Here is a 144,179-nt window from a genome sequence, read left to right as displayed (position 1 = left end):
GCGATCTCTTCTCCCTCCCCCGTTTCTCTCTTCTCAGCCGACGCCCGCCGAGTGATTAGATTTTGGCTATTGACGGTTTATTCAATTACAGTCCCAAATCTCAGTGAAATTGCAAGACAACGCGTGTCCCCTCTGGTGAGCGGCGTGCGAGCCGGACTGTCGGGGTTGCGACGCGTACGAGTCGTGAGTGTGCCGCCTTTTCCTTTAGAACTTGCGAAGCGTAACATTTTCGCGCGATCGATCGATAGAAATCTAGAACAAAATGATGAGGGCGGTGCTTTCCCGCTCGTTAGGCGGGCTAGTTCGAGTGATATGACGTGCTACAGTGCCGTCCACTTGCTCCATTTTTATGTAAGCAAGAGTTTACACTCTTACGCGGGAGGAGTGCGAAACACCGCGGATCTGATTTTGATCGAGGGATAACTGTTCCCTGCCAAATAATGGAGGATTGTTAGCGATTATAGCATGATAGTTAGGGCATCTCTAGCGCTGGCCCACAAATTTACACCGGCATTTGTCCGAGGACACTCATGGATGCCATCCGATGCTGCCCGCATACCTTTCGACAACTATATGAACTAACCGGACGAAATTCGTGCAAACAAAGCAAATTTCAAATTAACCGGATGAAATTCATTACATTTCGAAAACTTTTACTACAAACTGGACGAAATTCATTACATATTTCGCACAAACCATACTAAAACCTACTGTAAACCTAATCTAAACAATCGCCGGCGCCCGACCACCATGTCCGGCCATGAACCCGAGAAAGGCGGCCATTACCTTTGCCTCCTCCTCATCCGCCTCGATAACCTCCTCCTCTGGAGCACAAGGTTCTGAAGATTTCCACCTCCACATCGCCGTCAAGCGGCTAATCGGCCGCCGATGTTTACCCCACCAAGCTTGGCGTCGACTGAGTGGAGTAGCGGTGGCCTTCCCGGGACCAGAGCGGCGGTGACCTACCGTGTACTACTCTTCCTCGCTGCCGGCTGTGCCCGCGCACGCGCGCCGGCTTCGTGGTCGTGGCGGCGGAGGGCGGCCGGGGGGGTGCCGGCGATCTCCTTCGTTTGCTCCTGCGACAGTACGTCGAAGAGAGCTTTGGAGCGCGCCCGGAGCGGAGCCGCCGATGTCCCTCGTCTGCTCCTGCGACAGTACGTCCAAGAGAGCTTCGGAGTGCCAGGAGGCCATGGTTGAAGTGGTGCCGACAGAAGGAAGGGACCGGAGGAGAATAAGTGTGGGTCTTTGGCTATGGCTGGGAGCTGGGGATCAAGTTAATATAGTGGGCGAATGGCAATGAGCCGCGGCAGACGGATGGACAACTGGCGCCGGAGTAGGTTCGTCGGGCGTGAATGCGGACACTAATTCAGTGACTTAACTGCAGATGCGTTTGGGTTATTGACATGTGGGCCCAACGGGCATCTGGCTCGCATGTCAGTGGCACACCAATTGCACCTGCAGTTAAGTCCGGTGAATGCGGCATTGACATTCTGGAGAGACGGTGACCGTTTCAGGCGGGAAGCGCGCGCTAGCGATGGAAGGGGTTTCGGTGTGCAGTGGCACTAAGATTGGTCGCTCACGATAGTACATACTCTGTACCATACTACCATAGTACCCTCTCTAGCTTAGGCTGTTTTACAGATTGTCATTGTGATGGACGATATACATGAGCAAGGCGGTCCGAGTATGACCGTTGGTGTTGAGCCAGGTGAATGCACGCTCGGCGTTCGCGTAGGCCTCCATCAAATGTCTAAACATTAATGTCAGGCACCGCTGGGGCGCGCAGGTGATGGGCTCGCTGTTTGCGTTGCGCCATGAGCAGGACTTTGATTTAGAGGGCGACGTGCATGCATTAGCATGCTTTGACAGCGTGAGCGTGAGTGTCTGACGCGAAGTATTTCATTTTCATTTGGCTGACGAGGGTGCGTTGCAGCGACGAGTCAGTGGTTTGATTCCCCACATACGCATAATTTTGGTTTTTACAGTATTTCTTTCTCCATTAACAGGTAGGCCCGCGTAGATAGATAAAGAACACGAGCTGATGAGGCGCATGCGGACTGTTTGACTGGTCAACCAGACAAATACGGAGCTATATGCTGAGCCAGTGACCGTATAATCACCATATCTCGTATACAATGATCAAACTGAGCTATCAAGACAAGTTCGATGACCGCCAATGCATTTTACTCGGTAATAAATGACCAGGATTGAAGGGGAATCCAAATTTGCTTCGTCTTCTGTCCTTGAGCTCTTGACAAACCAATGCACTATATGGTTGTCCGGCCACTCCACCCCAGAGCTCTCACCAAGCGTCGTTCATGCCACCGCGCCGCACACTAACCGGTAAGGCAGCGATGGCATCCCGCCGCGCCGAGTTCCTCGCCGCCCACGACCGCACACAAAATGGTAGGGAAGCGATGGCATCCCGCCGTGCCGAGTTCATCGCCGCTCGCGACCTCACAACTATGTGGGAGGAATTTGAAGATGCCAAGGCCGAATGGGCGGTAGAGCAAGAGGCGTCCAAAGCCGCACACAGGGAGCGGAAAATTCAGAAAGCACTCAAGAAAAGAAAGGCCCGCTGCCGCAAGAAAGAAAAGGACGCACGCGCTGCTGCGGAGAGGTCGGCGGAGATCTAAGCACGGTGGGGTGTCGCCGACAAAGCCGGGGAGGAGAACGACGGCGTCTGGCCAGCATGTGAGAAGTAGTAGTACTAGTAGTTAGTGTGTGTGTCTGTGTCTGAGTACGAGCATGTACCAATACTACTAGTTACTACTGTAGTTTTTAGAGCAAATTACCAGTACATTAGCCTAGACTATATGGAAAAATTCCTATCCTAAGCATCAAATGGCATCTCTTTCTCTATAGGAATTGAGATGCATGTCATCTCACTTCCTATGATTTTCATATTCCTATCCTATGAACGAAAGGAGGCCCCTGTTGGAGTAACTACTGTAGCTAGCAGTACTGCTGGTACATTAGTTTTCTTCAAGAAGCGGAATTCAACGAAGTCATGATGGTTCGTTCGTCCGAGCAACTTCAAAGTGGGAAGTGGGCCTGTGATTTGACGGCTCATTAGTCATTGTTACTGCGGCGCGACGACATGGGTGACTCTCCCTTGGAGTTCTGCGTGCATGGCAAGTGGACCAGGATGGTCAACGTCCCACATGTTGGTGAACGGAAGTATTCTTTCCGATATCGAGGAGCAAGGAAACCGCGTGGTATAGTATCACTGTTGATTGGTTCGCAAAAAAATAGTATCACTGCTGATTTATAATTATTTTTTATTTCTGATGAATGCTAGCGTTTCAACTCTTACGACGAAGGGTGCCAAACACGGCACGTGCTGGATGTCCCACACGTCAGTGAAAGGAGTGGGACATGAACAGCGTGGTAGAGCCCAGCGTAAAAAAACAGCGTGGTAGAGCGTCTCCACTTCTTCCACTTCTGGGTCGGAGACCACACGTAGTAGTACTTAGTGGTATGAATGATACAATGTGCGACCTGGAGAGAAAGACACGTCTAGTTGGAAGGTCTCGGGGCATACGCGTAAACAAATATAAAAGTTAATATGTGCCTCCAACTAATATAGTAGTAGTAGAGTACTTAGGCACGTACTCCATAACATCACCGTGCATTGCACGTACAACATTTAGTGGTAGTACGTAGTAAGAGACAAATGCCGCCCAAGAGTTCCCTTCTCGACCTACTTTTGGGTGTTTGGCAGAGTGTATGGAGGGTGCATGAGTCCACACTAGTTTAGCACAAATACACTAGAAGCATGCATGAAGAGAGCATGCATGAAGAGGGGTGTTGAGTTGAGCATGCATGAAGAGGGAACAACTATGCCGAGACGAGAACGCAACCAAACACACCCTATATGCCACGCATGTTCATACCATTTGTGCCTTTCTACTTCACTTACTGCACTACATTACTCAGGTTCGTACGTCCACTCCTGGGTACATGTCCGTCTCGTAGTTCCAGTCCCACGTGTTCTTCATATAGATGGAACGATCCTTGCATAACACGTGCACCTTGATGCTAGATGTCTCGCCTGTTAGAAAAAGGATGAACAAAGCTCACGTAAAAAAATAGAGTGGAAGAACATAGATTCCGGACGACCGAGAAGGAGCAAGGAACCTCGTGGTGGAGCGTCTGCACTCATAATATTTAATATTATTCAGCGATATAAAATTAACCAATCATCTCCACAGTGGACTGGAAGAGTACGAAACACGGCAGCCCAGTGTAGTTACATCATACTAGTACATGGCTAACCCACGCTATCACCATATTTCTTGGCTTCCGTGCGACACCTATCTCTAGTAATCCAGCAGCCTGTATCGCTTCTCCCTCCTCGTCTCTATCAAAGTGCGGCGGGCTGGCGTTTCTGCCATCTATTGAGGTCGGTTAACTATCACATGTTAGCGACATGCCAAGAGCATTCTCAAAAAATTCCTTTCACGTTCCGTTTTCAAAAAGAAAAAAAATCCTTTCACGTACGAATTTGCATGTATGCTTTGACCAACTTGCATGTCCTATACTGCTCCTGTTTGATACTCTAACTTAGCTAGAGGTTAGACTAACTCATGACTAACCCTGAACTAACTGTAGCCAAAGAGGTGTTTGGGTGACAGGGTTAGATTGACAATAAATGCACTTCATGGAGACAGAAAAGTGATTTTTTAGTGGTCCCAATGAGAACTATCTCCAGTTAGCACCTCTTGGGTGGGATAGTTTTTTTTGGTGGGTTCGGTGCAACTTGCTCCAATTTAAACCCTCATGCTTGGATACTTTAGGGCTATTTGAGCCCCAACTAGCTCAAACTAACTCTAACCCATGGATCCAAACAGGGCCTATGGCCAATCTCGACGCGGAGCAGTCGCGTGCACCGGGAAGCGGCGCTCTCTCGGCCGTCGCGCCACTTCAAAGCCGGCGCCAGTGAGAGGTCGCCTCCGCTCTGGCCGGGCATTAATGCGGCACTGACGCTCCAGCGCGACGCTGACCGTTTCACGCGGGAAGCACGCGCTGGCAAGGGAGTATAGGTTTTGAACCGTTTCAGGTGTAGTACTGGTAGTTTGCAAAGCTACTCAATTATTGCACTCAGTTTCCTAAGAAATTGTGGTAAACAACGTTACTCCACAGCCCACTTCCCTTCTCCTTCCTCTTCCACCGCCTGCGCACGTCCGCGGGAAGCGACCGGTCAACCCTTATATAGGAGTGCTAGCACAAAAAGATGCATGCATGACCACTAAAATTTCCATATTAAAGCGCCGCTTCGGCGGGAGTATGGCTTATGTTGTTACCTTCGGCCGGCCCATGGCTACCGGGCGACGGCGACCAGAGAAGAGGCGGCGGGAGGGGAATGAATGCAGCTACTGTTTGGGTTCGCCTTCCGGCTTAAATAAATGCGCAACATCACGTGTACCCGCGGGTGCACAAATTGTAACATACGTGTCTGCTTAAGTGGGCGTCACGTAACTGGTGTGTGTGTGAGAGAGATTCTGAGAGACAGAGTGCGTGTGTGCGACTCTACTCTTCGGACATGTACTCAACCTTTTGCATCGGGATATAAGTATAATGGTATTTACTTTAGCTAGTGATTTACGTGCCCATGTTAACGTGGTTGTGTCAAAAAAATGTCACTTCCTGCTCGTGATTTGCGTTATATAATTACAAGCAAGATTCTCGTGCATTGCACGGAACATCAATATGCATTTTTTTACAGAACACCTGTTGTGATTGACCCATGCAGGAGTAATCCCATGTGTAAAAACTAATGATATCTCGAGAATTTTATCGGAAAACTGGTATCTCGAGAATGTCATCGAAAAAATGAAAGATGAGAGATAAGGCGAGGAGGAGTGGAGCGTGGTGGTGACTGGTGGTCGGAATGGGCGGAGGCATGGGGATGGACGGCGCCGGCAGGCGGCAGCGGCCACCATGCATGCTAGATTGTTCCAGAGACTTATTCCTTTTTTAATTGCTGAGCAATGAGGTTGCGGGAGATAATGATGTGGAGAGAGGTGCGGGTATCTTTTGTAAAATTATCATAGTTTGCTTTCTATCCTCAGATATAGATCATACGGTCTGTATTACAAGATGGCAGGCACACCATCACCGCCAACTCGTTTTTTATAAGGGTACAGATGATAAGTTTGCTGACTACTAAAGTAAAGTGGAATTTGTCCATGTTATGCAAGTAAATAAAGGTGATTGTTTATCATACGGGTAAGGTTGGATGAAGGGTGGTAGGAACAAATGCTCCGCCTAGAGCATGTGTGTGTGAGATGGAGTCTTAGTGTGTGTGTGGGGTGTGTGTGTGTGAGAGAGAGAGAGAGAGAGATGGAGTCTTAGTTTGTGTGTGTGTGAGAGAGAGAGATGGAGTCTTAGTGTGTGTGGGGGGGTGTGCGTGCGTGCGTGTGTGTGTGTGTTTGTGTGTGTGTGTGAGAGAGAGAGATGGAGTCTTAGTGTGCGTGTGTGTGGGGGGTGCGTGCGTGTGCGTGTGTGTGTGTGTGTGTGTGTGTCGCGGGGTCCTCTGTGGAGGATGTAATTTAAGTGTGCATGGCTTCATCATAGAGAGGTGATGTGTATGGCAGAGGCCACCAACGATGGGGTGCGAGAGAGAAAATGCCCGTAGAGAGGGAAGAGAAGGTGTGTGCGCGTGAGAGGAGTCGACTTCGAGAGAACGTGTTTGTTCGAGAGACACCGAGGAAGACTACTATATATCGATGGTGCATGTAGGCGGGAATTAAACAAAGGGTGGGTCTGGTTGGTTTCGGGGATATAGGGGAAGGGGGAGAGGCGGGGGGGGGGGGTAGCTAGAAGGAGATTGTTAAGTGTGAGTGTGTGTTTTACCCATCCAGGCGGAAGTTATGTGCACAAAAGAGGAGAACGATTCGATGTGGCGTTAGGATTGAGGGTAATTAAACGTATGGAGACATAGAGACCTTGAACGTGCATGTGTGAGAGGTATACATGTATACGTGGGATGTGTGTGTGTGCGCGCGCGCATGATCGAGATAAAAGAAAGAAGACATAAGTCATAAGATCAACGACATGGGAGAGACGGATCGGTATGACAATATGCATGCATGTGAGAATGCAGGGAAGAAGGCCCGACAATTGAGCATGTGTTTTTGTCTTTAAGAGATAGTGGCGTGGGCTGGAGCATGCATCTATGGCGAGCAGAGGGAGTGAGGCGCAACGATTGTGCAAAAGAGACCAACCTATAAATGCATATGTATGGAGAGACATATATAGTGTGGGTGATAGGAAGCAAGACTCCGTGCGAGAAAGAAATGTTGACGGAGAAACTACAGATAGATACAGAGATGGAGATGCTAGCTAGAGGGACATCCGCTAGTTTGGGTGTTGGAGATGACCGTCGGGTGGTTCAAAGGGTGAAGTTATATATGTGTGTGAGAGGGCACTTGACTGCATGTAGAGAGAAACATATGTAGTGTGCGTGATAGGAATCAAGAGTGAGGGCGAGAAAGAAGGTTGATGGAGAAACAGATAAATAGAAAGATAAAGATGCTAGCTAGTGTGCGTTAGAGATAGGAGTCGAGTGGATCAGAAGGCTGGGTTATGTGTGTGGGTGTGAGAGAGATAGAGAGAGGGTGCATGTGAGTCACATACAAACAGATATCAGAGAGAAATGAGATCCAGAGAGACGGAGTTTTGTGTCTGCGAGAGAGAAAGATATTTCACAACGAGAGTGATAGCTAGAGAGACATACGAGGGAACGCAAGATATCTCTAGGGAGAGAGGGTGTGTGTGAGCGACATACAAGAGAACAATGGAGAAATATGAGACCCTGGGAGACAGAGTTTGTGTTTGTGTGTGAGAAAGAGATATTGAAGAGGAAGAGTCGTAGGTTCTCATATCTAAGGAGCGAAAGACATCTCTGTATGAGGGGTGTGCGAGTGGCACACATGGGAATAGTAGAGAGAAATGAGACCCCGGGAGACAAAGTTTTGTGTTTGTGTGAGAGAAAGAGATTCCACATGGAGAATCATAGTTAGAGACACATAGCAGGGAGCGAGATATACTTAGAGAGAGATAGAGTGATGAAGGTCGAGGGAGAGAGTACCGTCAGTGTGTTACGAAGATAAAAGATCATTGTCGACATACAGGTAGCACGAGAGATACCTGAGAGACGATGAACGCGTATAGGTCCAGAGAGATAGTCCTATATAAGCATGAGTGATAGCTATATGAGACGAATATCTGGATTAAAGGGGATTCAAATATTTAAACTGGAGATCACGACATCGATAATATCATAACGCAAATTGGTGTATCAAACATGCATATTCATTTGAATTTGGGCACACGTGTAATGTTATATAGTTTATCAATATTGGTGATCCATAGATTCTTCAATTACAAACAATGCATGGTTTATATGCAATTAATGTCTAAACGGGATTACACTATATGTTGCGTGTGTGAAACACATTATACATGTTTGAGAAGTAAAAAAAACCCGCATGAAACACACATTAATTGGAGACAGTTAGCGAGGAATGCATACATTGGATTTCAACATAAAGTGGTTTCAAATATTTGAAAATCCAAATTGATGGATACAACCTTATGAATCTGAGATCATGCCATTTGTAAACCATATTTATGTATAAATGGTGTTGTGCTTTTGAAAGTATATATAAAAAATGATGTATATAGAATGTAATTCCAATTGAAAATGGATCCCGCCCGAAAAAAATAGAATACAAACGGGATTCGAATTGAGTTGGCACGGTAAACGTGCACTCTGCAAAATTTGAACGAAGCGGGGAAAGTCGCAGTAACCGCCCGAAACCAAAATCTGCGAGATGGAAATCACTACTGCCTATCCCTGCCACGCAAAGCCTATCTGCTGGATTTCTATAGGTTTCGATAGGGGTAGGTTTGTAATTTCACCCAAACGTGACGTAACCGCCTCTCACCCGGATTCATACACGGTGGGCGCCAAAACACAGTGTGTCCTCGGCCGAAATCGACTCCCTCCCCGATTCATATTCATACACGGTGGGCGCCAAAAACAAACTCTCGTCGGCAAATATTCGGTGTATGCGAGATTACCGTCCTATCCCCAACCGACTAATGTTGCTGTGATGTAGTAGAAATTTGAAACGGGGGCTAAGTTTGTAAATTTCCTCGCATTTGAGACAAGCGCGCCCTGAATACATGGTTCCCCCCTTCCTCTCTACCTCCCTTTTCCCCATTCGTACTCCGTGGGCGCCAAAACACCCTCTCCACCCCACCCTCCTCCGTCCGCCGCCGTCCGCCACCCCATCCACCGCCGTCCTCCTCCACCATGCCGGAGCTGATACCCCGACGCCGCCGTCCATTACAAGAGATCGACCTCTCTCATCCACGGCTTCGGACCGGGATCCTTGCATCCCGTCCTCTCGCTTCATCCCCGCCGTCGTCCACCTTGCCGGCGCCGCTCCTACGACCGTCTCGTCCACCGCGCCCCGCCGCCACCGTCTACCCTCCTAGATCTGCTTCCACGCCGCCGACAGCCATCGCTACCGCAGCACCGTCAAATTCTCAGCAGATGCGTACACGGCGCCGCACCAGAGGCGGTACTCTTTCGTATCTGCTCAACTTATTTATCGCAGCAAGAAAATAGATCGCCACTGCTTTACTCTGATTTCTTGTCTTGGTTGCGAAGTTGCCTTTGTCCGGTTTGCACCTTCAGATCCGCCATGGCACGCTCAACACTATACTCCCAATGCTTATGGTTTTCCCCTTTTATATTCCACACTAGTTAAATCACAGTAGACTAAATTTCAAAATTGGGTCAGTCGATTTTTCAGAGCTCGCCGGAGTTCGCCGGTGCGATCGAAGGGGCTCGGGTGGTTGTGGGGCCTCGCCGAACGAAGAAAACTCGACGCGGGTGGGGGTTGGGGCGGGGGGGGTGGGGGTGGCGGAGGAACACAGGCGGTGGGGGCCGGTGGTCCGGCCGGCGGCCCGTGCGGTGTTCTGTATGGGAAGAATCAGAGACGAGGAAGAAGAAGGGTTAGGAGACGTAGGATCTTCATCCAACCGCCTGAAATGGTCGAGAGACAGCTGGGAGTTGCATTCTTAATGCGCTCTGGTTCATCATGTGTGGGCACTGCGCAACCAACATTTTATTATCCAAAATCTGCTTGCTCTTCTTTACCATGTTCCTCTTCCGTTCTTCTTTAATATGTACTCTCTCCGTTCCTAAATACAAGTCTTTGTATAGATTCCACCATGGACTACATATGGAGCAAAATGAGTGAATCTACACTCTAAAATGTATCTGGATACATCTGTATGTGATCCATAGTGGAAATCTCTACCAAGACTTATATTTTGGAACGGAGGGAGTATGATAGTAGTACAGTATGTTCCTTGTACTGAAGATGAGCAGGGACATTTGCAGTGTAGAGGTCTATACGGTCGGTTGTGATGGACACTTTGAGCCTCTTTGATTCGTAGGATCTTGTAAACATAGGAATAGGATTTGTAGTGGCCTGCCCACTTGAATCCTATAAGAATAGCAAGGAAATGCGGGGAGCTGTGTCGCCTTTGAGAGTTACACTGATATTAACAGTACCGCACCTTCACTTGAAGAGAGCTGGTATCCGAAGCCTTTCTAGCCGTACCGGCAATACTAGCACATATATTCCAGCAAGTTCCACTTTGCTGATTTTACTCTGATGCTTAAGGTTTTCCCGTTATATCTACACTATGATCTGTGTAGCTGCTTTGTGTCGCACTAGCAGCAGTCCACTCTTGAAGCTAAACACTGCAATGACTTACAAAATTGGCACCAAGGCATTGAGTGCCATTCTGGATGCAATGAAACTCATACGCTCCCCACCTGTTGATTCTTGTTCAGAATATGATCCTAATGACTATTCTAACCTCGAGGAGTCAAAGGCAGATGGCCTGTCCTGTTCACCCATCAAGGTGCCTGTTCTAATTTGGCAATGTTTTATTGATTGCGGGTATCTTGCATATGTTGTCTTGCATTTCTTCTACTTTGTTGCACCGCCATCTGCTTAGTTTACTCATCATATATGTCGAGATGCCATGCCCATCCATTATCAATACATATTCCATCTGTCATCATACCATGTTTTTCCACTCAAATGTTGTTCTTGTGCATCAGACATCAAAAAGGAAGAGGGTGATTGCCGAACCTGAAGGAGCACCAGCAAAGTCCTTGAAAAACGTGGTGGTGCCGGAGAAATCAGACAGCACCCCACTTATATTGGCTGTACAACCAGTGACACAAAACGTAGGACCGACTCCAGCAGACTGTACCCATACTTCACTGGCCACACCACTAGCCCCACCACACAGGACCTGCACTCCAGCAAAAGGTATACCGATTTCATTTGCCATAGCACCAGCTGTACCACAGAAAAATCCCACTCCAGCAAAAAGTACAGCAAGTCCACCGGCCGAAGACCTATCCCAACTGCAGAGACGGCCAATTCCTGCAGATTGGAACCCCATTCCATTTATTCCCAGTTTAAAAGACAATGCTTTCAATGTTGTTAGGGACTACGTGCATATATTCCCATCATGGGAAGATTATTGTGAAGACAAACACCATTTTCACATCTTCCTGTCCAACTTACGTGTAAGTGCTATTATTCATGGTTATTATTTTCCTGTTTTCTGCTGATTGAACACATCAATGATTTACATTACATTGTTGTAACTAGGCGAGGGTCAATCTGGATAGTCATGACGAGCAAAGCTTGCTTGTGCTTTTCAAGGAAGCATTGCAGCAGTATCGGTGTTACCTGAGGAAATCACACTTTGATGGCAAGTCTATAAACGAATTTCCGGTGAAGTCTCCTGTGCTAAATTTAGAAGACATTGAATGGAAAAACCTTGTTATGCACTGGTCTCGTTCCCAGGATGAGGTACTGTCTATGAAATCACATGACAATTTGAACTTCTACTTTTCCGCATGTGCCTTACGGATCTTTTTTGCAGGAAATCTGCTCGAAGAAGAATTCCGGTTTGACAAGAACGACAGGATATCGCAAATATGCTGCCCGCTGCTTTGCTCTTGTTAGTACCTGTTGTCCTGTATCACTGTACTTGCATACATACCTGGTTCATTATGTGACAGCAGTATGCATGATAGCTTGCTTATCAATTGTTCGCTCCAAATTATCTGATCTGTATGAATGGTTACATTAGTGTAGAATATATCCAATGCCAATGTTTTTTAGCTCTGCATTGTTCTTGTAAGTACATGCTGTCCTTTATCAGTGTACTTATAATGACAGGTAGTTGTTCATGTACCATCACTCTGCAGCTTATTTTCCTTTGCCCTCCATTTTCTACACATCAGATCTATATTTACTCTTACCATAAGGTTGGTACTGAAGAAGTTTAGCTGTGCATTGCTCTTGGCTGTACCTTTTGCCTGTATCGCTGCACTTACATTTATAGCTACTTGGTTATGTAGCATCACTCTTCATCTTATCTTAAATATTCTCCATTTTTTCGTATATTATCACATCTATATTTACTCTTAACAAAATGTAGAATAAAGGCAATGCTTTTGAAGAAGATTCTGTGGTAAACTTCTTGAATTGCCCCCCCCATCAGCATGGACAAGGCCTTTATAGAGCCTGTCTTCACCAATAATGTAAGTTTGTCCATCTCAAGCCTTCAAACTTTGTTGTATATATTTGGTTAGGCATGACTGCAACAGCTGTTTATTTTTGGTGTTTGCATCAAATTGCTTGTTTAAAGTTTATTATGTAGTTCATAAACAAAAGTTTGTCCTTTCTCAATTTAAGTTTTCAGTTGTACAACCAAGTTCCTTCTTCATACCATGTAAATTAAACTATACAGAGCAAGTGATCTTCTTTTGCACTGCATGTATGCTTCTGTTCTTCATCCGTAATCCAGTGGTGTGGTGAACCTACCCACTACAGCACAATGTCATATTCTGCAATGTCTTAACTATGAACAATGTCATATCATTCTACTATTATTTAAACCGTCTCTTTATTTGCCAATCTGAAATGGTATAAATTGACAGCACACTAACCATTGATACTTATGAGTTCTTGATCTGTAATCCAGTGGTGTCGTGAAGCTGCCAACTCCTTCACAATGTCATTTCCTGCCATGTCTTGACCTGAACAATACCATATTGTGTTAATGCAATTTTAAACTGTGTCACTTTATTCGTCAGTAAGAAATGTGATGAATTGTCAGCACTGATACTTTTATGTGCAAAACCTGTCATCTGTCTGCTTGTTTATCTTTCAGAGTGAGGAAGATATAAGTGTTGAACAAGCGCAGTCTCATCATCTTGCTCAGCTGCTTGCGCTGCAGCTCCCCAGCAGGGCTAACCTTTCTTGAACTCTATTGAAGTGCTGTCGGTTTTGTATATTATTTTGTCGGCGTGTTTATTTGCACTGGTGGCGATCTTTGATGCCCAGTGTATGTAATCTGCTGTCTGCTTGTGCTTTATTATCATAGTGGCGAACTTTGATGCCCAGTGGATGTAATATGCCGTAATTTCTTTATTGTATAGTCTAGGTTTTTTCTTATTCACGATGCTGCAGTTATTTTACTGTATATATATCCTGTCTTCGCAGTAAACCGGCCAAACCGTAAAATTACGGTACATAATCGGGCCGTCATGCAATCACGATGTAGGTTGGGCCTGAAACGTGCCGAACAGCTCACGGGCCGGCAGCAGCCCGAAATGAACCCCGGCCCATGATTGTGCGAATCAAATCACGGGCTTTTAACAGGCCAAAATTGTCTCGGTCCTTGTTTGGCCCAATCAGATATCGGCTGCGAGCAGGCCGGATGCAAACCGGGCCGTAGTTAGGCCCAACTATATGACGGGCTTTTAACAGGCCGAAATTAATATAGGGCCGAAATGTTAAACGGGCCTTTAACAGGCCAAAACTAATATCAGGCCGAATTACTAAGTGGGCCTTTAGCAAGTGGGCCCAAAAGCATAGTGTCCAGTTGACGGGCCGAATCTGATATGGGCCATAATTGAGCCCAAAGCCTCTTAAAGGGCCGGACCTGATCTGGGCCGTAATTTGGCCCAGAACGTGGTAGGCTTTTAACGGGCCGGATCTCATATGGGCCACTATTAGGCCCGGAGCGTGGCAGGCCATTAATGGACCGGATCAAATATGGGCCGGCATTTGGCCCAAAACATGGCAGCCAGTTAATGGGCCGGCCTACTAGGGTCCTCAAAATCTTGTGGGCCTACAGCTGGGCCGGCCCATTAATGTCGGCGAAATCTCGTGGGCCTTTAGCTGGGCCGGCCCATTATGATCCGCAAGAATCTTGTGGGCCTTTACCTGGGCCGGCCCATTATGGCACACAAAAATCTTGTGGGCCTTTACCTGGGCCGGCCCATTATGGCCCGCAAAATCTTGTGGGCCTTTAGCTGGGCCAGCCCATTATGGTCCGCAAAATCTCGTGGGCCTTTAGCTGGGCCGGCCCATTATGGTCCGCAAAATCTTGTGGGCCTTCAGTTGGGCCGGCCCATTTAAACTTGATGGGCCGGTCCACGTGTCAACATATCATAGGCGCGTCTCGCCCATTGGATGAGTGACACCTGTGCCAACGCGGACCTGACACGTGTCTCCTCCAGCCAATGATGATTTTACACGTGGAAAATCCCCATTGGTCGAGGCTGTTAACGGGTTATCGGATCCAAAACCCGACCCGATAGCTTAATGGCGTTCCGTTACGGTGGATGCCACGTGTCGGTCACCCTTGACGAAAGCACTTCTGTGACGCGCGATTTATCGTCATGGAAGTGGACACTTCCGTGATGATAATTTTGGTAATGTCATGGAACACTTCTACGACAGCACAGCTATGACTATCTTGATTCTGTCATAAATTTGTCATGGATGTACATGCATGACAAAAAACGCGACCTACTGTGACAAACACGTATCATCATGGAAGTGTATTTTTTTTGTAGTGATAGTAATCAACTACAAGATGTAATCAACACTACTAGTCATCCACAAGCAACAATCTATAGTTCCGGTAACAAGATTGAACACAAGAGATGAACTAGTGATGTTGAAGATGTTGATGGAGATTGCCCTCTCCAAGATGGGAGAGTTGTTGGTGATGATGATGACGATGATTTCCCCCTCCGGGAGGGAAGTTCCCCCGGTGGAATCGCTCCGCCGGAGGGCAAAAGTGCTCATGCCCAAGTTCCACCTCGAGACGGCGGCGCTCCGTCCCGAAAGTCCCCTCCTTATTTTTTCTAGGTCAAAATGACTTATATACTAGAAGATGTGCACCGGAGGTGGGCCTAGGTGAGCAAAACCCACTAGGGCGCACCTGGGCTCCCTGGTGTGCCCAGGTGGGTTGTGCCCACCTCGTGGGCCCCCTCTGGTACTTATTTGCTCCAATATTCATCATATATTCCATCAAAATTTTCCGGGAAGTTTCAGCTTATTTGGAGTTGTGCAGAACAGGTAGCGTGACGTAGCTTTTCCAGGTCTAGATTTCCAGCTGCCAGAATTCTCCCTCTTTGTGTGTACCTTGCAAATTATGAGAGAAAAGGCATTAGAATTACTCCAAAAAGCATTATTATGCATGAAAACATCATAAATAATAGCAGGAAAACATGATGCAAAATGGACGTATTAAGGCAATGCATCGAGCTCCTCTCTAATGAAGGCCTTCTGGGCCTACGTCACCTGCGCTGCCCTGGTGGGCCTACTAGGCCTTACGGGCCTGCGTCCTGGCCCAACTACAGGTCGGGTTTCTAGTCGTATGCAGGACGTTGTGGCCCAATAGGCGAGCTTTTTAATTTATTTATATTTCATTTTTTTGTTTTCTTCTTTATTTATTTTCTTTTGTTTCTGAGTGTTCTTTGCTTTATTTGGAGTTTCTTTGTGAATCTTTTTGCTTTTGGTAAAAAAATTATAAACTTTCTATTAGTGCCAGTAGTTTTCAAATTTGAATTATTTGAAATTTGTGTGAATCACTAGTTTGTGAATTACTTTACTTTAAAAATACATTTTTCAGTGATTCTTTTTTCTTCTGTTAATTATTAGTGTGTTTTATCATTATTAAATTTGGTAATTCTTAGGTTATTTAAAAAATGAAATGCCTTTGTAACAGATGAGTTTTCGTCCAAATCCCTGATACTTCGAAAGAGATTATCCATTTTGTACACGAAGTGCATCCAGTATTTTCCGTAACCCTCTCAACTTTTTTGCACATGCTATGTGGGGTGAAATGATGATACCATGCCAACTGTCAACCTTTTCAGAGTTCATTTGTAGTTATTTTGAATTTCAGGGTCATTTAGCTAAAAAAATCAGTAAATGCATGAAAAATAGCAAGTGAAGTGAGAAAGGGTTGAAAATTGATGACTTGGCTTCGAATGGTGCATACTGAACGCACAAAAAGTCTGGAGTTGAAATAAGTTTAAAAAATGAAATGCCTTTGTAACAAATGAGTTTTAGCCCAAAACCCTGATACTTCGAAAGAGATTGTCCATTTTGTACACTAAGTGCATCTTGTTTTTGCCGTAACCCTCTCAACATTTTTGCACATGCTATGTGGGTGAAATGCTGATACCATGCCAACTTTCAACCTTTTCAGAGTTCATTTGTAGTGCTTTTCAATTTCAGGGTCATTTAGCTCAAAAAAATCAATAAATGCATGAAAAATAGCAAGTGAAGTCAGAAAGGGTTGAAAATTGATGACTTGGCTTCGAATGGTGCATACTGAACGCACAAAAAGTCTGGAGTTGAAATAAGTTTAAAAAATGAAATGCCTTTGTAACAAATGAGTTTTAGCCCAAAACCCTGATACTTCGAAAGAGATTGTCCATTTGTACACGAAATGCATCCTGTTTTTGCCGTAACCCTCTCAACTTTTTTTCACATGCTATGTGGGTGAAATGATAATAACATGCCAACTTTCAACCTTTTGAGAGTTTATTTGTAGTGCTTTTCAATTTCAGGGTCATTTAGCTAAAAAAATCAGTAAATGCATGAAAAATAGCAAATGATGTCAGAAAGGGTTGACAATTGATGAGAAATTAATCACACATAAGTACCCTAACTATTACAAAGATTCCCTACGGTTTGTCCGAAGTGGGACTTTCCATATATATAAGTCCGGAAACTCACTAGAGAAGAAAGTGATCACAGGGAAGCCGGTCACATCCTAGAGTGGGATCTTTGGGTGTACAAGTTTTTCTTTGTGTGTGTCCCTTTGCGCCGTAACCATGGACAATCTTCATCATTTAACTGGATGCTCGGGTCAATATTCACTGTGAAGAGAGAAATTTCATGAAACTTTTCATAATCTTCTGACATGTCTTTCTTGTCCTCCACTCCCACGATGTTTCTTTTCCCTGAAAGAACTATGTGGCGCTTTGGCTCATCGTATGATTTATTCGCTTCCTTATCTTTTCTTTTTCTCGGCTTGGTAGACATGTCCTTCACACAGAAAACCTGGGCCACATCATTGGCTAGGACAAATGGTTCATCTGGGTACGCAAGATTGTTGAGATCCACTGTATTCATTCCGTACTATGGGTCTTCCGTTACCCCGCCTCCTATCAGATTGACCCATTTGCACCGAAACAAAGGGACCTTCAAATCATGTCCATAGTCAAGTTCCCATATGTCCACTATGTAACCATAATATGTGTCCTTTCCCCTCTTGGTTGCTGCATCAAAGCGGTCACCACCGTTTTGGTTGGTGCTCTTTTCATCTTGGGCGATCATGTAAAATGTATTCCCATTTATCTCGTACCCTTTGAAAGTCAATATATTCAAAGATGGTACCCTGGAAAGCAAGTACAACTCATCTTCAACAGCGTCGTCATGCATGAGACGTGTCTGCAACCAACCGGCGAAAGTCCCCGTTTGTTCACGTGTAATCTAGTCGTCAGACTGCTCCGGGTATTTGGAGCGTATAATATTCTTGTGTTCCTCGATATACGGAGCCACTAAGGAGGAATTTTGTAGAAATGTGTAGTGTGCTTCAGTGAGAGAATGTCCTTCCGTACATATTATTGCTTTCGGTCCTAGTGTGCCTTTTCCACCCAGTGTGCCCTCATGCCGCGATTCAGGAACACCAATCGGCTTAAGGTCAGGAATAAAGTCAACACAAAACTCAATGACCTCCTGATTTTCATGGCCCTTGGAGATGCTTCCTTCTTGCCTAGCACGGTTATGAACATATTTCTTTAAAACTCCCATGAACCTCTCAAAGGGGAACATATTGTGTAGAAATACAGGACCCATAATGGCAATCTCTTCGTGTAGGTGAACTAGGACGTGCATCATGGTATTGAAGAAGGATGGTGGGAACACCAACTCGAAACTGATAGGACATTACGCCAAATCATTCTCTAACTTTGGTATGATTTCTGGATTGATTACCTTCTGAGAGACTGCATTGAGGAATGCACATAGCTTCACAATGGCTAATCGAACGTTTTCCGGTAGAAGCCCCCTCAATGCAACCGGAAGCAGTTACGTCATAATCATGTGGTAGTCATGAGAATTTAGGTTCTGGAACTTTTTCTCTGCCATATTTATTATTCCCTTTATATTCGACGAGAAGCCAGACGGGACCTACATACGGAGCAGGCATTCAAAGAAGATTTCCTTCTCTTCTTTGGTAAGAGCATAGCTGGCACGACCCTGATGTATGCCGTCTTTTCCGTGCATACGTTGCTGGTCCTCCCGTGCCTCCGGTGTATCTTTTGTCTTCCCATACACGCCCAAGAAGCTTAGCAGGTTCACACAAAGATTCTTTGTCACGTGCATCACGTCGATTGTAGAGCGGACCTCTAGGTCTTTCCAATTGGGTAGGTCCCAAAATATAGATTTCTTCTTCCACATGGGTGCGCGTCCATCAGCGTCATTCGGAACAGATTGTCCGCCAGGACCCTTTCCAAAGATTACTTTTAAATCCTTGACCATATCAAGTACATCATCACCAGTACGGTGGTGAGGCTTCTTCCGGTGATCTGCCTCACCTTTGAAATGATTGCCTTTCTTTCTTACAGGATGCCTGCTCGGAAGAAATTGACGATGTCCCAGGTACACATTCTTCTTACCATATCCAAATATATATTGTCGGTATCATCCAAATAGTGCGTGCATGCGCGGTATCCCTTGTTTGTCTGTCCTGAAAGGTTACTGAGAGCAGGCCAATCGTTGATGGTCACAAACAGCAATGCATGTAGGTCAAGTTCCTCCTGTCCATGCTCATCCCACGCACATACACCTTTTTCATTCCATAGCTGTAAGAGTTCTTCAACTAGTTGTCGGGTTGCTTAGGGCCTTGGATGAGCACTGGCATCATAATGTACTTCCGCTTCATGCACAACCAAGGAGGAAGGTTATACATACATAGAGTCATAGGCCAGGTGCTATGATTGCTGCTCTGCTCCCCAAAAGGGTTAATGCCATCTGTGCTTAGACCAAACCATACGTTCCTTGCATCATCTACAAAGTCCCGCCACTTTCTCTCTATTTTTCTCCATTGTGACCCATTAGCGGGTACTCTCAACTTCCCGTCTTTCTTAAGGTCTTCTCTATGCAATCGCATCAACTTGGCATGCTCCTTGTTTTGGAACAAACGTTTCAACAGTGGTATTATAGTTGCATACCCCATTACCTTGGCAGGAATCTTCTTCCTGGGGCGCTCGCCCTCAACATCCCCAGGGTCATCGCGGCTGATCTAATAGCGCATTACACTGCATACCGGGCATGCATTCAAATCCTCGTACTCACTGCGGTAGAGGATGCAATCATTAGGGCATGCATGTATCTTCTGCACCTCTATTCCTAGAGGGCAGTCAACCTTCTTTGCTTCGTACGTACTGTCGGGCAATTTGTTGTCCTTTGGAAGCATCTTCTTTAACATTACCAGCAACTTTTCAAATTCCTTTTGAGATACACCATTCTCAGCCTTCCATTGCAGCAATTCCAGTGTGGTGCCCAGCTTTTTCTTGTCAGCTTCGCAATTTGGGTACAACAATTTCTTGTAATCCTCTAATATGCGCTGCAACTTCAGCCTCGCCTTTTCAGTTGCGCAGTTTCTCTTTGCATCGGCAATGGCCAGACCAAGATCATCAGCGGGCTCATCTGATGCCTCTTCTTCAGCTTCTTCCCGCGTTGCCGGCTCAGCTTCTTCCCCCATTCTTGTACCATCGTATTCAGGGAACCCATGGCCAGGATAGCTGTCGTCGTCCTCTTCTTCTTCATTCTCTACCATTAGGACCCCTCTTTCTCCGTCCTTGGTCCAAACATTATAGTGGGGCATGAAACCGGACTCAAACAGGTAGACATGAATGGTTCTTTACTTAGAGTAATTCTTATCGTTCTTACAGACAACACATAAAACCATCTGCCAGCAGCCTCAAGCAGAAAAGTACGCACGCCATTAATGAACTAGGGAGAGCATCGGTCATCATACATCCATTGCCGGCTCATCTTCATTACACAACACCGAAAAGACCAAATTAATACAAGTTCATACATAAAGTTCATACACACTTATTCTCATAAAACAACACGCAAACTCTCTAGCTAAAGCATTTAAATGCAACAACAAATGCGATCAAGATCGCAACTGAGGTAAAAATTGATCCAACAGCATACCAAGCCTCACTATCAATGGCATATTTTCAAATCTTTCTAATCTTCAAGCGCATTTTCTCCATCTTGATCTTGTGATCATCGTCGACATCGGCAACATAAAACTCCAGTTTCATCTTCTCTTCTTCAATTCTTTTCAATTTTTCTTTCAAGTACTCGTTTTCTTTTTCAACTAAATTTAACCTCTCAACAAGAGGGTCGGTTGGAATTTCCAGGTCACATACCTCCTAGATAAAAATATATATGTCAACTTGATGGGCATAATTTGTCATAAACACGAAATGCAACAAATAGTTATAAAAGAGAATATACCACATCCGAATCATAAACCGGAAGAGGGCCGACGGGGACGGATATCAAAACCACGCCACTATGTATAACAAACAACGTACGGGTAAGAAAATTATACAAGTAACTATATATCTAAATCACACAAACATTATTTTTTATATATAAAAAATATAAGAACAAAAGGCTCACCAAGGTGGTGCCGGCGACGGGACGGTGCGGGCGACCGACGGTGGTTAGGATGGGGACGGGAAGGCACTAAGTAAACCACACCTACATATGCAAACTAAGAGTTAATTTGAGCTCAGATTGCATATAAATCAAATAAACTACCACATATAATTACTCCCAAACTAAAACCCACAAATCACTATACTTATAGAGCATTGCAAGAGCTAATCTAGCAACGAGAGATGAAAGGACAAAGTTGCTATCCTTTGTGATCACTTGGACGGATGGGGGGCCTTCAAATCTTGACAAATTTTGGGAAAAATGAAGGATGAGCTCGAGCAAGAGGGGAAGAACGGAGAGGAGAGGAAAGGGGAAGAACAGAGAGCTCGGGCTCGACGAAGGGTTTATATAGGATCATCGTTAGTCCCGGTTGGTAATACAAACCGGGACTAAAGGTGCATCTCTAGTCTTAGTTTGTGACATGAACCGGGACCAAATGTGCCAGTGGGCCCCCAGCCTGACACAAGCCTGCCACCACACCATTAGTCCCGGTTCGTGTCACGAACAGGTACTATAGGTTCAACATGAACCGGGACTAATGATTCCCGCCCGCTGGAACCGTCACTAATGTTCACATTGGTGTCGGTCCGTTTACAAACCGGGACTAATGGTGCTCACGTAAAGTAGTTTTTCTACTAGTGAAGGATAACGACGAGCCCAGCGATGAGCCGCTGAAATGCCTTAGACAGCGCCGCCTCTCCAAGGCACGTCGAAGCCATGCGAGCAACACGGATACCGGAGAAAACGACACCCGGACAACACGGATGACCTCAATGACCCTGGCGCCGACAAACAGCCACAAAATAACCACGAGGAGCACGAAGACCCGCTCGATCTTGAATACCTCGACGACTTCGAAGACAACAACTACCTCCCCCTTTTGAAGAGGAGGTTAGTTTGGGTTACGAGGATTTTATCGTCCCCAAAGATCCGCTGGATCAAGAGCGGTTCAAACGGCAACTAATTGCCACTGCACGAACCCTGAACAAACAACGACAAAAAATAAAGTCCGAACAGGATACCCTTAATGAGAGATGGACTAAAGTCCTGAACGGCGAAGAGGAGTACGGTCACGAGCAACAGATCAAAAGCTACACGAAGCGACGATTACTGCTGAAATTCGACGACGAGGCCATAGAGCGAGCACCTCGAAGGTACACCCAGGCAGATCAGCCAGACCGTCCCCCTCGAGGACGGGACCGGACAACTGATAAAACCGAACAACCTCCACTCACCCTCGCCGTCAAGGGAAGGAACCATTGCGACCAGGATATGAGTACGACCTACATCGTGACCTGGGTGCTCGGGCAGGTCTAACAAGGTCCATCTACGGACCTAAACGAGATCCTCCTGTTAGACGTGACGGATACAAATCCTTGATAGAACGAAACGATAGAGCTCGGGAGCTGCAACGGTCCCTGATGATAGACAATCTCCGGCATGACATAGCCGGAATCAGGGGTGCTGCTTATCCTCTTTACTTCACAGATAGAGTGATGCAGCACCAATTCCCAGAGGGTTTCAAACCCGTAAATATTGAGCCCTATGATGGGACAACAGATCCGGCGGTATGGATTGAGGATTTTCTGCTACACATACACATGGCATGAGGAGACGACCTCCATGCTATCAAGTACCTACCGTTAAAGCTCAAGGGTCTGGCCAGACATTGGTTAAAAAGCCTTCCCGAAGACTCCATAGGATGTTGGGAGGAGCTAGAGGAGGCCTTCTAAGCTAACTTCCAGGGCACTTATGTTTGACCCCCGGACGCTGACGACCTAAGCCACATAATCCAGCAGCCCAGCGAGTCAGCCCGGCAGTTTTGGAATCAGTTTTTAACCAAGAAGAACCAAATTGTTGACTGTCCAGACGCCAAAGCAATAGCCGCCCTCAAGCATAGTATTCGGGATGAATGGCTAGCATGTCAGCTCGGCCAGGACAAGCCTAAAACGATGTCCATGCATACTCCCTAATGACCCGATTCTGTGCCAGAGAGGACAGTTGGCAAGCTCGTAGAAGCACCAACCCAGAACCTCCCGGCACCTCGGTAGTCTGGGATGGGAACGGGAAGCCTCGACGGAACAAGAACAAACGTCTCCACAATGACGGCGAAGCTGACAAGACGGCAGTAAATGTCGGATTCCGTAATCCGAAGTTCGGGTCACGGAAAAAGCCTTCTAAAGGCAACCATGACGGCCCAACCAAATTGGATGCAATCCTGGACAGGCCATGCCCGATCCATGGCACCGCCGAAAAACCCGCCAACCACACCAACAATAATTGTTAGGTGATAAAACAGGCTGGCAAGCTCACAGCCGAAGATTCTGGCAAAAGCCCACAAAGCAAGGATGATGATTAGCCCCGCGGGCCGAACAGTGGAGGCCAAAAACCATTCCCTTCTAAGGTCAAGATGGTGAACATGATCCATGCCACCCATATACCAAGGAAGGAGAGGAAGCACGCGCTATGGGATGTGTACACCGTCGAGCTCGTAGCACCGAAGTTCAACCCTTGGTCGGCTTTCCCGATCACACTACAAAAAAAAGACACATCCGTGACATTTTGGGCCGAACGAAATTTTTTCTGTCATGCTTATGACACTTCTATGACGATAATTGTGACAAGACCCGGTATCATCATAGATGTGGTGGGCTCCTACTTGTATGACAAAAAATCATGACAGAAAATGGGCTTTTCGTCCGGGGCGGGCCGGAGACGCAGCTGCATGACATTCTTTGGGCCCTCCATGATGGAAAAAACCGTGCAAGAAGTGAGGGCAAGGAAAATATCGAGGAGTTCCCGGTTACGGTGGGTGGTCGGGGCCGAGCGATGCGCGTTTGTCTCGTACACGTACGCACGTGGGTGCGAGGCGTTGGGCTCTAACTGAACCCGAGCGAGGCGTTCGCCTACTGAACCCGAGCGATCGATCGATGGCTGTTAACTAAACCTGATCGAGCGTTTCCTTTGCTACTACTGCTAACTGAAGCCGATCGAACCTGCTACCTCTTGATGAACAGTGAGTGTTGTTGGGGGGGTTTAGATGAACAGTTCCTGGTGGGGGTTGGATGAACAGGACCCCGTGGTAGTAGAGGCTGTTGCCGCTGGATGAACAGGACCCCGATCGAGCCGGTTGGGTTTGGAAGAATAGGACCCCGTGGAGGGCATGATCAACAGGACCCCGTGGAGGGCTGGTTGAACAGTAGCCGGTGAAGGGCTGGATGAACAGTATCCCGTGGAGGGGTGGTTGAACAGGACCCCGTGGAGAGGGCTGGTTGAACAGTAGCCGGTGGAGGAGCGGTGGAGGCTGGATGAACAGTCGTAGGTGGAGGCTGGAGGAGGTCAACGGTGGATGAACAGTAGCCCGTGGAGCTGGAGGAGGTCGACGGTGGAGATGAACAGTATCCCGTGGAGTCCCGTTTTGCGGTACGCCACACCCCTCCCGATGAACAGGACCTCCGTTTCAACCGTTGCGCTCCAACACAAGTCCGTTTCCTCCGTTTTGCGGTACGCCACACCCTTCCCGATCAACAGGACCCCGTTTCGACCGTAGCAGGTCCAAGAGAAGTCTGTTTCCTCTGTTTTGCGGTACGCCAGACCCCTCCCAATGAACAGGATCCCGTTTCGACCGTGGCCGGTTGAACACAAGGTTGTTTCCTCCGTTCTGCGGTACGCCAGGCCTCGTTTCCATCAGCTGTTCCGTCCAAGCCAGTCGGCTCCCGATGAACACGACGTATTCCGTTGCCTCCCGATGAACACGACGCATTCCGTTGCCTCCCCATGAACACGATGACGACACAGTTTCTCCGTTCTGACCCAGCCATGTACACGACACCTGGCTGTACGTATGCGCGAGTAGGCGTTCGAGACCCCGCCCATATGTACGTACGTGGCCGTATTTACTTTCTTGCACCCTGGCTGTACGTACGTGTACATGCTATGTGCGCGCCTCTACTACGACATGTGCCCTTCCTTACACGGCCATGGTTCATCGCTGCAGCCTACACACAGACCGATCGTATTTACATACACGTTCGTGACCAGAATGACAACGCTATGTACACTTTGACCAGGTGGGTCCCGACTGTTAGGCACTTCCTTGTGTGCGAAGATGTAGCTGGTGGGTCCTAGCAGTCAGGGGCCGAATCATTTTTTTGCCCGTAATATGGACGCACTTCCTTGCGTGCGAAGATGTAGCTGGTGGGTCCCAGCAGTCAGGGGGCGAATCATTTTTTCGTGAAATACGGTGCCCGTCCGGTGGGTCCCTGCTGTCAGCTGGAGGAATCATTATTTTCCGCATAATAAGGAGGCACTTCCTTGCTGCGGCCGTGGACCCAGCTGTCAGCCTCTCCACGTACAGTACTCTTCCGATGGATGTCGTTCCTTAACCACACTGACCACGCTGTGCCGAGGGCACCAGGGCGATGGACGACGGCGAGGCCTAGGAAGGGGACGATGCAGAGCCGGGGAAGACGCGGCAGTGGATGCCCACGCGGATAGGAGTACGAGGGTTCACTAGTTCGGCTGCGGTGTGAGGCTGCCATCGCCGTAGGGCCTGGCCAGCGGTGGGAGTAGTAGGGGGCGGTGAGGCCTCAAGGGCAGCACAGCCGGCCACTGGAGGCAGGCGCACGCGGTCTCGCCGGCGCTGGATTGGGCGGCTGGTGCAAGAAGAGCAGCGATTGAAGAAGCAGCAGGACCGTTTGATTCAAATCCAATGGTCACTGCTCCTAGAATCGTTTGTTGACAAAGCCCTGAGTACGCGTCAACTTAGTAGGCCCACAAGTCAGCCTCCCAACCGGTGCGCCCCAGATGTCAGTAGGAGGAATCATTTTTTCGTGTAATAAGGAGGCAGTTGATTGCGTGCGGCCAGGCCAGCGGAGGGAGTAGGGTGGGCCGGTGAAGCCTACGCGGCATCACAGCGGGCCACAAGAGGAGGGAGCAGGCAGTCCCGTCGGCGCTAGTTTAGGTGGCTGGAGCAGCAAGATCAGAGATTGAAGAAGCACGTCGGCCGTTGGATGGACATCCAATAGTCACTGCTGCTAGAATCGTGTGTTGACTGACAAAGCCTTGCGTAAACAAGTCAGCCTCGAAATATGTGGCGTGTACAGCCCATTTGCTATTATTTTTATAATTTTTACTCATTTTCTAATTCATATGGAATTTATTGCAGCCTATTTTTCATTTTTAGAATTGCTGCCCATTTTCTGGTCAATACCTGGGTTAAAAATTGAACTAAATATGTGTGAAATTTTGAAAATTCACAAATTTTTGCTGGGGAACAAAATATTCTTAATCCAAAAATTAGTATCCATACTAAAACAAATTTAAAAATAAATTAGTACTATGTCATGTTAAAATCCAATGAAATATAAAATATCAGTGAAGAACAAAAACAAAAAAAAGAAACTAATTTCCCATTTGCTATAATTTTTTTAGAATTTTCAACCCCTTTGATATTACTTTTAACACACACTGACCATACTCTTTGGCCAGGCCGGAATGCATCCCTCCTCGTCTTGAAAGATTTGCAGCCTAGTAAGTCGGAGAAAACAAATAGGCCTAGCTTGAGTATTCTTCAAAAAGAAATACTGGGCTACCTATTTGCCCAAAGAAAAAACTGCTGGGCTGGTCATGTTGTTAGAGGGGCCACAAAGACTGCACAACCCAGTTTATAGCCTGCTCCTCTGAATTACTACTCAAAAAAATTGTGCAATTCTGTCATTAATTGACTATACATTGAAAATGATGTGGGTCCCAAATATCAGCAGGGTGGATTAGAGTAAAAACACGAGGGGTACATCTGAGTAGTAAAGGAGGCGCTTGCTTGTGTTCGGGAGTGGACCTGGCGGGTCCGTACTATCATACTCACAACTACAGTCCTCTCCCGATTCACTGTGTTGACACGGCCGGACGGCGGCGCCGCGGCGAGCACACCAAGGCGGAGGATAAAGTGTTGTCGCCAATGTGCTGGGCTGGGTTGGACATTCTTATTGAAAAATAAAAGTGGACCGAAACTATTTACGACGTTGACTATGATTTACATGGGTCCCTTGGTTGTAGGAAGAAAATGGTGGGTGAAAGAAGACTGGTCGCTATCTTTGCCTAAGAATAATATCGACTAAATGTGACGACACTATCATAGGAAATAATATCCTCCTGTTAAATCGTGAATTTAAAGAACTGGTGCATGAGCATTTAGCTTTATTTATTTATGTACTTATTTATGTTTAGGGGACCATGAGCATGTACCTGGGCCGGATTCATGTGACAGCCTTGCTTCCAGTTAATTATGGGCTCCTCTATTGGGCTGCCATCATGATCCTTGCCGTCGGTTATCTCCTGGTTAATCGGATAATTCAGTCCGAGAAACAGAGAGCGTGTACCAAGGCTACTTACCAGCCTCCAGTCATAAATTCCTGAAGGCCCAGAGAAGCTGGGATCGTGCTCAAAGACATTGGAGTGACTGTGATTGTATTCCGTGAAACAACACGTCCGGTACGTGCGAACGATCATCAATCGTTCGCCGTTGTCTGATCGAGCCAGGAACCACCTGCAATTGCCATGCCGCTTTTCTTTGAAAGGTTCTGGGATTAGGAAGGGTAGGGACACCAGGCGGCCTACAACATCATATCAAGTTGGAGTCAAATAAAAAGGGACTCTCAATGTAGTCAATCTTAAGAATAACATATTATGAGCATGAATATTTTTTCTGTAAATGTTGACAGTAATATAAGCAAGCCATCATGATATCATAGGAAAGTAATGTACTGCCGTGACAGCCGTTTGTAGCGATGACTGGAGTAGGCCAGCAATACGTCCAGCCATAGAAGGAGTCGACAGTGTAAATAAAGCCCTTGTGTTCAATGGCATCAGAGAACCATGGAGGATGTTGATCCTGTGATGGACGTGCAGATTTATCCACTTACCGCAGTGACCTGTCAGATAGGCGAGACTGCGGTTGAAGAATGCAATTAGCCTGAAGTCTATATAATTCACAGATCTTGTGGGCACTTGGCAGATTACAACCTTGAGCAAATCAAATTTGGTATCATGTTGGCTACTGTAAGATTCCGAGTATTCTGGGCCGCGGTGCCAAAGCAGTGCAGTGTTAATCGAAGGAAGGGGGATCAATCGCCAGGTAGACCTCCACGATCATCCAGCTGCCGCAACCGTCGATGAGCACCATCCAAGATGTGTTCATGCCGATCCAATACATACCATTAATGTAGTTGAGGGTGATGGGGATCGGATCGCACTCAAGGGGGTTCATGCTCACCACCCTACGATCATTATGCTGCATGACACGCCGTTGCTCAAGATCAGGCAGGATCAGCAAGCAAGGAGCTAGCTTAAAAAGCTCCAGCCTGAGGGCTTTGAGTAAATGGTACAACCACGACGAGCACGAGGCGAGCGGCATGGTACTGAGATTGTCCACAGGCGAAACAATGAGCTTGATTACCTCTGTGGGGAGCGAATTCCAGCCACTCTTTCGGCGGACGCTGCTCAGTTCTGCCATTGTTAGTGCTTGGGTTTCGGACGAGGGGGGAGGCGCCTTAGCGGGGATGGAAGATTGGGAGATTATGTGCGGACAAGGATGGAGAAGCGAATATGTGTTGCGGGAAGTGGACAGGTGATGATGACTACAGCACGCCGCTTGACTTACAAGACACAAACCAGCAGTGTAGGGTCATATCGATGCCAGACAACTTGCTTGAGTGATCACAGTACCGGTACTCCCTATAGTACCTACTACTATGCCCTAACTTGCTTGAGTAGAGTAGTAGTGGAGTAGGACTCTGCTCTACTAGTAGCGCCGGAGGAGTAGTATATTCTAATCTAAAATAGTTACAAATTTCAATGCCCGAGCATCGAACGACTACGAACCGCCATCAGTGCTAACTCTAATCCCTAGCAAACGTTCGCTGGGAGACATGGCAGTTGCAAACGCCCGCGACGCAGTTAGAGTACGTGTGTAAGGGTGGCGGTTTTGTCAAATACTATGGCTTAAAAACAGGCCAGCGTCAGATGGAAATCTTGATGGAAATATGCCCTAGAGGCAATAATAAAGTTGTTATTTAGATTTCCTTATATCATGATAAATGTTTATTATTCATGCTAGAATTGTATTAACCGGAAACTTAGTACATGTGTGAATACATAGACAAAGAGAGTGTCACTAGGATGCCTCTACTTGACTAGCTCGTTGAATCAAAGATGGTTAAGTTTCCTAGCCATAGACATGAGTTGTCATTTGATTAACGGGATCACATCATTAGAGAATGATGTGATTGACTTGACCCATTCTGTTAGCTTAGCACTTGATCGTTTAGTTTGTTGCTATTGCTTTTTTCATGACTTATACATGCTCCTATGACTATGAGATTATGCAACTCCCGAATACCGGAGGAACACTTAGTGTGCTATCAAACGTCACAACGTAACTGGGTGATTATAAAGATGCTCTATAGGTGTCTCCAATGGTGTTTGTTTGGTTGGCATAGATTGAGATTAGGATTTGTCACTCCATGTTTCGGAGAGGTGTCTCTGGGCCCTCTCGGTAATGCACATCACTATAAGCCTTGCAAGCAATGTGACTAATGAGTTAGTCACAGGATGATACATTACTGAACGAGTAAAGAGACTTGCCGGTAACAAGATTGAACTAGGTATTGAGATACCGACGATCGAATCTCGGGCAAGTAACATACCGATGACAAAGGGAACAACGTATGTTGTTATGCGGTTTGACCGATAAAGATCTTCGTAGAATATGTAGGAACCAATATGAGCATCCAGGTTCCGCTATTGGTTATTGACCGGAGATGAGTCTCGGTCATGTATACATAGTTCTCGAACCCGTAGGGTCCGCACACTTAACGTTCGGTGACAATCGGTATTATGAGTTTATGTGTTTTGATGTACCGAAGGTAGTTCGGAGTCCCGGATGTGTTCACGGACATGACGAGGATTCTCGAAATGGTCGAGACAGAAAGATTGATATGTTGGATGACTATATTCGGACACCGGATGAGTTTTGGGTGTCACCGGATAATTATCGGAGGGGTTATCGGAACCCCCGGGGGAACTAATGGGCCAACATGGGCCTTGTGAGAGAGAGAGGAGGGGGCCTTAGGGCTGGCCGCCCCCCGCCCCTTGAGGAGTCCGAATTGGATAAGGAGGGGAGGCGGCGCCCCCTCTTTCCCTTCCTCTCTCCCTCTCCTTCCTTCCCCCTCCTAGTAGGACTAGGAAAGAAGGAATCCTACTCCTACTAGTAGGAGGATTCATCCCCTCCTTGGCGCGCCTATAGGGCCGGCCGGCCTGCCCCTTGCTCCTTTATATACGGGGGCAGGGGGCACCCTAGAACACACAGGTTGATTGTTTAGCCGCCCTCCACAGATTTCCACCTCGGTCATATCGTTGTAGTGCTTAGGCGAAGCCCTGCGTCGGTAACTTCATCATCACCGTCATCACACCGTCGTGCTGTCAAAGCTCTCCCTCGACACTCAGCTGGATCTAGAGTTCGTGGGACATCACCGAGCTGAACGTGTGCAGATCCCGGAGGTGCCGTAATTTCGGTACTAGGATCGGTCGGATCGTGAGGACGTATGACTACATAAACCGCGTTGTCATAACGCTTCCGCTTTCGGTCTATGAGGGTACGTGGACAATACTCTCCCCTCTCGTTGCTATGCATCACCTAGATGGATCTTGCGTGTGTGTAGGATTTTTTTTGAAATTACTGCGTTCCCCAACAGTGGCATCAGAGCCAGGTCTATGCGTAGATGTTATTTGCACGAGTAGAACACAAAGAGTTGTGGGAGATAATAGTCATACTGCTTACCAGCATGTCATACTTTGATTCGGCGGTATTGTTGGATGAAGCGGCCCGGACCGACATTACGCGTACGCTTACGCGAGACTGGTTCTACCGACGTGCTTTGCACACACGTGGCTGGCGGGTGTCAGTTTCTCCAACTTTAGTTGAATCAAGTGTGACTACGCCCGGTCCTTGTTGAAGGTTAAAACAGCACACTTGACGAAAAATCATTGTGGTTTTGATGCGTAGATAAGAACGGTTCTTGCTCAGCCCCTAGCAGCCACGTAAAATTTGCACCAACAAAGTAGAGGACGTCTAACTTGTTTTTGCAGGGCATGTTGTGATGTGATATGGTCAAGACATGATGCTAAATTTTATTGTATGGGATGATCATATTTTTTAACACAGTTATCGGCAACTGGCAGGAGCCATATGGTTGTCGCTTTATTGTATGAAATGCAATCGCCATGTAATTGCTTTACTTTATCACTAAGCGATAGCGATAGTCGTAGAAGCAATAGTTGGCGAGACGACAACGATGCTACGATGGAGAACAAGGTGTCGCGCTGGTGACAATGGTGATCATGACGGTGCTTTGGAAATGGAGATCAAAGGCACAACATGATGATGGCCATATCATATCACTTATATTGATTGCATGTGATGTTTATCCTTTATGCATCTTATTTTGCTTAGTTCGGCGGTAGCATTATAAGATGATCTCTCACTAAATTTCAAGGTACAAGTGTTCTCCCTGAGTATGCACCATTGCGAAAGTTCGTCGTGCCGAGACACCACGTGATGATCGGGTGTGATAAGCTCTACGTTCACATACAACGGGTGCAAGCCATTTTGCACACGCAGAATACTCGGGTTAAACTTGACGACCTAGCATATGCAGATATGGCCTCGGAACACTGAGACCGTCCTTGAATCATATAGTCGATATGATCAACATAGTGATGTTCACCATTGAAAACTACTCCATCTCACGTGATGATCGGACATGGTTTAGTTGATTTGGATCACGTGATCACTTAGATGATTAGAGGGATGTCTATCTAAGTGGGAGTTCTTAAGTAATATGATTAATTGAACTTTAATTTATCATGAACTTAGTACCTGATAGTATTTTGCATGTCTATGTTGTTGTAGATCAATGGCCCGTGCTACTATTCCTTTGAATTTTAATGCGTTCCTAGAGAAAGCTAAGTTGAAAGATGATGGTAGCAACTACACGGACTGGGTCTGTAACTTGAGGATTATCCTCATTGCTGCACAAAAGAATTACGCCCTGGAAGCACCGCTAGGTGCAAGACCTGCTGCAGGAGCAACGCCGGACGTTGTGAACGCATGGCAGAGCAAAGCTCATGACTACTCGATAGTTCAGCGTGCCATGCTTTATGGCTTAGAACCGGGACTTCAACGACGTTTTGAACATCATGGAGCGTATGAGATGTTCCAGTAGTTGAATTTAATATTTCAAGCAAATGCCCGGATTGAGAGATATGAAGTCTCCAATAAGTTCTATAGCTGCAAAATGGAGGAGAATAGTTTTGTCAGTGAGCACATACTCAAAATGACTGGGTATCATAATCACTTGACTCAGCTGGGAGTTAATCTTCCGGTTGATAGTGTCATTGACAGAGTTCTTCAATCACTGCCACGAAGCTACAAAAGCTTCGTGATGAACTATAACATGCAAGGGATGGATAAGACGATTCCCGAGCTCTTCGCAATGCTAAAGGTTGCGGAGGTAGAAATCAAGAAGGAGCATCAAGTGTTGATGGTCAACAAGACCACCGGTTTCAAGAAAAAGGGTAAAGGGAAGAAGGGGAACTTCAAGAAGAACGGCAAGCAAGTTGCTGCTCAAGTGAAAAAGCCCAAGTCTGGACCTAAGCCTGAAACTAAGTGCTTCTATTGCAAAGGGACTGGTCACTGGAAACGGAACTGCCCCAAGTATTTGGCGGATAAGAAGGATGGCAAGGTGAACAAAGGTATATTTGATATACATGTTATTGATGTGTACCTTACTAAATACTCGCAGTAGTACCTGGGTATTTGATATTGGTTCCGTTGCTAATATTTGCAACTCGAAATAGGGACTACAGATTGGCTAAGGATGAGGTGACGATGCGCGTGGGAAATGGTTCCAAAGTCTATGTGATCGCCATCGGCACGCTACCTCTACATCTACCTTCGGGATTAGTTTTAGACCTAAATAATTCTTATTTGGTGCCAGGGTTAAGCATGAACATTATATATGGATTTTGTTTGATGCGTGACGGTTATTCATTTAAATCCGAGAATAATGGTTGTTCTATTTATATGAGTAATATCTTTTATGGTCATGCACCCTTGAAGAGTGGTCTATTTTTGTTGAATCTCGATAGTAGTGACACACATATTCATAATATTGAAACCAAAAGATGCAGAGTTGATAATGATAGTGCAACTTATTTGTGGCACTGCCGTTTAGGTCATATTGGTGTAAAGCGCATGAAGAAACTCCATACTGATGGACTTTTGGAATCACTTGATTATGAATCACTTGGTACTTGCAAACCATGCCTCATCGGCAAGATGACTAAAACTTCGTTCTCCAGAACAATGGAGTGAACAACAGATTTGTTGGAAATCATACATACTGATGTATGTGGTCCAATGAATATTGAGGCTCGCGGCGGGTATCGTTATTTTCTGACCTTCACAGATGATTTGAGCAGATATGGGTATATCTACTTGATGAAACATAAGTCTGAAACATTTGAAAAGTTAAAAGAATTTCAGAGTGAAGTGGAAAATCATCGTAACAAGAAAATAAAGTTTCTGCGATCTGATCGTGGAGGAGAATATTTGAGTTACGAGTTTCGTCTTCATTTGAAACAATGCAGAATAGTTTCGCAACTCACGCCAGCTGGAACACCACAGCGTAATGGTGTGTCCGAACGTTGTAAACGCGCTTTATTAGATATGGCGTGATCTATGATGTCTCTTACTGATTTACCGCTATCGTTTTGGGGTTATGCTTTAGAGACGGCTGCATTCATGTTAAATAGGGCACCATCTAAATCCGTTGAGATGACACGAACTGTGGTTTGGCAAGAAACCCAAATTTTCGTTTCTTAAAGTTTGGGGCTGAGATGCTTATGTGAAAAAGCTTCAACCTGATAAGCTCAAACCCAAATCGGAGAAATGTGTCTTCATAGGATACCCAAAGGAGACTGTTGGGTACACCTTCTATCACAAATCCGAAGGCAAGACATTCGTTGCTAAGAATGGATCCTTTCTAGAGAAGGAGTTTCTCTCGAATAAAGTGAGTGGGAGGAAAGTAGAACTTGATGAGGTAACTGTACCTGCTCCCTTATTGGAATGTAGTTCATCACAGAAATCAGTTCCTGTGAGTACTACACCAATTAGTGAGGAAGCTAATGATGATGATCATGTAACTTCAGATCAAGTTACTATTGAACCTCGTAGGTCAACCAGAGTAAGATCCGCACCAGACTGGTACGGTAGTCCAGTTCTGGAGGTCATGTTACTTGACCATGACGAACCTATGAACTATGATGAAGCGATGATGAGTCCAGATTCCGCGAAATGGCTTGAGGCCATCAAATCTGAGATGGGATCCATGTATGAGAACAAAGTATGGACTTTGGTTGACTTGCCCAATGAAAGGCAAGCCATAGAGAATAAATGGATCTTCAAGAAGAAGACTGACGCTGACGGTAATGTTACTATCTACAAAGCTCGACTTGTTGCGAAAGGTTTTCACAAGTTCAAGGAGTTGACTACGATGAGACTTTCTCACCCGTAGCGATGCTTAAGTCCGTCCGAATCATGTTAGCAATTGCTGCATTTTATGATTATGAAATTTGGCAAATGGATGTAAAGACTGCATTCCTGAATGGATTTCTAGAAGAAGAGTTGTATATGATGCAACCCAAAGGTTTTATCAATCCAAAGGATGCTAACAAAGTGTGTAAGCTCCAACGATCCATTTATGGACCGGTGCAAGCATCTCGGAGTTGGAATAAACGTTTTGATAGTGTGATCAAAGCATATGGTTTTATACAAACTTTTGGAGAAGCATGTATTTACAAGAAAGTGAGTGGGAGCTGTGTAGCATTTCTAATATTATATGTGGATGACATATTGTTGATTGGAAATGATATAGAATTTTTGGATAGCATAAAAGGATACTTGAATAAGAGTTTTTCAATGAAACACCTCGGTGAAGCTGCTTATATATTGGGCATCAAGATCTATAGAGATAGATCAAGACGCTTAATTGGACTTTCACAAAGCACATACCTTGATAAAGTTTTTAAGAAGTTCAAAATGGATCAAGCAAAGAAAGGGTTCTTCCCTATGTTAAAAGGTGTGAAATTGAGTCAGACTCAATGCCCGACCACTTCAGAAGATAGAGAGAAAATGAACGTCATTCCCTATGCTTCAGCCATAGGTTCTATCATGTATGCAATGCTGTGTACCAGACCTGATGTGTGCCTTGCTATTAGTTTAGCGGGGGGGGGGGGGGGGTACCAAAGTAATCCAGGAGTGGCTCACTGGACAGCGGTCAAGAACATCCTGAAATACCTGAAAAGGACTAAGGATATGTTTCCCGTTTATGGAGGTGACAAAGAACTCGTCGTAAATGGTTACGTCGATGCAAGCTTTGACACTGATCCGGATGACTCTAAGTCACAAACCGGATACGTATTTATATTGAACGGTGGAGCTGTAAGTTGGTGCAGTTCTAAGCAAAGCGTCGTGGCGGGATCTACGTGTGAAGCGGAGTACGTAGCTGCTTCGGAAGCAGCAAATGAAGGAGTCTGGATGAAGGAGTTCATATCCGATCTAGGTGTCATACCTAGTGAATCGGGTCCAATGAAAATCTTTTGTGACAATATTGGTGCAATTGCCTTGGCAAACGAATCCAGATTTCACAAGAGAACCAAGCGAATCAAGAGACGCTTCAATTCCATCTGCGATCAAGTGAAGGAGGGATACCTAGAGATTTGCAAGATACATACGGATCTGAATGTTGCAAACCCGTTGACTAAGCCTCTCTCACGAGCAAAACATGATCAGCATCAAGACTCCACGGGTGTTAGAATCGTTACTGCGTAATTTAGATTAGTGACTCTAGTGCAAGTGGTAGACTGAAGGAAATATGCCCTAGAGGCAATAATAAAGTTGTTATTTATATTTCCTTATATCATGATAAATGTTTATTATTCATGCTAGAACTGTATTAACCGAAAAATTAGTACATGTGTGAATACATAGACAAACAGAGTGTCACTAGTATGCCTCTCCTTGACTAGCTCGTTGAATCAAAGATGGTTAAGTTCCCTAGCCATAGACATGAGTTGTCATTTGATTAACGGGATCACATCATTAGCGAATGATGTGATTGACTTGATCCATTCCGTTGGCTTAGCACTTGATCGTTTAGTTTGTTGCTATTGCTTTTCTCATGACCTATACATGTTCCTATGACAATGAGATTATGCAACTCCCGAATACCGGAGGAACACTTAGTGTGCTATAAAACGTCACAACGTAACTGGGTGATTATAAAGATGCCCTACAGGTGTCTCCGATGGTGTTTGTTGGGTTGGCATAGATCGAGATTAGGATTTGTCACTCAGTGTTTCGGAGAGGTATCTCTGGGCCCTCTCGGTAGTGCACATCACTATAAGCCTTGCAAGCAATGTGACTAATGAATTAGTCACGGGATGATACATTACGGAATGAGTAAAGAGACTTGCCGGTAACAAGATTGAACTAGGTATAGAGATACCGACGATCGAATCTCGGGCAAGTAACATACCGATGACAAAGGGAACAACGTATGTTGTTATGCGGTTTGACCGATAAAGATCTTCGTATAATATGTAGGAACCAGTATGAGCATCCAGGTTCCGCTACTGGTTAGTGACTGGACATGATTCGTCATGTCTACATAGTTCTCGAACCCGTACGGTCCGCACGCTTAACGTTCGGTGACGATCGGTATTATGAGTTTATGTGTTTTGATGTACCGAAGGTAGTTCGGAGTCCCGGATGTGATCACAGGCATGATGAGGAGTCTCGAAATGGTCGAGACATAAAGATTGATATCTTGGATGACTATATTCGGACACCGGATGAGTTCTGGGGGTCACCGGATAATTATCGGAGTGCCGGGGGGTTATCGGAACCCCCGGGGGAACGAATGGGCCAACATGGGCCTTGTGAGAGAGAGAGGAGGGGGCCTTAGGGCTGGCCGCCCCCACCCCCCTAGAGGAGTCTGAATTGGACAAGGAGGGGGCGGCGCCCCCTCTTTCCCTCCCTCTCCCCCTCTCCTTCTTTCCCCCTCCTACTAGGACTAGGAAAGGAGGAATCCTACTCCTACTAGGAGGAGGATTCATCCCGTCCTTGGCGCGCCTATAGGGCCGGCCGGCCTCCCCCTTGTTCCTTTATATACGGGGGCAGGGGCACCCTAGAACACACAAGTTGATTGTTTAGCCGTGTGCGGTGCCCCCCTCCGTAGATTTCCTCCTCGGTCATATCATTGTAGTGCTTAGGCGAAGCCCTGCGTCGGTAACTTCATCATCACCATCATCACACCGTCGTGCTGACGAAGCTCTCCCTCGACACTCAGCTGGATCTAGAGTTCGTGGGACGTCACCGAGCTGAACGTATGCAGATCGCGGAGGTGCCGTAATTTCGGTACTAGGATCGGTCGGATCGTGAAGACGTACGACTACATCAACCGCGTTGTCATAACGCTTCCGCTTTCGGTCTACGAGGGTACGTGGACAACACTCTCCCCTCTCGTTGCTATGCATCACCTAGATGGATCTTGCGTGTGCGTAGGAATTTTTTTGAAATTACTGCGTTCCCCAACAAATCTGACGGTTTCATGGGATTCGCCAGGATTCAGCTCGTGGCGAACAATCGCCAGATATCATTACTAAAAAAAGGTTAAAACATCTGGGGCTATAACTTGCACCGGCTGACCACTAACAATGATAGTAACATAGTTGTAAAATGGTCAAATACCGTGTCTATGTGGTGTTTGGAATTATATGCAAAAAAATTAGCAAGATGCCCGTGCATTGCACGGAACATCAAGATGCATTTTTTACAAAACACCTGTTGTGATTGACCCATGCAGGAGTAATCCCATGTGTAAAAACTAAAGATATCTCGACAATTTTATCAGAAAAATGGTATCTCGACCATTTCATCGAAAAAATGATATCTCGAGAAAGATGATAGATTAGGTGAGGATGAGTGGGGCGTGGTGGTGACTGGTGGTCGGACTGGGCGGAGGCATGGGGATGGACGGCGCCGATAGAGGCCACCATGCCAGATTGTTCCAGAGACTTCCTTTTTTAATTGCTCAGCAATGAGGTTGTGGGAGATATGGATGAACGAGGCAAGGCCTTATCTGTAAACGTGGAGAGAGGTGCGGGTATCTTTTGTAAAATTATCATAGTTTGCTTTCTATCCGTCAGATATAGATCAGAGAGTCTATATTATAAGATGGCAGGCACACCATCATCACCAACTCGGTTTTTTGTCTACTCCTACTCCTATAAAAGACTCAGTTGGTGATGATGGTGTGTCTGCCATCCGCCATTTCTGACCATTAGATCTGCATCTAACGGCTGTGATGTCAGTTGTTGCCTTTTGCAACAATACCCACTTCTCCGCTCCAGGTTACACAAAACCCCTTAGTATCTTGAAACCAACCACATTCCGCCCTTACTTCATCAAAACAGCCCAAAGAATATATTTGGACTGAAACATAAGATATTTTTAGTGATATGTATATCAAAACTGAACTGTTTTCTTTCCAATTTGTGAATATGTATTATTCTACTTTGGATCCGTTGCAACGGACAGGCTCATTGTTATAAAGGTTTATCTCTTGCATCGTCCGCAACGAACACCTGGTGTACTGGTCAGGGCCGGATGCTCGCGACGCGATGACCTGAGTTCGAATACTGTCCTAAACTTTAGCTTTTTATATTTTTTAATATATACTTCTTTCGCTACTGTACTGGCAGTGAAACCCACAAAGCACTTAGAATACAAGATTAAGGATGGATTTGTTTCTTTTTAACTTTCTGTACGAATCTGTAGCCAGCCTGCAAGTCATGTACACTGTACTGACAGTGGAACCCACAGAGTACTTAGAATACAAGATTAATGATGCAATTAACTTTTTATAGAGGCAGAATCATACACGCAATTAACTCAAATGGATTGGACGTGACTCTATTATTCTCCAACGGCAACCGGCAACTTTCCTCCCGCGGGCTGGAGTAGGTTTCTCGTTTGCATGCGGGTTTAACGGAGGCGTTTGATGGAGGCGAGGAGGCGTGTTCAGCCGGGCGTGCAGCGGACGGCGCAGTACTATTCGATTTGACAGCTACTACTAGTATATTATAAAAAACAAAGAAGAGTAGTAGAGATAGAGATAAGAGTAGAGATAGAGACTAGGGAGGAGCACCATCTACTGCTTCGTGTGCTACTCCTGCGCTCCATTCGGCGGCTGCAACGTCCCCTACAGCCACTCCCTCCTGCGCTCCATTCGGCGGGCGCTGTTGAAATTTGAGGAGCGCACTCTCGTGACTGCTGGCAGCGACGACTTCACCGACGATGACTTCTTCCCCGACCTTGGCAACCTCTTCCTCAACGACATGGGCAACAACCTCAACGCCAACGGTGCTGCTCCCGTTGCATCGTATGTGTTTTTGTCCTTCCTGTTCGAAATCGGGGTAAAATTCATGTTTCTACTCTGTGTCCTAGATTCGATCTGTTCATCTACTATGCTAGTCCACATGATTAGTTTAATCTCTGTTATAGCCATCATGATTTATTTTGTGCTTATTTGGACTAAATCTTGTAGTAACTTGCTCATATATTCAACTGGCGCAATGTCCCCTACAGCCACTCCCGTTTCATGGACGGCCTGGTCAATGCCTCCAAGGAGCCCTTCGTCTACTGCTATGAGTGCCCGATGATGTTTTGGGGCTCGCCGGCGGACATCGTGCATCACCTCACGCAGGCGTGCGGTGATCACTACTGGCCCTTGGAGGAGAACATCAAGTACGAGACGTGCTACCCGTTCACCGTGCCGAAGTCGCTGGAGGATCACCATCGCCTGATAGTCTTGGAGGAGGACGACAGCGTCTTCCTCTTGATTATGGGCACTGGCGAGGCCCGCGCAGGCCGCCGCCCCGTCTATGTAGTGTGCGTCAGGGGCGACGCCGCTGACGCTGACACTGACACGAGGCCGATATATGGGTGCGTGCTCACTGTTACTACCCCTCAGAGGTACGTGGGCGGCGACACTGACTACATGAAGCTGACTAGGACTGTGTCGACCTGGGACCTTCCCGCCGATGTGGACATGGAAGACGCATGGTATGATTCCCCCCCAACGTGGTGCACGGGGACTCCAATGAGGTTCACCTGGACATATGCATTACCAAGTTAAATGTTGATCATTAGTCTTCGCTCAATGTAATCCGCTGCCTAAGCATGTGGAGACTTCCATGCATGATCTTGCTCTATTGGAGTATCGCGCATGAATAGAAGTGTATCCATTTATGGTTTAGTCTAGAATCTTCCATGTATGAATTTTTTACTACGGTACTGGTGAAAGACTTATGATGAACCATTTCTTACATCTCCTCTGCCCCCTTCCAAGTCATCCTGATTTAATCCCTCCGTCTAGGTGTATAAGGGAATGGCTAATACTTAATAGTATAGCCAACTGTTGACTATAAGAAAGTGCCATGTCATATGTAGCCAACATGTATAACAATCGATACTCAAAAACTAATTCTTAAAGATCATTTCTTGCAAAGCACAATAAGTGTTATTTCTTCACAAGTTTTGGATGCAGGTTGAATGTTGAACGCTTTTGTTTGCAAAAGATAATTTTTTATCTATTTCACCCAGATGTTTGTGAGCTCTAGAGATGAAATAATATCTGAAGAAACCTATCGATACCCGTTACACATGAGATGACCCCCACATCCTTTGTCAAAATAAACAAGTCCCCGATCAATGCATTTCACTGTTTCGTGCAACGCACGGGCACCTTACTATAGATTAGTACGACCAAAAATTGAACTAACATTATATATAGTACGATAAATGCTAATGCATGTCAGCTAAAATTATATCATTGAAAACTATGTTCAAATACGAATCCAACGATATAGTTTTTGTTGACATGCACTAACATTTTGTCAGTTAAATCTTCAGTCAAATTCAATGGGGAACTAATAAACCACGACCGATGTAGTACTAGTTTAGAGCGCGGCGCTGCACGGGAGTCTCACCCCACTCGTGCCGCCGCAGTAAAGCCGTCATATCACAAAACCCAACCACTCCCAGTAATAAGTGGCCTAGTAAAATAAATGGACAAGCAACCATCACATCCCTTCGTCATTTTGGCATTTCATCTCTCTACATTTACTTTCTCCGGTTCATCTCGCACACTCGATCCCTAAGCTACTACTCCTAGTATCCCTAGCTACTACTCCTAGGGCCAGTTCTTATGGCGGCTTAAAAAAATAAGCCGTCTCTTCCCCAACTTTTCGCATAAGACTAGTCACAGTGGAGAGTAACATTAAGGCGCCTCACTCATTTATTTGGGCTTCTAAACTACTAGTACATCCGTCCTGGTTTATACGTCACCATTGTAATTTGTGCTAAATTTTGACCAAAGATTTAACTGGTAAAATGTTCGTGCATGTGACATGCACAAACATTTCATTAGTTAAATTTATGATCAAAATTTGACACAAATTACAATGGGGACCAATAAACCAGGACGGAGGTAGTAGTTATGGGATTACTAATCTAGAAGCCTAAAAGAACTGGCCCCTGGTACTCCTACTAGTAGTAGTACTCAAGTTGGAATTCCAATTGCACGGCATAACTTGTTAGGAAAAAAAATCGATACAGGGTGTAGGAAGCGGTTTGGGAATTTGCATGCCTTCCCGACCAGTCAGATACTCTGTACAAAGTATGACAGAGAAATAACCACAGAGAAGGAAGCTAAAAGTAAACAATCAAACGAGCATTTTTGCATTTGTTTTGCATTGAATCGTTTCACAAGCTTGACTAGTGATTTTTTCTACTTTTACAAAAACCGCATCGTAATGTTAAAATGTGCATTTGCACGTACATAAGTAATAGTAGTACTGCCTCCGTCTAGGTGTATAAGTCTTCCCTCCTTCTTGGTCACGGTGCACAACCAAATATGACTTATTCACCTGGACGGAGGGAGTAGCACAGTCTGCAAGCATATATAGAGAGAGACGTGTAGTGCGATAGTATATCATAAAGTCTGTGCTATATGCACGTACTTACAAAATGTGTACGGATACACAAGGTTTCCAGACTTTCCCTTTTACATACTTAATTAAGGACGCTAATAATTCCCGAACGTTCGGGATTTATTATTTGCGCCCCAAAACTAATGAGATCGCCTTATGAAACTAAATTACACTCCTACTAAAAGCCATGGCGCTCGCACGAGCGCTTGCGGCGTGCCACGAGTGCCCTGGTGCGCGGCCGTTTCCCAGCGCACCGACACAACGCTTCTTCCTCGGCCTTGCAACTCGCGAGGTGCTGATTGGCGGCTTCCCGGCGGGCGAGCGTGATCTCACCGGTGTGGTGATCCGGCGCCAACAGGTACTCGTCCTCACTGGAAGCGTGCACCTAGTCCACGTACCGCCAAGCGTAGATGAGGCGCTTGGGCACGACTACACTCAGGGCTTTGGCACGCACGTCCTCCGCCAACCTCCCAGCCCTCGCACGAACCTTCTACCAAAGAGCCAATTGCCTGACTCTCTCGGACGCGACATAGGCCTGCCAGGCAGCTTGCCCCACGGCGCACTTCTCTTCCTCGGCCTTCTTCTCTGCCTCTATTTTGGCGCGCTCTGCCGGAGGCAAAGCCTCCTACAAGGGGACATCCATTTCTTTTCAAAGCTCCTCAAGGCTGGGGGGGCTCGGCGTGCGGCGCGGCCTTCTCCTTCTAGAGGGGAGCTGACGCGTCCTCCGACACGCGTGGTAGCGAGATTGGGAACGCCGACACGTCCATCTCGATGCGTCGCGGCGAGGAGCGGAACACTAACGCGTCCTCCTCGACTAGTGGCGGAGAGGAACAGAATGGCGACGCGTGACTGTCCGTGTGGTGCAGCGAGGGGCGCCTAGGGCTTGGGAGGGGCGATGCCATGGTGGTCGACGTGAGAGGGAGGAGATAGCGATGAACGTGAGCGTTCTTCCGAATGACGTGGGAGGCGCAGTATTTATAGCGAGCAATGGCACACCTACGTAAGATATGGACTGAGCTGCACTGACTTAACTGCAGGTCCAGTTGCGTCACTGACATGTGGGCCAGACGCCTATTGGGCCCACATGTTAGTGACCCAATGCACCTGCAGCTAAGTAACTGAAGCAGCGCCCCATAAGATATGTTGCATGATTAACATAATGGCTACGTGGGTATATTTGTTGGAGTAAATTACGGGGGAGGGAAGGGGTGGAAATATTGCTGGTCACAACGGATTGGACGAGCGTGGGGGGAGGAGAGTCATGCATGCAGATTTTTTCCACACGGGGTGGAGTGGTGGGACTGCCAGAGGGAGAAGGAAATTCAAGCAGGCGTTCAGATTTCAAGGTGCACTAAATTATTGCATGCGATGATTAAGGCTGGCCATAGTGGTGGTAATGTGGTATCTTACTACTAGCTGGTACTACCTCTGTCCTGGTTTATTGGTCCCCATTGTATTTCGTGTCAAATTTTGACCATAGATTGAACTAACAAAATGTTCATGCATGTCACAAAAAATTATATCATTGAAAACTATGTTCAAATACGAATCCAACGATATTGTTTTTGTTGACATGCACTAACATTTTGTCAGTTAAATCTTCAACCAAATTCAATGGGGGACTAATAACAACGACCGATGTAGTACTAGTGTAGAGGGCGGCGCTGCATTGGAGTCTCACCCCGCTCGTTGCGCGGCAGTAAAGCCGTCATATCACAAAACCCAATCACTCCCAGTAATAAGTGGCCTGGTAAAATAAACGGACAAGCAACCATCACATCCCTCCGTCTTTTTTGCATTTAATCTCTCTGCATTTACTTTGTTTGGTTCATCTCACACACTTGATCCCTAGCTACTACTCCTAGTATCCCTAGCTACTAGAGTAACATAGGTAGATACCATATCATGTTAAATATTATGCTACTTTGTGTCATACATGGCACTGTAAAGGTAGTCTCATATCATACACTAGTATCATGCACATGATACTAGTATATGATACTTTCCACTATGAGTAGCCTAAAGAGAATATTGACTAATCTCTACTCTCTATCTCGACTCTTATCTCTATTTTCTACTCTATATATTTATTTACTCCTATAAAAATCTCAGTTGGTGGTGATGGTGTGTCTGCCTCTGGACAACGTGAGCCGTTCGATCTACTTGGAACCATCGGCTGAGATGTGTGTGCATAGAGACATGGCCTTGCCACTGGAGGTATAGCAGATATTTACCCACCTCTGCCACTGTATAAAATACGGAACTACTCATTCCAGCTTCATTTCCTTTCTGGTTCATCTCCTTGCATTCTTGCCGGCGGCGGCGAAGGTTCCTGAAGATGGAGTCCAGACTCTAGAAACCACTACAAAAACTATTCCACCGCCTCTATCTTGTCTTGGTAAGAGTAGGTGAAAATTTTGAATCGAGCCCTTTAAACTAGAAGGGGGGTACTAGTAATCTAATAGCTAACCTTGTTGTGATGACTAGATAGGACATGGCACGCACCTGGACGGAGGAACTAGTCTGCATTGTGCATATAAGTTTTGTCTGAAGTCAATATACCTCTACTTTGACAAAACTTATAGAAAATGTATCAAAATTCACAATGTCAAATCAATATTTTTATACTCATTATAAAACGTAGTTTCATAAAATATATATCTGGTATTGTAGATATTGATATTTTTAGTAGAAATTTGGTCAAAAACTTTGCAAACTAAGGACCAGAGGGAGTATCATGCATGCGGAATAGGCAAAAAAAATTGCTCATTTATAGCCGTCCGAAGTATCAAAGGGCGTGACCACGCAAGGGAGGCGAAGGTCATGGGAGGCGCGACGGTTGACGGAATTAAGTGAAGTTACATCCACACGTCGGCATGGCGTGCAATCACGCGGAAGCTATACCGTCAGGCCTACAATATGGGTCTAGTAGACATGACATCTAGTGGGTCCCGCATAGTACTCGAGAACTCTTTGGGGGCATGCAACTGTTTATCCACCGGGCAAGCCAACAACCCCACGCCGTTCGCACACCCTACCCATCCGGTCTTCCCCGTCTTCTACCTTACAACAGTTCGCTCCCGGTCATCCCGTCCTTTCACATTACACCAGTTCAACTTCTCCTAACCCGCTGCCAAAATCCATGGCCTCCCAAATCTCCATGATCGGCGGTGAGTACAAGGTTAGAGCCATCACCGGCGATGAGTTCATCGTCATCTACACCCGTAGATCCGCGACGGTGGAAGCATGCCGTGCTCGCTTCCTACGCATGTTCAAAAGTTTAAAGGATGAGTGGGTCGTTGGGCTAGATGTTGAGTGCACCACAGTTCTGGAAAGTGAGAAGATTCTAAAGGAGGCAGAGAAGAAGAAGCCCGCCGTGATCCAGGTTTCTGTACATAACGTGTGCTTGGTCCACCACATATGTCGTGCCGACGTTGAGTGCCAGTATTTTAAGAACTTCCTCAAGGACGAAACGGTGAAATTCATTACTATACACTTTAGGAATGACAGGGATGTCCTGGGTCGGATAGGCCTCGTTGTAGGCAAGCCCTTCGATCTCCAGAAGGCAAGCCTGGTGTCCTCCTCTCAGCCTTCAATGCTGACCCTGGCAGCAGCCATGATTGATCCTTCGTACGCTAAACTGAAGAAACCTCACCACGAGTTTCATCATGCATGGGAGTCAAAGACAATAGATGAAGATCACATCCTGTACGCAGCAATGGATGCCTACCTTTGTTTAAATATCTACAAGGGTTGGATGAAGAAGCAGAGCCCAGTGTCCGGTTCAAGCAAAGATGCGTCGGGGAAGAGAAAGAGGAAGAGGGACGAGGACAAAGTCGAGGACGTGGACTCGGACTCCGAGTAAGGTGGTAGTGCCGTCACTCATGTTGGTTCTACTGCAGTGTCAAGCGGACTAGTTTCTTAGTTTTATTTCAGGGGTGTGTTGTGCTGAGCCCCTAGTAGAACTATGTTTATGTTCTTTCTCGTTATTTGAACTTTATGTTCTTTCTCATTATTTGAACTCTTTAGTACGTACAGTAGTACTAGTACTATGTCTTACTACTGTTCTTCTTGCAGTTGGTACTACTGCTCGTATCTTCGTGTTCCTACTGTACTTAATACGTTCGTACTAGTAGTATAATTTGGGTCAATCGATTTATGAAAGAAGTTCGACAGAGCGAAGGAAGAAGACAGCAGAGAAGCTACCCCAATATCTATATTAGGGTGGCAGGGTGCGGAATGCAGTTCGCCGGAAAAAATGGATCGTGCCCGGGGTTAAACGGATGGCGGGGTGGGGGGAGCATGGCGGTGGCAGGCGGTTCAGGGGAGGGAGGGGCAACGGTGGCATGCAGTTAGGCGTGTGGCGGGCTGCCGTCTCGATGCCAGAGAGAGAAGATGAACAGTGCATCAATTTCGGACGTTGAAGAAGCCCTTCTGGCCATCCATGTTGCATCCAACGGCTCACAAGAGTCGACTGACCCAAATTGCTCCTTCAGATTGCAGGATCGATGTGGCATTCAAGGTCTCGAAGGTAGATTCCGCGTCCGCAGCCAGTTTGCGGTCTCGGCGCGGGCGCGGCCGGCTTCCGCCACGACAGCCACCATGCATGCCTCCTCCGCGCGGGCGGAGACGACAATGACACACTGCATGCATAGACGCGGCTCCACCAGCTGCTCGCGTGCTTGGCAGCGCGGCGGCATCGCGAGGAGGGACTGCAGACAACGTGAGCGGTCGAGCCTTCGGCTTCATGGCACAAGGATGGCGGCGACACGGCGGTGATGGGCGAGAAATGGTTGGCCGGAGCAGGCGGGCGCGGGCATGCGCAACGTCGGTAGCGGCATATTGATAAGTGCACGTATGGGAGCTTAGTTTAGTTTTATATAGGGTTGGTCAAACTTAAAAGAAAATCATACTAGTACACGTAAACATTAGACCGAGGCAGCGCTTATATTAGTTACCACAGCCATGATACGGAATCATGTGCAAGCGCGTGAACCGCGGCCGCGCGGTCGATCGAACGGTGCGTCACCATGTCACGCTCGAAGGACATCCACCGAACCGTTTTGTGTGTGTGAAAACAATCCCCGAATATTAGTCAACTTTTTTTCCTGGAAAAGTTCTTGACACAAATATATTTCCATATATTTGAATTTTAGCTCCACTTCGTGTTTATTTGGATTTGGACGTTTTAGGTGCGCCCTAGTTTTTTTTAATACTGATTTTGTGTGTGTGACTGAGAGAGAACGTGTGTATGTGTCCATATGTGTGTTGTGGCGGAAGGGCAATGTGGAGACGGTGCGCGTGTGATAGAGACATAGAGAGGTGTGAATGTGCAAATGATCATGCATGAGTGAGACATAGACAGATGCCGATACATTGTGTATACATGAGAGAACGGTCTTCTATTTGTACTTGTGTGTGTGTGTGTGTGAGAGAGAGAGAGAGAGAGAGAGGATCATCTGTAACACAACAACCATCTCTCTCGATTCGTCCGTCCCTCACATGATCGCATGTAACACATGCATCAACGCACACATTTTGACACCCTCACCCGGCCCCTTCCCACCTCAAGGCCCGCACATCGCCTCTATCTCGCACGCACAATCTCTTCGTGAAAACCCTATTTAGCATGTAGCTTTCCGTCACATACACACCCATTTCTCTCCATAGGTTTGATTTCTCTCAATATCTGACACACACACACACACTCCCCCTCCCCCGAGCACACAATTCATCCCCGTCCAAGGTTATATGGTGACCGCTCTCGCTTGTGCTTCTCTGCACCCCAGCATGCACAACACCTCAATCTTCAAAGAGGGCATCGAGGAGATCGAAGACGGCGACCACACTGCACTAGAGAATGCGGGGCCATTCGGAAGCAGGATGATGTGACGACGGCTGACTGACTCCTTCCCCCGTCTCTCTCCCGCACAAAATTACCAATCCCTCTCTCTCCCGCACAAAATTATCAATCCCTCAACCCACGAGATCCTTCCCCTCTCGTCGATGTTTTTCTAGCTCTCTCATCAAACATGGTGTCTCTTCTCCTTCCACGTGTACAGAATCCGGATGCACACGCATCTCACGTATATTACATGTCTCCATCTTTCTCACAGACCTAACTTCTTCCTCTCTCGCTCTCTCTCTCTCTCTCTCTCGTTAGGTTTGTCTCCTACTCTCTCGTCCACATACATACAATCTTTCCCGCCCTATCTGCTCCATCTTCGCAAGCTCTCTCTACACGTTTCATTCACACATTGGGATGTGTTCAAAATGTTGCTTTTATAATGGATGATGTTGAGTTATGGTTGCTTTTGTTGCATCCTATAAAGTAATAACTATGAACTGCATTTAGATTCTCATTTGACTGGGATTATGTGAGCTTGAGCATATTGTGAAGTACTATAGACCTCGTATACATCTTGGAATTCAACAATGATTGCAACTATTGAATTGTATAGACCATTACATTCGAAGTCAGTAGCCTAATATATTTATTTCACAATTATAAAAATGATTAATTCACTACAAACTAAGAAAACAAATGTGTACTCCCTCCGTTTTTATTTAAGTCCGCGTATTAGCATTGGTCAAAGTCAAGTTTTGTGAACTCTCAGAAAGTTTATAACAAAAAATATTAACATATACAATAAGAAATAAATACCATTAGATTCATTATTGAATGTACTTTCACATCATACATATTTGTTATGGTAAATGTTTATATTTTTCTATAAACTTGGTCAAACTTTAGGAAGTTTGACTTCGGTCAAACCTAATATGCAGACTTAATAAAAATGGAGGGAGTACTAGTAGTTACTAGTACTACTAACTACTAGTACTACTCGCTAGTTGCTTAGCCCAATCACCCAACACACCACACGGGGAGTTCAGTGTCACAAAATTTTGAGGTCGGCGGGAAAATCTCCAGCGACCCTGATTCGAGCAGTGCGAAGTTACATCATAGCCTTCGGAACAGGCCTACGGATGACGCTTGGTAGGGGGTTGTTTTCGTAACTTCAGGTTCACCCTACCCAGCCAACCCCACCCCAACACCCAGAGTAGTGCACCTGAATACTCCCCATTTTCTATCCCCACCACAAAATAGACTTCACCACGACACCGCAGCCTTCATGCTCCTCCCCTTCTACATCGGCGCACTCATCCACCGTAGCGCAGTTGCCACATCGACGACCTCGTACGCCGCACTGGAGCCGGTCCACCATCGTCGTCGTACACAGAGCCTCTTCCCCGGCACCGTCTTCCACGGTCTCGGATCTGCTTCTCGGAAGCCGACGCCAAGCGCATAAGCACCACCGTCGTGGACAATATACTGACTCCCGTTGCCGACCATGACGCACAGAGGCCGCCGCGACCATCGTTCCCCTCCTCTATTGGTAATGTGTGTATTGAATCACTTAGCAGTACATGTGCAGTTCCAATTTTGTTCATAACTACCCTTCAAATTTCCTGGTTGCTATTGTTCCCGTAAAAGTAATTGGTTATAGCCTCCATTGTCCAACAGAATATCAGCTTGTAATTGTGCGTCGCTCCTGTATTGCATTGTGCTTGGGTAGGTTCTTCATCCGCAACCAGTAGTGTGGCAAATGATGGAAAGTTTTTTAGAACTAGCTAGATGCCCACGCGTTGCACGGAACATCAAGATGCATTTGTATGAGTAGTTTAGCTTGTGGGAGAAAAGGATGAACGAGCGAAGGCCTTATTTGCAAATATGGAGAGGGGTGTGGGTATCTTTCTGCAAAATTGCCATAGTTTCCTTCCTATCCGTCGGATATAAATCGGGCGGCCTATATTGCAGGATGGAAGGCACACCATCATCACCAACTCTGTTTTTTAAAAGAGTGGAGAAGTAGAGATAAATATTAAATATAAAATAAATATAACAGTAGAGAAGAGAGTAGAGATAGCAGGGACGTTGGAAAAGGGTCACGCACGCGTGGGAAAAAGCGGCCGGGCGCGCGCTAGTTTTGGCGCGCAGCGTCCGGCGCGCTTTATAAAATCCAACGCCCTCCCACCGCTCTGTGCCTTGCCACCGCTCCCTCCTTGCTCTGTGTCTCGCCACCGCTCTCTCCCCGCTCTATGCCTCGCCACTGCTCTCTCCCCGCTCCTTCTCACCTCGCCGCTGCCGCGCCACCATGCCGCAGCGTCGCTGGGAAACTTGGGGATACTGCGGCGTCCGCGCGCGCCCCTCGGGTTGCGCCTCGTTATCTGGTTCCGCGGGATACGCCTCGGCCTCGGCAATTTTGACACTGCCAACGAGGCCACCCACGCGTATGACGCGACGGTGTGGCGCCTCCGGTGGCCTCATAGAACATTGAACTTCCTCAATGTGCCGACGCGGGAGCGGGTGCAGGAGCACGCGCCTCTGCCGCGGCTTATCACCGACGAGGATCGTCGTGACAACCGCAGGCGGGAGCACCGTCTCGGCATCGCCGAGATGGACAAGGAAGCCATGGCGCTGTGGTGCCAACGCTTCCCGAAGGACATCATCAACGAGCGCGAGTTCTACGCGCAAAGGAGGGCGGAGAGGGAGAAGAGAAGGGCGGAGCGAGCCGCCTCTCGCGAGGACAAGCGTACGCGAAAAGCGGACGCTCAATTCAACATGAGGCTAGGAGCAGCGTCACCCTGGGAATTCGACGACGATCGGTATCTTCACGCCTACATTGAGACATCGGAGGAGGACATCACCGAGGAGGAGTTGGATGACGAGGATTAGTTGAACTATATTTTTTTGATCTATCTATGCTATATCTATGCTGAGAACTTCTCCCTCCGTCCCAAAATAGAAGAGCATTTTTGACACTAGTGTAGTGTCAAAAATGTTCTTATATTATGGGACGGAGGGAGTATCTATGTCTCTACTCTCTAGTGTCTACTCTCTATCTCTACTTCTCGATCTCAGCACTCCGGGCCCACACAAACTGGCTATTCCGGCGCTGTAACACTTCTTTAAAGTGCTGTGTGTTGCGCTTCTATTGGAGATGCTCTAACATGGCAGACGAGTGCTTTAATGTTGCGCACAAGATGCGTGAGTATTACTAGTAGTATATTTTTCTTGCCATGTTGAGATTTTAAAACCACGAGTGCGAACATGCAGAGCAGCAATGAAGACCAAACACGGGATATTGGGGACACCTTCAAGGAACGTGGCAAGTTAAAGAGGAGTTGCACCGAACCTGTAAAATGAGCTTTGGTATGTAACACCCTTTCAGTTACTTTCGTTTAGCCTCGTGTTCTTCGATGTGTATATGTTGTAGTTTCTGTTTCTCTTAGCCTCATGTTCTTCGATGTGTAATAAGAAGAGTCTTAATCATCCTAATGCTTTCGTTTTTAGCTTGATGTAGGAAGCGGGTGTTCTCACCTTGTAGTTTGTTTTTATATTTTTGAATTCACTTCTCCGAGTCCTGTTTATCTGGCTTCTACTAAATGGATCTGGGTTGCTCTGAGTATTGATCTAAAAAAGAAGTAACTTCTTGTCAGGATGCAGTTCCTGCGAGGAGGGAAGTATGGTCAACCTCGAGATCATGTTTCCAAAATGAGGCTGGATTACACACAAGGTGCCAGTTCCCTAATGATGTTAGATTAGACACAAGGTGCGAATTCCCAGATGATGTTGGATTACACACAAGCCAGGTGGAGTCGCCAACTGTTCGTCTCCTCGTGGCTCTAGTAAAGGCTGAAAGAAAGCGTGCAGCAGCCCTTGAGAGTGTAGCTGAGTTCCTGAAGAAGCAAAAAGAGCAATCAGATGCTCTCTTCACCCAAGCCAAAGAAGAGATGGAAGAAGCCATAAAGAAGCTAGCAGAGGCAGAGCAGGCTAGGCGTCTCCTATTATCTAAATCTGTTGTCAATACAAATTTTCCTTCATAATAGCTAGGTTCAAATGTTTATCTAGTCAGCATGCCTGTTGTGATGTCCGTGCATCTACTGATGTGGCACAAAATAAATTTTTTGGGGTCATGTAATAACAGCAATTACTTGCCAAACAATAATAGACGAAGCATTGGACATGGTATAGTTCACGTGCAAGCCCAACATTTCAAGTTCAGCTTCCACATCAAACTCATGTTAACAGATATCTGCACATTCATAGATAATGTCCACAACCATGATTCACTTCAAAGCCAACAAAAATGTGAGGAGAGTTATAAATAAAGAAAAACCTCTAGTTCCGGCTACCAGTGCGAGCACAACAAGTCAAGACCATGCGTAATTAATCATATTTTGGTCATTTTTTGTGTTCTAAAATGCCGGCCGGCTCGCGAAAGGACGTGTTGCCGACACATGCGTGGATTCAATGGAGGCAGGCGGAGCAGTCTGAAGCCGGTTGCATGCGGCGAGGAGGTGTGTTCAGCCGGGCCTGCAGCGAGTGGGGCCCTCTTGGCCGGCACGCCGGTTCAATGCTTGTGCTATTAGAGGTCGCGTCCGTGTCAGAGCAATCACTCCCTCCAGTCCTTTTTTGTTTGGGTATAACAAAATCTCGTTTTCCATTCACATTTTACAAGTAAAATTCTTGGACAAACTTTGACCCAAAATACGATGGGGACTAGTAAACCAGGACGGAGGTAGTAGTTTTTTTTATCAAAGAAGGGTTTCCCCCTTCCGATTTTCATTACTGAAAACCAATATCTAAACCATAGTATTTGCCCTAGAACTACCAGGTTCAACATCTCGCAACATAAACCCATACAACCATACGCCAAGGAGGTAGTAGTTCTAAATTCCATTTTTGCTCCATACCAATCGTTCTAAAAACTACTTAGTACTTATAACGCGCCATTGAAAATCAGAACTCTTCCCCCGCTAAAAAATGATATATTAAACGTGGCTACTCGATCTGTGGTAACTGGCGAGCCACCGCCTCCAGGTCGTTCACCTGTGGTCCCGACCATCAACTCCTACGGATCAAATTATCACACGAGCTGACTATTCCTACAAAGGTGCGCTCCACCACGTACCGGGTACTCGCGGATGCAGCAATCGTGCACCTAGGGTTTTAGGGTTTATTTGTTAACGGTGTCTTTACGTAACTCTCAATGTGCGAGACAGCAAGAGACCGACTGCGTGCGTGCGCCTCTTCTCTTCGTATATGTACTCCACTATTTGTCTGGTGTCCAAAAAATTATAAAGTAGTAATAATTACTAGCAATGTGCCAATGCGTTGCCACACGATCAAAGTAGATTAATACATATTCACCGATTTGATAGAAAATAGAGTCTAGTTTTGAAATACGTATATCAATAAAAATATGTTATGTTTCACTCAAAATATATTCCTTTGGCGGTTTTGATGAGATAAGGGAGGAATGTTGTTGGTTTCAAGATTCGAGAAGTGGTATATCTCTAATTTCTACTCTTACTAGCAAGATGCCCGTGCGTTGCACGGAACATCAAGATCTTGTGGGAGAAAAGGATGAACGGGGGAAGGCCTTATCTGCAAATCTGGAGAGGAGTGCGGGTAAATTGCCATAGTTTCCTTCCTATCCGTTAGATATAGATCGGACGGCCTATATTGCAGGATGGTAGGCACACCATCATCACCGACTATGCTTTTTATAAGAGTAGAGATAAAAAACAGAGTTGGTGATGATGGTGTGCCTGCCATCCTGCAATGTCCGATTTATATCTAACGGATAGGAAGGAAACTATGGCAATTTTCCAAAAAGATACCCACACCCCTCTCCACATTTGCAAATAAGGCCTTCCCTCGTTCATCCTGTTCTCCCACAAGATAAACTACTCATACAAATGCATCTTGATGTTCCGTGCAACGCATGGGCATCTTGCTAGTTGTTGCAAAAAGCCCATGTGTGTGTGTGTTGTGTGTGAGAGAGAGGGAGAGAGGAGGAGGATGGAGTGCATCTGTGACAAAGACACAAAGAGTGTGTGTGCGAGAGGTATCAGCTTAAAATGAGACGATAGTGTGTGTGTGCACGATCGAGAGGGCGTGTCTCAAGAAGGGACGAAAAATCTACATAGATACAAGGAGCGCGAGAGAGACATGTACGCGATAGTGGAAGCACGAGTGTGCAGGTGTATAAACCTATTTGGAGGCTAGTCGATCAATGTTTGTGAGAGAAATATGAGTCGGGGGTGCAAAAGCGAGAGTTTTGTGTGTGTGTGAGAGAGAGACGGTAGTCGGGAAGGGGAGTGGAAGTAGGAGTTGTGTGTGTGTGAGAGAGGGGGGAGTTTGTCTGATCGGTAAGCAAATGAATAATGTCAGTTTTATAACTGGGATGGAGACGGAAAGGAGACCGCAACAAATATTGTGTCTGCGGGAGAGAGTAATTTTAGTGGTATGAGTCATATCTAGAGACATATAGGGTGTGTGTGAGAGAACCCATAGAGAGAAAGACAAAGTGAAAGACGAGTGAGACTATGTGTGTGGCGGTGAAAAAGAAAGCTTAGGTACCTAGTGATACCAGAGAACGGTAGAGACGTGAGAGATAATGAAAACTGTGTAATGTATAATGATAGGGAGAGTGTGACACTTCTCAAGGGAGACGTCGAGAGACCATGTTTGCGAAGATAGGAGAAACATGAAGTGAGCGTGCGGGTGAGCTGGAGAAAAGAGAGTGGGCGAGAGAGATGGGCGTGAAAGGAGTCAACATCAAAGGGATTCAAATATTTGAATTCGAGATGGTGATACATGTAATTCATACTCGAACCAATATTGATCTATCAAACATGCATACTCATATGAATTCACGCGCATCAATGTTATTTAATATGTAGATATTACTGATCCATACATTTTAGTAGAACATAATTTGGTTTAAATTTCTTGAATTCAACCTTATGATTTTGAGATCATTGTATTTGTAAATCATATTATACATATAAAGGAGCAGAATTCTTTGTTGTGCTTTTGAAAGTATATATAAAAAATGATGTATATAGAATTTTATTCAAATCAAAAATGGATCCTACCCGAACAAAAATAGAATACAAACTGGATTCGAATTGAGTTGGCACGATAAACGTGCACTCATGCTCTGCAAAAATTTGAACGAAGCAGGGAAAGTCGCAGTAACCGCCCGAAACCAAAATCTGCGAGATGGAAATTGCTGCATATCCCTGCCATGCAAAGCCTATCGGCTCGATTTCTATATGTTCCGATAGGGGTAGGTTTGTAATTTCACTCAAACATGACATAACCGCCTCTCACCCGGATTCATACACGATGGGCGCCAAAACACAGTGTCTCCTCGGCCGAAATCAACTCCCTCCCCGATTCATACACGGTGGGCGCCAAAAACAAACTCTTGCCGGCAAATATTCGGTGTATACGAGATTACCGTCCTATCCCCAACCGACTAATATTGCTGTGATGTAGGAAATTTTGAACGGGGGCTAAGTTTGTAAATTTCCTAGCATTTGAGACAAGCGCGCCCTGAAGACATGGTTCCCCCCTTCCTCTCTCCCTCCATTTCCCCATTCATACTCCGTGGGCGCCAAAACACCCTCTCCACCCCAGCCTCCTCCATCCGCCACCCCATCCACCGCCGTCCCGCCCTCCATGCCGGAGCTGATACCCCGACGCCGTCGTCCATTACAAGAGATCGACCTCTCTCATCCACGGCTTTGGACCGGGCTCCTTCCATCCCGTCCTCTCGCTTCATCCCCGCTGTTGTCCACCTTGCCGGCACCGCTCCTATGACAGTCTCGTCCACCGCGCCCCGCCGCCACCGTCTACCCTCCTAGATCTGCTTCCACGCCGCCGACAGCCATCGCTACCGCAGCACCGTCAAATTCTCAGCAGATGCATACACGGCGCGGCACCAGAGGCGGTACTCTTTCGTATCTGCTCAACTTATTTATCGCAGCAAGAAAATAGATCGCCACTGCTTTACTCTGATTTCTTGTCCATCACTTACTTGTTAGTTGAAAGCAAACATTGGTTGCGAAGTTGCCTTTGTCCGGTTTGCACCTTCAGATCCGCCATGGCACGCTCAACACTATACTCACAATGCTTATGGTTTTCCCCTTTTATATTCCACACTAGTTAAATGACATTAGACTAAATTTCAAAATTGGGTCAGTCGATTTTTGAGAGCTCACCGGAGTTCGCCGATGCGAATGAAGGGGCTCAGATGGGGACGGTGGTTGTGGGGGGTGGTGGTGGGGCCTCGCCGAACAAAGAAAACTCGATGCGGGTGGGGGCGGGGATGGCGGTGGCAGAGGAACACAGGCGGTGGGGGCCGGTGGTTCGGCCGGGGCCCGTGCGGTGTTCTGGAAGAATCAGAGACGAGGAAGAAGAAGGGTTAGGAGATGTAGGATCTTCATCCAACCGCCTGAAATGGTCGACTGAGCCAAATGACAAAAGTCACACGACTTGCATGCAGGCATGCCTTTATATTCAGTACCATCATCGTAGCTGCTTAGCACTACTCCTGAATCCATCAAGCTAAACAACGTGCCACTCATAATTCCAAACTTGTTGCTGAAATACGAATCTGATATGATGCTGATATTACTAGAACAGATAATGTTTAATTGGTCAGCTAATGTTCCTACTTTACTTTCGAAAAGCACGTGCACCACCTATAGAGAGACAGCAAGGAGTTGCATTCTTAATGCGCTCTGGTTCATCATGTGTGGGCACTGCGCAACGAACATTTTATTATCCAAAATCTGCTTCCTCTTCTTTAGCATGTTCCTCTTCCATTCTTCTTTAATAAGTACTCTCTCCGTTCCTAAATACAAGTCTTTGTATCTATTCCACCATTGACTACATATGGAGCAAAATGAGTGAATCTACACTCTAAAATGTATCTGTATACATCTGTATGTGATCCATAGTGGAAATCACTACAAAGACTTATATTTTAGAATGGAGGGAGTATGATAGTAGTACAGTATGTTCCTTGTAGTGAAGATGAGCAGGGACATTTGCAGTGTAGAGGTCCATACGGTCGGTTGTGATGGACCCTTTGAACTCTTCGGGCCTCTTTGATTCGTAGGATTTTGTAAACATAGGAATAGGAATTGTAGTGGCCTTTGAGAGTTACACTGATATTATCAGTACCGCACCTTCAGTTGAAGAGAGATGGTATCCGAAGCCTTTCTAGCCGTACCGGCAATACTAGCACATATATTCCAGCAGGTTGCACTTTGCTGATTTTACTCATGATGCTTATAGTTTTCCCGTTATATCTACACTATGATCTGTGTAGCTGCTTTGTGTCGCACTAGCAGCAGTCCACTCTTGAAGCTAAACAACACACCAATCATAAGTCCAAAGCTTACTTCTTCAAATACAAATTGTGATATGATACTGATATTAGTTAACAGACACACATTTAATTGGTTAGGTAATGCTCCCACTTGATTTTCCAAATGCATGTGGCCACATATAGAGAGACAACATGGAACTGCATTTCTTTGGGCGCTGTGATTCATCATGAGTGGGCAACCAACATTGTATTCAATGAAGCGGAACCTCAAGAATATGCTTCCTCTTCTGTTCTTTAACATGTTCCTCTTTTGTTATTCTGTATTTAGTACGTACAGTATGTTCCTTGTCAGGAAGGGGAGCAGGGACATCTGTAGTCAACAGCTGATAGAGATGGCCTGTACGTGATCGATAGGCTTTCAATTAGTAGTGGCAATACAACACCGTATTTTCCAGCCAGTTCCACTTTCCCGATTTATATACCGTGGTTATGGTGTACCCCTTTTATGTACACTACGATCTTCCTAGTTGTTGTGTGCTCTTGTTATCATGGTTTGGCAATAAACTCTCTATACAGTAAATTATGAACCTATCATCTGCCAACTATCCTTACTTCTGGAGCCTATTTTTTGTGTACTTGTGCCAGATTATATTAATGCACGCACCATATTACAGCACACATGAGCTCTCTCATCAGAATCCAGTGATAGCACACAAGGGTTTACACGGGCGCCCCTATATTAGAATATCCTCTGCATTACAAAGATAATCTCACTACTATTTATGTTTTCATGGTTCTCAGATATTATACGTAATTACAGCGAATATCAGAATCCGCGCATTAGAAGAATATTGTGGAACACTGCAACGACTTACAAAATTGGCACCAAGGCATTGAGTGCCATTCTGGATGCAAGGAAACTCATACGCTCCCCACCTATAGATTATTGTTCAGAATATGATCCTAATGACTATTCTGACCTTGAGGAGTCAAAGGCAGATGGCCTGTCATATTCACCCATCAAGGTGCCTGTTCTAATTTGGCAAGGTTTTATTGACTGTGCGTATCTTGCATATGTTTTCTTGCATTTCTTCTAATTTGTTGCATCGCCATCTGCTTAGTTTACTCGTCATATATGTCAAGATGCCATGCCCATTCATTATCAAGACATATTCCATCTCTCATCATACCATGTTTTTCCACTCAAATGTTGTTCTTGTGCATCAGACATCAAAAAAGAAGAGGGTGATTGCCGAACTTGAAGGAGCACCAGCAAAGTCCTTGAAAAACGTGGTGGTGCCGGAGAAATCAGACAGCACCCCACTTATATTGGTTGTACAATCAGTGACACAAAACGTAGGACTGACTCCGGCAGACAGTACCCATACTTCACTGGCCACACCACTAGCCCCACCACACAGGACCTGCACTCCAGCAAAAGGTATGCCGATTTCAGTTGCCATAGCACCAGCCGTACCACAGAAAAATCCCACTCATGCAAAAAGTACAGCAAGTCCACCGGCCGAAGACCTATCCCAACTGCAGAGACGGCCAATTCTTGTAGATTGGAACCACATTCCAGTTATTCCTAGTTTAAAAGACAATGCTTTCAATGTTGTTAGGGACTACGTGCATATATTCCCATCATGGGAAGATTATAGTGAAGACAAACACCATTTTCACACCTTCATGTCCCACTTACGTGTAAGTGCTATTATTCATGGTAATTATTTTCCTGTTTTCTGCTGACTGAACACATCAATGATTTACATTACATTGTTGTAAGTAGGCGAGGGTCAATCTGGATAGTCATGACGAGCAAAGCTTGCTTGTGCTTTTCAAGGAAGCATCGCAGCTGTATCGGTGTTACCTAAGGAAATCACACTTTGATGGCAAGTCTATAAACGAATTTCCGGTGAAGTCTCCCATGCTAAATGTAGAAGACATTGAATGGAAAAACCTTGTTATGCACTGGTCTCGTTCCCAGGATGAGGTATTGTCTATGATATCACGTGACAATTTGAACTTCTACTTTTCCGCATGTGCCTTACGGATCTTTTTTGCAGGAAATCTGCTCGAAGAATAATTCCGATTTGAAAAGAACGACAGGATATCACAAATATGCTACCCGCTGCTTTGCTCTTCTTAGTACCTGTTGTCCTGTATCACTGTACTTGCATTCATACCTGGTTCATTATGTGACAGTAGTATGCATGATACCTTGCTTATCAATTGTTCGCTCCAAATTATCTGATCTGTATGAATGGTTACATTAGTGTAGTATATATCCAATGCCTATGAATTTTTTTAGCTCTGCATTGTTCTTGTAAGTACCTGCTGTCCTTTATCAGTGTACTTATATTGGCAGGTAGTTGTTCATGTACCATCACTCTGCAGCTTATTTTCCTTTGCCCTCCATTTTCTACACATCAGATCTGTATTTACTCTTACCATAAGGTTGGATAACACCGATGGTACTGAAGAAGTTTAGCTCTGCATTGCTCTTGGATGTACCTTTTGCCTGTATCACTGTACTTACATTTATAGCTACTTGGTTATGTAGCATCACTCTTCATCTTATCTTAAATATTCTCCATTTTTTCTTATATTGTCACATCTATATCTACTCTTAACAAAATGTAGAATAAAGGCAATGCTTATGAACAAGATTCTGTGCTAAACTTCTTGAATTGCCCCCCCCCCCCATCAGCATGGACAAGGGCTTTATAGAGCCTGTCTTCACTAATAATGTAAGTTTGTCCTTCTCAAGCCTTCAAACTTTGTTGTGTATATTTGGTTAGGCATGATTGGAACAGTTGTTTATTTTTGCTGTTTGCATCAAATTGCATGTTTAAAGTTTATTATGTAGTTCATAAACAAAAGTTTGTCCTTCTCAATTTAAGTTTCCAGTTGTACAACCAAGTTCCTTCTTCATACATGTAAATTAAACTATACAAAGCAAGTGATCTTCTTTTGCACTGCATGTATGCTTCTGTTCTTAATCCGTAATCTAGTGGTGTGGTGAACCTACCCACTACAGCACAATGTCCTATTCTGCAATTTCTTAACTATGAACAATGTCATATCATTCTACTATTATTTAAACCGTCTCTTTATTTGCCAATCTGAAATGGGATAAATTGATAGCACACTAAGCATTGATACTTATGAGTTCTTGATCTGTAATCCAGTGGTATCGTGAAGCTGCCAACTCCTTCACAATCTCATTTCCTACCATGTCTTAACCTGAACAATAGCATATTGTGTTAATGCTATTTTAAACTCTGGCACTTTATTCGTCAGTAAGAAATGTGATGAATTGTCAGCACTGATACTTATATGTGCAAAACCTGTCATCTGTCTGCTTGTTTATCTTTCAGAGTGAGGAGGATATAAGTGTCAAACAAGCACAGTCTCATCAGCTTGCTCAGCTGCTTGCACTGCAGCTCCCGAGCAGGGCTAACCTTTCTTGAACTCTATTGAAGTGTTGTCGGTTTTGTATATTATTTTGTCGGCGTGTTTATTTGCACTGGTGACGTTCTTTGATGCCCAGTGTATGTATTCTGCTATCTGCTTGTGCTTTATTATCATAGTGGCGAACTTTGATGCCCAGTGGATGTAATATGATGTAATTTCTTTATTGTATAGTCTAGGTTTTTTCTTATTCATGATGCATCAGTTATTTTACTACATATATATCCTGTCTTCGCAGTAAACCGGCCAAACCGTAAAATTACGGTACATAATCGGGCCGTCATGCAAATCACTATGTATGATCCGCATCATGGGCCCAGTCATCTTGGTCCGTTAACAGGCCTAAATGTAAACTGGCCCACTAGTAGATTCGGGCCTTTAATAGGCCGAGTAAACCGTCGGCCCTATTTTCGCAAGAAAACTCAATGGGCTTTTAGGAGGTTGAAAAGTAGGTTGGGCCTGAGACGTGCCGAACAGCTCACAGGCTGGCAGCAGGCCGAAATAGACCCCGGCCCATGATTGTGCCAATCACATCACCGGCCATTAACAGGCCAAAATTGTCTCGGTCTTTTTTTGGCCCAATCAGGTTATCGGCTGTGAGCAGGCTGAATGCAAACCGGGCCGTAGTTAGGCCCAACTATATGACGGGCTTTTAATAGGCCGAAATAAATATAGGGCTGAAATGCTAAATGGGCCTTTAACAGGCCGAAACTAATATTAGGCCGAATTACTAAATGGACCTTTAGCAAGTGGGCCCAAAAGCATAGCGTCCAGTTGACGGGCCGAATCTGATATGGGCCATAATTTAGCCCAAAGCCTCTTAAAGGGTCGGATCTGATCTGGGTCGTAATTTGGCCCACAAGGTGGTAGGCTTTTAACGGGCTAGATCTCATATGGGCCTTTATTAGGCCCGGAATGTGGCAGGCCGTTAATGGACCGGATCAAATATGGGCCGGCATTTGGCCCAAAACATGGCAGCCCGTTAACGGGCCGGCCCACTAGTGTCCTCAAAATCTTGTGGGCCTTTAGCTGGGTCGGCCCACTCGTGTCCTCAAAATCTTGTGGGCCTTTAGCTGGGCCGGCCCATTATGGTCGGTGAAATCTTGTGGGCCTTTAGCTGGGCCGGCCCATTATGGTCCGCAAAATCTTGTGGGCCTTTAGTTGGGCTGGCCCATTTAACCTATATGGGCCTCTGTTGGGCCGTGCCACATGTCGACATATCATAGGCGCCTCCTGTCCAATGAATGGATGACATCTGTCCCAACGGTGAGCTGACACGTGTTTCCTTCGGCCAATGAGAATTTTACACATGGAAAATCCTCATTGGTCCGGGCTGTTAGCGGGTTATTGGATCCAAAACCGAACCCGGTAGCTTAACGGCGACCCGTTATGGTGGCTGCCGCGTGTCGGCCACCCTTGACGAAAGCACTTCCATGACGCACCATTTATCGTCATGGAAGTGGACACTTCCGTGATGATAATTTTGGTAATGTTATGGAACACTTGTACGACAACACAGATATGACTATCTTGATTCTATCATAAAATCGTCATGGATGTACATGCATGACAGAAAACATGACCTACTGTGACAAACACGTATCATCGCGGAAGTGTATTTTTTTGTAGTGTCACCTTTGACCGCAGAGACCATCCGACCAGTATCCGTCGTGGAGGATCGGCGGCCCTGGTGCTCGATCCCATTGTCGATGGGTACCACCTCACAAGAGTCCTCATGGATGGAGGAAGTAGCCTCAATCTGATTTATGCAGACACGGTGAGGAAAATGGGGACCAATCCTTCAAGGATCAAACCCAGCAACACCACCTTCAAGGGGGTCATTCCAGGCGGAGAGGCCCGCTGCTCAGGCACGGTAACCCTGGAACTGGTATTCGGCTCACCGGACAACTTCTAAAGCGAAGACTTGATCTTCGATATCGCCCCATTCCACAGTAGCAATCATGCCTCCTTGGCCGAACGGCGTTCGCCAAATTCAACGCCGTCCCTCATTACGCATACCTCAAGATGAAGATGCATGGTCCCGCGGGCATTATAACGATCAACGGCAACATGGAGCGCTCACTCCGGACTGAGGAACACATTGCGGCTCTGGCAGCCGAAGACCAAGCCATCGCCAAAAGGCCAAAGTATCTGCCCGCCGTAATGGCCAGAGATATGATTAAATGGGCTCGAGCCCGGTCCCCGTCATGGGAGCCCGCCTGCGTTCGTCGCGAATAGGGATACGCGCCCCATGGCATGCCCAACTCGGTGGCACTTTACATGCCTCCTCAGCACAACTTGGTGCTCAAGATACCATGGGTGGGCGTGGGGGCTTATATTAAACACATATCACCATTTGTTCGGCTCAACCGAACTATGGCATCACCACGTCCTTCGACGACAACGGGTATGACTTCAGACTTGCTCAGCATCAAGCTACGACCGCAAGGCTACATCTCAAGGTCCCTATCGAAGGCACCCTTCTCCAGCATGCGGTGTTCTACAGGATGTCCAATTCACCCCCTTCACCTCGCATAAGAAAATGCGCAGACGTGCAGCAGGGCACAGTTGAGGCTTCGAGCCACGCATCAAGGCCCTGTGTAAACCTTTCTCTGTAAAATTCTCCTTTCTTTTTTAATTATCATAAGCGCCTCACCAGTTCGAATTGTACGGATAGACGTCTAGAGCTTATGGAAAATAAAAACACCTTTTACGGTGTTCGGGCATCCGCATTATCTAGTCCTCTTTTTTCTCTTTATTTTTCCTGTTCTCCGAACAGCTGGGCACGTAAACATTGTGTAGCAAACACAAATGGGCTAATTGACCAAAGGCTTGATCTTCCCATCAGCTCTACACACTAGTGCAGAAAACCTAGCTATGGCATGCCAAAAACAGCCTTGCTGGCATAGGAGCCCCGCGCCACCAATATGGCGCTAGTGTTAAAAAATAGTGGTGGCGCTGGAGCCTAGGCCAACAGTATTATACGTGTTGCTGGCGTGCGATGTTTGCAATGCCACCACTATATTCACTCACCTAGCGGCGCACAATGTAATTTGCAAGCCATGAACGTTTCATGCACAAAAAAAGGTTTTTCAACACCATGTAACATTTAGCGTTTCACATTAACACTAAGTACATACTATATAACATTACAAAGTAGAACAATACCAGATAATAGAACATTAGGAGTTGATATTTAAGTGGCTGTTAGCTAGACCTCACAAACATAATGATGCGTCTCCAACGTATTTATAATTTTTGATTGTTCCATGCTATTATATTATCTATCTTGGATGTTTTATATGCTATTTTATATGATTTTTGGGACTAACCTATTAACCTAGAGCCCAGTGCCAGTTTCTGTTTTTTCCTTGTTTTTGAGTTTCGCAGAAAAGGAATATCAAACGGAGTCTGATTGACCTGAAAATTTACGGAGAATATTTTTGGAAAATATAAAAAATACTGGAATGAAAAGTTATCGGAGAGGAGTCCCGAGGTCACCACAAGCGTGGAGGGCACCCCCCTAGGGCATGCCCCCCCGTCCTTGTTGTCGCCTCGTGGGCCCCCCTGACTTGTGCCCGACGCCAACACCTCCTATAAATCCCAAAACCTCCAGAAATAAACCAAGATCGGGAGTTCCGCCGCCGCAAGCCTCTGTAGCCACGAAAACCCAATCGGGAGCCCGTTCCGGCACCCTGCCGGAGGGGTAAACCATCACCAGTGGCCATATTCATTATCCCGGCGGTCTCCATGATGAGGAGGGAGTAGTTCACCCTCGGGGCTGAGGATATGTACCAGTAGCTATGTGTTTGATCTCCCTCTCTCGTGTTCTTGATTTGGCACGATCTTGATGTACTGCGAGGTTTGCTACTATAGTTCAATCATATGGTGTTTCTCCCCCTCTACCTTCTTGTAATTGATTGAGTTTTCCCTTTGAAGTTATCTTATTGCATTGAGTCTTTAAGGATTTGAGAACACTTGATGTATGTCTTGCATGTGCTTATCTGTGGTGACAATGGGATATTCACGTGATCCACTTGATGTATGTTTTGGTGATCAACTTGCGGGTTCTGTGACCTTGTGAACTTATGCATAGGGGTTGGCACACATTTTCGTCTTGACTCTCCGGTAGAAACTTTGGGTCACTCTTTGAAGCTCTTTGTGTTGGTTTGAATAGATGAATCTGAGATTGTGTGATGCATATCGTAAAATCAAACCCGCGGATATTTGTGGTGACATTGGAGTATCTAGGTGACATTAGGGTTTTGGTTAATGTGTATCTTAAGGTGTTATTTTAGTATGAACTCTAGGGATGTTTGTGACACTTATAGGAATAGCCCAATAGATCGATCAGAAAGAATAACATTGAGGTGGTTTCATACCCTACAATAGTCTCTTCGTTTGTTCTCCGCTATTAGTGACTTTGGAGTGACTCTTTGTTGCACGTTGAGGGATTGTTATATGATTCAATTATGTTATCATTGTTGAGAGAACTTGCACTAGTGAAAGTATGAACCCTAGGCCTTGTTTCGAAGCATTGCAATATCGTTTTCGCTCACTTTTACCACTTGCTACCTTGCTGTTTTTATATTTTCAGATTACAAAAACCTATATCGACCATCCATATTGCACTTGTATCACCATCTCTTCACCGAACTAGTGCACCTATACAATTTACCATTGTATTGGGTGTGTTGGGGACACAAGAGACTCTTCGTTATTTGGTTGCAGGGTTGTTTGAGAGAGACCATCTTCATCCTATGCCTCACACAGATTGATAAACCTTAGGTCATCCACTTGAGGGAAATTTGCTACTGTCCTACAAAACTCTGCGCTTGGAGGCCTAACACGAGTCTACAAGAAGAAGGTTGCATAGTAGACATCACATAACCAGTTAATAGAAACATTACGAGCTAGAACAGTACTAGTACATAGCGCTAATATATAAGTAAGCAGTTCATTCATGTACTGCCCCGCCAGACACATAGTTCTAAATGAGGTCGATGACCACCATCATCCTCAAGCCATGGCACCGGGTGTTCCTGATGGTGACTAAGATGGCCTGTCCAATCTGGACATTCTTTCCAGCAAGCAAGTTGTTCCATCCCGCGGCACTGAATACAGTATGACCGTCTATGTCGAGTGCGTAAGCATAGTTCGTGATGGAGCACCTTGCGGTAAGGTGTAGTCCAGCAATGCCTGCTGCAGCCGACTTGATGCCACATCTCTCACTTAGCCTCTTAGGTAATTTACAGAAAAAAACAAATATGGTAAATGAGCATGTCACATTACTACACACTAGCTAAGAGCATATTCATCATGTTCTACACTAAGCATATCACATTACTACACACTAAGCATATTCTCAAATTCTACATTAAGCATATATATATCACAACACATTCGTAAGCATATCACATTACTACACACTAAGCATATCCTCAAATTCTACACTAATCACACACACACACACACACACACACACACACACACACACACACACATATATATATATATATCACAACACATTAGTACACTAAGCATATCACATTACTACAAGCATGTCACAACTAAGCATACATAACACATTACTACAAGCATGTCACAACTAAACATATATATCATCAAATTTCAACACTAAGCATATCAAATTTCTACACTATCAAGTAACATACCATGACATGGCGGTCAACATTTGTCCTTGTCAGGCGGTTCATGAATGGCATCCCGACATAGTCATCACGTGAAGGAAGTATGTACCAGAGGTTGCCCGATTCATCCTCGCTTAGCCTGATTCCTTTGGCATAGAGGGCTTCATCTAGTAGGTCAGCATCTTCGTCCTCCCAATTGATGTAGATAACAGCCAGCCTTAGAGTTTGTCTTCTGAAGGAGAAGCTGGTAAGTTCACCCCTAGTGAGATGCATGTGGGTGATGAAACGATTCCATTCATCTCCTCCAATCTGGATATTTTTCGTCCGTTGTGGACCTCCATAGTGTAGGGCCCCACTGGAGCTCATTGAACTCCAATCTCACATTGCAAGGGACGATATGTGTAAAAAAACCAAAAAACAAACAAATTGCATTACGGGAAATAGCAAGAAGAAGAAAAGAACAAACTGTTATAGAAGGTTCATGTAATGCGTTACCGCTGCAGGAACAAAGCACATCCAGAAGTAGATGTCAAACAGTGTTGCAAGGTCGGTTGCGCACCTTGACTTGCACACTGGAAATGGTGGTGGCTGCTCCATTCTACATAAAATATAATTGAAACTAAGGTTGTGTTTGATAGCGAAGTATCGAAAAAACAAAGTATTGGAAAACCATAGTAATTTAACAAGTAGGTTGTCGGTGCAACAAACCTTGCTGCATGTTGCCAAGACTGTACACAGGCACGAAGGCAAGGTTGCAACGACCAGACAAGACCAAGCTAAGGAGATAGCACTTTGAGGAATCGAAGGGCGGATCAAGAAGACCAAGACAAGCCAAAGGAGCAAGATATCACTAAGGAAAACCCTCCCTTACCGGGCAAGTGAGCCCGGTCAGGCCGAGGCCACATCGAAGCAGGTCTCAAGACTCCCCCGGCAGGCTTGCCAGGGACACCGAGGGCGCCAGCCCCGCCAAGACGCCGCCGCTCCACCGCACGGCGACTCAAGTCACTTATCAGTGCAGTGTCGAGCCCCCAAGTGATTAAGTGACTATCCTTTGGCACGTGGCAGCCATTTGGGGAGAAGATTCACCCTGCATGACACCCGTCCAGAGGCATGTCAGGCAGACAGGGCGGGAGACAGCCAAAGTGGTGCGGCAAGGCTTGCCGGGCTACATCCACGACGTGACACTAAGCGTTGCATTTAATGCGCTTTGTCCTGTCTGTAGAGTTAGGTATGTGTCGGTGCAACACACCCTGGGTCTGTTGCCTAGACTGTGCACAGGCACAGGAACAAAATAACAGCACTAGGACATGCCAGAGTACAAGAGACCAAGATCATCGAAGGACCAACATGCAGATTAAGAGGACCGAGACCAAGCCAGAGAGGCAAGATATCACCAGGACAAAAGCCTCCCTTGCCGGGCAGGCGAGCTCGGCAAGGGCTGGGTCACCACTGGAAGAAAGTGTCCAAGACATCCCGACAAGGCCTGCCGGGACTCGCGGTGGCAAAACCACCTCACCCAGCCACTCCGCCACGACCCACGTTGTCATCAGTGCAGTGTCTAGCCGCAAAGTGATTAAGTGGCAGCCATTCGCCACATGGCGGCCTCTTTCTACAGGAAATACCTACAGGCGACACTCGTCCTGCGACGTGTCAAGCGAGCAGGCGTGGAGCTCGCAAGACAGGCCCGGCAAGGCTTGCCGGGCAAGCAACGATGTCACGTTGAGCAGTGCATTTAATGCACCATGTCAGCCTGCAGAGTTAGGTATGATAGCACTGTTTGCTATCTTATCAGTGCATAATGACTGTTTTGCCATTGTGGTGACCCCTTAATCTATAAAAGGAGGCCCATGGCAACCTTAGAAGGGGTTAGAAGGTTGGACACCCACACACTCATACGCGCGTGGCCACTGCCGCCCCTACCGGGCAAGTGTACTACGCTCCACCACCATTCTTCCACCAACAATCCACCAAAACAGGAGTAGGGTTTTACGCCCCGCGGCGGCCCGAACCTGTGTAAAATTGCCTGCGTGATCTCTGTCGTGCTGCCCCATGCTCCTCTGCTCTTTGTGCAACATGACATCCCCCTGCTGAACCAACAAGGGGCCCTTGGTCCCATAGGTAGCCGTGGTTTCCCACGACATCTTTGGCGTGCTAGGTAGGGGGATCACTTGTGCGAACCTGAAAGCGTGTGCAGCGCGTCATCTTCATTGCCATCTTCACCTTCAATGGTGCCATCGACCATGGCACCAAGAAGAAATCCGGTGCTTCGGCTCACCCGTCCACCTCAAAGGCACCGCACCCGCAGCCACCAATGCTACTGGAGGAGCGGAGGCACGCGAGGATGTGGATGCTGCTGGGGATGTGGTCGAAGCAGGTGGCACCGTCACCACTTCTCCCGCGGACAAAGCAAGAGCGGGAGACACTGGAGGAGAGCAACATAAGCAACACCCCGACGGCCACGCTCCACGAGGTACGGGTGAAGGGGTTACTCCATCCATACCCCTTCCTCTCGCCAACGGGCAGAACCGCAGCGATGGCACTTGGTCCAGGGCGAACATCCGCCCTCCGGCCGCCCCCGTCATGGGAGCGACCGCAGCGCGAGCACCTCCCCCGGGGCGAGTCGACCAAGCCGCTGCGCCCAACGGAGCCACTGGTCCTCAAGCGCCTTCGCCACGCCACCCCGCCATTCAGCTGGCCGCCCCGCAACAGCGAGGGTGTGGCACTGTCGCTGCTGGCACCATCAGGAGCCGAGCGACAGTGCAATCTACATCATGCCAAGTACTGCTATGGAGGCCATGGCGCGGTCTCATCTGCTACTGAGGTTTCCACCAGCGGCCGAGCAGATGGACGAGTGACGTGCCAGCATCCAGAGTCTGCTCGGTTTCGCCGAGGCTGGGGGCTCGCAGCGAGCTGGCCCACCACGGCCTCCCCAAGCGACGATGACAGCTCGTGCTGCTAGTCGCACGGAAGGGGCCACCTCCACGGTGCAGTCCCCACCACGGCCGCCAGCACAAGCGCAGCAGAATCAAGAACCTGATGACGTCTCGATGGCCTCTTCTGACCCTCGAGCGCGTCCAGGCGGACAGCATGCCCCGGAGTGATGAGGACATCAATACAATTATTACACCCACAGTCCCTGCTGCTATACATACTGGACCAATTACTAGAGCTCGCGCACGCCAATTAAATTACCAGGTACTTTCGTTTCTTGCTAATGATTCTAATGTTCATGAGAATATGATGCTGCCTAAATTGGATACATTTGTTTTGCTTACAAATGAAGGGCCTAGCTTTGAGAAGGATGAACATTGGAGCAAGAACAAGCATGGAGATGATGGCATGCGCATGGGGAACAAGAACGGAGTTACAAGTGATGATTTCAGGACGTTGAAGCCACCATAATGCGTGCATGAAGCCTTGGACGAAATATACAAGATGCTACTTCATAACTTTCGTCCAGAGGCTATTCTAGGTGCTGCGTCACCTTATTATTGGGCCAGGCCCATGTAATTTCGAAATACATAAGTATAGGCTGTTTTTAGAGTCCGTATGTGTGGGGAAACAAGAGATAGGGTTGGTTTCGGACCCCTTCCTCAAGGGCCACGAAGTTCCCCCCCTCTTCCTCCATATATACAGCCCTTAGGGCGTCGTTTAGACTTTGGGTTTTGTTTAGATTAAAAGTTCGCCATAGCTGCAACTTCGCGTACTTCGTTTGTGTTCAGCGACCAGACAAAGGCGTCACAGAACCCCACCTTGATCAATAAAGCTTTCATCTTATATTCGCAATATCCAGATTGCAATCTCAGTTTCTTGCCTGTTCTTCGTTTGCTCGCAGGAAACAGACCCTCGTGGTCAGGTTGATCGTGCTCCGGCGTGGTCGATAACCTCTCGGAGTTGGTTTAGCGATTGCTAAGGCGCGACGTCCTCGCACGTTCGTAGTCGGATCGTCAAAGTCGACTTCCATCAAAGCGATATTCATCATCTCATCGAAAGACGGGACACCTTTGCCTCTATCAAGTGGTATCAGATTTCCAGGTTGCTCGGTGAGATTTTACAGTTTTTCGTAGTTTAGATCGAGTCTGTTCTTCATACCTACAGTCCACGAAAAAGCCACAAAAAAAATTAGGGTTAGTTCATCATATCCGAACCAATCTGAGCCTTTGCATAATCTTTTTAGGGTTTTTGCTTTGTTGAATTTGCGGTTGCATCGTCGTGTCAAGTTGCTGGTCTTAGAGTCTAGTCTTTTAGAGTTTCGAGTTCTGGTCATAAGTTGTCACGCCGCCGCCGCACCATCATCATCGCCTTGCCATCTACCACCATTGCTTATCCGCCACCGCTTTGAATCCGTATCCATATACCACCACCGCTGCCATATACCACCACCGCTGCCATATACTACCGCCATATATCCACCACCAATCCGAGTTCTCTTCATAGTCGGTTTGTTTTAGAGATCCATATATTTTCCGTTTCGTGTTTCCTTGCCTGAGTAGGTCTCGGAAAAAAAAAAAAAGAGTCTGGAGACCCCCGGGCAGTTTTTAGGCCAAAATTTCGGCAACCAAAAATATTTTTTCCCTATCCTATTTTTAGGCCCCGGGTAGTGTTTTGAGACACTCGCCATCATAGTGATTTTTTGTCGCACTTTTTCGTCGTCGCTGCCCTGATTTCCGAAAAAAAAAAAGTCAAAAAATTTTTGTGCCCATCCTGTCAGTTTGACCTGGGAAGAGTTTTGAGACACTCGCCATTATAGTGATTTTTTCGCAAAAAAAAAAAAAAAAAAAGAGGAGCGCAAAAAAAAAAAGAGCGCAAAAAAAAAAGAGCGAAAAAAAATCCCTGAGTGTGCTTTTCCCTTGTTTACGTGCAGCGCCGTGATTTTGTTAGTGTTCTAGGCTCGCGTCTCTAGCACGGTCTAGCCTAGGACCAGCACAGTACCGTCGTTGAGCGTTTATTCAACTTTGCATCTCTGAATTGATTATTGCTTACCATTTTGCTACCATATTATAAGCCTTCCCAGCTCCACATAAGTCTACATCGTGCGTTTGACTCTCCCTGGTAATCGCTATATCCAAGCTTTGAGAGTTTTTGACTACAACGGTTGCCGATCACCACCTGCTGCTGGGTAAGAACTGGTAAGAATTTGAGATTCGCTTGAAGGTTTTGTGACACACCACCATCACCACCACTTCTAGTAGTCTGCAGGATCATATTCTTTTGTGTTTCTATTGCTGCTAACCATGGCAGGTTCACAAGCCGATGAGACTGATTGGGCGAACATGACGAACAAGGAGTTGCATGATAAATTTCAGCAAATGATGAGTGGCCAGGTGGGAGATGTGCTAAACAGATTTGAAGAGGCTATGGAGAAGATAGATGCCGTGGAGAAGTCGTTTGAGACAAAGCTGGATAACAAGTTTACTGAATTACTCAAGCGTCTTCCCCAACCACCACCGGCTGCACATGTCGCACCTCTACAACAACAACAACCACATCTCCAACGCCGCCTTCCAAATCAAGTGGGACGGGCACAGCGCGTTCCAATTGAGATTGGTCAAAATTCGGGTGCTGCTGTCCCTACTGTTGATGCTTCTTTGGCTCCTGCTCCTGCGGCGGCTGAGGAGGATGACGATTATGCGGGCGATTATGAGGATGAGGTTGATCAAAATCAGAACTACGTGCAGCCACCAGCACCACCACCAGCAGGTCGACCTCAGGTATATATTCGCAACGGTAGGCCGGCACCACCACCTCAGGTACGAGATCATGACCATCTCCCTAAACTGAAATTGAATATTCCACCATTTGAGGGTAGATATGTTCCTGATATATATCTTACTTGGGAGTTAGAAACTGAACAACGATTTACATGTTTACAATATCCTGAGGAGAGACGTGTTCCTGCTGCTGTTTGTGCTTTCACTAGCTTTGCATGTGTTTGGTGGTCTGAACATTGTAGATTATATCCTGTTCCAGCTACTTGGGCTGCTTTGAAAACTGCTATGCGTACTCGTTGGGTTCCACCATATTATCAACGTGAATTACTTCAAAAATTGCAGCGTTTAAGACAAGGAAAAAATTCTGTAGAAGAATATTATCAGGAATTACAAACTGGCATGATTAGATGTGGTATTGTTGAGGAGAATGAAGCTATGCTTGCACGTTTTATGGGTGGATTAAATAAAGAGATTCAGACCATTCTAGAGTATAAGGATTATAATAATATCACTCGTTTATTCCATCTTGCTTGTAAAGCTGAACGTGAAGTGCAGGATCGACAGCCATTGGCGCGAACTAACTTTTCTGCAGGTCGACCTTCATCATGGACACCGCGTGCATCTTCTACTTCCACTTCACCATCACCTCCATCAGGTGCCACCTCCAGCCGTGATACAAGAAAGCAGGCACAACCACCACTCTCTGCCAAGAGCACACCTGCCGGGCCTGTGCAGAGCTCTTCTTCTTCCATGGCATCGACAGGGCACACAAGTGATATTATTTGTCGTCGTTGTAAGGGAAGAGGACATTTTGCGAGAGAATGCAAATCTCAGCGTGTCATGATTGCTACTGAGGATGGTGGGTATGAGTCCGCTAGTGACTATGATGAGGAGACTTTGGCTCTTATTACACGTGAAGAACATGGTGGAGATGATTCTGAAAATGAGACGCAATACATGGCTCCTGAAGACGCTGACAGGTATGAATGTTTAGTTGCTCAACGTGTTTTGAGTGTGCAGGTCACACAAGCAGAGCAAAATCAGAGGCATAATTTGTTCCATACAAAGGGAGTTGTGAAGGAACGTTCTGTTCGCGTCATCATAGATGGAGGGAGCTGTAACAACTTGGCTAGCATGGAGATGGTGGAGAAGCTATCTCTCACCACAAGACCACATCCACATCCTTACTACATCCAATGGTTCAACAACAGCGGCAAGGTTAAGGTAACACGTACTGTTCGTGTGCATTTTAGTATCTCTACATATGCTGATTATGTTGATTGTGATGTGGTACCCATGCAAGCATGTTCCTTATTACTAGGTAGACCATGGCAATTTGATAAAAATTCTGTACACCATGGTAGAAACAATCAGTATACTCTTGTTCATAAGGATAAAAATATTACTTTGCTTCCTATGACTCCTGATTCCATTTTGAAAGATGACATTAATAGAGCTAATAAAGCAAAACAGGAGAAAAATAAGAGTGAAAATCAGATTGTGGCAAAGGAATTTGAGCAACAAATGAAACCTAATAATAAACCATCTAGTGTTGTTTCTGAAATTAAATTGAAAAGTGCATGTTTACTTGCCACAAAATCTGATATTGATGAACTAGATTTCAGCAAATCTGTTTGCTATGCTTTTGTGTGCAAAGAGGCATTATTTTCATTCGAGGACGTGCCTTCCTCTTTGCCCCCTGCTGTCACTCACATTTTGCAGGAGTTCGCTGACGTCTTCCCACAAGACGTGCCACCGGGATTACCACCTATTCGAGGGATTGAGCATCAAATTGACTTAATTCCCGGTGCATCGCTACCCAACCGTGCACCATACCGTACCAATCCAGAGGAGACGAAGGAGATTATGCGTCAAGTACAGGAGCTGCTCGACAAAGGTTATATACGCGAATCTCTTAGTCCTTGTGCTGTTCCTATTATACTCGTGCCTAAAAAGGATGGTACGTCGCGTATGTGTGTTGATTGTAGAGGCATTAATAATATTACTATTCGTTATCGTCATCCTATTCCTAGGCTCGATGATATGCTTGATGAATTGAGTGGCTCTACAATATTCTCCAAAGTTGATTTGCGTAGTGGATACCATCAAATTCGTATGAAATTGGGAGATGAATGGAAAACTGCATTTAAAACTAAGTTTGGTTTATATGAGTGGTTAGTCATGCCTTTTGGGTTAACTAATGCACCTAGTACTTTCATGAGACTAATGAACGAAGTTTTACGTGCTTTCATTGGACGATTTGTGGTGGTCTATTTTGATGATATACTGATTTATAGCAAATCTTTGGAAGAACATTTGGAACATTTACGTGCTGTTTTTATTGCTCTACGTGATGCACGTTTGTTTGGTAACCTTGGGAAGTGCACCTTTTGCACCGACCGAGTATCTTTTCTTGGCTATGTTGTTACTCCACAGGGAATTGAAGTTGATAAAGCCAAGATTGAAGCTATTGAGAGTTGGCCGCAGCCCAAAACGGTCACACAAGTGCGGAGTTTTCTTGGACTCGCTGGTTTCTATAGGCGTTTTGTGAGAGATTTTAGCACCATTGCTGCACCTCTCAACGAGCTTACAAAGAAGGATGTGCCTTTTGTTTGGGGTACCGCACAGGAAGAAGCCTTCACGGTATTGAAAGATAAGTTGACACATGCTCCTTTACTCCAACTTCCTGATTTTAATAAGACTTTTGAGCTTGAATGTGATGCTAGTGGCATTGGATTAGGAGGTGTGTTATTACAAGATGGCAAACCTGTTGCATACTTTTCTGAAAAATTGAGTGGGCCTAGTCTGAATTATTCTACTTATGATAAAGAACTATATGCTCTTGTTCGGACTTTAGAAACATGGCAACATTATTTATGGCCCAAAGAATTTGTTATACATTCTGATCATGAATCTTTGAAACATATTAAAAGTCAAGCTAAACTGAATCGTAGACATGCTAAATGGGTTGAATTCATTGAAACTTTCCCTTATGTCATTAAACACAAGAAGGGTAAAGAAAATGTTATTGCTGATGCATTGTCTCGTCGCTATACTATGCTTTCACAACTTGACTTCAAAATATTTGGTTTGGAGACCATCAAAGATCAATATGTGCATGATGCTGATTTTAAAGATGTATTGCAGAATTGTAAAGAAGGAAGAACCTGGAACAAGTTTGTCGTTAATGATGGATTTGTGTTCCGTGCTAACAAGCTATGCATTCCAGCTAGCTCTCTTCGTCTTTTGTTGTTGCAGGAGGCGCATGGAGGAGGATTAATGGGACACTTTGGCGTGAAGAAGACGGAGGACGTACTTGCTACACATTTCTTTTGGCCAAAGATGAGACGGGATGTTGAGCGTTTTGTTGCTCGCTGCACTACATGTCAAAAAGCTAAGTCACGACTCAATCCTCATGGTTTATATATGCCTTTGCCTGTACCTAGTGTTCCTTGGGAGGATATATCTATGGACTTTGTTTTAGGTTTACCTCGAACAAAGAAGGGGAGGGATAGCATATTTGTTGTCGTGGATAGATTCTCGAAAATGGCGCACTTTATACCATGTCATAAAAGCGATGATGCTGTTAATGTTGCTGATTTGTTCTTTCGTGAAATTATTCGCTTGCATGGTGTGCCAAATACTATTGTTTCAGATCGTGATACTAAATTTCTTAGCCACTTTTGGAGATGTTTATGGGCTAAGTTGGGGACTAAACTGCTTTTTAGTACTACTTGTCACCCCCAAACTGATGGACAAACTGAAGTAGTCAATAGAACATTGTCTACTATGCTTAGGGCTGTTTTGAAGAATAATAAGAAAATGTGGGAAGACTGCTTGCCTCATATTGAGTTTGCTTATAATCGTTCATTGCATTCTACTACTAAGATGTGCCCTTTTGAAATTGTGTATGGTTTCCTACCTCGTGCACCTATTGATTTGTTGCCTCTTCCATCTTCGGAGAAGGTTAATTTTGATGCTAAACAACGTGCTGAATTGATCTTAAAAATGCATGAGTTAACTAAGGAAAACATTGAGCGTATGAATGCTAAATATAAACTTGCTGGAGATAAGGGTAGAAAACATGTTGTGTTTGCACCTGGAGATCTTGTTTGGTTACATTTGCGTAAGGATAGATTTCCTGATTTGCGCAAATCAAAGCTAATGCCACGTGCTGATGGTCCTTTTAAGGTGTTAGAGAAAATAAATGATAATGCATATAAACTTGAGCTGCCTGCAGATTTTGGGGTTAGTCCCACTTTTAATATTGCAGATTTGAAGCCTTATTTGGGTGAGGAAGATGAGCTTCCGTCGAGGACGACTTCATTTCAAGAAGGGGAGGATGATGAGGACATCAATACAATTATTACACCCACAGTCCCTGCTGCTATACATACTGGACCAATTACTAGAGCTCGCGCACGCCAATTAAATTACCAGGTACTTTCGTTTCTTGCTAATGATTCTAATGTTCATGAGAATATGATGCTGCCTAAATTGGATACATTTGTTTTGCTTACAAATGAAGGGCCTAGCTTTGAGAAGGATGAACATTGGAGCAAGAACAAGCATGGAGATGATGGCATGCGCATGGGGAACAAGAACGGAGTTACAAGTGATGATTTCAGGACGTTGAAGCCACCATAATGCGTGCATGAAGCCTTGGACGAAATATACAAGATGCTACTTCATAACTTTCGTCCAGAGGCTATTCTAGGTGCTGCGTCACCTTATTATTGGGCCAGGCCCATGTAATTTCGAAATACATAAGTATAGGCTGTTTTTAGAGTCCGTATGTGTGGGGAAACAAGAGATAGGGTTGGTTTCGGACCCCTTCCTCAAGGGCCACGAAATTCCCCCCTCTTCCTCCATATATACAGCCCTTAGGGCGTCGTTTAGACTTTGGGTTTTGTTTAGATTAAAAGTTCGCCATAGCTGCAACTTCGCGTACTTCGTTTGTGTTCAGCGACCAGACAAAGGCGTCACAGAACCCCACCTTGATCAATAAAGCTTTCATCTTATATTCGCAATATCCAGATTGCAATCTCAGTTTCTTGCCTGTTCTTCGTTTGCTCGCAGGAAACAGACCCTCGTGGTCAGGTTGATCGTGCTCCGGCGTGGTCGATAACCTCTCGGAGTTGGTTTAGCGATTGCTAAGGCGCGACGTCCTCGCACGTTCGTAGTCGGATCGTCAAAGTCGACTTCCATCAAAGCGATATTCATCATCTCATCGAAAGACAGGACACCTTTGCCTCTATCACGGAGGATAGGCAGAGGGGAGACACACGCGTTGTCATTGAATGACGCCGCAACGACCACCGCCGAACCGATGGGTGTGACAGTCCAGACATTAACGAGCCTGCGCTCGATATCGGCGGGTGCCTACCTTTCAAGGTTGGGTGCCCTGCCTTTACTCGTGAGCTGCGGCAAGTCCGTTGGCTATCCGTCCGCACATTCACACCAGAGATACCTCAGAAGTATGATGGGAGGCTAAACCGGCAGAGTTTCTGAGCATCTACACAATCGCTGTTCAAGCTTCCGGGGGAAGAGATGAGAAGGTGTTCGCCAACTACTTCCCTTCGGTCCTCAAGTCCAATGTGAGGTTCTGGCTAATGCACCTGCCGGAGAACTCCATTTCGTCATGGGCTGACCTGTTCCATGAGTTCATTGGCGCCTTCACTGGCGGCCGTCAAGAACTAGGTTGGCCCAGCGATTTGCAGCTTCTCCAACAGAAAGAAGGAGAGACTCTCTAGAAGTATTTGCAGAGATTCAACAGAGTCCACAGGAACATCCCGAACATCCATCCAGCAGCTGTGATAGTTGCCTTCCAGTCCAATGTTCGCAACTGCAAGATTCATTCTAAGATGAGCGTGCGGTTGCCCAAAACTATGAAGGAGCTTTACACCTTGGTGGATAAGTGTGCTCGGATGGAGGAGGGAAGGAAGCTGCCCGGAGAGGAAGATTGCATCAACGTCCATTCAGAGGATGATGACGAATCCACCAGTCAGAAGAAGAGCAAGAAGCGCAATAAGAGGCGCAAGGATAAGACAGTGATGACTGTTGAAGGATCGGGTACACCTAGTACCGGCAAGAAGGCTAAGGCCGAAGCCCCCGGCAAGGAAGTTGCCATATGCGCTAATTGCCGGGAGGCTGCGGCTGCCGATAAGGCCGGGAAAGGTGATGGGCCATACTATAAGATTCATCGAAACAAGGGCCACGACCTTCAAGAATGCTATTAGGTTGAGTAGCTCGTCAAGTGGCAGAGAGCAGAATATGAGAAGTGCGACAAGGAAAAAGGTCAGAATGTCGTTGGCCGTAAGGGTCGAGGCGGTGAAGTAAATCGCCCTAGCAAACCCTTCCGGAACAAAGGAAAACCCGCCAGAGATCGAGAGAAGGAAGCCCGTGATGATGAGAGTGATGGAGGGGATGAAGAGGGAACCAGTGAGCAGGAGTTTCAGAAGGCCACTGACGACATGTGCATTGACGGGGGTGCATCTCTGCACACCTCTCACCGCCATCTCAAACGGTGGGCGCATGAGGTCAATGCCGTGGAACCAGCGCCAGAGGCCCGGAAACCACTCAAATGGTAACGCACGCCCATCATCTTTGATGAAGAGGACCATCCTGACCGCACCACTGTGGTAGGATGTTTTCCATTGTTGGTCTCTTCGATAATTCGCAACCTCAAGGTCACAAAGATGGTTGTGGACGGCGGGGTTGGGTTGAATCTGATTTACCCAAAGGTTATCAGCAAACTCCAAATAGCAGAGAATGATTTGAAGGTCACTGACATGTTTCAAGGAATTAATCTCGGCAGGAGTCATCCTAAGGGAAAGATCATGTTGCCTATGACATTTGGAGGGGAGTTGAACTATCGGACTGAGAAGATTGTGTTCGATGTGGTCGATCTCCCCCTGCCGTACAATGGGATCCTTGGACGCCCAGCCCTACAATACCTTGAAGATGCCTGGGATAGTTGGAGTCATTTCCACCCCATCAGATGAGAACGACGCGATCATTTGCGTGGACAAGATGTGCTGGGACGCAGTCGTGGCAGCGGCAGCGGCAACAGCAGTTCCCGCCAAGGAGAACAGAAGAAAGAAGAAGGATAGCAAGGACGCTGGCAAGGAATCCAGGCAACATGCCTCTTCGGAGTACATTACGCCTGTTGATGACTTGCTGGAGAGTTCCAACAGCAAAAGGTCCAAGGTTGCTGCTCCACAAGTGAAGAAGGTCCCGGCAAGGCTGACTGGCATTGATGGCACTTTCACCATCAGTGCCACCCTTGATGACAAATAGGAAAGTGCGCTTGTTACCTTCCTGCGGGCGAATATCGATGTGTTTGCGTGGCAACCATCTGATATCCCCGGTGTTCCCAGGGAGGTAATCCAGCACCACCTTGTTGTCTGCCCGCATGCCCGACCCGTCAAGCAGAAAGTCCGGAAGCAGGCCTTGGAGAGGCAGCAGTTTATTGCAGAGGAGATCAAGAAGCTTGAAGCAGCTGGTTTGGTCAGAGGAGTGCTACATCCCACATGGTTAGCAAATCCAGTGGTGGTCCCGAAGGCTAACGGGAAATGGAGGCTTTCCATAGATTTCACAAATCTCAACAAGACTTGCCCAAAGGACCCGTTTCCCTTGCCGCGCATCGATCAGATTGTGTATTCCACTTCGGCTGTGATTTCCTTTCCTTTCTGGATGCATATTCTGGGTATCATCAGATCTTCATGTCCAAACAAGACGAAGAGAAGACATCGTTCATCACCCCATGTGGTACGTACTGTTTTATCCGCATTCCTTTCGGATTAAAGAGTGTCGGGTCCACTTTTGCCAGGGTCGTTCAGATTGGGTTCGAGCCATAACTGCACAAAAACATTAAGGCTTATATGGATGACATTGTGGTCAAGACCAAGGACAGAGCAACCCTCATCCAGGACTTGGAGGAGACGTTTGCTAATCTGCGCAAAATCAGCTTGAAGCACAACCTGGAGAAGTGTGTGTTTGGAGTCCCCTCTGGTAAGCTACTTGGGTTCTTTGTATCCCATCGGGGGATCGAAGCCAATCCCAACAAGATTAAAGCTATCGAGCTGATCCAAGTGCCAAGGACAGTCAAGGATGTGAGGCGTCTAACAGGGTGCGTTGTCACGCTAAGCAGATTCATTTCCAAGTCTGCCGAGCGCGCCCTGTCGTTCTTCAAGATCCTGAAGAAGGCAGGACACATGAAGTGGACCCTAGAAGCAGATGCAGCTTTGCAAGAGTTGAAGGCCTACTTGTCCTCTATGCCACTTTGGTTGCGCTCAAGCCATAGGAGCAGTTGCTGCTATACTTAGCGGCAACCAACCAAGTGGTTAGCGCAGCCTTGGTAGCGCAGCGGGAAGTGGATGAAATAGAGAGTGAGCAAGGACCGGCAGAGCCAGGAAAGTTATTATGACATAAGTGAGCATGGCAGCGAGAGCAACCCCAAGGACTCGGCAAGGAAGAAAGTGGTGCATCGCCCAGTGTACTTTGTTAGCTCCTTACTGCAAGGGACTCGATCGAGGTACTCTGGCCTCCAAAAGTTGATCTTTGGCCTCATCATGGCCTCAAAGAAACTGTGCCACTACTTCCAAGCCCATGAGATCACGGTTGTCACTCGTTTCCCGTTGCAAAGGATACTCCAAAACCCTGAGGCTACCGGCAGAATAGTGGAGTGGGCTTTGGAGTTATCCAGTTTTGGTCTGAAGTTTGAGAGCACATCAACAATCCACAGGGCGTTGGCAGATTTTATTGCGGAATGGACGCCAACCCCTGATGAGGAAGTACCAAAAACAGCTATCCCCGGCGAAGAGGCGCCCCAAGAATGGATTATGTATTTCGATGGTGCCTTTTCCCTACAAGGTGCAGGAGCTGGCGTGCTTCTCGTCGCCCCCTCAAGGGAGCACTTGAAGTATGTCATCCAGATGCACTTTGCCCGGGAAGAGGTAACCAATAATACAGCAGAGTATAAAGGGCTCCTTGCCGGGCTCAAGATTGCCGCAGAGTTGGGAATCAAGAAGCTGGTCATTGGAGGAGACTCACAACTTGTGGTGAGACAAGTCAACAAGGATTACCAAAGTCCATTGATGGAGGCATACGTTGAGAAAGTGAGGAGATTGGAGGAGCGCTTTGAGGGATTGCAAACAGAGAACATACCCCGTGCAGAAAACAGCATAGCTGATAATCTGTCAAAGTGTGTTGCGCATAAGCTTCCTATGGAACCAGGGACTTTTATTCTCCATCTCACTCAGCCCTCCGTATCAACAGCAATAATGGCCCGGAAAAGGAGAAAGATGGACTCCGCTAAGCCTCTCCCGGTAGAGCCTTCTGCTCCTGGCAAGGACCCTGCCGGAAACAACTCCTCACAAGTTGCCGAACCGAACCCTCCAGCCGGGCCCATGGTCCCCGTGAATGAAGAATATGCCCCCGCAGTTGAGGAGGTACCGCTAGTCCTTGATGCCGAGCCCCAGGCTCCAACTTGGGAAAGGCACATAGTCCACTTTCTCCAAACCGGAGAACTCCCCAATGACCAAGATGAGGCTGAAAGAGTAGCCCGGAGGGCCAGTATGTATCAGTTTGTCGATGACACTCTGTACAGAAGGAGGCCCAATGGTGTGAAATTAAAGTGCATCTGCCGGGAAGAAGGAAAGGAACTGCTGGCTGAGATACACAAAGGCATGTGCGACTCCCACATTGGATCAAGGGCATTGGTTGGGAAAGCATTCCGACAAGGATTCTATTGGCCCACAGCCCACTAAGATGCGGTCGAGCTAGTCACCAAGCGTGAAGCCTGCCAGTTCCATTCCAAGAACATCCACCTACCTGCCCAAGCTCTTCAAACATTCCCTTTATCATGGCCATTTTCGGTCTGGGGCTCGATATCCTCGGCCCTTTCCCCCGAGCAATCAGGGGCTTTGAATTCTTTTTCGTTGCTATCGACAAGTTTACAAAGTGGCCGGAAGTGACTGCTGTGAGAAAGGTGACTGCTCAGTTAGCTATCATGTTCTTGAAAGAACTGGTGTGTCATTTTGGTGTCCCAGCAAGAATCATTACCAACAACGGCATCCAGTTCATGAGCCGCGCCTTCATGCAATATGTTCATTCCCTCGGAAGCAGGATCTCATTTGCCTCTATCGCACATCCCAGAAGCAATGGGCAAGCTAAGAGGGCGAACGCTGAAGTGCTGCGGGGACTCAAAACAAGAACCTTTGATACGCTGCAGAAGCACGGCAGGCGGTGGATCGATGAGCTGCCGGTAGTCCTTTGGTCCCTCAGAACGACACCAAATCGAGCTACCGGGTACACTCCTTTCTCCCTGGTCTATGGGGCAGAAGCAGTTATCCACACGAAACTCATTTACGGGTCGCCTCGAGTGCTTGCCTACGATGAAAGTAGCGCAAGATCAGCACCGGCGTGACGATGCTGTGCTACTCGAGGAGAACCATCTCCTGACTGCTACGCGTGCTGCACACTATTAGCAAGCCATGCGTCGCTATCATAGCCTCAGGGTTCATGCCCGGTGTTTTGAGGAAGGCACATTGTCCTTAGGCGCGTTCAGTCCGCAAAGGGTACAAACAAGTTGACGCCAAAGTGGGAAGGCCCTTACCGGGTAGTTGAAGGAAATATGCCCTAGAGGCAATAATAAAGTTATTATTTATTTCCTTATATCATGATAAATGTTTATTATTCATGCTAGAATTGTATTAAACAGAAACATGATACATGTGTGAATACATAGACAAACAGAGTGTCACTAGTATGCCTCTACTTGACTAGCTCGTTGATCAAAGATGGTTATGTTTCCTAGCCATAGACATGAGTTGTCATTTGATTAACGGGATCATATCATTAGGAGAATGATGTGATTGACTTGACCCATTCCGTTAGCTTAGCACACGATCGTTTAGTATTCTGCTATTGCTTTCTTCATGACTTATACATGTTCCTATGACTATGAGATTATGCAACTCCCGTTTACCGGAGGAACACTTTGTGTGCTACCAAACGTCACAACGTAACTGGGTGATTATAAAGGTGCTCTACAGGTGTCTCCAAAGGTACTTTTTGGGTTGGCGTATTTCAAGATTAGGATTTGTCACTCCGATTGTCGGAGAGGTATCTCTGGGCCCACTCAGTAATACACATCACTATAAGCCTTGCAAGCATTGTAACTAATGAGTTAGTTGCGATATGATGTATTATGGAACGAGTAAAGAGACTTGCCGGTAACGAGATTGAACTAGGTATCGAGATACCGACGATCGAATCTCGGGCAAGTAACATACCGATGACAAAGGGAACAACGTATGTTGTTATGCGGTCTGACCGATAAAGATCTTCGTAGAGTATGTGGGAGCCAATATGAGCATCCAGGTTCCGCTATTGGTTATTGACCGGAGAGGTGTCTCGGTCATGTCTACATAGTTCTCGAACCCGTAGGGTCCGCACACTTAACGTTACGATGACGGTTATATTATGAGTTTATGTGTTTTGATGTGCCGAAGGAGTTCGGAGTCCCGGATGAGATCGGGGACATGACGAGGAGTCTCGAAATGGCCGAGACGTAAAGATCGATATATTGGACGACTATATTCGGACTTCGGAAAGGTTTCGAGTGATTCGGATATTTTTCGGAGTACCGGAGAGTTACGGGAATTTGTATTGGGCCTTAATGGGCCATACGGGAAAGGAGAGAAAGGCCCCAAAGGGTGGCCGCACCCCTCCCCATGGACTAGTCCGAATTGGACTAAGGAGGGGGAACGCCCCCTTCCTTCTTTCTCCTTCTCCCTTCCCTTCTCCTATTCCAACAAGGAAAGGAGGAGTCCTACTCCCGGTGGGAGTAGGACTGTCCCCTTGGCGCGCCCTCCTCCTTGGCCGGCGGCCTCCCCCTTGCTCCTTTATATACGGGGGCAGGGGCACCCCATAGACACAACAATTGATCATTGATCTCTTAGCCGTGTGCGGTGCCCCCCTCCACCATATTACACCTCGATAATATCGTAGCGGTGCTTAGGCGAAGCCCTGCATCGGTAGAACATGATCATTGTCACCACGCCGTCGTGCTGACGAAACTCTCCCTCAACACTCGGCTGGATCGGAGTTCGAGGTACGTCATCGAGCTGAACGTGTGCTGAACTCGGAGGTGCCGTGCGTTTGGTACTTGATCGGTCGGATCGTGAAGACATACGACTACATCAACCGCGTTGTGTTAACGCTTCCACTATCGGTCTACGAGGGTACGTGGACAACACTCTCCCCTCTCGTTGCTATGCATCACCATGATCTTGCGTGTGCGTAGGAATTTTTTTGAAATTACCACGTTCCCCAACAGTGGCATCCGAGCCTGGTTTTATGCGTTGATGTTATATGCACGAGTAGAACACAAGTGAGTTGTGGGCGATATAAGTCATACTGCTTACCAGCATGTCATATTTTGGTTCAGCGGTATTGTGAGATGAAGCGGCCCGGACCGACATTACGCGTACGCTTACGCGAGACTGGTTTCACCGTTGCGAGCACTCGTTGCTTAAAGGTGACTGGCGGGTGTCTGTCTCTCTCACTTTAGTTGAACCGAGTGTGGCTACGCCCGGTCCTTGCGAAGGTTAAAACAGCACCAACTTGACAAACTATCGTTGTGGTTTTGATGCGTAGGTAAGAACGGTTCTTGCTAAGCCCGTAGCAGCCACGTAAAACTTGCAACAACAAAGTAGAGGACGTCTAACTTGTTTTTGCAGGGCATGTTGTGATGTGATATGGTCAAGACATGATGCTATATTTTATTGTATGAGATGATCATGTTTTGTAACCGAGTTATCGGCAACTGGCAGGAGCCATATGGTTGTCGCTTTATTGTATGCAATGCAATCGCCATGTAATTGTTTTACTTTATCACTAAGCGGTAGCGATAGTCGTAAAAGCAATAGTTGGCGAGACGACAACGATGCTACGATGGAGATCAAGGTGTCGCGCCGGTGACGATGGTGATCATGACGGTGCTTCGGAGATGGAGATCACAAGCACAAGATGATGATGGCCATATCATATCACTTATATTGATTGCATGTGATGTTTATCTTTTATGCATCTTATCTTGCTTTGATTGACGGTAGCATTATAAGATGATCTCTCACTAAAATTTCAAGATAAAAGTGTTCTCCCTGAGTATGCACCGTTGCGAAAGTTCTTCGTGCTGAGACACCACGTGATGATCGGGTGTGATAGGCTCTACGTTCAAATACAACGGGTGCAAAACAGTTGCACACGCGGAATACTCAGGTTAAACTTGACGAGCCTAGCATATGCAGATATGGCCTCGGAACACGGAGACCGAAAGGTCGAGCGTGAATCATATAGTAGATATGATCAACATAGTGATGTTCACCGTTGAAACTACTCCATCTCACGTGATGATCGGACATGGTTTAGTTGATATGGATCACGTGATCACTTAGAGGATTAGAGGGATGTCTATCTAAGTGGGAGTTCTTAAGTAATATGATTAATTGAACTTAATTTATCATGAACTTAGTCCTGATAGTATTTTGCAAATTATGTTGTAGATCAATAGCTCGCGTTGTTGCTTCCCTGTGTTTATTTTTGATATGTTCCTAGAGAAAAATTATGTTGAAAGATGTTAGTAGCAAAGATGCGGATTGGATCCGTGATCTGAGGATTATCCTCATTGCTGCACAGAAAATTATGTCCTTGATGCACCGCTAGGTGACAGACCTATTGCAGGAGCAGATGCAGACGTTATGAACATTTGGCTAGCTCAATATGATGACTACTTGATAGTTTAGTGCACCATGCTTAACGGCTTAGAATCGGGACTTCAAAGACGTTTTGAACGTCATGGACCATATGAGATGTTCCAGGAGTTGAAGTTAATATTTCAAGCAAATACCCGAGTTGAGAGATATGAAGTCTCCAACAAGTTCTATAGCTAAAAGATGGAGGAGAATAGCTCAAGCAGTGAGCATGTGCTCAGATTGTCTACTACAATCGCTTGAATCAAGTGGGAGTTAATCTTCCAGATAAAATAGTGATTGACAGAATTCTCTAGTCACCATCACCAAGTTAGTAGAACTTCGTGATGAACTATAGTATGCAAGGGATGACGAAAGTAATTCCCGAGCTCTTCGCGATGCTGAAATCGACGAAGGTAGAAATCAAGAAAGAGCATCAAGTGTTGATGGTTAACAAGACCACTAGTTTCAAGAAAAGGGCAAAGGGATAGAAGGGGAACTTCAAGAAGAACGGCAAGCAAGTTGCTGCTCAAGTGAAGAAGCCCAAGTCTGGACCTAAGCCTGAGACTAAGTGCTTCTACTGCAAAGGGACTGGTCACTGGAAGCGGAACTGCCCCAAGTATTTGGTGGATAAGAAGGATGGCAAAGTGAACAAAGGTATATTTGATATACAGATTATTGATGTGTATTTTACTAGTGTTCGTAGCAACCCCTCGGTATTTGATACTGGTTCAGTTGCTAAAGAGTAGTAACTCGAAACGGGAGTTGCATAATGAACAGAAACTAGTTAAGGATGAAGTGACGATGTGTATTGGAAGTGGTTCCAAGATTGATATGATCATCATCGCACACTCCCTATACTTTCGGGATTAGTGTTGAACCTAAATAAGTGTTATTTGGTGTTTGCGTTGAGCATGAATATGATTTGATCATGTTTATTGCAATACGGTTATTCATTTAAGTTAGAGAATAATTGTTGTTCTGTTTACATGAATAAAACCTTATATGGTTACACACCCAATGAAAATGGTTCGTTGGATCTCGATCGTAGTGATACACATATTCATAATATTGAAGCCAAAAGATGCAAAGTTAATAATGATAGTGCAACTTATTTGTGGCACTGCCGTTTAGGTCATATTGGTGTAAAGCGCATGAAGAAACTCCATGCTGATGGGCTTTTGGAATCACTTGATTATGAATCACTTGATGCTTGCGAACCATGCCTTATGGGCAAGATGACTAAGACTCCGTTCTCTGGAACAATGGAGCGAGCAACTGACTTATTGGAAATAATACATACTGATGTATGCGATCCGATGAGTGTTGAGGCTCGCGGCGGGTGTCGTTATTTTCTGACCTTCACAGATGATTTGAGCAGATATGGGTATATCTACTTGATGAAACATAAGTCTGAAACATTTGAAAAGTTCAAAAAAATTCAGAGTGAAGTGGAAAATCATCGTGACAAGAAAATAAAGTTTCTACGATCTAATCGCGGAGACAAATATTTGAGTTACGAGTTTGGTCTTCAATTAAAACAATGTGGAATAGTTTCACAAATTCGTGCCACTGGAACACCACAGCATAATGGTACGTCATAACCGTACTTTATTGGATATAGTGCAATCTATGATGTCTCTTACCGATTTACCACTATCGTTCTGGGGTTATGCATTAGAGACAGCTGCATTCACATTAAATAGGGCACCATCTAAATCCGTTGAGACGACGCCTTATGAACTGTGGTTTGGCAAGAAACCAAAGTTGTCGTTTCTTAAAGTTTGGGGTTGCGATGCTTATGTGAAAAGTTTCATCCTGATAATCTCAAACCCAAATCGGAAAAAATGTGTCTTCATAGGATACCCAAAGGAGACTGTTGGGTACACCTTCTATCACAGATCCGAAGGCAAGACATTCGTTGCTAAGAATGGATCCTTTCTAGAGAAGGAGTTTCTCTCGAAAGAAGTGAGTGGGAGGAAAGTAGAACTTGATGAGGTAACTGTACCTTCTCCCAAATTGGAAAGTAGTTCATCACTGAAATCAGTTCCAGTGATGCTTACACCAATTAGTGAGGAAGTTAATGATGATGATCATGAAGCTTCGGATCAAGTTACTACCGAACCTCGTAGGTCAACCAGAATGAGATCCGCACCAGAGTGGTACGGTAATCCTGTTCTGGAGGTCATGTTACTTGACCATGACGAACCTACGAACTATGAGGAAGCGATGATGAGCCCAGATTCCGCAAAATGGCTTGAGGCCATGAAATCTGAGATGGGATCCATGTATGAGAACAAAGTATGGACTTTGATTGACTTGCCCAATGATCGGCGAGCCATTGAGATTAAATGGATCTTCAAGAGGAAGATGGACGCTGATAGTAGTGTTACTATCTACAAAGCTAGAATTGTCGCAAAAGGTTTTCGACAAGTTTAAGGTGTTGACTACGATGAGAATTTCTCACTCGTATCTATGCTTAAGTCTGTCCGAATCATGTTAGCAATTGCCGCATTTTATGAAATCTGGCAAATGGATAAACAAAACTGCATTCCTGAATGGATTTATTAAAGAAGAGTTGTATATGATGCAACCAGAAGGTTTTGTCAATCCTAAAGGTGCTAACAAAATATGCAAGCTCCAGCGATCCATCTATGGACTGGTGCAAGCATCTCGGAGTTGGAATATACGCTTTGATAAGTTGATCAAAGGATATAGTTTTATACAGACTTGCGGTGAAGCCTGTATTTACAAGAAAGTGAGTGGGAGCACTACAGCATTTCTGATAAGTATATGTGAATGACATATTGTTGATCGGAAATAATGTAGAATTATTCTGCAAAGCATAAAGGAGTGTTTGAAAGGAGTTTTTCAAAGAAAGACCTCGGTGAAGCTGCTTACATATTGAGCATCAAGATCTATAGAGATAGATCAAGACGCTTGATAAGTTTTTTCAATGAGTACATACCTTAACAAGATTTTGAAGTGGTTCAAAATGGAACAGTCAAAGAAAGAGTTTCTTGCCTGTGTTACAAGGTGTGAAATTGAGTAAGACTCAAAGCCCGACCACGGCAGAAGATAGAAAAAGAATGAAAGTCATTCCCTATGCCTCGGCCATAGGTTCTATAAAGTATGCCATGCTGTGTACCAGATCTATTGTATACCCTACACTGATTTTGGCAAGGGAGTACAATAGTGATCTAGGAGTAGATCACTGGACAGCGGTCAAAATTATCCTTAGTGGAATAAGGATATGTTTCTCGATTATGGAAGTGACAAAAGGTTCGTCGTAAAGGGTTACGTCGATGCAAGTTTTGACACTAATCTAGATGACTCTAAGTCTCGGTCTAGATACATATTGAAAGTGGGAGCAATTAGCTAGAGTAGCTCCATGCAGAGCATTGTAGACATAGAAATTTGCAAAATACTTACGGATCTGAATGTGACAGACCCGTTGACTAAAATTATCTCACAAGCAAAACATGATCACACCTTAGTACTCTTTGGGTGTTAATCACATAGCGATGTGAACTAGATTATTGACTCTAGTAAACCCTTTGGGTGTTGGTCACATGACGATGTGAACTATGGGTGTTAATCACATGGTGATGTGAACTATTGATGTTAAATCACATGGCGATGTGAACTAGATTATTGACTCTAGTGCAAGTGGGAGACTGAAGGAAATATGCCCTAGAGGCAATAATAAAGTTATTATTTATTTCCTTATATCATGATAAATGTTTATTATTCATGCTAGAATTGTATTAACCGGAAACATGATACATGTGTGAATACATAGACAAACAGAGTGTCACTAGTATGCCTCTACTTGACTAGCTCGTTGATCAAAGATGGTTATGTTTCCTAGCCATAGACATGAGTTGTCATTTGATTAACGGGATCACATCATTAGGAGAATGATGTGATTGACTTGACCCATTCCGTTAGCTTAGCACTCGATCGTTTAGTATGTTGCTATTGCTTTCTTCATGACTTATACATGTTCCTATGACTATGAGATTATGCAACTCCCGTTTACCGGAGGAACACTTTGTGTGCTACCAAACGTCACAACGTAACTGGGTGATTATAAATGTGCTCTACAGGTGTCCCCAAAGGTACTTGTTGGGTTGGCGTATTTCGAGATTAGGATTTGTCACTCCGATTGTCGGAGAGGTATCTCTGGGCCCACTCAGTAATACACATCACTATAAGCCTTGCAAGCATTGTAACTAATGAGTTAGTTGCGGGATGATGTATTACGGAATGAGTAAAACGACTTGCCGGTAACGAGATTGAACTAGGTATCGAGATACCGACGATCGAATCTCGGGCAAGTAACATACCGATGACAAAGGGAACAACGTATGTTGTTATGCGGTCTAACCGATAAAGATCTTCGTAGAGTATGTGGGAGCCAATATGAGCATCCAGGTTCCGCTATTGGTTATTGACCGGAGAGGTGTCTCGGTCATGTCTACATAGTTCTCGAACCCGTAGGGTCCGCACACTTAACGTTACGATGACGATTATATTATGAGTTTATGTGTTTTGATGTACCGAAGGAGTTCGGAGTCCCGGATGAGATCGGGGACATGACGAGGAGTCTCGAAATGGCCGAGACGTAAAGATCGATATATTGGACGACTATATTAGGACTTCGGAAAGGTTCCGAGTGATTCGGGTATTTTTCGGAGTATCGGAGAGTTACGGGAATTCGTATTGGGCCTTAATGGGCCATACGGGAAAGGAGAGAAAGGCCCCAAAGGGTGGCCGCACCCCTCCCCATGGACTAGTCCGAATTGGACTAGGGAGGGGGGGCGCCCCCTTCCTTCCTTCTTTCTCCTTCTCCCTTCCCTTCTCCTATTCCAACAAGGAAAGGAGGAGTCCTACTCCTGGTGGGAGTAGGACTCCCCCCTTGGCGCGCCCTCCTCCTTGGCCGGCGGCCTCCCCCTTGCTCCTTTATATACGGGGGCAGGGGGGCACCCCATAGACACAACAATTGATCATTGATCTCTTAGCCGTGTGCGGTGCCCCCTCCACCATATTACACCTCGATAATATCATAGCGGTGCTTAGGCGAAGCCCTGCATCGGTAGAACATGATCATTGTCACCACGCCGTCGTGCTGACGAAACTCTCCCTCAACACTCGGCTGGATCGGAGTTCGAGGGACGTCATCAAGCTGAACGTGTGCTGAACTCGGAGGTGCCGTGCGTTCGGTACTTGATCGGTCGGATCGTGAAGACGTACGACTACATCAACCATGTTGTGTTAACGCTTCCGCTATCGGTCTACGAGGGTACGTGGACAACACTCTCCCCTCTCGTTGCTATGCATCACCATGATCTTGCGTGTGCGTAGGAATTTTTTTGAAATTACTACGTTCCCCAACAGTAGTACGAGTCACTAGACCTGGCACAGTCCACCTGGAGACTCGAGATGGCATTCAGTTGCAAAACTCATGGAATATTGAGAATCTCCTCAAGTTCTACCCCTAAGGCGCGGCTATCGGGCCCTGCCCGGCAGGCACCCTTTTGTACATGCCTTGCCTCAGCTGCATGTAACCCCTTGTACAAAGCCAGGCGATGTACCTGAGCAACAGAGAAATAAACGAAGCGCTGGGGGCCCCCGACCAAGTTTCATGCATGCATAAGTATTCCAAGATCATTGCATAAGCATTTGATCAGCATTTGCATGTGCATATAGATAGGATCGCATCTTGCATCATTCTCATCCGCATGAAGCTGCAGGTTTCTGTCGTGAACTTGGCTTCCACAAGGAGTTGAGGAGATGGCCCAGCACTGCGATCCCCGGCAAGCCAAATAGATAAGTTCTATCTCTTGTCCATTAGTGTTATGTAAGCTAAAACTTGTGCATTAGAAAACCTCGCAGCTCTTCGAAACTTAGGTGCTCCCACCCTTGGCTCGAACGTTGCTTCGGCCAGGATGGTCGCAGTGGCCTTTGATGAAAAGGAGTTGGCCGGGGATGGACCCTTTATTTTTTGCCTGGTAGACTCAGTTCTCCGGCAACAAAGTCAAAAGGGTACCGGCAGGATAGCCTGCCGGGAAAAACTCGTTTATTTACAATAAGAGGCATTTCACCTCTACATGGACATATACATGCATGGGTTCCCGGGAAGGTTCATGTTTTTAATTAATATGCTTATCATTCAAGTAACAAGCCTTACAGAACACAAACATGGACTCGAGAAGTTACATTATTTGAATTAAAATTTGGCAAATGCCTATAGATTTAAGATTAAAAAAGATAAATGCTCCGTAAACTCCTCTCCCTATGCCTCTTGTCCCAGGTAGTGCGGTGGGAAGAGAAGAGGGTGGGCGACATGCCGATACAATGATGACCCACAAGTATAGGGGATCAATTGTATCTCTTTTCGATAAGTAAGAGTGTTGAACCCAACAAGGAGCAGAAGGAAATGACAAGTAGTTTTCAGTAAGGTAATGTCTGCAAGTGCTGAAACTATAAGTAGCGAGTAGTTTGATAACAAGATAATTTGTAACGAGCAAGAAACGATAATAGTAACAAGTATGCAGCAAGATAGCCCAATCCTTTTGAGGCAAAGGACGGGCCAAAACGGTCTCTTATGATAAGCAAAGCGTTCTTGAGGGTATACGGGAATTTCATCTAGTTACTTTCATCATGTTGATTTAATTCGTGTTCGCCACTTTGATGATTTGATATGTGGATGGACCGGTGCTTAGGTGCTGTTCTTACTTGAACAAACCTCCTACTTATGATTAACCCTGCTGATGAGGACATGACTACCTTGGATACGACCAAAAATATTGCATACATGCATATTTGTCAGGTGATTTCTAGTGCAAACTATTCAATAATCTATTTATGTTATCCAGAACAAAAATACTTCACACACTTTTGTGTTTTGTCTAATTGCAGGTGTATGGGACATTTGTACAATCCACATATGAAGATAAGGCAAAAGGAGAAGTTTAGGTTCTGTTCAAAAAGTCCTCTCACGTCACTTTTGGGCCAAGAGAAGATAGAGTCCAAGTCTCTCACGTTCTGGATTCAGATTCGGACTGCACAGACATACCTGACTCAAAACGCCAACAACTTTTTCATACGGACTCCGAATTGGGTGATTCTTTTTTTGTTGGAAACTAGATTTCGTGCTCTTTCCAACCCAATTGGATTCACCTTTAAATTCGTCCGGAGCATTGAGTTATGGTCGAAACAATCTGACATTGCACCAGAATCCGAGTCAAACTACAAGTCCAAAGGTGTTGCATCACCTCCACTTGGGCCCATGAGCCTTGTACGACCTAGGGTTGGTTTTAGGCTGCCTTGGGACGTCCTCCCACCTCCTTGGCCGCCACCCCTTGCTCCTATATAAGTAGATCCATCTAGTAGCTTTTTCCTTGGGATTTGTTTAGTTAAAAGTTAGCCATTGCAACTTCGTGTACTTTGTTTGTGTCCAACGACCAGACCAAGACCGCTTACGGATCTCCACCATTATCAATACTTCATATATATTTGCAATATTCAGATTGCATTATCATATTCTTGCTCGTTTTTCGATTGCTTGCAGGAATAGACCTTCGTGGTCAGGCTGATTGTGCTTCCGGCATCGTCAGTAACCTCAGGAGATTGGTTTAGCGATTGCTAAGGCGCAACGTCGTGCACGTCTGTAGTCGGATCGTCAAAGTCGTCTCCACCAAATCGATAGTTATCATCTCATCGAAAGATCGGGACACCCTCGCCTCTATCAAGTGGTATCAGAGCTTTCGAGTTGCTGGTCTTAGTGTCTAGTTCCTTTAGAGTTTCGAGTTCTGTTCACATTAGTCACGCCGTCGCTGCATCATTATTCCTTCCGCTGTCCACCATCCCATTCATCAATTTCCACCACGTGCTACCCACCGTTCATTGTCTTCATCATAGTTGAGGTTGTTCACATCTTCGCTTGATCCAATCTGCATCTTATCTAGTTTGTCTTGGAAAGAGGGAGAGAAAAAAAAGACAGAGAAAAAAAGAGAAAAAAAGAAAAAGAAGTCAGAAAAAAAGAGAAGAAAAAAAGTGTGAGAAAAAAAGAGAGAAGAAAAAAAAACAAAATTCGGATCTATCTAGACTCAATCTCGTAGTTGAATTCGGATTGGAATCTGTTTTTTGCACTGTTTAGTAAAACAGGCATACCTTCCTCATACGAAGTCCGTTTTGATTCCGCGAGTACTCAAATGAAAGCTAGCGACGAGCCGCATCTAAATAGTTGCAGAGACTAGTTCAATATTTGACACCTCAAAATTGTCTTCTAAATAGGTCTTTTTGCCCTCCGAAGTTCGCGGACACAGCTTATTCCAGTTTTTCAAGCCAGTTTCAGAATTCTTTCACTCCTCATATCAACTCGGAATTGAGTGATTCTTTTTGCATTGGAAAGCTTGAGTTAGTAGCATTCTTTGAAAAAATTATCAGAAAATTGGCACAAACTTTTCAAGAGGAAAGTTGGAGAGAGTTGTTGTATATCCTGCTTGGCAGTTGTTTTTCATCATTATCTTTACTGCCGTTGTGATCTTCACTTATATCTTGATGTCCAGAGCTACTTAGTATCCTTCATTGATGCTAGTTGTGCTACGCCGTGACCTCATTAGTGTTCTAGGCTCGCGTCTCTAGTCCGGTCTAGCCTAGGACCAGCACAGTACCGTCGTTGAGCGTTTATTCAACATTGCATCTCTGAATTGATTAGTGCTAATATTTTGCTACCATATATAGCCAACCCAGCTCCACATATTTCTACACCGTGTATACGTACGTTCCCCTGGCAATCGCTTTACTCAATCTTTGGAGTTATTTGACACCGCTGGTTGCCTGTCACCACCTGCTGCTTGGTAAGAACTTGTAAGATATTGATATTTGCTTTACTGTGAGCGCTTTACCACCACATCCTAGTAGTTCATAGGAACATTATTCTTGAATTTTGTTTCTTGTTTCTACTAATCATGACAGGATCTAGAGTCAATTCATGGGGTTTGTCGATCGTGGGAGATGTGCCATCACCTATGCAAATACCACAACCGTCACGAGAGGTGCACAAACATCCAAATGCACATGATCAGGTTAATGTTTCTATACCACCATTTAATGGCCGTTTTAGACCTGCTTTATATATTGAATGGGAGTTTGACCTAAATAATATATTTGCTTCCAATAATTTTGATGTACGTAAAAAAGTTAAGGTTGCGGTTGGTTCTTTCACTGGTTATGCTGTAGTTTGGTGGAGTGAATATTGTCGATTACACCCTAATGATATACCTACTACTTGGGATGATTTGAAACTTGCCATGCGACATACATTCGTTCCCGCTTATTATACTCGTGACATGATTACAAAGTTGCAACATTTAAAACAAGGTAGTGACACCGTAACGAAATATTATGATACTTTACAAACTACCTTGCTGCATTCCTCTTTAGAAGAAAGTGAACAAGATTTTATGGATAGATTTTGGGGAGGATTAAATCGTGACATTCAGGAGATACTAATACATGAAGAGTGTTATCCTATGGACCATTTGTTTCATCTTGCTTGCAAAGCTGAACAGGAAATAAAACGACGTGTTGCGCACAAGGAGAACAAGCGCGAGATGCACATTCCAAGAGTTGATACGGTTGTCCCTTCAACTACTAAGCATACTATGACAACCACATCCGTTGTTGTGAGGACTACATCACCTCCACCATGTGACACATCATCACCGAGAGTGCCTACCTCATCTGAGTTGATCATAAGAGGTAATGACAAAGGTACTAATCTTCCACTTCCACATGAGTATGATGAATGTCTTGTCAATTTAAGTGCACCATGCGGTGAGCTACCCACTACTTTGATCACACCAGCTACCTTAGAGGACTATGTTGATGATTTGACTTTGCCATGTGATCAAACAATTTTGAGTGAGCCCATTGAATTAACTATCGATGCAAAAGAATCAAGTGAATCAGGGAATAAATCAGATTTGGATCAAATATGTTTGAAAATAATTGTGCCAATGTTTAATCATTTTGATATGACCTCTAATCTTGGTGATGGTTCATCAATGTTGGGATGGTTTAATGATGAATATTGTCAATCTTTTCATATGAATAAGAGCTTCACTTATATGTGCAAACTGAGTTGCAATACTTTCATGCCTTCTACTTCTTGTGATAATATTCTGGCTTTATATTTTATTAACTATGAAAGTTACTCATGTATACATGTGTCATATGTGCAAAATCCACGGGTAGTAAAAATGGATGACATATACATATACAACATGTACACCTTGTCTCTTTTGTTAGCCACATTTCAGATTAAGCAACGCCGAGGACGGCTTTGTTTTCAAGAAGGGGAGGATGATGAGGACATGACTACCTTGGATACGACCAAAAATATTGCATACATGCATATTTGTCAGGTGATTTCTAGTGCAAACTATTCAATAATCTATTTATGTTATCCAGAACAAAAATACTTCACACACTTTTGTGTTTTGTCTAATTGCAGGTGTATGGGACATTTGTACAATCCACATATGAAGATAAGGCAAAAGGAGAAGTTTAGGTTCTGTTCAAAAAGTCCTCTCACGTCACTTTTGGGCCAAGAGAAGATAGAGTCCAAGTCTGTTCTGGATTCAGATTCGGACTGCACAGACATACCTGACTCAAAACGCCAACAACTTTTTCATACGGACTCCGAATTGGGTGATTCTTTTTTTGTTGGAAACTAGATTTCGTGCTCTTTCCAACCCAATTGGATTCACCTTTAAATTCGTCCGGAGCATTGAGTTATGGTCGAAACAATCTGACATTGCACCAGAATCCGAGTCAAACTACAAGTCCAAAGGTGTTGCATCACCTCCACTTGGGCCCATGAGCCTTGTACGACCTAGGGTTGGTTTTAGGCTGCCTTGGGACGTCCTCCCACCTCCTTGGCCGCCACCCCTTGCTCCTATATAAGTAGATCCATCTAGTAGCTTTTTCCTTGGGATTTGTTTAGTTAAAAGTTAGCCATTGCAACTTCGTGTACTTTGTTTGTGTCCAACGACCAGACCAAGACCGCTTACGGATCTCCACCATTATCAATACTTCATATATATTTGCAATATTCAGATTGCATTATCATATTCTTGCTCGTTTTTCGATTGCTTGCAGGAATAGACCTTCGTGGTCAGGCTGATTGTGCTTCCGGCATCGTCAGTAACCTCAGGAGATTGGTTTAGCGATTGCTAAGGCGCAACGTCGTGCACGTCTGTAGTCGGATCGTCAAAGTCGTCTCCACCAAATCGATAGTTATCATCTCATCGAAAGATCGGGACACCCTCGCCTCTATCACCTGCCCCCCCCCCCAAGCATCCGCAACTACGAGAAAAGTATTAAGAATAAATTCTAGCCATAGCATTAAACTTTTGGGTCCAATCGGTCCCTTACGGAATAGTGCATAAACTGGGGCTTAAGCTTCTGTCACTCTCGCAACCCACCATCTATTTACTACTCCACAATGCATTCCCTTAGGCCAAAGTATGCTGAAGTGTCATGTAGTCGACGTGCACATGACACCACTAAGGGAATCACAACATACATACCATCAAAATATCGAACACATATGAAATTCACATGATTACTTGCAACATGATTTATCCCGTGACCTCAAGAACAAAGGTAACTACTCACCTAATGAACATGCTCAAGGTCAGAGGAGTATTAAATAGCATCATGGATCTGAACATATAATCTTCCACCAAATAAATCATATAGTAATCAACTACAAGATGTAATCAACACTACTAGTCACCCCCTAGCAACAATGTATAGTTCCGTTAACAAGATTGAATACAAGAGATGAACTAGGGTTTGAGATGAGATGGTGCTGGTGAAGATGTTGATGGAGATTTCCCTCCCCAAGATGGGAGAGTTGTTGGTGATGATGATGACGATGATTTCCCCCTCCGGGAGGGAAGTTCCCCCGGCAGAATCGCTCCACCGGAGGGCAAAAGTTCTCCTGCCCAAGTTCCGCCTCGAGACGGCGGCGCTCCGCCCCGAATGTCTTCTCTCTATTTTTTCTAGGTCAAAATGACTTATATACCAGAAGATGGGCACCGGAGGTGGGCCGAGGAGGCCACAACCCACCAGGGAGCGCTTGGGGGGCCTGGCGTGCCCAAGTGGGTTGTGCCCACCTGGTGGCCCCCTCTGGTGATTATTGGCTCCAATATTTCTTAAATAATCCATAAAAAATCTCCGTGAAGTTTCAGCTCATTTGGAGTTGTGCAGAATAGGTGGGTTGACGTAGATTTTTTAAGTCCAGATTTCCAGCTGCCGGAATTCTCCCTCTTGGTGTGTACCTCGCAAATACGAGAGAAAAGGCATTAGAATTACTCCAAAAAGCATTATTATGGATAAAAACATTATCAATAACAGTAAGAAAACATGATGCAAAATGGACATATCAACTCCCCCAAGCTTAGACCTCACTTGTCCTCAAGCGAAAACCGAAATCGAAAAACATGTCCACATGCTTTGAGAGAGAGGCATCGATAAAAACAAAATACGGACATAGAAGCATCATGTTGATTATTATAACAGCAACAAAATTAAACATAGGACTTTTATCATAGAACTTTTATCATACACTTCTCATGAATAAGTAACAATTCATCACATCATTGAAGTATAAAGCAAAAACTCTATTAGAAACCAACAAACTATGTTCTCAGTCAACTTTGCAACTACAATTCATCATCTTTTCAGGAAGGGTCACGTGTTAGAGCCCTTAAGCAAGTCCACATACTCAACCATCATATAGTCTTCTATGATTGCTAACACTCACCGAGTACACATGAGCAAAATGTTTCAACTAGACACATAGAAAGATAGGGGCTTATAGTTTCGCCTCCCAACATACGCAACTTAAAGGATCTATGACAATATGACTTCTATGTGAATATAAACAAACATAAACCATTACGTTGTCTTCCTTCTCCAACGTTAACAATTTTGGCATATAATATTTTGATGAGGGCTCACAATCACAAAAGATTTCTAGGATGGTATATTTATTTGTGAATCTTCCCTTCCCTCATGAATTCTTTCATGAGTTGCATCACTGACTAATGCTATGTTTGTCAATCTATAATAAAATTTCCTACTTATAATTTTCCTTATGTGGTGCTATCACCTACCATAGGATTAGTATATAATCTTATTCATTTATTTCCTTTCTTTTATTTGCTTTCTTTTTCTTTATTTCTTATTTTTTTTTCTTTATTTGCAACATGAAAATAAAGAAAGCAAAAACTCAAACTAAACTTTATTATATTCCTTGCACACGATGAAAATGATAGATCACTAAGGAAACTCTCAAAGAAGAAAAGGATCGAACTAAACTTTATTTCATCTAAAGCAAAAAGATTGAACTAAGATAAGTAAAAGCAAAAAGATAGTGGGATGATACGATACCGGGGCACCTCCCCCAAGCTTGGTGGAAGCCAAGGGGAGTGCCCATACCCAATACTCAGTTCTCCTTTGGTGGTGAAGAAGGTGATGGTAGTGAAGAAGAAGAGATCTTGTCCTCGGATTTCCATGGCAGTGGTCCACCATCAAAAGAAGAGGAGCGAGTCTCACGGGTCCTGCAACTAGTAGCCAAACTCATACCTTTAAACCTCGCCCCATATTCAAAGACATGGTTTTGAAGATCATAGATCTGGCTTTGGAGGAAGTTGTTTTGCTCGTTGAGGGTGAATATGATGTCCTTCATGGGCTTGCCATCCACCTTGAGATCACGGGAAAACTCTGTGATCATGAGGTGGTTGGCATTGAGACCACGTTCCACCATCCCCTTGCATCGGAAGACTTCCTGCTCCATAGCTTCAAGCCTGGCCTCCACGATTCCCGTGCCCTTCGGTCCTTGCTCATCGCGGATGTACAACACCCCCTCATGCATCTGGATGGTTTGAGGGTGATGCACCACCTCCCGCAGATATAGGTTGATGACGTTCTTGAAAAACTTGTCCTTGGAGGAACCTGAAGAGGCCATGGTTGATGGGATCTGATAGAAAACAGCAAGAAAGGAGAACAGAGGATTTTTTCCGCGATGCGGTGGTTAACAGGTTCGGGAAATATATATAGATTTTTATCTTGGAGGACAAGTATATGGAAGAAAAACGGAGTACGGAAGGTGTCCCAGGTGGGCACAACCCACCTGGGCGTGCCAGGCGCTTGGCGCGCCCTGGTGTCTTGTGCCCACCAGGGGACGCTTCCTGAAAGTTTCTTTATTCCCAAAATTCTAAAATATTCCAAAACTGACAAAAAACATTTTTGCGGATTTTTCGGAGTCAGTTTACTTACCGTATCACACACCTCCTTATTTTGACGATTCTGGAGTGTTCCGGAAGGACTCTTTGATGTGCTCTTCCGATGTCAAATTTTGGATAATATTGCTTTCAACATTAGTAGGCGTACCTAAGATATAATGCTTTATTCGTTGCCCATTAACAACCTTCGGGTTAGTACCTTCGGAATTATTTATTTTGATGGCACCGGACCGGTAAACCTCCTCGATTACATATGGGCCTTACCATTTCGAGGGGAGCTTCCCTGCAAAGAATCTAAAATGAGAGTTGTACAAAAGAACATATTCTCTGACCTTAAACTCACGCTTTTGGATTCTTTTGTCATGCCATCTTTAAACTTTTTCTTTGAATAACTTTGCGTTTTCATAAGCTTGGGTTCTCCATTCATCTAACGAGCTTATATCAATTAACCTCTTTTCACCAGCAAGTTTGAAATCATAGTTGAGTTCTTTAACTGCCCAGTATGCTTTATGTTCTAACTCAAGAGGCAAATGACAAGCTTTTCCATAAACCATTTTATAGGGAGACATACCCATAGGATTTTTATATGATGTTCTATCAGCCCAAAGTGCATCATCTAATTTCTTAGACCAATTCTTCCTGGACCTATTGACAGTCTTTTGCAAAATTATTTTTATTTCTCTATTGCTAAGTTCAACTTGACCACTAGACTGAGGATGATAGGGTGATGCAATTCTATGGTTAACATCATACTTGGCAAGCATTTTACGGAAAGCACCATGAATAAAGTGTGAACCACCATTAGTCAATTAATATCTACGGACTCCAAACCTTGGGAAAATAACTTCCTTAAGCATTTTAATAGAGGTGTTGTGGTTAGCACTACTAGTTGGAATAGCTTCTACCCATTTAGTAACATAATCAAGAGCAACAAAAATATGTGTATACCCATTAGAGGAAGGAAAAGGTCCCATGTAATCAAATCCCCAAACATCAAATGGTTCAACAACAAGTGAATAATTCATAGGCATTTCTTGACGCTTACCGATATTACCTATTCTTTGACATTCATCACAAGATGGGACAAACTTACGGGCATCCTTGAAGAGAGTAGGCCAATAAAATCAAGACTGCAATACCTTATGAGCAGTTCTATCTCTAGCATGATGCCCTACATAAGCTTCGGAGTGACATTTCCGTAGGATTTGTCCCTGTTCATGCTCAGGTACACAATGTCTAATAATACCATCTACTCCTTCTTTATAAAGATGTGGGTCATCCAAAAGTAGTGTCTTAAATCATAGAAGATTTTTTTCTTTTGTTGGTATGTAACGCTAGGTGATAAATATTTAGCAACAATGTAATTAGCATAGTTAGCATACCAAGGAGTGAAAGTGTGTTAAGTCGACTAGTGGGGGTGAATGGGCGATTTTTATGAATTCTTCACTGAGGAATTTCAGGGTGAGGAAATTCCTGAGCGAAGAACTACTTGCAGTGGAATAAGTACTCAGATGCATACATGACATAACATAAACATGGATAACATGATGAAATGAAAACAGACACAGAGTACAGAAAGCGTAAGCACAGGATAAAACAGGATGAAGACAACCAGACTGAAGAAATTGAACTGAGGTAATTGAGAAAGTCTTCAGTCAAAGTCTTCAAATAGATATGAACAAGCACACAACACAGTAATGAGGAAATGGAAGGGTTGAGGAAATAGAACCAGTTAGCTCGGTGAAGACAATGATTTGGTAGACCAGATCCAACTACTGTGACAGTTGTACGTCTGGTTGGAGTGGCTAGGTATTTAAAACTGAGGACACACAGTCCTCACCGTATTCTCCTTGAGCTAAGGTCACACAGACTCCACCCAATCACTCGTGGTAAGCCTTCAGGTGACATCCAAACCTTCACAAACTCGGTCACTCGGCGATCCACAATTTCGTCTTGGATGCTCTAGACCATGATGCCTAACCGTCTGGAAGATGCACAGTCTTCAAAGGTAACAAGCGTCGGATCCACACAGGATCAATCTCTTCAGTGATGCTCAATCACTTTGGGTTTGTAGGTGTTTGGGTTTGGGTTTTCCCCACTTCATGATTTTCACTCAAAGTCCTCGGAGGATGGGTTGCTCTCAATGACAAGTGTCAGTTTCTCTCGGAGCAGCCAACCAACTAGTGGTTGTAGGGGGCGGCTATTTATAGCCTAGGGAGCAGCCCGACATGATAAGACATAAATGCCCTTCAATGATATGACCGTTAGGTGGGTAGATATTTTGGGACAGCTGGCGCATAGCACAGCAACGGTCGGAAATTTGAGCTCAAATTCCTCAAGGCTATCATGTTCCTCACTTGTAGGCAATCCGCACTGGCGAATTCCTAACTCCTCAGTCAGAACAAATTCCTCAGAGACCAGAAGAACTTCGTCTCTGTCACTGAAGAAATTGACTGAACTGTATGAGATTTCCAATGGCTTCACTCGAAGGATTGGTAGGTGTAGGATTTTGAGATGAGCATCACTTGGAAACTTTTCCTTAGTTTTACCTCAACCCCCTTTAACAATACGGTGTTTCCTATGACTCAAGAAAGAGAAAATGAAACTACGAAAACAAAAGTCTTCACGCTTCATGTTCCTCGCATGAATATCAAGTCTTCACGGTCACACCAATTTCTTCACTTTCAAAGTCTTCAGAAATCCAAAGTCTTCAGTTGAAGACATTCATTTTTAGGGGTCGACTTTCTCTGTAAATATCAAACTCCTCATAGACTTATAGACCTGTGTACACTCACAAACGCATCAGTCCCTTAACCTATAAGTCTTCAATACACCAAAATCACTAAGGGGCACTAGATGCACTTACAATCTCCCCCTTTTTGGTGATTGATGACAATATAGGTTAAGTTTTCAACGGGGATAAACAATATGAAGTGTAAATACTGATATTGAGGAATTTGATTGCAAGATATAGAAGAACTCCCCCTGAAGATGTGCATAGTGAGGAATTTGATTGCAAGATATAGAAGAAATCTTTTGAAGCAATGCACATTGAAGAGTAGAATCATGGAGATCTCCCCCTATATCTTGTAATTCATACACGCATTTAACATATGATATGAAGAATTTGAAATGCATGATGAAATATGGTGACTGATGTAATTTCGCATGCATGCATTAACATATATGAGGAAATAGCATGCAGAAGAACATAGCAAAAGTAGCAGACCACCATCGGGTTTAAGTTTACAACTCGACCAAACAAAGTCTTCAAAAGAACGAGAGTTGTAACTTAGCAAAAAAATGCCCATATATAGAGACCTGCTTGAAGACTAACTCAAATTTCTCCCCCTTTGTCATCGAATGACCAAAAGGGACGAAAAGTGAGGACTAACGCCCCTGAAGAATATCATCATTTAGTCGATGGAAGAGCGCCAGCGTTGTTGGGGTCGGTTGTTGAAATAGGGCCTGCCGCAGTGTCGTCCAAATCTTCATGCTCATCAGTCTCGCGTGATGAAGAGTAAGAGCTGGCTACCAAGGAAGGAACTTTGACTTTCTTGAATTTCTTCGTCGGTGGCTGAGACCAGTGAAAGTCCTGCTTGAAGCCCATCTGCTTCAGATCTTCTTCACCATAAAGATGAGACAGAACAGCCCAGGTGCGATTGAATGCTTCATGGAGGTAGTAGTGGTTCCTCTTCACTGAATTGTGTGAAGCAGTCATGTTGTGAAGAATTGAACCAATCTGCCTTTTTACCCATTTATGGTTACGATCAATCTTCTGGTGAAGACTGAGGAGAAGCTCACGATCAGTCATCACCCTTGGAGATATGCCTTGAGGATTTTGCTTTGAGGCATTGGCGGCAGAGTCATGAGTGGCTGAGTCATCATTGGTGGAGTAAGATGCAACTTTGCGGAACTGACCATCCAAAGGACGAATGCCTTCATCAATAACAGCAATAGCCTTGCCCTTTTCATCAGCTAAGGAAAATGTCTGCTTGAGGACTTCAATGGGAGGCAAGTAGCTGCCATGGTTGAGTGTGTCAGCCTTGTAATTGATTGAAGACCTTAATCTGAGGAATCTCATAATCTAGGGAGCGTAAGGCTTCAATTCAAAAAGGGACAATGCAACATTGGCCAGAGTCCTCATGAAGAAATCATAGTAGTTGACAGGAACGCCATGAATGATGTTGAATAGCAGATTCTTCATGATACCAACGACCTCTTCTTCATTAGAGTCGTGGCCCTTGATTGGACTCAAAGTCTTGGTCAAGATGTGAGAGACAGTCCGTGGCACATACAACAATTCCTTCACAAGGAATTTGGTCCTTGGTGCTTGACCGGGCTTCAGCGGCTTCATCAACACTTGCATATAGTGGTCCGTAAGTTCAGGTTCATGATATATACAACGAGCACCTTCAAGGGGAGGACTGACAGGCACGACATGAAGTAATTCAGAGGCCGGTGCTTTGAAGTGAGTATTTTCTGTCATCCAGTCCAACACCCAAGAGTTCACATCTTCAGCATTTCCTGTGATGTGCAGCGTTGCATAGAATTGAAGAATTAGTTCTTCATTCCAATCACATATATCTGTGCAGAAGTTGAGCAGTCCAGCATCATGAAGAACACTGAGGACTGGCGTGAAGCAAGGAAGTGATTCCATGTCCACGTGAGGAATATGCTCATGGTCGAAGACTTTGTCCTTATCAAAAAGCAGTGAAGAATAGAAGTTTGCTTGGCTGGCAGTCCAGAAACGCTTCCTTCTAAGACGAGCAGAGTCATATGGGTTGTAATGTGTGAAGAATACATGCTCGTGGAAGAAGTCATCGGCCTTGAAGGTTTGCTTCTTAGAGAAGTGATTCTTCGGCTTGGGCTGAGGAGTATCAGTCAAAGGCATCACAGCCTCAGGAATCACGTTCTCAGGAACCACAGGCTGAGGAATTTCATTTTCAACTTCAGTTGCAGCCTGGGTCTTCATTTCTTCAGCAGCATTTTCATCGGCACTAGTGGCTGGAATTTCTTCAGGAATGGACGGAGTGGTGCAAGGTTCTTCAGAGCCCATTAGAACTTCAGTGTGCACTGGGGACTGAGGGCTTTGTTGCAGTGGCATGAACAAAGGAGAGTTGGGGTGCTGACTTTCCCAAAAGTCATCATTCATCACAGGTGTAGTGCTCCCAATGTCCACGTCTTCATCTTCTTCACTTAATTCTCCAATGTCTGCCTCTTCAGCTGTGAACTAAGGCGTAGGCGATGAGATGAGTGGGGTTGAAGGGAAATTATCCGCTTCAACTTCTTCGTCCAACAGCTCTGAAGAAGCAGCAGAAGGGACGTCTTCATCCGATCCGCTTGGGATCTCATAATCTTCACCAAAAGGAACGAGTTCCTTTGATGGCATACTGGAGACAAGAACATCATCAATGGGATTCTCAAAAGAGCTTGTCAATGTCTTCATCTTCTTTGGTGCTGAAGACTGAGATGAAGTAGATGTTTTCCTCTTCTTCACTGTTGCTCGCTCTGCAGCTTTGGTTTTCTTCGCTTCTGATGCAGAAGGAAGAACTGGACTTGGTGTTGGTGTAGGAGGAGCAGAGGAAATTGGTTCAGTTACCTCGGGCACAACTGTTTTAGTTTGCCTGGTTGGTTCAGATTCTTCAGGCTCAGCGGTTGATGCCTCAGCTGGCCTGATTTGATCTTCAGGCGCAACACTAGTGGTTGCCCTAGCAATGTCATCAGCGGCTGGAATGCAGTCATTAGCCCTGGTACTTGCAGTTTCATCAGCAGCTTGATTTTCATAAGCGGTGCTGGCATGTTCTTCAGTCGACTGAGTGGATGCTTCAGCCTGAGGAGATTCAGCTTTTGAAGTGATTTTTTAGTTAAATTCACAAACCTGACTTTGGCTCCAAGCCAGTCAGCATAGTAGCGATCAAATTCATCACTGAGATTCTTGATCTCAGACTGCAGAGCTACAAGTTCATCAGTTGTCATTTTGACAACATTCTTCTTCAGCAAGCACTCCTTTTTGTACTGCGCTTTCTTCAACTGCTTGGCCTTCTCGAATTTCCATTTTTCTTTGCCAATGAAGGCGGTCAGCATGTGACTTTGGCCAGGAGTCAGCTTCAAGTCTGGCATATGTGTGTTGGGGTCCTTGTGCCAGAGATCAATGTACTCAAGGATCAACTTGGGATCCAGTAAGAGAGGAACTTCACTTCCTTTGGCTCTAGCGGCCCTCTATTGTCTATCTCTGATGATTTCGGCAAGTTCCTCATCATCAGCTTCGTCTTCATCAGACGGTACACTAAAGGCAACCTGCTTCTTGTTAGGACTTGGTCTAGTGCCTCGTCCAGCAGTGGCCTTGGTCTCCAGCAAGGTGGGGCCTATTGAGGAATTCAGAGGAGCTGAAGAACTTGTAGAGGCTCCTGAGGCAATTGAGATGACTTTGGTCCTTTGACACGAGGTGAGATGCGCAGGTGCCGAGGACTTTGTCGGAGGAGCTGAAGACTTTGGAGGAGCAGGAGCAACATGATGAATTTGTTGTGAGGGCTTTGCAGAACTAGGCTGTGAGGGCATTGCTGAGGTGCTTAGCCGTGAGGGCATTGAAGTAGAGGCACTGGGCTTGTGTGCGGGCTTCTTGGGCCATAGCCTTCTTGGGCTTGCTAGCAGAGGCCTTAGCAATGGCAGCAGCAGAGTCTTCATTGAATTTCTTCACTGCCTCTTTTGCCATTTTGGCCAGTTTAGCTTGACGCTTGGCCCATTCAATAGGAAATTCCTCACTTCTTCTGATGCTAGAGGGATCAACAACTTGGCCTAGTGCCAATGGAGGTCTTGGGCATGGAGGATGTACAACGAATTTCTTCATGTACTTGGGAGTGACATACTGATATTCCCTCCATTCTCTGGCCCATCTCCTCTCTATCTTCTGAATGCGCACTTTGCGCTCATTCTTCGTTTCATGAGGAGGAGTGCAGTACCCTGCATAGATGTCATCAGGAATCTCAAAAGCAGTGTTGACTTCCAATTTCTTCCCTCCCTTCTGAGGTTTCTTGCCATCAGCCATTTTCTTCAGCTGAGGATTTTGAACAATTGAGTTCTCTGAAGAGGTATGCAACTTTTCTTCGAGGAACGCTGCAAATGAGTTAAGTTGATGAGAACCTAGTGATTCAGCAGCGGACATGTGTACCTGTGAACAGAGTATAGGTGCGAAGAATTTGGAGAGGTCATATGCGTTCTCAGAAGTTTTTGCAAAAGAACAAGTTTGAGGAATTTGACCAGATGTGTCTTGAGGAATTTCACTAAGCGTTCTTTGACTTAGGTTCCAGAGTTGTATAGATTGAAATCCACACAATTGAGGAATCTTGAAGAAAAATGTGCTTATGGAAACAGATCAAGAACAGATGTTTATGTGAGGTGTTTAGAGTGTGAAGATTGAAGAATAAACACCTTTTGAAGATTTTAAAGAAATCACTGGAATAAATAAGGGAAGTAAAAGTGACTTTTAGTTACCCCTTGACAAAGAACACGACAAACTGAGAATAGTAGATTTGAAGCTCATCGGTTCAGATCTTCCACGCCCTAACTTGGCCGAGGAAGATAACTACGGCGGTGATGGAGTGAAGAAATCCGCGTCCGACGTGAGTACGACGGTGACGAGGTCGAGGCAGCGAAGCTCTTCCTCACCGGCGACGATGGAAGTAGCGGCGGCGCTAGGTATTGAGAGCTCGAGCGAGGGAGTGAGGTCAAGCGGAGTAAAAACAGTCAGAGGAGGGTGAGAGGTATTTATAGCCGAGGTGAAAAAACTGCTCGCCCGAGGAAAATGGACGAATGTGCCCTTGACCCTTCTCATTCATGCGACATGTGTCACTCACGCATAGAGATGTGTGAGATCGTGGGTGAATAGATAATCATATCATGGAATGCGGAACGATTTGAGCGGCAAATGCAAAAAAATCAGATTAGAATATTTTAAGGTTTCATTCGCAAATTCTTCAGCTGTCAAGGACACAGTGAAGATTTTGAACGGGTTTCAAATAGAACGCACATGAAGAATTTGTGAACAGAATGGGTTGAGTTTAGCATAGAGGGGGAAGGGTCCGATCACATTCACTTAGCAAAAAAAGCAACTTGAAGAAATAGCAATAAGTGAATGCTGTAGAGGACATAAACTCATATATTTATATAGCCAATGAAGAAAAATGACGGAGAGAGTGAAGATAATACAAAGTTTAAGAAAATGAACAACTGGGGAATTTCAAACATGAAGAAAAAACTCAAATTGAAGAATTTCAACTGCTGTTGGTGGCGTATCCCACCGTATAAGAATGCTGATTTCAGACACCGCGTACAATTGTCGTAGGGCTCTGAGAATCAAATTCTTCGTTAATTTCTTCACACTTAGGGTGTTAGTCTTCATTGATTGAAGAAAAACGTTACTTCGTGTGTTGCACATCTAAGTCATCAATTTTTTGCATAAGTGTTAGGATGTGTGTCCTTTTCAAAGGACATTCGAAGATTCTAAGATATTTAGCTCACACCGCAACTTGCTAAATCTCTTCTCATCCAAGGGCTTTGTGAAGATATCGGCTAGCTGTTCTTCAGTCTTCACGTGCTCGATGGAGATGTCGCCCTTCGACACATGATCACGAAGAAAATGATGATGAATCTGAATGTGCTTTGTCTTCGAGTGCTGAACTGGGTTATGAGCAATCTTGATGGCACTCTCATTGTCACAGTAGAGTGGCACATTCTTCACATTGATGCCGTAGTCCTTGAGGGTTTGCTTCATCCATAGCAATTGAGCACAGCACGAACCAGCAGCAATGTACTCAGCTTCAACAGTAGAGAGTGATACGCAGTTCTGTTTCTTCGAGGACCAACATACCAAGGATCGTCCGAGCATATGACATGTGCCTGATGTTGACTTGTGGTCCACATGATCACCAGCATAGTCAGAGTCTGAATATCCAATGAGATAAAAAACCGAGCCCTTGGGATACCATAATCCAAGTGTTGGAGTGTGAGCTAGAGATCATAGAATATGCTTCACAGCCTTATGGTGTGATTCCTTCGGTGTAGCTTGAAAGCGGGCACACATGCAAACACTAAGCATAATATCGGGCCTAGATGCACATAAATACAATAAAGAACCAATCATGGAGCGGTATACCTTTTGATCGAAGTCAATACCACTTTCATCAGTGCATAGATGGCCATTTGTGGGCATAGGGATTTTGATGCCTTTGCAATCTTGCATGCCGAATTTCCTTAGTACATCTGTGAGGTATTTCTCCTGAGATATGAATATGCCATTACGCTGTTGACGAATCTGAAGACCTAAGAAGAATTTGAATTCTCCCATCATAGACATTTGATATTCTTCACTCATCATATAGGCAAATTCATCACTATAACGTTGGTCAGTACAGCCAAAGATAATATCATCAACATATATTTGGCACACGAATAATTCATCATCATAGGTTTGGTGAAAAGAGTTGGGTCAAGTGAACCGGGTTTGAAGCCTTTCTTCATGAGGAATTCCTTCAAAGTATCATACCACGCCCGAGGGGCCTGCTTGAGGCCATAGAGGGCCTTATTGAGTCTGAAGACTTTGTAAGGATGCTTTGGATATTCAAAACCTGGTGGTTGAGCAACATATACTTCTTCCTCAAGCTTACCATTGAGGAATGCACTTTTCACATCCATTTGATATAAGATGATATTATGATGGTTAGCATAAGCAAGTAATATGCGAATAGCCTCAAGTCTAGCAACAGGTGCAAAAGTTTCATCGAAATCAATTCCTTCAACATGTGTGTAGCCTTGAGCTACAAGCCATGCCTTATTCCTCACCACAAGGCCATTTTCATCTTGCCTGTTGCGGTAGATCCACTTTGTGCTGATGATATTGTGCTTGCGAGGGTCTAGTCGCTTGACAAGTTCCCAGACGTTGTTGAGCTCGAACTGATGTAATTCTTCTTGCATAGCTTGAATCCACTCAGGCTCCAGAAAGGCTTCATCTACCTTAGTGGGCTCTGTGATAGAGACGAAAGCAAAGTGTCCACAAAAGTTAGACAAATGTGAAGCTTTTGAGCGTGTGAGATGACCTGATGCGTTGATGTCGCTGATGATTTTATCAATCTGCACTTCATTTGCAACTCGAGGATGAGCGGGTTGGCGACGAGGAATTGGATCGGCATTTTCCTCAAAGCCATTTTCCTCAGGTGCACCAGCATGATGTTCTTCACGTTTTGGAATAACTTCTTCAGCAGATTCTGCGGTGGGAATGACATCCTCAGTAGCCTTGAACTTGATGGTTTCCTCAGGAGACTGTTCATCCAGCATAGGAGGTAGGTGCTCTCTTTACGAGCCATTAGTTTCATCGAACCGCACATCTACAGTTTCAACAACCTTGTGGTGAACATTGTTGAAGACTCTGTAGGTGTGCGAGTCCTTTTCGTAACCAAGCATAAAACCTTCATGTGCTTTCGGTGCAAATTTAGAATTGTGATGAGGATCTCTAATCCAACATTTAGCACCGAAGACTTTGAAATAACTCACATTGGGTTTCTTGTCAGTGAGGAGTTCATATGCAGTCTTCTTGAAGAATTTGTGAAGATATACCCTGTTGATGATGTGGCACGTAGTATCAATTGCCTCAGTCCAGAAATGACGAGGTGTCTTGTATTCATCAAGCATAGTGCGAGCCATCTCAACAAGAGTCCTGTTCTTGCGCTCCACGACGCCATTCTGCTGAGGAGTATAAGGAGCAGATAACTCATGAGTAATACCAAGTTCATCAAGATAGTCATCAAGACCAGTATTCTTGAACTCAGTTCCATTGTCACTTCTGATGTGCTTGATCTTCACACTAAATTTGGTTGAAGCCCTCGAGGAAAATCGTTTGAAGACTTCCTGCACTTCACGTTTGTAAGTGACGATATGTACCCATGTGTAACGAGAGTAATCATCAACAATAACAAAGCCATATAGAGATGCTTCATTAGTGAATGCAGAATAATGGTTAGGACCAAAGAGATCCATGTGAAGCAATTCAAATGGTCGAGTGGTTGTCATGATAGTCTTCGCTGGATGCTTGGCCTTGGTCATCTTTCCAGCTTCACAGGCTCCGCACAAGTGATCCTTGAGGAATTTGACATTCTCAATGCCAATGACATGCTTCTTCTTCGCGAGCGTGTGCAAGTTCCTCATGCCAGCATGACCAAGTCGTCGATGCCATAGCCAGCCTTCTGAAGCTTTTGCAAGTAGACATATAGCTGGTTGTGGTCCTGTGGAAAAATCAACAATATACAGATCTCCTATCCTAAAGCCTTCGAAGACTTTGGAATGGTCAACTTCCATGATCACAACACAACGATACTTGCCAAAGATAACAACCATATCAAGATCACAAAGCATTGGGACTGACATGAGGTTCAATCCTAAGGACTCGACAAGCATGACTTTGTCCATGTGTCGATCCTTTGAGATCGCAACCTTACCTAGACCCAATCCCTTGCTTTTGCCTGTGTCAGCGTAGGTGATATGCTTCAGATGCGATGGAGATAAGGGAGCGTCCATCAATAGATTCTTGTCACCAGTCATGTGATTTGTACATCCACTATCGAGGACCCACTCAGTGGCTTTGGGTTGATCATCCTGCAGATGAATTAGTGCAGCTTACAAACTCATATACTTCATCAGTGAAGAATATGACATCAATTTCATCAGATCAATTTCATCAAGCAATAGAACAGATAAAGCAGTATGAGGACGTGAGAAATGAAAAATCATTTCTTCATGATTATCTTGCATCCTTTCAAGCATCCTGACCCTGCATAAGAGATTAGTTCTTTTTCTTCACGACCCACATCTGAAGGGGTGGCAAAGAGTTCACCATTCTGCGAGCTCCATATGAGAACGGTGGCATAGAAGCTAGTCCACTTCGTTTCACATAAGTGGAGTTAGGGTAAGCATATGAATAAGCAGAGAAATTCTTCGAGGACTTATGAACATAATGGTTAGAAGAATAATGCTCATATTCATAGCCCTTAGATCTTCCCTGCGAAATAGAAGTGTTAGCACGATGATGTTCATATGAAGATTTTGATCCTTTTGATGAATTTGATCCACGTGAGGAATTTGGTCCATATGAGGAATTGGATCTGGGGTTCCTGTTCTTCACAGGCGGTGTCATGATGACATTCACCTGAAGACTTTCAAGGCACCATTTGGGAACCCAGATTTTCTTCATAGGGGAACCGTTCCTGCAGTTAGTGCCAACATATCTAGCAAATACTTCACCATTCTGTTTTTTGAATAGCTTATAGTTGTAATCAAATGACTCACCAGATAGAGTAGATGGATCTACTGGAGGTCCCTTTGCAGCAACCCATGAGGTTTTGGGATACTGCTCAGGCTTCCAGTATGTTCCATCAGCATTGAGTTTCCTCTCAAAGGCAATACCCTCTTTCCTAGGGTTCCTGTTGAGGATCTGCTTTTTAAGCACATCACAAAGAGCCTGATGCCCTTTGAGGCTTTTGTACATGCCTGTCATATACAATTCCTTCAGCCCTGCATTGTCAGTGATATTAGCAATATCCTCAGATGAGGAATTAGTGATAGCAGAGACAGGTGAAGAATTTGCAGCAATAGAAGCATTTGAACTTTCAGGTGAAGAATTAGGAGATGCACGTTCAATGCACTTCAAACATGGAGGAATGAATTCTTCCTGAGCAGCGCTGATTTGTTGAGCTAGTAATGAATCACGCTCCTTCTAAAGATCTTCATAACTCACCCTTAGCTTCTCAGGATCTTGCTTTCTTTGAAGAAATTCATAAGAAAGCTTCTCATGATCAGATAAGAGAGTGTTATGACGACTTTGAAGGTTTTCAAACTTAGACTGGATTCTTTGAAGATTTTCAGTCAAGGTTTTAGTGCGATCCATTTCTTCACCCAACATATCATCACTTTTGTCTAGCATATTTTGAACATTTTCAAAAGCCTTTTGTTGTTTCACAGCAATCTTAGCAAGTTTAGAATAGCTAGGCTTGAGGTTTTCATCAGATTCATCCTCACTTGATTCAGAGGAGGGATATTTGAGTACCTTGGCACCTTTTGCCATGAAGCAATAGGTGGGAGCGTAGTCATCATCGTCGTCGTAAGCCTTATTTTGGAAGCCATTTTCTTCAGTGTTGAAGATGGACTTGCTGACGAACGCAGTAGCGAGGGCTAGGCTCGCCACACCAGATTATGACTCCTCAGATGCCTCATGTTCCTCATGTTCCTCAGATTCAGCTTCAGAGTCCATTTCCTTACCAATGAATGCCCGAGCCTTCTTAGAGTTGCTCTTCTTGTGAGATGAAGACTTCGAGGATTTTGATGATGAAGACTTTGAAGATTTCTTCTTCTTCTTTGAGTCATCAGAACTGTAATCCTTGTATTTCTTCTTCTTTGATTCCTTTTCCCACTGAGGACAGTCTTGAATGTAGTAACCAGGTTTCTTGCACTTGTGGCACAGTCTCTTCTTGTAGTCACGGGATGAGGAATCATCACTTATTGAGGATTTTCCAAAGCGACCACGTCTTGATAACTTCTGGAATTTCTTCACGAGCATTGCTAGCTCCTGGCTCAGTTCTTCAGGATCACCAAGGCTGCTACCAGAATCTTCACCTTCAGATTCAGACACTGCCTTGGCCTTCAGAGCAGGTGATCTGCCATAGCTCGGTCCATAGATCTCTCTCTTCTCAGCAAGCTGGAACTCATGAGTGTTTAGCCTCTCGAGGATATCAGCGAGATCAAGTGGCTTATAGTCTCCACGTTCTTGTATCATCAATGCCAGAGTATCAAATGAGGAATCAAGCGATCTCGGCAATTTCTTCACCACCTCATGGTCGGTGATGTCAGTGGCACCAAGTGCTTGAAGCTCATTTGAGATGTCAGTGAGGCGATCGAAGGTTAGCTGAACATTTTCATTGTCGAGTCTTCTGAAGCGGTTGAAGAGATTGCGAAGAACGTCAACTCGAGAGTCACGCTGTGTTGAGACTCCTTCATTGACCTTGGACAGCCTATCCCAGATAAACTTAGCTGTTTCCAAAGCACTCACTCTACCATACTTCCCTTTGATCAGATGGCCACATATGATATTCTTCGCTTGAGAGTCGAGTTGCTTGAATCTCTTCACGTCAGTAGCGTTGATGGTAGGAGTGACAGAGGGGACACCATTCTCCACAACATACGGGAGATCGTTATCAATTGCCTCAAGATGCATTCAAATCTTATTCTTCTAGTATGGGTAGTCCGTCCCATCGAAGGTAGGACACCCAGCAGAGACCTTGATCATACCTGCGGTCGACATAACTAAAACTCCAGGCGGTTAAACCGAAATCACACAGAACAAGGGAGTACCTTGCTCTGATACCAATTGAAAGTGCGTTAAGTAGACTAGAGGCAGGGGTGAATAGGCGATTTTTATGAATTCTTCACTGAGGAATTTCAGGGTGAGGAAATTCCTGAGCGAAGAACTACTTGCAGCGGAATAAGTACTCAGATGCATACATGACATAACATAAACATTGATATCATGATGAAATGAATACAGACACAGAGTACAGAAAGCGTAAGCACATGATAAAAAAGGATGAAGACAACCAGACTGAAGAAATTGAGCTGAGGAAATTGAGAAAGTCTTCAGTCAAAGTCTTCAAACAGATATGAACAAGCACACAACAGAGTAATGAGGAAATGGAAGGGTTGAGGAAATAGAACCAGTTAGCTCGGTGAAGACAATGATTTGGTAGACGAGTTCCAACTGATGTGACAGTTGTACGTCTGGTTGGAGCGGCTAGGTATTTAAACCTGAGGACACACAGTCCCGGACACACAGTCCTCACCGTATTCTCCTTGAGCTAAGGTCACACAGACCCCGCCCAATCACTCGTGGCAAGTCTTCAGGTCACTTCCAAGCCTTCACAAACTCGGTCACTCGGCGATCCACAATTTCATCTTGGATGCTCTAGAGCATGACGTCTAACTGTCTGGAAGATGCACAGTCTTCAAAGGTAACAAGCGTCGGATCCACACAGGATCAATCTCTTCAGTGATGCTCAATCAGTTTGGGTTTGCAGGTGTTTGGGTTTGTGTTTTCCTCACTTGATGATTTTCACTCAAAGTCCTCGGAGGATGGGATGCTCTTAATGACAAGTGTCAGTTTCTCTCGGAGCAGCCAACCAACTAGTGGTTGTAGGGGCGGCTATTTATAGCCTAGGGAGCAGCCTAACATGATAAGACATAAATGCCCTTCAATGATATGACCGTTAGGTGGGTAGATATTTTGGGACAGCTGGCGCGTAGCACAGCAACGGTCGGAAATTTGAGGCTCAACTTCCTCAGGGCTATCATGTTCCTCACTTGTAGGCAATCCGCACTAGCGAATTCCTAACTCCTCAGTCAGAACAAATTCCTCAGAGACCAGAAGAAATTCGTCTCTGTCACTGAAGAAATTGACTGAACTATATGAGATTTCCAATGGCTTCACTGGAAGGAATTGGTAGGTGTAGGATTTTGAGATGAGCATCACTTGGAAACTTTTCCTTCGTTTTTCCTCGACCCCCTTTAACAGTACGGTGTTTCCTATGACTCAAGAAAGAGAAAATGAAACTACGAAAACAAAAGTCTTCACGCTTCATGTTCCTCATATGAATATCAAGTCTTCATGGTCACACCAATTTCTTCACTTTCAAAGTCTTTAGAATGTCTTCAGAAATCCAAAGTCTTTAGTCGAGGACATTCATTTTTAGGGGTTGACTTTCTCTGTAAATATCAAACTCCTCATAGAATTATAGACCTGTGTACACTCACGAACGCATCAGTCCCTTAACCTCTAACTCTTCAATACACCAAAATCACTAAGGGGACTAGATGCAGTTACAAGGAGTACTATGAGAAACATTTATTGCAGCTAACTGCTCATCAGGGAAACTATCATCAATAGGTAGTGGGTCCTCAAGCACATTTTCAAGCCTAGACAAGTTATCAGCTACGGTGTTCTCAGCTCCTTTTCTATCAATAATATGAAAATCAAATTCTTGTAATAAGAGAACCCAAAGAATAAGTCTAGGTTTAGCATCTTTCTTTTCCATAAGATATTTAATAGCAGCATGGTCTGTGTGAAAAGCTACTTTAGAATCAACAATATAAGGTCTAAATTTATCACAAGCAAACACAACTGCTAAGAATTCTTTTTCAGTAGTAGCATAATTTCTTTGAGCACTGTCTAGAGTTTTACTAGCATAATGAATAACATTCAATTTCTTATCAACTCTTTGTCCTAGAACAGCACCAACAGCATAATCACTAGCATCACACATAATTTCAAAAGGCAAGTTCCAATCAGGAGGTTGAACAATAGGTGCAGAGATTAAAGCTTTCTTGAGTGTTTCAAAGGCTTCAAGACAATCATCATCAAAAACAAAAGGAATATCCTTTTGCAAAAGATTAGTAAGAGGCCTAGAAATTTTAGAAAAGTCCTTAATAAACCTCCTATAGAAACCAGCTTGACCTAGGAAACTACGAATACCTTTGATGCCCTTAGGACATGGCATTTTCTCAATTGCATCAGCCTTAGCTTGGTCCACTTCAATACCTCTTTCAGAAATTTTATGACCCAAGGCAATGCCTTCATTAACCATAAAGTGGCACTTCTCCCAATTCAAGACAAGATTTGTTTGTTCACATCTCTGCAAAACTCGCTCAAGATTGCTTAAACAATCATCAAAAGACTTTCCATAAACAGAAAAGTCATCCATGAAAACCTCAACAATCTTTTCACAAAAGTCAGAAAATATAGCCATCATACATCTTTGAAAGGTAGCAGGTGCATTACATAAACCAAAAGGCATACGTCTATAAGCATAGGTTCCAAAAGGACAAGTAAAAGTGGTCTTTTCTTGATCAGGTTGAGATACAGGTATTTGAGAAAAGCCAGAGTATCCATCAAGGAAGCAAAAGTGTGTGTGCTTTGATAATCTTTCAAGCATTTGATCAATAAAAGGCAAAGGGTAATGATCTTTTCTAGTTGCTTTGTTTAATTTTCTAAAATCAATTACCATTCTATAGCCTGTAACAATTCTTTGTGGAATAAGTTCATTCTTCTCATTAGGAACAACAGTAATACCTCCTTTCTTAGGGACACAATGAACAGGACTTACCCATCTACTATCAGCTATAGGATAGATTATACCTGCTTCCAGAAATTTTAATATTTCCATTCTTACCACCTCTTTCATCTTTGGGTTTAACCGACGTTGGTGATCAACAACTGGTTTAGCATCAGGTTCCATATTAATTTTGTGCTGACATAGAGTGGGACTAATGCCCTTTAAATCATCAAGAGTATATCCAATAGCAGCCCGGTGCTTCCTTAGAACTTTCAATAATCTTTCTTCTTCATGTTCTGAAAGGTTAGCACTAATAATAACAAGATATATCTTCTTTTCATCGAGATAAGCATATTTCAAAGTGTCTTGCAATTGTTTTAATTCAAACACAGGATCACCTTTAGGTGGAGGGGGGCCTCCAAGAGTTTCAATAGGCAAATTGTCTTTAAGCAGAGGATGTTGTTCAAAGAAAATCTTATCTATTTCATTTCTTTCATGCATAAGTAAATCATTCTCATGGTCTAGTAAATATTGTTCTAAAGGATCAGTAGGTGGCACAACAATAGAAGCAAGACCAATTAATTCATCCTTACTAGGCAATTCTTTTTCATCAAGATTTCTACTAAACTTGGAAAAATTAAACTCATGAGACTCGTCACCAAAGCTAACACCAACAGTTTGTTTCTTGCAATCTATCTTAGCATTAACTGTGTTCAAGAAAGGTCTACCAAAGATAATGGGACAGAAGTGATCTTGTGGGGAACCAAGAACAAGGAAATCAGTAGGGTATTTTATTTTCCCACACAAGCCTTCAACATCTCTAATAATCCCACAAGGTGATATGGTGTCTGTATTAGCAAGTTTAATAGTAACACTATGTCTTCTATCTCTGCAGGTGCTATGTCTTTCTTAATTTCTTGATATAAAGTGTAGGGAATAGCTCTCACACTAGCACCCATGTCACATAAACCATGCTAATAATGATCTCCTATTTTAACTGAAATGACAGGCATGCCAACAACTGGTCTATGTTTATCCCTTTTATCGGGTTTAGAAATTCTAGCAGCTTCTGCACAGAAGTAAATAACATGCCCACCTATATCTTCTTCCAAGAGATCTTTAACCATAACAACATTAGGTTCTACTCTAATTTGTTCATCTGGTTTAGGTGTTATAACATAGCTTTTGTTAACCACAGTTGAAACTTTAGCATGTTCCTTTATCCTAACAGGAAAAGGGGGTTTCTCAATATAAGCAGTAGGAACAACTGGATCAACATTATAGAGCATGGTTTCTTCTTTAACTGATACCGGTTCTTTAATTTCTTCTTTAATAGGTGGGTGATATTTAAACCACTTCTCTTTAGGGAGTTCAACATGAGTAGCAAATGATTCACAAAAGGAGGCTACTATCTCAGAGTCAAGTCCATATTTAGTGTTAAACTTTTGAAAAGCATATGTATTCATAAAAGATTTAACACAATCATACTTAAGCTTTATACCTGACTCTTTACCTTCGTCGGGTTCCCAATCTTCAGAGTTGCATTTAATTCTTTACAAAAGATCCCACCGGAATTCAATAGCTTTCTTCATAAAAGAACCAGCACAAGAAGTATCCAACATGGTTTGATCATTACGAGAAAGCCGAGCATAAAAGTTCTGAATAATAATTTCTCTTGAGAGCTCATGATTGGGGCATGAATATAACATTGACTTAAGCCTCCCCAAAGCTAGAGCGGTACTTTCTCCTTCACGAGGCCAAAAATTATATATATAATTCCAATCACGATGAACTAGATGCATAGGATAAATTTTTTGGTGGAACTCCAATTTTAAACGATTCCAATTCCATGATACAATATCATCGCATAGCCTATGCCATGCCAATGCTTTTCCCTTCAAAGATAAAGGGAAACCCTTTTTCATCACCTCATCTCCGGGTAAACCTGCAAGCTTGAACAATCCACAAATTTGTTCTACATATATCAAGTGCATATCAGGATATTCGGTTCCATCTCCTGCATAAGGATTAGCTAGCAGTTGTTCTATCATACCCGAAGGAATTTCATATTCAATATTTTCAGTAGGTGCAGTAGGTTGAGGGGTAACTAATTGTGGTTCTGGATGAGGTGAAGATACCCCGAACAAACCCCTCAAACGATTGTTTTCCATAGTAACAAGTGATAATAAATTTCGGCACACTATATAAATGTTTCCTTACCAAATTCCACTTACCAAAGGCGCTTCACTCCCCGACAACGGCGCCAGAAAATAGCCTTGATGACCCACAAGTATAGGGATCAATTTTAGCTCTTTTCGATAAGTAAGAGTGTCGAACCAAACGAGGAGCAGAAGGAAATGACAAGTGGTTTTCAGCAAGGTAATGTCTGCAAGCGCTGAAATTGTAAGTAGCGAGTAGTTTGATAGCAAGATAATTTGTAACGAGAAAGTAACTATAATAGTAACAAGTATGCAGCAAGATAGCCCAATCCTTTTGAGGCAAAGGACATGCCAAAACGGACTCTTATGATAAGCAAAGCGTTCTTGAGGGTACACGGGAATTTCATCTAGTCACTTTCATCATGTTGATTTAATTCGTGTTTGCTACTTTGATGATTTGATATGTGGGTGGACCAGTGCTTAGGTGCTGTTCTTACTTGAAAAAACCTCCTCCTACTTATGATTAACCCTCCCGCAAGCATCCGCAACTACGAGAACAGTATTAAGAATAAATTCTAACCATAGCATTAAACTTTTGGGTCCAATCGGTCCCTTACGGAATAGTGCATAAACTGGGGTTTAAGCTTCTATCACTCTCGCAACCCACCATCTATTTACTACTCCACCATGCATTCCCTTAGGCCCAAGTATGGTGAAGTTTCAGGTAGTCGATGTTCACATGACACCACTAAGGGAATCACAGCATACATACCATCAAAATATCGAACACATATCAAATTCACATGATTACTTGGAACATGATTTATCCCGTGACCTCAAGAACAAAGATAACTACTCACAACTAATGAACTTGCTCATGATCAGAGGAGTATTAAATAGCATCATGGATCTGAACATTTAATCTTCCACCAAATAAACCATATAGTAGTCAACTACAAGATGTAATCAACACTACTAGTCACCCCCTAGCAACAATCTATAGTTCTGGTAACAAGATTGAATACAAGAGATGAACTAGGGTTTGAGATGAGATAATGCTGGTGAAGATGTTGATGGATATTGCCCTCCCCGAGATGGGAGAGTTGTTGGTGATGATGATGACGATGATTTCCCCCTCCGGGGGGGGGGGGGGTTCCCCCGGTAGAATCGCTCCACCGGAGGGCAAAAGTGCTACTGCCCAAGTTCTGCGTCGAGACGGTGGCGCTCTACCCCGAAAGTCTTCTCTCTATTTTTTCTATGTCAAAATGGCTTATATACCAGAAGATGGGCACCAGAGGTGGGCCGAGGAGGCCACAACCCACCAGGGCGCGCCTGGGGGGCCTGGCACGCCCAGGTGGATTGTGCCCACCTGGTGGCCCCCCTCTGGTGAATATTGGCTCCAATATTTCTTAAATAATCCATAAAAAATCTCCGTGAAGTTTCAGCTCATTTGGAGTGGTGCAGAATAGGTGGGCTGACGTAGCTTTTTTAGGTCCAGATTTCCAGCTGCCGGAATTCTCCCTCTTGGTGTGTACCTTGCAAATTATGAGAGAAAGGGCATTAGAATTACTCCAAAAAGCATTATTATGGATAAAAACATTATAAATAACAGTAAGAAAACATGATGCAAAATGGACGTATCACACAACGGCACCCCGATTCCCGTCGGAGCTGCCAGACACAGCCTGACAAGATCGGGAGTGGCAAGGCTGCGAAGGAGGAAGACGGGCGGAGCACCTCAGCGGCCCCCTGTTCACCACTTCCAGGACTAAGTAGAAGGCTCCAACACATGCACTGGCAGAGAAAGGGCGTCGGGGCCCAGTCAGGAGACCACTGGAAGAGGCGGAAGCGCCAGGAGAGCAACCCCTTCCCCGACCACCGAGGAAACGGTGATGGCAGCGCCAGGGAGGGGGAAAGGGAAGGCAGAAAGACGAGGCAGCAGGTCGCTAGTACGAGACAAACGCATCGATGTAGTCGTACTCCGACTGGACGGCCTGCCTGCCGCCTTCTCCTTCTTCCCCAGCTTCATCTTCATCAACACCTCTCCAAGGAAGCACCGACCTCGCAGTCTGGCGCCTTCTTTGGAGAGACAGCGAGCGACCAAGACGACCAGGGAGCTCGAAGCGCATCGTTCCCCACTTCGGCAGGCAGGAAGGCGCGCCACTCGTCAAAATCAACTGCAGGTCCCCCCGGGAGGGGCAGTGCTGGGATTACCAACGATCCCCAGCCCTGCCCCCCGGGCAAGCTCCGAAGGCGCAGAGGACCCGATCGCCCGGCCCACGAGCAGCGGCAGCCCGGGGCTGGGCACCACACTACTCAACAAGCGGTCAACCGTGGCGGAAGGAGCAAGCGATTCCCCACAACGGGGAAGCTTGATATCTCCCGCGCCACGAGCGGCACGTCCACGGCGCCTTCTCTAAACAAGGACCAGATTCACTCCCCAAGCGCCAACACAAACATTCGACAACTCTAAACGCAAGCTGAAGCTCAGGGGCTGGTCCCGGGCTCTTCTCTTCAACATGGCCAGCAAGAGGTAGAAGACATGAAAGAAGGGATGCGGAGATGGATGGCTCAGTTCCTCCCTCGCCCCTCCTTTTATAGGCGGGCCGAGGAGGGGAACCGCTCCATCAAACGAGCAACCGTCGTCCTCCTCCACCAATTCAAGAAGACCGGGCCCTCGCCTTGATGTTCTTTTGCACCACGCGCCTGCGTTACCTACCCCGCTTGATGCATGCAACATTCGTGGCTAAGGATGAGGGCGTGATGGGAAGAGTGAATTGGCATTTTCTACCCCGTGCGTTAAAGTCATTCACGGGCCATTACAAGGACGACCCCACCACTATTGGCTTTACACGACGCGTGGAGAAGCCGGAAACTGGCCCAAACTCAAGACTAATGAAGAAGCACAGAAGACTCCAAGAGATCAGCCTCTTCAACACCCCTGCCCGTGCACTGATTAGGGCCTACCCCGATGACACTCGGCAACGCGATCAGGGCGGGCCCTTGGGCTTCTGTCGATGCAACAAACCATGGGTCTGTTGCCGAGACTGTGCACAGGCACGGGAACAAAATAACAGCACTAGGCCAAGCCAGGGTACAAGAGACAAAGATCATCGAAGGACCAACATACAGATCAAGAGGATCGAGACCAAGCCAGAGAGGCAAGATATCACCAGGAGAAAAGCCTCCCTTGCCAGGCAAGCGAGCTCGGCAAGGGCGGGGTCACCCTCGGAAGAAAGCGTAAAAGACATACCGGCAAGGCCTGCCGGGACTCGCGGTGGCAAAACCACCTCACCCAACCACTCCGCCACGACCCACGCCATCAATCAGTACAGTGTCAAGCCGCAAAGTGATTAAGTGGCTACCATTCGCTACATGGCGGCCTCTTTCTACAGGAAATACCGATAGGCGACACCCGTCTTGCGACGTGTCAAGCGGGCAGGCGCGGAGCTGGCAAGACAAGTCTAGCAAGGCTTGCCGGGCAAGCAACGATGTTACGTTGAGCGGTGCATTTAATGCGCCCTGTCAGCCTGCAGAGTTAGGTATGGTAGCACTATTTTCTATCTTATCAGTGCATAATGACTGTTTTGCCATTGTGGTGACACCTTAATCTATAAAAGGAGGCCCATGGCAACCGTAGAAGGGGTTAGAAGGTTGGACACCCACACACTCATACGCGCGTTTCCACTGCCGCCCCTGCCAAGGAAGTGTACTATGCTCCACCACCATTCTTCCACCATCAATGCACCAATGTAGGAGTAGGGTTTTACGCCTCGCGGCGGCCCGAACCTAGGTAAAATTGCCTATGTTATCTCTCCCGTGCTGCCCCACGCTCCTCTACTCTTTGTGCAACGTGACATCCCCCTGCCGAACCAGCAAGGGGCCCTTGGTCCCATAGGTGGACGTGGTTTACCACGACAGTATGATAACACTGTTCCTATCTAATCAGTGCGTACTGACTGATTTTCCTCTGTGGTAACCGCTTAGCCTATAAAAGGAGATGTCGGTGTCAAAACCGGCGGATCTCGGGTAGGGGGTCCCGAACTGTGCGTCTAGGATCGATGGTAACAAGAGACGGGGGACATGATGTTTTACCCAGGTTCGGGCCCTCTCTGTGGAGGTAATACCCTACTTCCTGCTTGATTGATCTTGATGAATATGAGTGTTACAAGAGTTGATCTACCACGAGATCGTAATGGCTAAACCCTAGAAGCCTAGCCTATATGACTATGGTAATGTGTCCTTTCCGGACTAACCGGTTTATATAGACACCGGGGGGATCTAGGGTTTACATAGAGTCGGTTACATAAGAAGGAATCTTCATAGTTTGTCGCTAAGCTTGCCTTCCATGCCAAGTAGAGTCCAATCCGGACACGGGTACGGTCTTCGGCCTTCATGTCTTCACAGCCCATCAGTCCGGCCCATGGATAATAGGACGGACGCCCGAGGACCCCTTAGTCCAGGACTCCCTCAGTAGCCCCCGAACCGGTCTTCAATAGCGAGGTGTTCGGCACACAAATTGTCTTCGGCATTGCAAGGCGGGTTCCTCCTTTAATGATCTCCAAGTGACGTATTCGGCAATCGGTTCAATGTCGCTCCCCTCGGCTTCTGCGCGTTAAATAACTTCGCCTTCCACGTGTTTAAGCGAAGGTGGGAGGTCAGGGCATTTTTGCAGATAACACCCCGTCCATGCAAGGAAGAGCGCATATTTGAGAGATTGGATCCTAGATCCATTCGGCGCCACGCAGAGGAAATCCCCGGAAACTGCTTAGGAGAAACCATTCCAGCATGGCTAGCGCCCCTAGCTCCTCCACCCGTTTCGGCCCAAAGAAAGGCGAGTGGGAGAGGTGTTCAGTGTCCCACAGCTGATTGACAAAGTTGCTGACGCAGGGGTTTCTTCCCCCCGCACATCTAGTTCCTGTTCGAGCGGGGCTAGATTCCTTCAACGGTGAGATTCAGGCAGAGGACTGTCCCAATCCGTCCGGGGGAGAGCGAGTATGTCTCGTCCCTTACCTGCTAAGGGGCGTTGGATTTCCAATTCATCTGTTCCTTTGAGGGCTTCTGGAATACTATGGCCTCCAGCTACACAACTTCACCCCTGCCTCCATTCTACACATCGCGGGTTACGTCGCTTTATGCGAATTATTCCTGGGTATCAAGGCTCATTTCGAGTTGTGGAGGAAGTTGTTTTGTCTTGTCCCGCGCAATCACGAGGGGTCAATATTTGAAGTGGGCGCAGCCGAAGTATGGCGCATCGCCGATACTGGATATTTGTCCGGTACACCAAGGAAGGCACCCGAAGAATGGTCTTCCGAATGGTTCTATATCGAGGGCGTCGCGCTTCCTGACCCAGTTCGAAAGGGACTTCCTGAATTTGCGAGCGTTCTGCTGAAGAAACGCTACAGTTGGCGTCCCCAGAGCCTTGAAGAGGATGACAGTGCGGAAATTCGCCAGCTTATGAGCAAGATAAAGATGCTCGCTCAGTCCGGACTCACAATAATCGAGGTAATGGCGACCTCCATAGTGCGAGGGGTTCAGCCGCTACAATACAGATGGCTGCCCATGTGGCACTACAATGGAGAGGATGACGCCTCCCGCTATGGCCGGAAGGGTCCGGAACCCCCGCCGCTCTGGCCAAAATATTGGCCGAGCTGTTTAAAGGGGAGGAAGAGGAGTTTCTTCGCATTAAGCGCAGAGATGGGTATTCTATGTATGATCCACCCAGTTGGGTAAGCCTCAAACCCTCTGTCCCACTCATTCTACTTCCGGATTACTTTTAATAAATCTCATGTCTATTTGTTATGACAGCATTGGCGGAAGATCACTGAAGGACTTCATTGTCCCGCCACACAGCCGGAGAACCACAACCGGGAGCTTGATCCTCGATTTGAGGAGGATCCGGATATATTCGTGGTGCTCGCGGATGGAGTGGTTTACCAGACAAGCTATGACGGCACAGAAGTGGCCATCACCGCCGACTACCCTGGCCTTCTTCCTGTTTCAGATGTAAACAATTAGGAAACACTTTTTCTAAAAGAGTGCTCTTATTCTTCCCGTTTCAGATGTAAACAATTAGGAAACACTTTTTCTAAAAGAGTGCTCTTATTCTGCCTCATCCACAGGGAAGACGTTCGGCGATTCCGGAGAGATCGGCTCCTACACCGGGCAAACCTTCGAAGAGGAAGATCGGTGAAGACACAGCCAACCCTTTGTCAAGGAGGTATGGATAAATATGCTTTTCGGCGGCCGCATCTGACTGTGACTTGTGTGTTTGTTTGGCTACAGGAAAAAGGTTCGCCGAACTGTGTCCGGGGAACCCGGCCAGTCGCGCTCCCAACAGCCAGGATTTAAATCCAGTCGGGGGGACGGGGGCCGGTGTAGGAACGACGCCGGACTGCCCTTCGGCCGAGGGTTCAGAAAATATGTCCGTCACCAACTCGGAGGTGGAGAGCGCCATGAATCATCGGCGCTGCAGGGCTGTTTTACGAGACCCCAAGTTTTTGGAAGAGGCTTTTAATGCCTTTAGCTCGGGCGACGCATACATCCGAGCTGCTCGAGATGGGCTTAGGAGAGCCACGAAGCAATATCTGACGGATGTGCAGGTAAGTTTCCTTTGTCAAAAAAGGATAACCAGATGCCCGTAGCCCCCGAGACTGAAAGCGGATGGCACAACTGATTTAAGAATCGTTGTATGACCAGGTCCTTACAGAAAAGAATGGCTTGCTAGCCCAAGAGCTGGAGCAGTGCCGGGCGCAGCTAAATGCCGCTACTGCCGAACTGGAAAACGTCAAGAAGTCGTCTTCTGGTAATGCTCCCCTCCACCGAGGAAAAATAATTGTGTACCAACTGTGCTAATGCTGCTGCTGGTCGCATAATAGGGTCATCTGATCAACTTGAAGAGAAGTTGAAGATCGCCCAAGAGGGAGAAAAAGAGGCGAAAAGGCAACACGCTGCAGGCGAGCGTGTGCTGACCCTCGTCAGAGACGAGAAAAACAAGCTACGGGATTCCAACACTACATTGGGTGAAGAGTTGAAAGATGTTCGAGCCCAGCTAGCCGATTCCGTGAAGGAGAACAAAAAGCTGCGGGGCGGCATCTTCAGTATGTGTCCGAACTATTTTTGAGGTAGCTCTGAGATAAATGGGACTGATATAGTCATGTTTGCAGGTATATTGACGGGCCGTCCTGAAGAGGAGGTGTCTGGATCATCAAGTGATCTGCTGCAAATGCTGTCACAAGTACACGAGCATGCTCGGCTAGCCATGCGGAGTGTTGCCAAGGCCTTATGGCCGTCCGCCTCCCCTCCAGGAAGTATGGAGGAGCTTGTAGAGCTGTTCAAGGGTGCGCGGCGGCGTATCCGACTATGGAAGATATCGGCCTGCCGAGAGGGTGCACGAGAGGCCTGGGCCATGGTGAAAACGCGATATACCAAGCTGGATCCTAAGCACATGGCCCGGGTTGGACCGCTAGGGTCAAATGAGGAAGAAATTCCCGTTAGTTTAGTATATGACCAAGTAGAGGTGGCCGCCAAATATTCCCAACAGGATTGTATGTTGGACCGCCTGTTGGACGGTATAGAGAAGGAAGTGTTTGAGTCCAAGTGACTATGTACTTTCCTTACCCAATGTAACTCTAGCTGAATTGTATAGCATTTGTCATGGCAGGCCTTTTCGCTTCAACCTCCGGACCCGGGGGTGCAGAGTGTTTCCGGATACCCTCACGGCCGAATAGACCGGGGTATGCCTGGAAAACTAGGCGTAGGGGTCATAGTTGCTTGAACAGACAAGTTGTATTCTGCTAGTTATGTTATATTACATTGAGATCGTAAGAAACATCTTCTAGAGAGAATAGTTCCGTTAAGGGTTCCTTTCCCTAGGTGTGCATGTATTAATGTACATGTCCGAATTGTGACGGAAAAATCACAATGTATGTAGCTTCTGGGGGTTCGCAATGGAGTAATTGCAAAAACGTCTTTAATTCACCGACCGAATATTCCCTTAAGAACGCTAGCTTTCGGCTTCACCCAGTCTGAGGTACACATCTGGATGACGCAGTAACAATCGCAGAGGTGCTCCCTTTATGCCCTAGCCGGACTAACGGGAACGTAGGGCATAAGCAAAGGAGCCAGGCAACCCAGCTTGGCCAAAACTTAAGTCATATCGATGCATATAGTGGCGAACAAAAGGTACATATGGAAGAACTCATATGTGACGAGCTTGATGCTCGAGGAATAGTAATAAAAAACTTCTGTCCAAGAAGCCCCCAGGTATAATGGACGTGCACATATTAAAATATGTACGCCAGCGGTGTTCGGTCGAGCCGTATGAGAGCTTTAAAGCGAAGAAATAAAGGTGAAAATGAGAGACAAAGTAATGGAAACTATAGAGGAGAAGGAGACTAACAAAGAGTTCGGCGCTAGGCATAGAACCTTCGAAGTCTGGCCGCATTCTAGGGGTTTGGCTCTATGCGATTGTCTGATGCATCACGAAGACGGTACGCTCCTCCGGTGGGAACTTCGTCAATTATGAAGGGACCCTCCCATTTGGGCTTGAGTTTGTCCTTTTTCTTCTCCGGCAGGCGTAGAACGAGTTTGCCAACGTTGTAAGTATTGGCCCGTACTTCTCTGCTTTGATATCTTCGAGCCTGATGTTGATAAAATGTTGAACGGGCTTTGGCGATGTCGCGCTCCTCCTCCAGGGCATCTAGGCTGTCCTGCCGATCCAACTCGGCCTCTTTCTCTTCATACATACGCACTCGAGGTGAGTCATGTATAATATCGCAGGGCAACACAGCCTCTGCACCATACACCATGAAGAAAGGTGTGTATCCGATAGTACGGCTGGGCGTGGTCCGCAGCCCCCAGAGTACGGAGTCGAACTCCTCAACCCAGTGCTTGTCTGATTCTTTCAAAGACCGCACTAGTCTGGGTTTGATGCCGCTCATAATAAGACCATTCGCTCGTTCGACTGGACCGTTGGTTTGCGGGTGGTAGACAGAGGCGTAATCGAGTTTAATGCCAAGATTAGAGCACCAGGTTTTTACCTCGTCGGCTGTGAAATTAGAGCCGTTGTCGGTGATGATGCTGTGTGGGACACCATAACGGTGCACCACACCGGATATGTATTCTATCACCGGGCCAGACTAAGCCGTTTTGACCGGCTTAGCCTCTATCCACTTAGTGAATTTCTCCACCATGACCAGTAGATATTTTTTCTTATGGCTTCCCCCTTTAAGGGGTCCGACCATGTCTAGTCCCCAGACCACGAAAGTCCAAGTAATGGGGATAGTTTGCATAGCAGTTGGGGGCATATGGCTTTGGTTGGCGAAGAGTTGGCATCTGATGCAGCGTTGGACAAGGTCCTGTGCGTCTGCTCGGGCTGTCGTCCAAGAAAACCCAGTACGGAAGGCCTTGCTAACAAGAGCCCGAGCTGCGGCGTGATGTCCACCGAGACCGGCGTGAATTTCCGCTAGAAGCTGCCGCCCCTCTTCTTCGGAGATACGTCTTTGAAGTACTCCGGTAGTACTTTTCTTGTAGAGCTCTCCATCGTGAACCTTGTAGGCCTTCGAGCGCCGAACAATGCGGCGAGCCTCATTCTGGTCTTCGGGGAGCTCCTTCTTATTAATGTAGGCCAAGAAAGGTTTGGTCCATGGAGCAATGACTGCCATAATCCGACGGTGTTATTTCGGTGGTTGAGCCCCCGGTACTATCGGTGTGTTCGGGATTTGGAGTTGTATTTGGATCTGGACTATTGTTGCTGCCCTCCCCTTGCCACACCACGGATGGCTTGAAAAGCCTTTCCAAGAAGATGTTAGGTGGGACGGGGTCGCGCTTAGCGCCGATGCGAGCAAGGACGTCCGCCGCTTGATTACTTTCTCGGGCGACGTGATGAAACTCAAGTCCCTCGAACCGAACCGACATTTTCAATACGGCATCACGATAGGCTGCCATCTTTGGATCTTTGGCGTCAAAGTCGCCATTTATTTGAGATATGGCGAGCTTCGAGTCCCCGCGCACCTCCAGGTGTTGTATGCCCATGGATACGGCCATCCGAAGACCATGTAGTAGGGCCTCGTATTCGGCTGCGTTGTTAGAGTCTATGTATAATATCTGGAGTACATACTGGACGATGTCTCCAGTGGGGGATGTTAACACGACTCCCGCTCCCAGCCGTGCCAACATTTTAGAGCCGTCAAAATACATAACCCAATTGGAATATGCGCCATACTCTTTATGGAGTTCGGCCTCTATCCATTCGACGATGAAGTCGGCCAGTACTTGGGATTTGATTGCTCGTCGTGGCTTGTATGTTATGTCGAATGGAAGTAGCTCTATGGCCCATTTGGTGATCCGTCCCGTGGCGTCGCGGTTGTTTATTATGTCATTGAGTGGGACCTCAGAAGCCACTGTGATGGAACACTCCTGGAAGTAGTGTTGTAGCTTGCGGGATGCCATGAAGACCGCGTATGCTATCTTTTGGTACTGGGGATGCCGGGATTTGCATGGTGTGAGGACAGTTGATACGTAGTATATTGGTTTTTGGAGCGGAAATTTGTGTTCGTCCTGTTCTCACTCGACGACGAGCACGGCGCTCACCACCTGATGTGTTGCCGATATGTGTAACAACATGGGCTCGCCAGTGTTTGGTGCGGCCAGGGTGGGGTTGCTCGCCAGGAGGGCCTTTATTTCCTCCAGTTCGTCAGTCGCTGCGTCTGTCCATTCGAAGTTATCGGTGCGCCGTAAGAGGCGATAGAATGGTAGTGCCTTTTCTCCTAATCTGGAGATAAAGCGGCTTAGTGCTGCCACGCATCCCGCTAGTTTTGGACCTATTTGAGGTCTGTTGGTGTAGCCAACTGTGACAGAGCTCGGATTTTAGCCGGATTTGCTTCAATTCCTCTATTTGAAACGATGAAGCCTAGCAGTTTTCCAGCGGGGACGCCGAAGACACACTTTTCCGGGTTGAGCTTAATGTCATATGCCCGGAGGTTGTCGAATGTAAGACATAAGTCGTCTATTAGTGTTTCGACATGCCTAGTTTTGATGACGACGTCATCGACGTAAGCTTCCACCATTTTGCCGATCTGTTTCTCCAGGCTTGTTTAATCATGCGTTGGTATGTGGCGCCGGCGTTCTTGAGCCCGAAGGGCATGGTGCTGAAGAAAAAAGGCCCATATGGGGTGATAAATGCTGTTGCGGCTTGATCGGACTCCTTCATTTTGATTTGATGGTATCCGGAATATGCGTCGATGAAACACAGTGAGTCGTGTCCTGCGGTGGCGTCAATGATTTGATCAATGCGGGGGAGGGGGAAGGGATCCTTAGGGCAAGCCTTGTTGAGGTCTTTGAAATCGACACACAGGCGCCAGGATTTTTCCTTCTTTGGTACCATCACCAGGTTTGCCAGCCAGTCCCGATGTTTGATTTCTCTAATGAATCCGGCCTCGATGAGTTTGGCCAGCTCCTCCCCCATGGCTTGTCACTTGGGTTCAGAAAAGCGCCGCAGTGTTTGCTTAACCGGTTTAAATCCCTTTAATATATTAAGGCTGTGTTCGGACAGATCGCGTGGGATCCCTGGCATATCTGAAAGGTGCCAAGCGAATTTGTCCCAGTTTTCGCGCAGGAATTCTCGTAGTGCGGTGTCAACTGTTGGGTTCAGTTGAGCTCCGATAAATGCCGTCTTCTTGGGGTCCGTTGGATGGACCTGGAATTTGACTATTTCTTCTGCTGGTTTGAAGGAGGTGGATTTGGGGCGTTTGTCAAGGATCACGTCATCCCTGTCCATAGTTGAGCGTAGTGCGGTTAACTCTTCGGCCGCGAGGGCTTCGGATAGTGCCTCCAGGGCCAGGGATGCGGTTTTGTTTTCGGCACAGAGTACTATGTCCGGATCACTGACGAGAGTGATTATACCATTTGGTCCGGGCATTTTGAGCTACATATACCCGTAATGGGGTACGGCCTGGAAGCGTGTAAAAGCATCCCACCCCAACAGGGCGTGGTATCCGCTGCTGAAAGGGGCCACTTGGAAAGTTATTTCTTCGGACTGATAGTTCTCCGGCGTGCCGAATACTACGTCAAGTGTGATTTTGCCCGCGCACCGCGCCTCCCGACTAGGAATAATTTCTCCGAAGGTTGTGTTACTTTGCTTGATGCGGCTCCTGTCTGTTTCCATTTTATGGAGTGTGTCCTCATAAATGAGGTTTAGTCCGCTGCCGCCGTCCATGAGGACCTTGGTGAGTCGAAACCCGTCCACGATGGGACTGAGGACTAACGCGGCTGGCGCTCGTACTGTTCTGTACTTTGGTTCGTCACCGGTGTTGAATGTTATAGCCGTGTCGTTCCAAGGGTTTATTGCAGCAATTTGGCAGACTTCGATGAGCTCGCGGAGTGCCCTTTTGCGCTTGTTGTTTGAAGCGGATGTCTCAAAGACCGTCAACACTCTTGATGCATCGTCTTCTAGGGGATGCTGTTCTGGGGCGTCCTTGATAAGGATGTCCTCGCCGCTCTTGGCTACCTGTCGTAGTATCCAATATGCTCTAAGGCTGTGGGTTGCCACGGTATCTGGTGTTGTATGTATTTTGCATGGGCCATCAAGCCACCCCTCGAGAATGGTGCCGTGCCGGATAGCGGTTTTGTGTTTCTTGACTGTTGGACTGGGCGTGCTACGAGGGTGCGCCCTTTTCGCCTGTAGGGGGAATTGAGTTGGGACTGACGGTTCCCAGCGAGCTGCCTGAGTTTCCCAGGCGCTCTCCATCGCGCTGTATTTTTGTATGATGGTTGTTAAGTCAGCGAATTTCAATATGCGGCGGCGATTGATGGCGTTGAGGATTCCTTCATCCGCGCAATTGTTGCAGAACGCTAATATTGCGTCCTCGTCACGACAATCTTTTACCTTGTCCTTGACAAGGAGAATCTGGCCCAGAAGTGGTGGACCATTTCCTGAGACTGCTGTTTTATGCTCGTGAGAGCGTCTATGTCCAGGCGGGTGGGTGGAATTAAATCCGAACCCCGACCTGGCCGATTATCCGGAGTCTGACGACCCTCCGGACTTGACAGTCCGGGTTCCGGAATATCTTCTGATTGTTTAGGACTGTCGTCTGATTCTATGTTCGGAGGGTTGGTTGCATCCTTTTGCGGGTGAGTATCCGGCTCCTCCTGATCGGCGATCCGAACATAGTACATCTTTGATATAGAAGAAGTCTCGCCGTCTTGCTCCTCGACTACCGAAATCTGGTGGGAGACCGGTGGGGTTTTGATTTCTCCTTGATCGGTTTTAGGCCCGATCCGATCGTAATCTGTGGCGATTCCCAAAGCGGCGATGCGATCTAGGAGTTCGTTCAAGGACGAAAACTCTGCCGGATCCATCTGCTTGGAGCACTCGGAGTTGATGCAAAGGGGGTTTTCGATGGCCCGAGAGGTCATCGTCGGCTCCACGGCCAAACGGGCGATCATAGTAAAGCCGGCCAGTCGGAGGGTTTGGCCTGGGGCCAGAGCTCCCCCGGCGGTGATATTGTCCTTAAGGACAAGGCGAGCCATCGAGCCTTTCGTCGACGCACAGTGGAACTCTCAATGAAAGCACCAATGTCGGTGTCAAAACCGGCGGATCTCGGGTAGGGGGTCCCGAACTGTGCGTCTAGGATCGATGGTAACAGGAGACGGGGGACACGATGTTTTACCCAGGTTCGGGCCCTCTCTATGGAGGTAATACCCTACATCCTGCTTGATTGATCTTGATGAATATGATTATTACAAGAGTTGATCTACCACGAGATCGTAATGGCTAAACCCTAGAAGTCTAGCCTATATGACTATGGTAATGTGTCCTTTCCGGACTAACCCCTCCGTATATAGACACCGGGGGATCTAGGGTTTACATAGAGTCGGTTACATAAGAAGGAATCTTCATAGTTGGTCGCTAAGCTTGCCTTCCACGCCAAGTAGAGTCCAATCCGGACACGGGTACAGTCTTCGGCCTTCATGTCTTCACAGCCCATCAGTCCGGCCCATGGATACCAGGCCGGACGCCTGAGGACCCCTTAGTCCAGGACTTCCTTAGGAGGGCCATGGTGACCTAGAATAGGATTCGGAACCTTGTACATTCTTACGCGTGTAGCTGCTCTCCCCGAGCGACCTTGCCTGGCTTGAGCACTGCGTGTTCATCACGGTCCTCCATCCAATCCACCAAAGCAGGAGTAGGGTTTTATGCTTCGCAGCGGCCCGAACCTGGGTAAAAACCACCGCTTCACCACTGTCGTGCTGCCCCTACGGTCTCTGCTCTTTCTGCAACATGCCCCTCCCCCTTGCCGAACGATAAGGGGCCAATGGTCCCATAGGTGATCATGTACCGCCACGACATCTTTGGCGCGCCAGGTAGGGGGATGCGCTTGCGTGAACCCAAGGTTGTAAGCAGCGCGTCAATCTGCATCATCGTCTTCTTCATCGACGACTTCATCATCCATGGCGCCCAAGAAAAAGTCCGGTGCTACAGCTCATCCGTCCACCTCGAAGGCCCCCTCGCATGCAGCCACTAATGTCGTGGGGGCTATGGGGGCTCATGGGGACGCTGATGCTGCGGGGAACGTGACTGGCATAGGCGGCACCATCACCGTTCCCCCTGTGGCCGAAGCAGGAGCAGGAGGCGCCGGTGAGGACAGCATCAATAGCACCCTGGCGGCCAAGCTCCACAAGACGCAGGTGGGGAGAATATTCAATCTCCACCTCTCCACCTCGCTGAAGGACGCAGACAGAGCGATGGCGCTCACTCTGGTGCGACTCGCAACCCTCTAGCCACCCCTGCTGCAGGTGCAGCTCCGGGGCACACGCCTTCCCCGGGGCTAGTAGACCAAGATGATGCGCTGAACGGGTTCGTCAATCCCCAAGCGCATCCATCTCGTCGCCACGCCACCCTGGCGACTGGCTCGCAGATACGAGAACACGGCGCCACCACTACCGGCACCGTCAGAAGTTGGGCGACATTGCAATCTGCGTCATCGTCCATGCCAAGCACCGCTTCGGAAGCCATGGCGCGAGCCCATCTCCTGTTGAGATTCCCGCCAGCAGCCAATCAAATGGATGAGTGGAGAGCCACCATCTAGAGCCTGATTGGTTTCACTGAGGTAGGAGGATCATAGTGGGCCGGCCCGCCACGGCCTCCACGGGCAGCGACAACGGCCCGAGCTGCTGGCCGTATCGAAGGGGCCGCTCCTACGATGCAGTCCACTCCACGGCAGCCAACGCAGGGGCCGCAGCTAGAGCCACACGACCAAGAACCCGATGATGTGTCGATGGCTTCGTCTGATCCTCGAGCCCATTGAGACTAGCGGTAGGTCCTGGAAGACAGGCGAGGGAAGACGCATGCGTCACCATAGAACGACGCCGTGAAACCTGCCGCCAGTCTGATGGGCGCAATGGCCCCGACGTCGATGAGCCCTTACCCGATGCAGACGGATACTTGCGTTTCAAGGTTGGGTGCCCCGCCTTCACTTGTGAGCTATGGCAACTCCGTTGGCCATCTGCCCGTATGTTCAAGCCAGAGATACCAGAAAAGTATGACGGAAGATTGAACCCCACAGAGTTCTTGAGCATTTACACCATCGTCGTTCAAGCTGCCAGAGGAAGAGATGAACAGGTATTCGCCAACTACTTCCCTTTGGCACTCAAGCCGAACGTGAGGTCGTGGCTAATGCACTTGCCGGAGAATTCCATCTCGACCTGGGCTGACCTGTGCAATGAGTTTGTTGGTGCCTTCATGGGCGGCCATCAAGAACCAGGGCAGCCCAGCAACTTGTAGCTCCTCCCACAAAAGGAAGGAGAGAGTTTACGCAAGTATATGCAGAGATTCAGCCATGTGCACAGGAACATTCCAGACATCCACCCAGCTGTTGTGATTGCTGCATTCCAGTCCAGCGTACACAATCGCCGAATACGTTGCAAGATGAACGTCCGGTTGCCCAAGACTGTGAATGAGCTGTACACCTTGGCAGATAAGTGTGCCCAAACAGAGGAGGGGAGGCAACTCCCGGTAGAAAAAGATGGCGTCGACGTTGACTCAGAGGACGACGATGATGCCATCAATCAGAAGAAGAAGAACAAGAAATGCAAAGAGAAAAAAATACTGGCTGTCGAGCAATCCGGCGTCCCTGATACCGGCAAGAAGGCCAAGACCGAAGCTCCCGGCAAAGAAGTTGCCACGTGCACTGATTACCGGGAAGCTGCGGACGCCGAGAAGGCTGGGAAGGCTGACGGGTCGTACCGCAAGATCCATCGGACCAAGGGCCATGATCTCCAGGAGTGTCATCAACTTGAGCAGCTCGTCAAGAAACAGAAAGCTGAATACGAGAAGTGTGACAGAGAGAGAGACCAAGATGGAGTTGGCGGGAAGGGCCGAGGTGGCAGAGGAGGCTGCCCGGGCAAAGTCCTTCAGCATCAGGGAAACCGGCTAGAGGCCATGAGAAGAAGGAACGTGATGACTAGAGCGATGAGGGGATGAAGAGGAAACCAGCGAGTAGGAGTTTCAGAAGGCCACTGACGCCCTGTGCATTAATGGAGCCACATCTTTGCACTCCTCTCACCGCCAGCTTAAGCAGTGGGCACGTGAGGTTAATGTTGTGGAGCCAGCGGCAGATTCTCAGAAACCACTCAAGTGGTCTCGCACGCCCATCATCTTTGATGAAAAGGATCACCCTGACCGCACCACTGCGGTAGGGTGCTTGCCGTTGTTGGTTTCACCAACGATCTGCAACCTCAAGGTCACAAAGATGTTGGTTGACGGCGAGGCCGGGTTGAATCTGATTTCTCCCAAGGTCATCAGCAAGCTGCAAATAATAGAAGAAGAGCTCAAGGTTACTGGCACCTTTCAAGGGATCAACCCCGGCAGGAGTCGTCCAAAAGGGAAGATCATGCTGCCAGCGACATTTGGAGGAGAATTGACCTACTTGACTGAGAAGATTGTGTTCGACGTGGTCGAGCTTTCATTGCCCGTACAATGGGATACTCAGACGACCTGCCCTGGCAAAGTTCATGGCGGCATCCCACTATGCCTACAACACCTTAAAGATGCTAGGACCAATGGGCGTTATTTCTATCTCGTCGGACAAGAAAGACGCGGTTATATGCATGGATAAGATGTACCGGGAGGTGGCCTCTGCCGAGGCCATGGAAGCCGTAGCTCCTGCTAAGGAAAACAAGCAAGGGAGAAAAGCTAGCAAGGATACCAGCAAGGAATCCGGGAACGCGCCTCTCAGGAGTGCGCTGCGCCTGTGGATGACTTGCCAGAAAGTTCCAATAGCAAGAGATCAAAGGTTGTTGCGCCTGCTGTGAAGAAGGTCCTGGCATGGCTGGTTGGCGCTGATGGTACGTTCACTATCAGCTCCACCCTTGACGACAAATAGGAAAGCGCACTCATTGCCTTACTTCGGGCGAATGTCTATGTGTTTGCTTGGCAACCATCTGACATCCTCGGCGTTCCCTGGGAGGTAATCAAGAACCACCTTGCTATCAGCCCCCATGTTCGGCCCGTCAAGCAAAAGGTCCAGAAGCAAGCTTTGGAGCGGCATCAATTCATTGCCGAAGAAATCAAGAAACTTGAAGCTACTGGTTTGGTCAGAGGAGTGTTGCATCCAACATGGTTGGCAAATCCAGTGGTCGTGCGCAAGGCGAATGGGAAATGGATGCCTACTCCGGGTACCACCAGATATTCATGTCAAAGGAATACGAGGAGAAGACCGTGTTCCTAACCCCACGTGGCACTTACTGCTTTGTACGAATTCCCTTCGGGTTAAAGAGCACTGGGTCCACCTTTGCAAGAGCTTGCAGATTGGTTTTGAGCCTCAGCTGCATTGGAATATTGAAGCTTACATGGATGACATCATGGTCAAGACCAAGGACAGATCAACTCTCATTCAAGATTTGGAAGAGACCTTTGAAAATCTGCACAAGATCAACCTGAAGCTTAATCCAGAGAAGTGTGTGTTTGGAGTTCCCTCCGGCAAGCTACTTGGCTTCTTTGTGTCTTACTGGGGGATAGAGGCCAACCCCGACAAGATCAGAGCAACTGAGCACATTCAAGCACCCAGGACAGTCAAGGATGTGAGGCGTTTAACTAGATGTGTTACCGCGCTGAGTAGGTTCATCTCCAAGTCTGTCGAGCGCGCTCTACCGTTCTTCAAAATTTTGAAGAAGGCAGGGCCCATGAAGTGGACCCCGGAGGCAGAAGAAGCGCTGCAAGACATAAAAACCTACCTTTCCTCTGTTCCCACCTTGGTTGCTCCCAAACCACAAGAGTCGTTGCTGCTATATCTAGCAGCGACCAATCAAGTGGTTAGTGCAACCCTTGTCGCACAGCGTGAAGTGGAAGAAGGAGCGGCGACAGCTACTGTCCTCGCCGGAGAAGGAAGAGAACCAGTCGCGACAGGATCGAGCATAGATCAAGATAAAGAAGAGCAGCATAGTGAAGGCAATTCCAAGACTATGGCAAGGAAGAAGGTAGTGCAGCGGCCAGTTGACTTTATTAGCTCCCTATTACAGGGGCTAGATCAAGGTATTCTAGGGTACAGAAATTATTCTTCAGCCTCATCATGGCCTCGAGGAAGCTGGGTGACTACTTCCAAGCCCACGAGATCACGGTTGTCACCCGTTTTCCTATACAACGCATATTAAGGAACCCTGAAGCCACCGGCATGATAATTGAATGGGCACTGGAAGTATCAAGCTTTGGAATGAGGTACGAAAGCACCTCAACCATTCAAAGCAGATCACTGGCGGAGTTTATTGCAGAATGGACACCAACTCCAGATGAAGAGACGCCGGAAACAGTCATCCCGACAAGAAAGCGCCCTGGGAATAGATCATGTACTTTGATGGTGATTTGTCACTATAGGGTGTGAAGGCTAGCGTGCTCTTCGTCGCACCCACCGGAGAGCACCTGAAGTATGTAGTTGTAACGCCCCGGATTCGATGCGCTAGGTGTCTGCAAGTTATTCGCCGTCGTTGCCATGTCATTTGCTTGCGTGTTGCATTTTGCCATGTCATCATCTGCATTTTATATCATGTCATCACGTGCATCGCATTTGCATACGTGTTCGTCTCATGCATCCGAGCATTTTCCCCGTTGTCCGTTTGGCAATCCGGCACTCCTATGTCACCCGGCGCCCCCTTTTGCCTCTTTTCATGTGCGGGTGTTAAACTTTCTCGGAATGGCCCGAGGTTTGCCAAGCGGCCTTGGTACACCACCGGTAGACCGCCTGTCAAGTTTCGTGCCATTTGGAGGTCGTTTGATACTCCAACGGTTAACCGGGAAACCGTAGAGGCCTCTTTTGTGTGCAGCCCAACACCCCTCCACAGCAGCCCACTAACCCTGCAAACTACCCTCCATGCTCTCGGTCGTTCGATCACGATCGTGTGGGCGAAAACCGCACCTCTTTTGGACTCTCCTAGCTCCCTCTACCTATAAATAGGTGCCCTTCCCCGAATTTTTCGCGCAGATGAACCCTAGCCTCCTTCCCCTCGCGCCGCCGGACGCTTCCCCGCACCGGCGGACATGTCAGCTCCGCCGCCCCGACCAACCACAGCGCGACACGTCGCCTCGCCGGCACTCTCTCTCTCCTTCCTCCGCCGCCGGGCCCGCGGAGCCCAGATCGGGCCCACCCCGGGCCGCGCCGGGCCCGAGGGTGCCCGCGCCTCCGCCGCCGTCCTCCGGCCCCGCCGTCCATCGCTCCGGCCGCCGCCTCCGCCGGAGGTTCGCCGCCGCGGCGCGCCTCCCGCGCCCCGCCTCGCCTCCGCCCGGTCCCGTCGCCGCGGGCCGCCGTCTCCGCCGCGCGGGCACCCGGCGCCACCCCGGCCGCCCCTTCCGCCGCCGCCCCGCATCCTCCCGCCGGCGCCGCCCCTCGCCGGCGGCCCTGCTCGCCGCCCGCCGTGGCCAAGCCGCCCGGCCTCGCCCTCGCCCCCGCCGGCGCCGGATCCGGCGAGATCCGTCCCGGATCCGCCTTCCTCCGTCCTTCCCCGTCCTCTCCCTCAACTCCGGCGAAGATGCCGGTGAACCTCGGGATCCGCGCCCGAGTCAACCCTAGATCCGGAGGTGGTTTTTCCTTCTAAGTCCCGAAAACTTGTCATTATATTGCTCTATTCGTGATGTCATAACTTCATGCATACTGCTCCGATTTGTGCGTGTGATATATCAAAATGTTCGTCTCGTGATGCTCTTAATTTTGTTCCATTGCACCATGTTCATTAGAGTCCATCTTGATGCCCAAATCTCTGGTGCAAGAGTGCTAGTTGCGTTACCTGCTGTTACTTATCAGAACTTGGTGATTTGTTATTTTTGTTGCATTTAATCTGTGCATCTTATGAGTATGAGCTCTACATGTGTTTTTTTGTATGCCATGTATTTTTGTGATCTCTGTGGTGACTAGAACAAGCATGCAAACTAGGCTCCGTAATGTTTCTGATTTCAGGGACTTGGAGATTTCTCTAAGTCTTTGTCTGCTGTTATTTTGTTGCCATGTAAACTTGATGATACAGAGAGATCCATGCATATTTTGGAGATGTTCAATAAGGATGTTTTGTAGATATTGTTGTAATTGATCCATTCCTGCACTGTTTTGCAATTATGGAGTGCCATAGCATGACTCAATCTTGCTCTACTGTTGCTATAAAATATTTCTGGCAGATTCTTAACATGATATTCAATTTTGCCAAGCTTGTTGTAGTTGATCCATACATGCTATGCTTTTGTTCTTGCCATGGGTAGCTTCATAAACATGCCATCTTGTTGTAGGTATGCTTTTTTGTCATGCGTTGCTTTTTGGTGAGTGCATAAAGCTCACAAAGATGCCTTCATATTATTGTTTCTGCCATGCTCTGTTTTTCTGATAAGTCTGAAACCTGTTAACGAAACTTGCTATGTTTACATGGTTGCCATCATATATTCTGTGCCTTTTTGGCTTATGGTCAGTAAGGGACTTTTGTCATATGCATGTAGTAGATTCATGCCATGCTCTGTTTTGCCAGTTTAAGTTCCTGTAGCATGTTGATTTCGTGCTCTAAACATTGCAACCTGATGTTATTTCTGCCATGTCCAGTAATTCTGCTAAGTCTGTGAATCTGTTATTATTTGCAATCTTTCCATGTCGTTTTGAGCATGTTTTTGTACTTTATGGAGCTAGCTCAGTGTTCATGTTTTCTTGTGCTTTACCTGTACATCATGTCCATGCCTTTTGTTTTCATGTTGAGTTGCTGTAGCATAGTGGTTTGATGATTCCTAGATGCCTAGTTGCTGTTTTGGCCAGATTGTTGCTATGTCTTGTTTGGAGTGTATGTGTTGCACCGTTGCTCCGTTTCGAGCATGCTCTATATGAAACTTGCTTAGTTTTGCATGTAGACTCATATTATCATGTTGCTTCCTTGTTTTGAGGTGTTTGCTTGATGTTTGTATGCATTTTGCATCAATGCCATGTTTAACTTGTTTTGCTCATATCTTCTAGGCCGTAACTCCGAATCTAATGAACTTTATATGTAACTTGACTAGATTTTCGTGTAGATCATCTTGGTGCATCTTAACTTGCTGTTTAACAACTTGAACATAAGGTGTATTCAGTTCTGGACCAATTTCGAAATTTGCATATGAGGACTTACCGGATTTGTTATATGTTGTTTCCGGCCTCATTTGAACTTGCTTTGATGTGTTGTTCTTGTTTTCATCATATTTTGTCATGAGTAGCTTCATGTAGCCTTGTCATGCATCATACTTGGTTGAGCATCATGCCTTGTTCATGTGTGGTGTGTTTACCTTGTTGTGTGCTTCTTCTCGATAGTTCTCGTGTCGTTGCGATCGTGAGGATTCGTTCGTCTTCGTGGCTTCATCTTCTTCATGGATTCGTTCTTCTTCCTAGCGGGATTTCAGGTAATATGACCGTCACCTTGGATCTCATTACTATCATTGCTATGCTACTTGCTTCGTTCTGTCGCTATGCTGCGCTACCTATCACTTGCTCCTCAAGCCTCCCAAATTGTCATGAACCTCTAACCTTTGTCACCCTTCCTAGCAAACCGTTGTTTGGCTATGTTACCGCTTTGCTCAGCCCCTCTTATAGCGTTGCTAGCTGCAGGTGAAGATGAAGATTGCTCCATGTTGGATTATGTTTATGTTGGGATATCACAATATCTCTTATATTATTAATGCATATATGTACTTGGTAAAGGGTGGAAGGCTCGGCCTTATGCCTGGTGTTTTGTTCCACTCTTGCCGCCCTAGTTTCCGTCATACCGGTGTTATGTTCCTTGATTTTGCGTCCCTTACATGGTTGGGTGATTTATGGGACACCCTTGACAGTTCGCTTTGAATAAAACTCTTCCAGCAAGGCCCAACCTTGGTTTTACATTTGCCTCACATAGCCTTTTTCCCTTGGGAGTCACGCTCTCGAGGGTCATCTTTATTTACCCCCCCCCCCCGGGCCAGTGCTCCTTCGAGTGTTGGTCCAACCTGTCAGTCGCCGGTGGCCACCAGGGGCAACTCTGGGCTGGCCTACCGGAAGCTTAGACAATCCGGTGTGCCCTGAAAACGAGATATGTGCAGCTCCTATCGGGATTTGTCGGCACATTCGGGCGGCTTTGCTGGTTTTGTTTTACCATTGTCGAAATGTCTTGTAACCGGGATTCCGAGACTGATCGGGTCTTCCCGGGAGAAGGAATATCCTTCGTTGACCGTGAGAGCTTATAATGGGCTAAGTTGGGACACCCCTACAGGGTATTATCTTTCGAAAGCCGTGCCCGCGGTTATGTGGCAGATGGGAATTTGTTAATATCCGGTTGTAGAGAACTTGACACTTGACCTTAATAAAACGCATCAACCGCGTGTGTAGCCGTGATGGTCTCTTCTCGGCGGAGTCCGGGAAGTGAACACGGTTTCTGGGTTATGTTTGACGTAAGTAGGAGTTCAGGATCACTTCTTGATCATTGCTAGTTTCACGACCGTTCCTTTGCTTCTCTTCTCGCTCTCATTTGCGTAAGTTAGCCACCATACATGCTTAGTCGCTGCTGCAACCCCACCACTTATCCTTTCCATACCCCTTTAAGCTTTGCTAGTCTTGATACCCATGGTAATGGGATTGCTGAGTCCTCGTGGCTCACAGATTACTACAACACCAGTTGGAGGTACAGGTTTTGCGATGACCATGACGCGAGAGCGATGTTTACTTGTCTTGGAGTTCTTCTTCTGCTTCTTCTTCGATCAGGGGATAGGTTCCAGGTCGGCAGCCTGGGCTAGCAGGGTGGATGTCGTTCGAGTTTCTGTTCATGTTTCATCCGTAGTCGGATGTTGAGCTTATGAATGATGTATTGATGTATTCTTGCGGCATTTGTATGCCTTGTATGTATCCCCAAATATTATGTAATGTTGATGTAATGATATCCACCTTGCAAAAGCATCTTCAAGATGCGCTTCTATCCTTGGTGGGACCTTCGTGTTCCTTTAGGATAGGGTCGCATCTTGTGCGTGACAGTAGTCCAAATGCACTTTCCCCAAGAAAGGGCTACCAACAACACTGCAAAGTATGAAGGCTCAGGATTGCGATAGAGTTGGGGATTAAGAAGTCGATCATCCATGGAGATTCACAGCTTGTGGTGAGACAAGTCAACAAGGATTACCAGAGGTCGTTAATGGAGGCATACGTTGAAGAAGTGTGGAAGTTGGAGGAACACTTTGATTAGTTACAAACATAGCATGTACCACGTGCGAAAAACATCACTGCTGATTATTTGTCAAAGTGTGCCACACAAAAGCTCCCTGTGGAACCAGGAACCTTTGTCCTCCATTTGACTCAGCCATCCATATACCCATTGACAATGGCTAGGAAGAGGAGGAAGCTGGACTCTAGCAAGCCTTCACCGGGAGTACCTTCAATGGTCCCCGGTAAGGAGACTACCGGGAACTACTCTGCCTCGCTTGGCGAGCCGCACTCTTCTGCAGGACCTCGGGTCTTTGTGGTCGAGGCAAGCTCTCTCATGAGTGAGGAGGTGCCATTGGCTCTAGTTGTCGAGCCACATGCTCCAACTTGGGCACAGCACATCGTCCACTACCTTTAAATTGGAGAACTTCCCGAGAGCAAGACAAAGTTGAAAGAGTAGCACGGAGGGCCAGTATGTATCAGTTTGTCGATGACACGTTATACAGAAGGAGGCCCAACGGTGTGAAACTGATGTGCATTTGTCGGGAAGAAGGAAAGGAACTATTGGCAGAGATACACAAAGGCATGTGCGGCTCTCATATTGGATCAAGAGCCTTGGCTGGGAAAGCTTTTCGGCAAGATTTCTATTGGCCCTCGACTCTCCTAGATGCAACTGAGCTAGTCACCAGATGTGAAGCCTGCGAGTTCCACTCCAAGAATATCCATCAGCCTGCTCAAGCTCTCCAGACGATCCCTTTGTC

The sequence above is a fragment of the Triticum aestivum genome, chromosome 7D (assembly GCF_018294505.1).
Source record: "Triticum aestivum cultivar Chinese Spring chromosome 7D, IWGSC CS RefSeq v2.1, whole genome shotgun sequence".
Lineage (NCBI taxonomy): Eukaryota > Viridiplantae > Streptophyta > Magnoliopsida > Poales > Poaceae > Triticum > Triticum aestivum.
This window is presented reverse-complemented; position numbering follows the sequence as displayed.